This window comes from Eleutherodactylus coqui, chromosome 3 (genome assembly GCF_035609145.1).
Source record: "Eleutherodactylus coqui strain aEleCoq1 chromosome 3, aEleCoq1.hap1, whole genome shotgun sequence".
Classification (NCBI taxonomy): Eukaryota; Metazoa; Chordata; class Amphibia; order Anura; family Eleutherodactylidae; genus Eleutherodactylus; species Eleutherodactylus coqui.
Genome location: NC_089839.1, coordinates 233731154 through 233875332, shown reverse-complemented (window position 1 = coordinate 233875332; position 144179 = coordinate 233731154).

The window sequence follows — 144179 nt, the reverse complement described above, 5'->3', positions numbered from 1 at the left end:
AAAGAGACAAAGAAAATGAAACTCATAAAATAAGCAGTTGAAAACAAAAAGAAATCGGGAAAGCAGAAAGTTAAGTTTCCATATAATATATCCTATCTTCAGAACCTGACTCATTCTGCTATAGCTTGTTATATTACAAAATGATTTAAAAGGCCGGACCAGCATCACATAGATTATTTAATGAGCAAAGCAGTTGTTTATGTTCACCCTGGGGTACTTTGTAGGCAGTTTGTAATCTACAGTACTATTGCCGTACACTGCAATAAAGATATTGATTGCACAGCTAAAGGTAGATTTATTGTATAAAAGTGGAAAAGCATGAATTCATGAAATGTTTAAGCGAGTTCTGAAGCACATGAAAAATGTGTTTTACCTCACTTTCTTGTTTATAACTTTAGAGTTTGGCTCTGCTTCATAAACTATTTAAGGTGATGTGTGGATTTATAACAATTAGATACCACCATGCTGATTTGTTTTGGGCAAAGAGAGATGTCTTACAAATCAAAGCTAAAATGAAATTGTTCGGAGCTCTCAGAAGCCTGCAAATCTTCAAAAAGCAGAGATGTTGCCCATGGCTTATTATTGCATAGCACCATGGCCATATCAATAGGATGTATACTTTCAATGGATTTCAAAACAGTTCATGGTTATACGACACAGGTTTTAAAGAAAGTATTATTGTTGCAGTAAATGGCATACAACATAAGTACCAGGATATGAAGCAGACAATGGAGGTACAAAATATAAATTTTTATTATAACAAAAACTGCAAAAGGGGTTTGGTTATGCAATTGTTTGGAGTGCAGTTAAAATAATATGTGAATTATGTAAATCTGTTTCACAACTCTGATTACCACTATCTAGCAAGGATGGCTTTCATATATAATATGTAGCATAAGAGTTATCAATTATAATATCAACAATGCTCATCACATATAGAACAAACAGTACATTAACAATCTCTAGTAGAGCTGAGCGAACGTACTCTGCAGAGCTTGATGCTCGTTCGAGCATTAGCGTACTTGATGGTGCTCATTACTCGAACGAGCATCAAGCCGTGTTCGACCCCGCCCCAGTTTTTGGCTCCTCCCCACTGTGACATGCCTGTTTTGGCCCCTCCCTGCCAAAATGCAGCACGCGTCATTGGCAAAAAATTTTTGGGCAGGTGAGAGAGGGAGCTAGGGAAAAAAAAATCGGCACCCGGCGTCCCACATACAAAAATGCTCGAGTCTCCCATTGGGGTTCGTTACTTGAGTAGAGCTCTCGAATTTTACGAAAAGCTTGACTTGAATAACGTGGACTCGAGCATTTGGGTGCTCGCTCATCTCTAATCTCTAGTAAATCAGTAATTGCGACTTGCCACGCACAGTCCAGTAGTAACCCAAGAACTGTCTGCAGCTAGCGCATTTGTAAATACTCAAGAGACGTCCCCGAAAGTCCCATGCTTGTTTATGTTAAAGGATCATCCTTTTGCGAAGTGTTTGAGCCAAACTTCACTAGTCTCCTGCAGAATGGTGTTGGGCAACTAGTTCCTAACAGTCACTATGCATGTGCACACATTCAGCTTTTATCAAGGCTGACCTCACTTACAACTTGTAGCTGAAGAACCTTTTTAACATTTGCGGGCAATTTGTGTCCTGATGTCCCATGGCATGTTTCTGAACTCCCTCTCAGTCTCTGCAAAAATCTCTGGCCTCCTATAATAACCTCTAACATCTGTTACTTCTCCCTGCAATGTATTGCTGTCTCTACTCTCTCAGTGGCCTTGCACTGCCACCTTAAATTGCATTGCTTCTGCTGGATGTGCAGCTTGCACGCTCTGCAGCTGTTGTACTCTATGTTTGGCAGCAGCCCTCCCCATCCTTCTGCTCCTGTGCTCCTCCCTCGCTGTCTCTGAGATGCTCCTGCTCTGACACAGGGGAATTTATATCTTTATTAGAGATGAGCGAACGCGTTCGTCCGAGCTTGATATTCGTGCGAATATTAGGGTGTTCGGGATGTTCGTTATTCGTGACGAACACCATGCGGTGTTCTGGTTACTTTCACTTCCTTCCCTGAGACGTTAGCGCGCTTTTCTGGCCAATTGAAAGACAGGGAAGGCATTACAACTTCCCCCTGCAACGTTTAAGCCCTATACCACCCCCCTGCTGTGAGTGGCTGGCGAGATCAGGTGTTCGCCTAATATAAAAGTCGGCCCCTCCCGCGGCTCGCCTCAGATGCGGTGTGAGTTAGATGAGGGACAGTGCTGTTTATACCGGAGCTGCTGTAGGGAAAGAATTGGTAGTTAGTGTAGGCTTCAAGACCCCCCAAAGGTCCTTATTAGGGCCACTGATAGCTGTGTGTTGGCTGCTGTTAGCAGTGGGATTTTTTTTTTTCTCAAAATCGCCTCTGCAGACCGTTGCACCTGGCATTAGGGACAGAAGTGCTGCATAGGCAGGGAGAGTGTTAGGAGTGAGTGTAGCCTTCAAGAACCTCAACGGTCCTTTCTAGGGCCATATTTATCCGTGTGCAGTACTGTCCAGGCTGCTGTTGGCTGTGCTGCATTTTTTTTGGGCTTCTCAAAATCGCCTCTGCAGAGCATTCCACCCTCCATTGATACTGCAGGGAAAGAATTGTATAGGCAGGGCCACAACACAGTTATTATTCATAGAATATACGCAGTGCTGCCTGTTGGTGGGAAAAAACTGAAAACAAATCTATTTGTCCAGCCTGTGTCCGTCCTTACGCCTGTGGAGACGTGTGAGCTGCGTGAAAAACATTGCTAAATCATACGCAGCCAGCTACGCTTTACTGCTGGGTTCGCCATTTGCTTTCCTTAATTGGGAAAAAAAATACCTGCTCTCCAAGAGTTATAATAACTCTGCTACCCTCACGTTCTGTGACACATAAGCAGGGACACAGCACAGTTATTAAACTTCTCAGGTTCATTGAATATACGCAGTGCTGCCTGTTGGTGGGAAAAAACTGAAAACAAATCTATTTGTCCAGCCTGTGTCCGTCCTTACGCCTGTGGAGACGTGTGAGCTGCGTGAAAAACATTGCTAAATCATACGCAGCCAGCTACGCTTTACTGCTGGGTTCGCCATTTGCTTTCCTTAATTGGGAAAAAAAATACCTGCTCTCCAAGAGTTATAATAACTCTGCTACCCTCACGTTCTGTGACACATAAGCAGGGACACAGCACAGTTATTAAACTTCTCAGGTTCATTGAATATACGCAGTGCTGCCTGTTGGTGGGAAAAAACTGAAAACAAATCTATTTGTCCAGCCTGTGTCCGTCCTTACGCCTGTGGAGACGTGTGAGCTGCGTGAAAAACATTGCTAAATCATACGCACCCAGCTACGCTTTACTGCTGGGTTCGCCATTTGCTTTCCTTAATTGGGAAAAAAAATACCTGCTCTCCAAGAGTTATAATAACTCTGCTACCCTCACGTTCTGTGACACATAAGCAGGGACACAGCACAGTTATTAAACTTCTCAGGTTCATTGAATATACGCAGTGCTGCCTGTTGGTGGGAAAAAACTGAAAACAAATCTATTTGTCCAGCCTGTGTCCGTCCTTACGCCTGTGGAGACGTGTGAGCTGCGTGAAAAACATTGCTAAATCATACGCACCCAGCTACGCTTTACTGCTGGGTTCGCCATTTGCTTTCCTTAATTGGGAAAAAAAATACCTGCTCTGCCACAGTTAATAACTCTGCTACCCTCACGTTCTGTGACACATAAGCAGGGACACAGCACAGTTATTAAACTTAGATAATTCATTCACTAGAGGCAGTGGGGCCTTTCGTTTTCCAAAAAGGGCAAAAATTATATTTGGCCTGCAGTCTTGCGCCAATTTATTTCCTGCCTGTGAAATCAAATCACTGGTAATACAGCATGCTGAGGGGTAGGGGTAGGCCTAGAGGACGTGGACGCGGCCGAGGACGCGGAGGGCCAAGTCAGGGTGTGGGCACAGGCCAAGCTCCTGATCCAGGTGTGTCGCAGCCGACTGCTGCGCGATTAGGAGAGAGGCACGTTTCTGGCGTCCCCACATTCATCGCCCAATTAATGGGTCCACGCGGGAGACGGTTATTAGAAAATGAGCAGTGTGAGCAGGTCCTGTCCTGGATGGCAGAAAGTGCTTCGAGCAACCTATCGTCTACCCGCAGTTCTGCGCCGTCCACTGCTGCCAATCCGAATCCTCTGTCTGCTGCTCCTCCTTCCTCCCAGCCTCCTCACTCCACTACAATGACACCTGCTCAGGAGCGGGAACACTCCCAGGAACTGTTCTCGGGCCCCTGCTTAGATTGGGCAGCAGCGGTTCCTCTCCCACCAGAGGAGTTTATCGTCACTGATGCCCAACCATTCGAAAGTTCCCGGGGTCCGGGGGAAGAGGCTGGGGACTTCCGCCAACTGTCTCAACAACTTTCTGTGGGTGAGGAGGACGATGACGATCAGACACAGTTGTCTTGCAGTGAGGTAGTAGTAAGGGCAGTAAGTCCCAGGGAGCAGCGCACAGAGGATTCGGAGGAAGAGCAGCAGGACGATGAGGTGACTGACCCCACCTGGTGTGCAACGCTTACTCAGGAGGACAGGTCTTCAGAGGGGGAGTCAAGGGCATCAGCAGGGCAGGTTGCAAGAGGCAGTGCAGTGGCCAGGGGTAGAGGCAGGGCCAGACCGAATAATCCACCAAGTGTTTCCCAAAGCGCCCCCTCGCGCCATGCCACCCTGCGGAGGCCGAGGTGCTCTAAGGTCTGGCAGTTTTTCACAGAGACGCCTGACGACCGACGAACAGTGGTGTGCAACCTTTGTCGCGCAAAGCTCAGCCGGGGAGCCAACACCAACAGCCTCACCACCACCACCATGCGCAGACATATGATGGCCAAGCACCCCGCAAGGTGGGACAAAGGCCGTTCACCGCCTCCGGTTTGCACCCCTGCCTCTCCCCCTGTGCCCCAACCTGCCACTGAGATGCAACCCCCCTCTCAGGACACAGGCACTACCGCCTCATGGCCTGCACCCACACCCTCATCTCCGCTGTCCTCGGCCCCATCCAGCAGTGTAGTTCAGCGCACCGTTCAGCCGTCGCTTGCGCAAGTGTTCGAGCGCAAGCGCAAGTACGCCGCCACGCACCCGCACGCTCAAACGTTAACCGTCCGCATCGCAAAATTCATCAGCCTTGAGATGCTGCCGTATAGGGTTGTGGAAACGGAGTCCTTCAAAAGTATCATGGAGGCGGCGGCCCCGCGCTACTCAGTTCCCAGTCGCCACTACTTTTCCCGATGTGCCGTCCCAGCCCTGCACGACCACGTCTCCCGCAACATTGTGCGCGCCCTCACCAACGCGGTTACTGCCACGGTCCACTTAACTACGGACACGTGGACAAGCACAGGCGGGCAGGGCCACTACATCTCCCTGACGGCACATTGGGTGAATTTAGTGGAGGCTGGGACAGAGTCAGAGCCTGGGACCGCTCACGTCCTACCCACCCCCAGAATTGCGGGCCCCAGCTCGGTGCTGGTATCTGCGGAGGTGTATGCTTCCTCCACTAAAGCACCCTCCTCCTCCTCCTCCTCCTCTGTCTCACAATCAAGATGTGTTAGCAGCAGCATGTCGCCAGCAGTCGGTGTCGCGCGGTGTGGCAGCACAGCGGTGGGCAAGCGTCAGCAGGCCGTGCTGAAACTACTCAGCTTAGGCGATAAGAGGCACACGGCCCACGAACTGCTGCAGGGTCTGACACAGCAGACCGACCGCTGGCTTGCGCCGCTGAGCCTCCAACCGGGCATGGTCGTGTGTGACAACGGCCGTAACCTGGTGGCGGCTCTGCAGCTCGGCAGCCTCACGCACGTGCCATGCCTGGCCCACGTCTTTAATTTGGTGGTTCAGCGGTTTCTGAAAAGCTACCCACGCTTGTCAGACCTGCTCGTAAAGGCGCGCCGGCTCTGCGCACATTTCCGCAAGTCCCACACGGACGCTGCCACCCTGCGCACCCTGCAACATCACTTTAAGCTGCCAGTGCACCGACTGCTGTGCGACGTGCCCACACGGTGGAACTCTACGCTCCACATGTTGGCCAGGCTCTATGAACAGCGTAGAGCTATAGTCGAATACCAACTCCAACATGGGCGGCGCAGTGGGAGTCAGCCTCCTCAATTCCTTTCAGAAGAGTGGGCCTGGTTGGCAGACATCTGCCATGTCCTTGGTAATTTTGAGGAGTCTACCCAGGTGGTGAGCGGCGATGCTACAATCATTAGCGTCACCATTCCTCTGCTATGCATCTTGAGAAATTCCCTGCAAACCATAAAGGCAGCTGCTTTGCGCTCGGAAACGGGGGCGGGGGAAGACAGTATGCCGCTGGATAGTCAGGGCACCCTCCTGTCTATTTCTCAGCGCGTACAGGAGGAGGAGGAGGAGCATGAGGAGGATGAGGAGGAGGGGGAAGAGACAGCTTGGCCCGCTGCTGACGGTACACCGGCTGATTGCCTGTCATCCTTTCAGCGTGTATGGCCTGAGGAGGAGGAGGAGGAGGAGGAGGATCCTGATAGTGATCTTCCTAGTGAAGACAGCCATGTGTTGCGTACAGGTACCCTGGCACACATGGCTGACTTCATGTTAGGATGCCTTTCTCGTGACCCTCGCGTTGCACGCATTCTGGCCACTACGGATTACTGGGTGTACACACTGCTCGATCCACGGTATAAGGAGAACCTGCCCACTCTGATTCCCGAAGAGGAAAGGGGTTCGAGAGTGTTGCTATACCACAGGACCCTTGCGGACAAGCTGATGGTAAAATTCCCAGCCGACAGCGCTAGTGGCAGAAGGCGCAGTTCCGAGGGCCATGTTGCAGGGGATGTGCGTAGATCGAGCAGCATGTACATCCCAGGCAGTGCAACAGTCTTTAAGGGCCTGGCCAGCTTTATGGCTCCCCACCAAGACTGTGTCACCGCTCCCCAGTCACGGCTGAGTCGGCGGGAGCACTGCAAAAGGATGGTGAGGGAGTACGTAGCGGATCGCACGACCATCCTTGGTGACGCCTCTGCCCCCTACAACTACTGGGTGTCGAAGCTGGACACGTGGCCTGAACTAGCCCTGTATGCCCTTGAGGTGCTTGCTTGTCCTGCGGCTAGCGTGTTGTCGGAGAGGGTGTTTAGTGCGGCTGGGGGAATCATCACAGATAAGCGTAGCCGCTTGTCAACCGACAGTGCCGACAGGCTAACACTCATCAAGATGAACAAAGGCTGGATTTCCCCAGACTTCTGTTCTCCACCAGCGGACAGCAGCGATACGTAAGCAATACGTAGGCTGCACCCGCGGATGGAAGCTACGTTCTCTCTCACCATCCAAAACGGGGACATTTCTGCTTCATCAATCTGTGTCTAATATTCCTCCTCCTCCTCCTCCTGCTCCACCTCCTGAAACCTCACGTAATCACGCTGAACGGGCAATTTTTCTTAGGGCCACAAGGCTCACTCAAATAATTTTTCAGAACAATTTTTATAAGTTTCAATGCGCTTAAAAGCATTGGAACTTTAACTTGAACCAATTTTTCGTTACACTGGGCTGCCTCCAGGCCTAGTTACCACTTAAGCCACATTAACCAAAGCGATTAATGGGTTTCACCTGCCCTCTTGGCTGGCCATGGCCAATTTTTGGGATGTACATTAGTACTGTTGATACAGCAATTTTTGTGGGCCCTCGCCTACAGTGTAATCAAATTAATTTTTAGCCCACCTGCATTACAGCTGACGTTACCTCAGCTGTGTTGGGCAATGCAATGGGATATTTCTATGTACCGCCGGTGGCTTCCTGGCACCCACCCAGGCAGTGGGTCCACAGGGAGTTAAACCTACATGTGTCCACTTGTAAAGAATCCCAGTCTGACTGGGGCATGCAGTGTGGGCCGAAGCCCACCTGTATTACGCACGACATTACTACCTCAGCTGTGTTGGGCAATGCAATGGGATATTTTTGTGTACCGCCGGTGGGTTCCAGGGAGCCACCCATGCTGTAGGTGCACACTGAGTTTTTAATACATCTGTACACTTCTAAAGAACCCGTCTGACTGGGGCATGCAGTGTGGGCCGAAGCCCACCTGTATTACGCACGACATTACTACCTCAGCTGTGTTGGGCAATGCAATGGGATATTTCTATGTACCGCCGGTGGCTTCCTGGCACCCACCCAGGCAGTGGGTCCACAGGGAGTTAAACCTACATGTGTCCACTTGTAAAGAATCCCAGTCTGACTGGGGCATGCAGTGTGGGCCGAAGCCCACCTGTATTACGCACGACATTACTACCTCAGCTGTGTTGGGCAATGCAATGGGATATTTTTGTGTACCGCCGGTGGGTTCCAGGGAGCCACCCATGCTGTAGGTGCACACTGAGTTTTTAATACATCTGTACACTTCTAAAGAACCCGTCTGACTGGGGCATGCAGTGTGGGCCGAAGCCCACCTGTATTACGCACGACATTACTACCTCAGCTGTGTTGGGCAATGCAATGGGATATTTTTGTGTACCGCCGGTGGGTTCCAGGGAGCCACCCATGCTGTAGGTGCACACTGAGTTTTTAATACATCTGTACACTTCTAAAGAACCCGTCTGACTGGGGCATGCAGTGTGGGCCGAAGCCCACCTGTATTACGCACGACATTACTACCTCAGCTGTGTTGGGCAATGCAATGGGATATTTCTATGTACCGCCGGTGGCTTCCTGGCACCCACCCAGGCAGTGGGTCCACAGGGAGTTAAACCTACATGTGTCCACTTGTAAAGAATCCCAGTCTGACTGGGGCATGCAGTGTGGGCCGAAGCCCACCTGTATTACGCACGACATTACTACCTCAGCTGTGTTGGGCAATGCAATGGGATATTTTTGTGTACCGCCGGTGGGTTCCAGGGAGCCACCCATGCTGTAGGTGCACACTGAGTTTTTAATACATCTGTACACTTCTAAAGAACCCGTCTGACTGGGGCATGCAGTGTGGGCCGAAGCCCACCTGTATTACGCACGACATTACTACCTCAGCTGTGTTGGGCAATGCAATGGGATATTTCTATGTACCGCCGGTGGCTTCCTGGCACCCACCCAGGCAGTGGGTCCACAGGGAGTTAAACCTACATGTGTCCACTTGTAAAGAACCCCAGTCTGACTGGGGCATGCAGTGTGGGCCGAAGCACGACATTACTACCTCAGCTGTGTTGGGCAATGCAATGGGATATTTCTGTGTACCGCCGGTGGGTTCCAGGGAGCCACCCATGCTGTGGGTCGACAGGGACTTCACAATAGGGAGTTGTACCTGCCTGTGTCTATGAATTAAAAAGCCCGGTCTGACTGGGGCATGCAGACACCTTGACAGAATGAATAGTGTGTGGCACATAGGTTCCCCATTGCTATGCCCACGTGTGCAGCTCCTGATGGCGGTGGCACAGGATTCTATTTCTCATTGCTTCTGTACAGCATTGTGGGCTATCGCTCCGCCACTTTTAAAGAGGGTCGCTGCCTAGCCGTGCCAACCTCTGCAGTGTATGCCTGCGGTCCCTCGTCATGGCAGACGCAATTCTAAATAGACATGAGCGTGGTGTGGCATGAGGGCAGCTGAAGGCTGCGCAGGGACACTTTGGTGTGCGCTGTGGGGGGGAGGGGGTGCGGTTGGGCAGCATGTAACTCAGGAGAAGTGGCAGTGGAGTGTCATGCAGGCAGTGATTGTGCTTTGTTGGAGGTAGTGTGGTGCTTAGCAAAGGTATGCCATGCTAATGAGCGCTTTTCAGAAGTAAAAGTTGTTGGGAGGGGGGGGGGGCCCACTCTTGCCGCTATTGTGGCTTAATAGTGGGACCTGTGAACTTAGGATGCAGCCCAACATGTAGCCCCTCGCCTGCCCTATCCGTCACTGTGTCATTCCCATCACTTTCCTGAATTGCCCAGATTTTCACACATGAAAACCTTAGCGAGCATCGGCGAAATACAAAAATGTTCTGGTCGCCCATTGACTTCAATGGGGTTCGTTGTTCGAAACGAACCCTCGAGCATCACGGGAAGTTCGTTACGAATAACGAACACCCGAACATTTTGGTGTTCGCTCATCTCTAATCTTTATATCTCATTCGAATCTTCTGGCCAGTTGTGGAGGGGAGGTGGGGAAATAATCCATATTTACTCCTATGGCAAGTGTAGTCCTGAACTTAGTGACAAGCTAAGCACATCGCCAAGGGGCGGGGTCTCTTCTACAATGCTTTATAATACCCTAAAATATGGTGCATCCTGCTTCCCACTCCTGATGCCTGTTATAGCTGACTCCCTTACCCCTCCCGCTTGAGTCCCCAGAGAGGAGCGGGCAAGGCTTGACATGACCATTAACTGCAACAAGCAGCCATGCGTCTTGTCTTCAGTAAAGAGGTTGGGGTGGGGTGGGGTGGAGGGTGGTAAGGCAGCATTTATCCCTTACATTATCACGTATATTTTTTAACTAATATAAACTGGATACTTAAACATTCTTTTCTTCTAATCAGTTTTTTTTTATTTGTAGCTTTTTAATTCTATTTTCTGTAAATGACTATGATGCATCTATTCTACCTCAGCTCCTGTGCTTGCACTGTTAACACTATTCAGAAATATGCTTTACAGCAGCCACATGGACCATAGTCGCAGAGTGCTAAGGCAGCAGAAATGCAGTCCTAAGCTCTCACTCACGATCTGAAGGTTGAGAGTTCAATCTCCGCTTGGTTCAGGTAGCCAACTCAAGGTCAACGCAGCATTCCATCCTTCTGAGGTCGGTAAACTGAGTACCCAGCTTGGTGGGAAGGGGGTAATAAATAAATAAATTACTTGAAAGCACTGCGGAGGTCATTGTGCTGGGAGACAGAAGAGGATAGCTGTGCTCATCATCTATTGTCATTGGTGATCCTGTTTTATATGCCTCTAGCTATATATAGGTGTTACCTTTCATTGTAATCCTATGTGTGACGATAATGAGATGACAACCGAAAAGGGATTGCTACAGAACTAGAAATGTTGGCATATTATGAGACTCAGTGTTATTGTGAAAATTTGAAGATTTTTTATAATATCGATATAGAGAAAAACACCACCAAAAATTTGTGAAAAATGTATTTAACTTAAGCGAAGAAAGAATTTAACACTGAGTTAGAAATTCTTAATAAATTAGTTGATTTTCTAAGAAAACATTATAAATACAAGAATTGCATAATAACAATTTGTAAAACAATCTCTGATATGAGAACTGAAAAACTGACAATATTGAAAGGAAAGGCATTTGCAAGGTTACGAAGATATGCAGAATTGAAACCATTGGGATATAGAAAAGAGTTGACATTGAGAGAATGTGATCAAAATTCAGTATTGTCTGCAGTGACAAGGATACGGCAGAAAAGGATATCTAAAGTTACATTTTAAAATATTTTTGTTAAACATACTTGTTATGGTTATATTGTATTCTTTTGCTTAGTTTACAAATATATTTAGTAATAATAATAGTTTGGAATTTTCCAGTAGTGTCTTATAATAATATTAAAAATGTTATCCAGCTATAATAGTAATGGCCTTTCCTTAGGCTAGGCAAGAATCTGAACCTCAAGACTCCCACTGATCAAAAGAATATCATGGCTGCAGTGCTCCTTGGAGCTGGTGTACCAGATTCTTAGCTCACTTCTAATTCACTTGAATAGGACTAAGCTCTAGTATTAGGCATTGCTGCTCATGCAGATTTGTTGATATGCCTGGATAAATAGAGAAGTGCCCACAATGACAACTGCGAGCCATAGTCCCACCATGCTGCAGCAGGATTAATAGTTTTTTATTCTATTTTAAGTGAAAATTATTATTGTGCCTTTACCTCTTCTTACTTTTCACAGCGTTCTAAATAGGCAGTTAGGTTCAGGATGTGTCGTGGCCATTCAAGGAGCCTTTTTGTCCAGTGTACGTTATTCCAGAAATATCTGTTTTCACAGGTTTTCATAGGTATGCTAGTTAATTTGGAGAGAAAATTTTCCTCCTAGCTTCTCTTCTTTGCAGATATTTTGTAGTCTGTTTATCTTGGTAAACTCACTTTGACATCAACAGTTGCGAGAACAAGTTGTAGATTCTGTGATGAAATTCGGGGATACTTAAAGACTAGAGATGAGCGAGCATGCTAGTTCTAGCATTAGCATACTCAAAGTACTTGTTACTCGAGCCGAGCACCACGCAGGGACCCTCTCCTCCCAACCTGTTTTCAATGGAGCCGCGGCTGCTGCTTGTTTTTTACTTTTTATAAGTATATGTACACTTAAAAAAAGATGTTTTTGTGTTACCATATTGTGAGAACAATAACATTTTTTTTCATTGATGGAACTGCTTTATGTCAGAAATCCTATCTTTTTCATTAGTTCACTATTAGTTCATTCATAGAGATGAGCGAACGTACTCGTCCGAGCTTGATACTCGTTCGAGTATTAGGGTGTTCGAGATGCTCGTTACTCGTAACGAGCACCACGCGATGTTCGGGTTACTTTCACTTTCATCTCTGAGACGTTAGCGCGCTTTTCTGGCAAATTGAAAGACAGGGAAGGCATTACAACTTCCCCCTGCGACGTTCAAGCCCTATACCACCCCCCTGCAGTGAGTGGCTGGCGAGATCAGGTGTCACCCGAGTATAAAAATCGGCCCCTCCTGCGGCTCGCCTCAGATGCGTTGTGACATAGCTGAGGGACAGTGCTATCGTGTTGGAGCTGCTGTAGGGAGAGTGTTAGGAGTTAGTGTAGGCTTCAAGAACCCCAACGGTCCTTCTTAGGGCCACATCTAACCGTGTGCAGTACTGTGGAGTCTGCTTTTTGCAGTGTTGCACTTTTTTTTTTTTTTGGTATATCGGCCGTGCAGAGCATTGCGCCCTGCAGTAATAGTCCAGGGACAGAAGTGTGTAGGCAGGGACAGAAGACATGTATTATTGATTGAATATACGCAGTGGGCCTTTTCTAAAAAATATTGGGCAAAAAATCTATTTGGCCTGCCTGTCACTGTGCTCAGTGTTCTGGGTCCGTGTGTGCTGGGTGTAGTAGTTCTACAAAATCATACGCAGCCAGCTAAGTGTTACAGCACGCTTGCGCCGAATTATTTCCTGGCTCTGAAATCACCGCTCTGTTGCAGTTAATAACAGTGCAACACTCTGTAGTTCTGTGACACACTCCAGGGACAGAAGACATATATTATTGATTGAATATAGGCAGTGGCAGTGGCAGTGTTACAGCAGGCTTGAGCCAAATTATTTCCTGGCGTTCCGTAAGCGAACTCAGCCTCCAACCACAGGCCAATAAGCGGCACATTTAATGACAGCGTTGTGTTTCTGCATTACTGGTAATACAGCATGCTGAGGGGTAGGGGTAGGCCTAGAGGACGTGGGCGCGGCCGAGGACGCGGAGGCCCTAGTCCGGGTGTGGGCACAGGCCGAGCTCCTGATCCAGGTGTATCGCAGCCGACTGCTGCGGGATTAGGAGAGAGGCACGTTTCTGGCGTCCCCACATTCATAGCACATTTAATGGGTCCACGCGGTAGACCTTTATTAGAAAATGAGCAATGTGAGCAGGTCCTGTCGTGGATGGCAGAAAGTGCTTCCAGCAACCTATCGTCCACCCAGAGTTCTGCGCCGTCCACTGCTGCAACTCAGAATCCTCTGGCTGCTGCTCCTCCTTCCTCCCAGCCTCCTCACTCCATGAAAATGAGACATTCTGAGGAGCGGGCAGACTCCCAGGAACTGTTCTCGGGCCCCTGCTCAGATTGGGCAGCAGTGGTTCCTCTCCCACCAGAGGAGTTTATCGTGACTGATGCTCAACCATTGCAAAGTTCCCGGGGTCCGGGGGATGAGGCTGGGGACTTCCGGCAACTGTCTCAAGACCTTTCAGTGGGTGAGGAGGCCGATGACGATGAGACACAGTTGTCTATCAGTGAGGTAGTAGTAAGGGCCTTAAGTCCGAGGGAGGAGCGCACCGAGGATTCTGAGGAAGAGCAGCAGGACAATGAGGTGACTAACCCCACCTGGTTTGCTATGCCTACTGAGGACAGGTCTTCAGAGGGGGAGGCAAGTGCAGCTGCAGCGCAGGTTGCAAGAGGCAGTGCGGTGTCCAGGGGTAGAGGCAGGGCCAGACCGAATAATCCACCAACTGTTTCCCAAAGCGCCCCCTCGCGCCATGCCACCCTGCAGAGGCCGAGGTGCTCAAAGGTCTGGCAGTTTTTCACTGAGAGTGCAGACGACCGACGAACAGTGGTGTGCAACCTTTGTCGCGCCAAGATCAGCCGGGGAGCCACCACCACCAGCCTCACCACCAGCATGCGCAGACATATGATGGCCAAGCACCCCACAAGGTGGGACGAAGGCCATTCACTGCCTCCGGTTTGCACCGCTGCCTCTCCCCCTGTGCCCCAACCTGCCACTGAGATCCAACCCCGCTCTGAGGACACAGGCACTACCGTCTCCTGGCCTGAAACCTCACCCTCACCTCCGCTGTCCTCGGCCCCATCCACCAATGTCTCTCAGCGCACCGTCCAGCCGTCACTAGCGCAAGTGTTTGAGCGCAAGCGCAAGAACGCCGCCACGCACCTGCACGCTCAAGCGTTAAACGTGCACGTAGCCAAATTTATCAGCCTGGAGATGCTGCCGTATAGGGTTGTGGAAACGGAGTCCTTCAAAAGTATGATGGCGGCGGCGGCCCCGCGCTACTCAGTTCCCAGTCGCCACTATTTTTCCCAAAGTGCCGTCCCAGCCCTGCACGACCACGTCTCCCGCAACATTGTACGCGCCCTCACCAACGCGGTTACTGCCAAGGTCCACTTAACAACGGACACGTGGACAAGCACAGGCGGGCAGGGCCACTATATCTCCCTGACGGCACATTGGGTGAATTTAGTGGAGGCTGGGACAGAGTCAGAGCCTGGGACCGCTCACGTCCTACCCACCCCCAGAATTGCGGCCACAGCTCGGTGGTGGTATCTGCGGCGGTGTATGCTTCCTCCACTAAACCACCCTCCTCCTTCCCCTCTTCCTCCTCCTACGCAACCTCTGTCTCGCAATCAAGATGTGTCAGCAGCAGCACGTCGCCAGCAGTCGGTGTCGCGCGGCGTGGCAGCACAGCGGTGGGCAAGCGTCAGCAGGCCGTGCTGAAACTACTCAGCTTAGGAGATAAGAGGCACACGGCCCACGAACTGCTGCAGGGTCTGACAGAGCAGACCGACCGCTGGCTTGCGCCGCTGAGCCTCCGACCGGGCATGGTCGTGTGTGACAACGGCCGTAACCTGGTGGCGGCTCTGCAGCTCGGCAGCCTCACGCACGTGCCATGCCTGGCCCACATCTTTAATTTGGTGGTTCAGCGCTTTCTGAAAAGCTACCCACGCTTGTCAGACCTGCTCGTAAAGGTGCGCCGGCTCTGCGCACATTTCCGCAAGTCCCACACGGACACTGCCACCCTGCGCACCCTGCAACATCGCTTTAATCTGCCAGTGCACCGACTGCTGTGCGACGTGCCCACACGGTGGAACTCTACGCTCCACATGTTGGCCAGGCTCTATGAGCAGCGTAGAGCTATAGTGGAATACCAACTCCAACATGGGCGGCGCAGTGGGAGTCAGCCTCCTCAACTCTTTTCAGAAGAGTGGGCCTGGTTGGCAGACATCTGCCAGGTCCTTGGAAAGTTTGAGGAGTCTACCCAGGTGGTGAGCGGTGATGCTGCAATCATTAGCATCACCATTCCTCTGCTATGCCTCTTGAGAAGTTCCCTGCAAACCATAAAGGCAGACACTTTGCGCTCGGAAACAGAGCCGGGGGAAGACAGTATGTCGCTGGATAGTCAGAGCACCCTCCTGTCTATATCTCCGCGTGGTGAGGAGGAGGAGGAGGGAGATGAGGAGGAGGGGGAAGAGACAGCTTGGCCCACTGGTGAGGGTACACATGCTGCTGGCCTGTCATCCTTTCAGCGTGTATGGCCTGAGGAGGAGGATCCTAAAAGTGATCTTCCTAGTGAGGACAGTCATGTGTTGCATACAGGTACCCTGGCACACATGGCTGACTTCATGTTAGGATGCCTTTCTCGTGACCCTCGCCTTACACGCATTCTGGCCACTACGGATTACTGGGTGTACACACTGCTCGACCCACGGTATAAGGAGAACCTTTCCACTCTCATACCCGAAGAGGAAAGGGGTTCGAGAGTGTTGCTATACCACAGGACCCTGGCGGACAAACTGATGGTAAAATTCCCATACGACAGCGCTAGTGGCCGAAGGCGCAGTTCCGAGGGCCAGGTAGCAGGGGAGGCGCAGAGATCAGGCAGCATGTACAGCACAGGCAGGGCAACACTCTTTAAGGCCCTTGACTGCTTTATGGCTCCCCAGCAAGACTGTGTCACCGCTCCCCAGTCACGGCTGAGTCGGCGGGAGCACTGTAAAAGGATGGTGAGGAAGTACGTAGCCGATCGCACGACCGTCCTCGGTGACGCCTCTGCCCCCTACAACTACTGGGTGTCGAAGCTGGACACGTGGCCTGAACTCACGCTGTATGCCCTGGAGGTGCTTGCTTGTCCTGCGGCTAGCGTCTTGTCAGAGAGGGTGTTTAGTGCGGCTGGGGGAATCATCACAGATAAGCGTACCCGCCTGTCAACCGACAGTGCCGACAGGCTAACACTCATCAAGATGAACAAAGCCTGGATTTCCCCAGACTTTTCTTCTCCACCAGCGGACAGCAGCGATACCTAAGCAATACGTAGGCTGCACCCGCGGATGGAAGCATCGTTCTGTATCCCCATCAAAAACGGGGACCTTTTCGCTTCATCAATCTGTGTATAATATTCCTCCTCCTCCTGCTCCTCCTCCCGAAACCTCACATAATCACGCCGAATGGGCAATTTTTCTTAGGCCCACAAGGCTCAGTCATATAATTTTTCTAAACAATTTTTATACGTTTCAATGCTCATTAAAGCGTTGAAACTTTCACCTCAACCAATTTTTATTTTAACTGGGCTGCCTCCAGGCCTAGATACCAATTAAGCCACATTAACCAAAGCGATTAATGGGTTTCACCTGCCCTCTTGGTTGGGCATGGGCAATTTTTCAGAGGTACATTAGTACTGTTGATACACCAATTTTTGGGGGCCCTCGCCTACAGTGTAATCAAATTAATTTTTAGCACTCCTGCATTACAGCTGACGTTACATCAGCTGTGTTGGGCACTGCAATGGGATGTATTTATGTACCGCCGGTGGGTTCCAGGGAGCCACCCATGCTGTGGGTCCACAGGGAGTTGTAAATGCATCTGTGTCCACTTCTAAAGAACCCCAGTCTGCCTGGGGCATGCAGTGTGGGCCGAAACCCACCTGCATTAAACATGACATTATTACCTCAGCTGTGATGGGCAATGCAATGGGATATATTTATGTTCCGCCGGTGGGTTCCAGGAAACCACCCATGCTGTGGGTCCACACGGAGTTGTAACTACATGTGTCCACTTCTAAAGAACCCCAGTCTGACTGGGGCATGCAGTGTGGGCCGAAGCCCACCTGCATTAAACATGACATTATTACCTCAGCTGTGATGGGCAATGCAATGGGATATATTTATGTACCGCCGGTGGGTTCCAGGAAACCACCCATGCTGTGGGTCCACACGGAGTTGTAACTACATGTGTCCACATCTAAAGAACCCCAGTCTGACTGGGGCATGCAGTGTGGGCCGAAGCCCACCTGCATTAAACATGACATTATTACCTCAGCTGTGATGGGCAATGCAATGGCATATATTTATGTACCGCCGGTGGCTTCCTGGCACCCACCCATGCTGTGGGTCCACAGGGAGTTGTAAATGCATCTGTGTCCACTTCTAAAGAACCCCAGTCTGACTGGGGCATGCAGTGTGGGCCGAAGCCCACCTGCATTTCATCTGACGTTAGCTCTGCTGTCCTGGGCACTGCAATGGGATACATTTATGTACAGCGGGTGGGTTCCAGTGAGCCACCCATGCTGTGGGTGCACACGGAATTCCCATTGCGGAGTTGGGGATTCCCAGTTGTACCTGCCTGTGACTATTTATAAAAAACCGCGGTCTGACTGGGGCATGCAGACACCTTGACAGAATGAATAGTGTGTGGCACATAGGTTCCCCATTGCTATGCCCACGTGTGCAGCTCCTGATGGAGGTGGCACAGGATTGGATTTCTCATTGCTTCTGTACAGCATTGTGGGCTGTCGCCCCGCCCCTTTTAAAGAGGGTCGCTGCCTAGCCGTGCCAACCCTCTGCAGTGTGTGCCTGCGGTTCCTCCTCATGGCAGACTCACTTATAAATAGACATGAGGGTGGCGTGGCATGAGGGCAGCTGAAGGCTGGGCAGGGACAGTTTGGTGTGCGCTGTGGACACTGGGTCGTGGGGGGGGGGGTTGGTCAGCATGTAACCCAGGAGAAGTGGCAGCGGAGTGTCATGCAGGCAGTGATTGTGCTTTGTTGGAGGTAGTGTGGTGCTTAGCTAAGGTATGCATTGCTAATGAGGGCTTTTCAGAAGTAAAAGTTGTTGGGGGGGGGCCCACTCTTGCCGCTATTGTGGCTTAATAGTGGGACCTGGGAACTTGAGATGCAGCCCAACATGTAGCCCCTCGCCTGCCCTATCCGTTTCTGTGTCGTTCCCATCACTTTCTTGAATTGCCCAGATTTTCACAAATGAAAACCTTAGCGAGCATCGGCGATATACAAAAATGCTCGGGTCGCCCATTGACTTCAATGGGGTTCGTTACTCGAAGCGAGCCCTCGAGCATCGCGAAAAGTTCGTCTCGAGTAACGAGCACCCGAGCATTTTGGTGCTCGCTCATCTCTATTCATTCACTATGTTTTCATTAGTACCTAAACCACACTGACCGGCAACACTTAATAGGCAGAAAATGAGGTGCAACTCCTTGTGCTCAAGAACAATAAGTGACTTTTCACTTGTGATGGAGTAGGCCACACAACACATCGTAAGCCATGGTAAATTCTATACCAAAATCCACAGGCTAACTTGGGATGGGCAGTTGAAACTTGCTTGCAATTCCGCATCAAAATCTGCTGTTAGACATGCGGATTTTGGAGTGCACACTCTCATAAGAGACAAACATATAAGCTTTATTAAAGGGGTTGTCCCGAGCCAAAACCGCAAAATTTTAAATCTGCACATTCCCCCAGTAACCCCCCCCCCCCCCCTGCATAAAGCAGCCCTTTAAACCGTTTAAAAACCGCTTCCTACTTACTGTTGAGATGAAATAATAACTTATAAAGTACAGCAGCTAGGATGGCGCCTGTGTTGTCCCGTCCCACGGTGCATCTCGCTTCCAGGAGGCCTTCATGCGCTCCAGCAGCAGCGGCCTTCTGGCTCCGCCCCCTTGTACGCATCATCACGTAGCTCCGCCCCGTCACATGTGCCGATTCCAGCCAATCAGGAGGCTGGAATCGGCACATGTGACGGGGGCGGAGCTACGCGATGACGTGTGCAAGGGGGCGGAGCCAGAATGCCGGCTCGTGCCGGAGCGAAGAGATGGCAAAAGACCCTTCTGCGCAAGCGCGTCTAATCAGGAGATTAGATGCTTAAATTAGACGGCACCATGGAGACGGGGACGCTAGCAACGGAACAGGTAAGTGAATAACTTCTGTATGGCTCATAATTAATGCACGATGTATATTACAAAGTGCATTAATATGGCCATACAGAAGTATATAACCCCACTTGCTTTCACGGGACAACCCCTTTAAGCCTCGTTCAGACGAGTGCTGTTTCCGCACTGCTAAGCAGCGAGAAAACAGCTCTGCTGTAGACCTGAAAAGATTGCGTGAACGGGCGACTTCAAGCTCTGTGACGTCTCCATTCCCATGATCCGAGGCGTGTGCTGCATGCTTTCAAGACTCCTATAGAAGCCTATGGAAAGCATGCTGCAAAGATAGGACATGTCCTATCTTTGCATACACCTAGCAGCCGACATGCGAGTTTGCACTCACATGTTCTATCTTTGTTAGACGTGCTGATTCAGTGTGTCTAACAATCGTCCATGCGTAAAAACACCCTTGTCAGAACTAGCCCTAAGAGCTCATTTGCGATAGCGTTTTTGCGAGAAAAAAATCACAGCGATATCGCAGGTGCGAACATTTTTTGTGCGATTGCCATGCGTTTTTGTTCTCTGAAAACTCGCATCGCATGGTAGGAGAGTTTAATGCGTTTTTTTATGGTCTTGCTTTTGTCCAAACTTCCTCCGCACTGATGATGTACTGCTGTTTCCTTGTAAAAGCCCACCCTTCCCATTAGCCACTATTACACACAGAAAACATAGCACCATCGCATCGCATACTTGCACATGTTATGCGTTTTGCGATGTGATGTTACAGCACTCCATTTACTTACATGGGCGAGAAGAAAATAGCACATCGCAAAGAAATAGGACCATAGCACGCGAGAAAAAAACGCAACCTCACAGGCGTGAAAACATCGCAAATAATCACAGCTACATTAGACTCAATGCATTTCAATATTATACAAAAAAACGCAGCCTCGCAACATCCCAAAAACTCTATCACAAGTGAGTGCGAGCCCTTAAGGACACAAAGAATTTAAAACATTTTTTTTATTCAAGACTAAAAATGTATTATTCAGAGAATAATACATCTAAGTGTACATACAACAGCCAAACTAATAAATAAGGTCAGCCTAGATGGATAAGTCATATAAGAAAAATAATAGCACACCCAATGCTGATATAAAGTGCATAAATATGCCCAGGTGCAAAAAAAAAGTGAAAATAAATCAATGTATTGCACACTTGCCAGGGCTTAGATAATCCTCCCTCAGAAACGATTCAAAAAACCCCAGAAACTAAACTTTTTTGCTTTAGGGCTCAGTCACACGGGCGCATTCGGGCGCCGATGCACCCGTGTTCCTGCAGGATAAGACGGCGGCACAGCGAGTGCAGGCAACTCTCCGCACCACCGGAAGAAAGAAAACATGACCGACTCCATTGCTGGTCATGTGTTCTTTCTTCCAGCGGTGTGTAGAGTCGTCCACACCAGCAGTGCAGCCGTCTTCTTTGTGCAGTAACACGGGTGCATCATGTGGTAAATGGTGATGGTGTTCACTGTGTGGTAAATTAGACATGATAAGCCTTCTTTGTGTGATTATGATTATGGTGATACCAAATTTAGATTATATTTTACTGGCCATTCCTAATATAAAACAATCTATTACAACAGCAATTCAGGGTGCAAACAGGTAAAAGAAGCAAGTAGTAATCAATAGCAATACTGCTAGTTCAAAACTTTGGAAAATATATATTTAATGCCCCATTAAATGTGCATAAGCATCTAGGGGCGTAACTATAGAGGATGCAGGGGATGCGGGTGCACCCGGGCCCAGGAGCCTTAGGGGGCCCATAAGGCCTCTCTTCTCCATATAGGGAGCCCATTACTATGAATAAAGCATTATAGTTGGGGGCCCTCTCACAGGTTTTGCATTGGGGCCCAGGAGCTTCAAGTTACACCTTTGTAAGCATCCATTATAATGGTGCCACAGAAGCATAAAAGCATAAAAAGGTGACCCAACCTGATAAAATAATAAAACTTCTAATGGGACTACGATTTTTAATATGCAAATTCTGGCATGCATCACAGTTCCTACAAGGGGTAATACCTACTCTCTACAGAACCTACTTAGAGCCGCATGCTGCCCTCCCTGAGGAAGAAACACGTTTATTTTGAAACACGTTGATTGGTGTTCAGTGGCTTTGGTAGCTGCTGTGTGACGTCACCCGCCTCTGTATCATGGACACTGGAGTTAAAAGCTACCGACCGGAGGACATCTCCCACGATTGTTCCAGCTATTAATCAGTTCAAGTAGTCTTTCCATCTATCCTTATGCCGGGAGAGTTTTACCTGGCACTGGTCACCCGCGCACATGTAAACAGCGCATCCCACATAGTTAATACTTAATCACTGGTGAGATTATATATATATTATTGCTTTGAATTTCATCTCTCCTATTTAACTCTTTTACAACTGTTTTTATTGTTACCAGTTACCTGTTTTATTGTACCAGCTTGGGGCACCTTTTATGCTTTTATACTATAGTGGCATCATTAGAAAGCGTGAAATCTGCTGCAGAGCTGCAGCAAATCGGTGATATGTGAATGCACCCAAAAAAGAGTCTGTTTTGCTTCAGGCAGAAGGACGGTACGGGTGTCTCAGTATTACTGTTATATTAAAGGGGTTTACTAGAGATGAGCGAGCACCAAAATGCTCGGGTGCTCGTTACTCGGAACGAACTTTTCGCGATGCTCGAGGGTTCGTTTCGAATAACGAACCCCATTGAAGTCAATGGGCGACCAGAACATTTTTGTATTTCGCCGATGCTCGCTAAGGTTTTCATGTGTGAAAATCTGGGCAATTCAGGAAAGTGATGGGAATGACACAGTGACGGATAGGGCAGGCGAGGGGCTACATGTTGGGCTGCATCCTAAGTTCACAGGTCCCACTATTAAGCCACAATAGCGGCAAGAGTGGGCCCCCCCCCCCCTCCCAACAACTTTTACTTCTGAAAAGCCCTCATTAGCATGGCATACCTTAGCTAAGCACCACACTACCTCCAACAAAGCACAATCACTGCCTGCATGACACTCCACTGCCACTTCTCCTGGGTTACATGCTGACCAACCGCCCCCCCTCCCCCCCACAGCGCACCCCAAAGTGTCCCTGCGCAGTCTTCAGCTGCCCTCATGCCACACCACCCTCATGTCTATTTAGAAGTGCGTCTGCCATGACGAGGAACCGCAGGCACACACTGCAGAGGGGTTGGCACGGCTAGGCAGCGACCCTCTTTAAAAGTGGTGGGGCGATAGCCCACAATGCTGTACAGAAGCAATATAGAGAAATATAATCCTGTGCCACCGCCATCAGGAGCTGCACACGTGGGCATAGCAATGGGGAACCTATGTGCCACACACTATTCATTCTGTCAAGGTGTCTCTGCATGCCCCAGTCAGACTGGTAATATGTACCTTAACAGTAACCGCGTTGGTGGTAATGTGGTGGTGACTGCGGACCTAGTAGCGCAGTTTTATTTTGTTGGTTTTCGGAATGTGGCCAGGATTAAGTGGGCCATGGCGGGGGGATGGTGGGGGGGCTCTCTTGTAGTGTCGGTAAAGGTGAAATTCTTGGACTGGCACCAGACGAACCAATGCAAAGGCATATGCCAAGAATCTTTTCCCTGTTGGAGGAGGAGGGGGATGGTTTTGAGGCACTACGTGTCCTCTCCACGTGTCCGTGGTTATATGCACCTTAACAGTAACCGCGTTGGTGGTAATGTGGTGGTGTCTGCGGACCTAGTAGCGCGGTTTTATTTTGTTGGTTTTCGGAATGTGGCCAGGATTAAGTGGGCCATGGCGGGGGGATGGTGGGGGGGCTCTCTTGTAGTGTCGGTAAAGGTGAAATTCTTGGACTGGCACCAGACGAACCAATGCAAAGGCATTTGCCAAGAATGTTTTCCCTGTTGGAGGAGGAGGGGGATGTTTTTGAGGCACTACGTGTCCTCTCCACAAGTCCGTGGTTATATGCACCTTAACAGTAACCGCGTTGGTGGGAAATGGCCTCGCCGCCATCTTGTCTTTGGGAAGCCTCTGTTTCCACACCCCAGAGACATACCATTAGCAGCGGTATAGGCAGAGCCCAGAATTCGTAACATTTCAGCCGTAGCATTAGGACAGGCCCCACTAACATATCACTAGCAGCATTGTAGCGGGAGCGCAGTCTTCGTTCCATGTCAGCAATAGTAGCACTCAAGACAGGCCCCAGTAACAATTCCGAAGCAGCAGTATAGCGGGAGCGCAGTCTTCGTTCCATGTCAGCAATAGTAGCACTCAAGACAGGCCCCAGTAACAGTTCCGAAGCAGCAGTATAGCGGGAGCGCAGTCTTCGTTCCATGTCAGCAATAGTAGCACTCAAGACAGGCCCCAGTAACAATTCTGAAGCAGCAGTATAGCGGGAGCGCAGTCTTCGTTCCATGTCAGCAATAGTAGCACTCAAGACAGGCCCCAGTAACAATTCCGAAGCAGCAGTATAGCGGGAGCGCAGTCTTCGTTCCATGTCAGCAATAGTAGCACTCAAGACAGGCCCCAGTAACAATTCCGAAGCAGCAGTATAGCGGGAGCGCAGTCTTCGTTCCATGTCAGCAATAGTAGCACTCAAGACAGGCCCCAGTAACAATTCCGAAGCAGCAGTATAGCGGGAGCGCAGTCTTCGTTCCATGTCAGCAATAGTAGCACTCAAGACAGGCCCCAGTAACAATTCCGAAGCAGCAGTATAGTGGGAGCGCAGTCTTAGTTCCATTTCAGTAGCTGCAGTATAGCCAAGGCCCAAGTTACATTTATGTAGCTAAAGTGTAGGCCAACCCCACATACACTTCTGTACCATGAGTGCAGGCGAAGAACATACAAATTGCTATGATTACACTGTAGGTGAGGGCCCCAAAAAATTGGTGTACCAACAGTACTAATGTACCTCAGTAAAAATTGGCCATGCCCAACCAAGATGGCAGGTGAAACCCATTAATCGCTTTGGTTAATGTGGCTTAAGTGGTAACTAGGCCTGGAGGCAGCCCAGTTTAACGAAAAATTGGTTCAAGTTAAAGTTTCAACGCTTTTAAGAGCATTGAAACATATAAAAATTGTTTAGAAAAATTAGATGAGTGAGCCTTGTGGCCCTAAGAAAAATTGCCCGTTCAGCGTGATTACGTGAGGTTTCAGGAGGAGGAGCAGGAGGAGGAGGAGGAATATTAGACACAGATTGATGAAGCAGAAATGTCCCTGTTTTGGATGGTGAGAGAGAACGTAGCTTCCATCCGCGGGTGCAGCCTACGTATGGCTTACGTATCGCTGCTGTCCGCTGGTGGAGAAGAGAAGTCTGGGGAAATCCAGGCTTTGTTCATCTTGATGAGTGTTAGCCTGTCGGCACTGTCGGTTGACAGGCGGGTACGCTTATCTGTGATGATTCCCCCAGCCGCACTAAACACCCTCTCCGACAAGACGCTAGCCGCAGGACAAGCAAGCACCTCCAGGGCATACAGCGCTAGTTCAGGCCACGTGTCCAGCTTCGACACCCAGTAGTTGTAGGGGGCAGAGGCGTCACGGAGGATGGTCGTGCGATCCGCTACGTACTCCCTCACCATCCTTTTACTGCCGACTCAGCCTTGACTGGGGAGCGGTGACACAGTCTTGCTGGGGAGCCATAAAGCTGGCCAGGCCCTTAAAGACTGTTGCACTGTCTGGGCTGTACATGCTGCTCGATCTACGCACCTCCCCTGCTACCTGGCCCTCGGAACTGCGCCTTCGGCCACTAGCGCTGTCGGATGGGAATTTTACCATCAGCTTGTCCGCCAGGGTCCTGTGGTATAGCAACACTCTCGAACCCCTTTCCTCTTCAGGAATGAGACTGGGAAGGTTCTCCTTATAGCGTGGGTTGAGCAGTGTGTACACCCAGTAATCCGTAGTGGCCAGAATGCATTGAATGCGAGGGTCACGAGAAAGGCATCCTAACATGAAGTCAGCCATGTGTGCCAGGGTACCTGTACGCAACACATGGCTGTCCGCACTAGGAAGATCACTTTCAGGATCCTCCTCCTCCTCCTCCTCAGGCCATGCACGCTGAAATGATGACAGGGAAGCAGCATGGGTACCGTCAGCAGTGGGCCAAGCTGTCTCTTCCCCCTCCTCCTCATCCTCCTCCTCCTCCTCCTGAACGCGCTGAGATATAGACAGGAGGGTGCTCTGACTATCCAGCGACATACTGTCTTCCCCCGCCTCTGTTTCCGAGCGCAAAGCGGCTGCCTTTATGGTTTGCAGGGAAGTTCTCAAGATGCATAGCAGAGGAATGGTGACGCTAATGATTGCAGCATCGCCGCTCACCACCTGGGTAGACTGATCAAAGTTTCGAAGGACCTGGCAGATGTCTGCCAACCAGGCCCACTCTTCTGAAAAGAATTGAGGAGGCTGACTCCCACTGCGCCGCCCATGTTGGAGTTGGTATTCCACTATAGCTCTACGCTGCTCATAGAGCCTAGCCAACATGTGGAGCGTAGAGTTCCACCGTGTGGGCACGTCGCATAGCAGTCGGTGCACTGGCAGATTAAACCGATGTTGCAGGGTGCGCAGGGTGGCAGCGTCCGTGTGGGACTTGCGGAAATGTGCGCAGAGCCGGCGCACCTTTACGAGCAGGTCTGACAAGCGTGGGTAGCTTTTCAGAAAGCGCTGAACCACCAAATTAAAGACGTGGGCCAGGCATGGCACGTGCGTGAGGCTGCCGAGCTGCAGAGCCGCCACCAGGTTACGGCCGTTGTCACACACGACCATGCCCGGTTGGAGGCTCAGCGGCGCAAGCCAACGGTCGGTCTGCTCTGTCAGACCCTGCAGCAGTTCGTGGGCCGTGTGCCTCCTATCTACTAAGCTGAGTAGTTTCAGCACGGCCTGCTGACGCTTGCCCACCGCTGTGCTGCCACGCCGCGTGACACCGACTGCTGGCGACGTCCTGCTGCTGCTGACACATCTAGATTGCGAGACAGAGGTTGAGGAGGAGGAGGAGGAGGAGGGTGCTTTAGTGGAAGAAGCATACACCGCCGAACATACCACCACCGAGCTGGGGCCCGCAATTCTGGGGGTGGGTAGGACGTGAGCGGTCCCAGGCTCTGACTCTGTCCCAGCCTCCACTAAATTCACCCAATGTGCCGTCAGGGAGATGTAGTGGCCCTGCCCGCCTGTGCTTGTCCACGTGTCCGTAGTTAAGTGGACCTTGCCACTAACCGCATTGGTGAGGGCGCGTACAATGTTGCGGGAGACGTGGTCGTGCAGGGCTGGGACGGCACATCGGGAAAAGTAGTGGCGACTGGGAACTGAGTAGCGCGGGGCCGCCGCCGCCATCATAGCTTTGAAGGACTCCGTTTCCACAACCCTATACGGCAGCATCTCAAGGCTGATAAATTTGGCTATGTGGACGGTTAACGATTGAGCGTGCGGGTGCGTGGCGGCGTACTTGCGCTTGCGCTCCAACACTTGCGCTAGCGACGGCTGGACTGTGCGGTGCGAGACATTGGTGGATGGGGCCGAGGACAGCGGAGGTGAGGGTGTGGGTGCAGGCCAGGAGACGGTAGTGCCTGTGTCCTGAGAGGGAGGTTGGATCTCAGTGGCAGGTTGGGGCACAGGGGGAGAGGCAGCGGTGCAAACCGGAGGCGGTGAACGGCCTTCGTCCCACCTTGTGAGGTGCTTGGCCATCATATGTCTGCGCATGCTGGTGGTGGTGAGGCTGTTGGTGGTGGCTCCCCGGCTGATCTTGGCGCGACAAAGGTTGCACACCACTGTTCGTCGGTCGTCAGGCGTCTCGGTGAAAAACTGCCAGACCTTAGAGCACCTCGGCCTCTGCAGGGTGGCATGGCGCGAGGGGGCGCTTTGGGAAACACTTGGTGGATTATTCGGTCTGGCCCTGCCTCTACCCCTGGCCACCGCACTGCCTCTTGCAACCTGCCCTGCTGCTGCCCGTGCCTCCCCCTCTGAAGACCTGTCCTGTGTAGGCGTTGCACACCAGGTGGAGTCAGTCACCTCATCGTCCTGCTGCTCTTCCTCCAAATCCTCTGTGCGCTGCTCCCTCGGACTTACTGCCCTTACTACTACCTCACTGCAAGACAACTGTGTCTCATCGTCATCGTCCTCCTCACCCACAGAAAGTTCTTGAGACAGTTAGCGGAAGTCCCCAGCCTCTTCCCCCGGACCCCGGGAACTTTCGAATTGTTGGGCATCAGTGACGATAAACTCCTCTGGTGGGAGAGGAACCACTGCTGCCCAATCTGAGCAGGGGCCCGAGAACAGTTCCTGGGAGTGTTCCCGCTCCTGAGCATGTGTCATTGTAGTGGAGTGAGGAGGCTGGGAGGAAGGAGGAGCAGCAGACAGAGGATTCGGATTTGCAGCAGTGGACGGCGCAGAACTGTGGCTGGACGATAGGTTGCTCGAAGCACTTTCTGCCATCCAGGACAGGACCTGCTCACACTGCTCATTTTCTAATAAAGGTCTCCCGCGTGGACCCATTAATTGGGCGATGAATGTGGGGACGCCAGAAACGTGCCTCTCTCGTAATCGCGCAGCAGTCGGCTGCGACACACCTGGATCAGGAGCTCGGCCTGTGCCCACACCCTCACTTGGGCCTACGCGTCCTCGGCCACGTCCACGTCCACGTCCTCTAGGCTTACCCCTACCCCTCAGCATGCTGTATTACCAGTGATTTGATTTCCCAGGCAGGAAATGAATTGGCGCAATCCTGCAGGCCAAATATAATGTTTTTGCTTTTTTGCAAAGGGAAGGACCCACTGCGTATATTCAATGAACAATAACTTTTAGAACTGTAGTGTGGCCCTGAAAAAGTCACACACAACTTTAGTGTAGCAGAGTTATTAACTCTAGCAGAGCAGGTATTTGCCAGTCAGGAAAGACAATGGCGCAAGCCTGCAGTAAACCGTAGCTGGTTGCGTCTGATTTTTGTACGTTGTCCACGCTGCACACACGTACACGGAGACCTTAGGACTGACACAGGCAGGCCAAATATAATTTCTTTTCGCTTTTTTGCAAAGGGAAGGACCCACTGCGTATATTCAATGAACAATAACTTTTAGAACTGTAGTGTGGCCCTGAAAAAGTCACATACAACTTTAGTGTAGCAGAGTTATTAACTCTAGCAGAGCAGGTATTTGCCAGTCAGGAAAGACAATGGCGCAAGCCTGCAGTAAACCGTAGCTGGTTGCGTCTGATTTTTGTATGTTGTCCACGCAGCACACACGTACACGGAGACCTTAGGACTGACACAGGCAGGCCAAATATAATTTCTTTTCGCTTTTTTGCAAAGGGAAGGACCCACTGCGTATATTCAATGAACAATAACTTTTAGAACTGTAGTGTGGCCCTGAAAAAGTCACACACAACTTTAGTGTAGCAGAGTTATTAACTCTAGCAAAGCAGGTATTTGCCAGTCAGGAAAGACAATGGCGCAAGCCGGCAGTAAACCGTAGCTGGTTGCGTCTGATTTTTGTACGTTGTCCACGCAGCACACATGTACACGGAGACCTTAGGACTGACACAGGCAGGCCAAATATAATTTCTTTTCGCTTTTTTGCAAAGGGAAGGACACACTGCGTATATTCAATGAACAATAACTTTTAGAACTGTAGTGTGGCCCTGAAAAAGTCACACACAACTTTAGTGTAGCAGAGTTATTAACTCTAGCAGAGCAGGTATTTGCCAGTCAGGAAAGACAATGGCGCAAGCCTGCAGTAAACCGTAGCTGGTTGCGTCTGATTTTTGTACGTTGTCCACGCAGCACACACGTACACGGAGACCTTAGGACTGACACAGGGAGGCCAAATATAATTTCTTTTCGCTTTTTTGCAAAGGGAAGGACCCACTGCGTATATTCAATGAACAATAACTTTTAGAACTGTAGTGTGGCCCTGAAAAAGTCACACACAAATTTAGTGTAGCAGAGTTATTAACTCTAGCAGAGCAGGTATTTGCCAGTCAGGAAAGACAATGGCGCAAGCCTACAGTAAACCGTAGCTGGTTGCGTCTGATTTTTGTACGTTGTCCACGCAGCACACACGTACACGGAGACCTTAGGACTGACACAGGCAGGCCAAATATAATTTCTTTTCGCTTTTTTGCAAAGGGAAGGACCCACTGCGTATATTCAGTGAACAATAACTTTTAGAACTGTAGTGTGGCCCTGAAAAAGTCACACACAACTTTAGTGTAGCAGAGTTATTAACTCTAGCAGAGCAGGTATTTGCCAGTCAGGAAAGACAATGGCGCAAGCCTGCAGTAAACCGTAGCTGGTTGCGTCTGATTTTTGTACGTTGTCCACGCAGCACACACGTACACGGAGACCTTAGGACTGACACAGGCAGGCCAAATATAATTTCTTTTCGCTTTTTTGCAAAGGGAAGGACCCACTGCGTATATTCAATGAACAAGAAGTTTAATATCTGTGGTGTGGCCCTGAAAAAGTCACACACAACTTTAGTGTAGCAGAGTTATTAACTCTAGCAGAGCAGGTATTTGCCAGTCAGGAAAGACAATGGCGCAAGCCTGCAGTAAACCGTAGCTGGTTGCGTCTGATTTTTGTACGTTGTCCACGCAGCACACACGTACACGGAGACCTTAGGACTGACACAGGCAGGCCAAATATAATTTATTTTCGCTTTTTTGCAAAGGGAAGGACCCACTGCGTATATTCAATGAACAATAACTGTGTTGTGGCCCTGCCTACACAATTCTGTCCCTGTAGTATCAATGGAGGGTGCAATGCTCTGCACAGACGATTTTAGAAAAAATAAAATATGCAACACTGCTAACAGCAGCCAGCACAGTACTGCACACGCTTAAATTTGGCCCTAGAAAGGACCGTTGAGGTTCTTGAAGGCTACACTCACTCCTAACACTCTCCCTGCCTATGCACCACTTCTGTCCCTAATGCCGGGTGCAATGCTCTGCACTGCGGATTTTGAGAAAAAAAAAAAAAAAACACTGCTAGCAGCAGCCTGCACACAGGTAGATGTGGCCCTAAGAAGGACCTTTGGGGTTCTTGAAGCCTACACTGACTCCTAACGCTCTCCCTACAGCAGCACCAGCACGATAGTACTTTCCCTCAGCTAACTCACAAGGCATGTGTGGCGAGCCGCGGGAGGGGCCGACTTTTATACTCGGGTGACATCTGATCGCCCCAGCCACTCACAGCAGGGGGGTGGTATAGGGCTTGAACGTCACAGGGGGAAGTTGTAATGCCTTCCCTGGCTTTCAATTGGCCAGAAAAGCGCGCTAACGTCTCAGAGAGGAAACTGAAAGTAACCGGAACACCGCGTGGTACTCGTTACGAGTAACGAGCATCCCGAACACCCTAATATTCGCACGAATATCAAGCTCGGACGAGTACGTTCGCTCATCTCTAGGGTATACTGATATTTTAACCCCTGTGGACACTTTTTTTTTTTCATTTTTACCTCCGTACGTTTAAAAAAAATCATAACTCTTAATTTTTCAATTAACATTGATGTCTGAGGGCGTATTGTTCTTTTCTGCATGTCGAGTTGTATTTTTCAAATGTACCATATCATATGCTAAAAAACCTTTTAAAATTTCCAAGTGCGGTGAAATGGGAAAAAAAATGGGTCAGTGCGATTGCTATGATGCAAATTCATATAGTTTTTTTTTATAATACTTTTAAAATATAAATAGAGATGAGCGAACGTACTCGTCCGAGCTTGATATTCGTGCGAATATTAGGGTGTTCGGGATGCTCGTTACTCGTAACGAGTACCACGCGATGTTCTGGTTACTTTCAGTTTCCTCTCTGAGACGTTAGCGCACTTTTCTGGCCAATTGAAAGACAGGGAAGGCATTACAACTTCCCCCTGTGACGTTCAAGCCCTATACCACCCCCCTGCTGTGAGTGGCTGGGGCGATCAGATGTCACCCGAGTATAAAAATCGGCCCCTCCCGCGGCTCGCCACAGATGCCTTGTGACTTAGCTGAGGGAAAGTGCTGCTGCTGGTGCTGCTGTAGGGAGAGCGTTAGGAGTCAGTGTAGGCTTCAAGAACCCCAACGGCCCTTCTCAGGGCCACATCTACTAGTGTGCAGTACTGTGTTAGCACAGTATTTTTTATTTTTTTTGTCCAAAATTGGATCTGCAGAGCATTGCGCCCAGCAATAGGGACAGAAGTGGGGGTTAGGCAGGGAGAGTGTTAGGAGTTAGTGTAGGCTTCAAGAACCCCAACGGTCCTTTCTAGGGCCACTTCTATCCGTGTGCAGTACTGTCCAGGCTGCTGTTAGCAGTGTTGCATTTTTTTTTTTTCTCAAAACCGGCTGTGCAGAGCATTGCACCCGGCATTAATACTACAGGGATAGAATTGTGTAGGCAGGGCCAGAAGACATACATTATTCATTGAATACACACAGTGGGGTCTTCCCTTTGCTAAAAAGGAAAAGAAATTATATTTGGCCAGCCTGTGTCAGTCCTAAGGTCTGCGTGTACGTGTGTGCTGCGTGTACAACGTACAAAAATCAGACGCAACCAGCTACGCTTTACTGCAGCCTAGCGCCATTGTCTTTCCTGACTGGCAAATACCTGCTCTGCTAGAGTTAATAACTCTGCTACACTATACTTGTGTGACACTTTTTGAGGGCCACACCACAGATATTAAACTTCTTGTTCATTGAATATACGCAGTGGGTGCTTCCCTAATCTAAAAAGGAAAAGAAATTATATTTGGCCAGCCTGTGTCAGTCCTAAGGTCTGCGTGTACGTGTGTGCTGCGTGTACAACGTACAAAAATCAGACGCAACCAGCTACGCTTTACTGCAGCCTAGCGCCATTGTCTTTCCTGACTGGCAAATACCTGCTCTGCTAGAGTTAATAACTCTGCTACACTATACTTGTGTGACACTTTTTGAGGGCCACACCACAGATATTAAACTTCTTGTTCATTGAATATACGCAGTGGGTGCTTCCCTAAGCTAAAAAGGAAAAGAAATTATATTTGGCCTGCCTGTGTCAGTCCTAAGGTCTGCGTGTACGTGTGTGCTGCGTGTACTACGTACAAAAATCAGACGCAACCAGCTACGCTTTACTGCAGCCTAGCGCCATTGTCTTTCCTGACTGGCAAATACCTGCTCTGCTAGAGTTAATAACTCTGCTACACTATACTTGTGTGACACTTTTTGAGGGCCACACCACAGATATTAAACTTCTTGTTCATTGAATATACGCAGTGGGTGCTTCCCTAAGCTAAAAAGGAAAATAAATTATATTTGGCCAGCCTGTGTCAGTCCTAAGGTCTGCGTGTACGTGTGTGCTGCGTGTACAACGTACAAAAATCAGACGCAACCAGCTACGCTTTACTGCAGCCTAGCGCCATTGTCTTTCCTGACTGGCAAATACCTGCTCTGCTAGAGTTAATAACTCTGCTACACTATACTTGTGTGACACTTTTTGAGGGCCACACCACAGATATTAAACTTCTTGTTTTTCATTGAATACACGCAGTGGGGTCTTCCCTTTGCAAAAAAGCGAAAACATTATATTTGGCCTGCAGGCTTGCGCCAATTTATTTCCTGCCTGGGAAATCAAATCACTGGTAATACAGCATGCTGAGGGGTAGGGGTAAGCCTAGAGGACGTGGACGTGGGCGTGGCCGAGGACGCGTAGGCCCAAGTGAGGGTGTGGGCACAGGCCGAGCTCCTGATCCAGGTGTGTCGCAGCCGACTGCTGCGCGATTAGGAGAGAGGCACGTTTCTGGCGTCCCCACATTCATCGCCCAATTAATGGGTCCACGTGGGAGACCTTTATTAGAAAATGAGCAGTGTGAGCAGGTCCTGTCCTGGATGGCAGAAAGTGCTTCGAGCAACCTATCGTCCAGCCACAGTCCTGCGCCGTCCAGTGCTGCAAATCCGAATCCTCTGTCTGCTGCTCCTCCTTCCTCCCAGCCTCCTCACTCCACTACAATGACACCTGCTCAGGAGCGGGAACACTCCCAGGAACTGTTCTCGGGCCCCTGCTTAGATTGGGCAGCAGCGGTTCCTCTCCCACCAGAGGAGTTTATCGTCACTGATGCCCAACCATTCGAAAGTTCCCGGGGTCCGGGGGAAGAGGCTGGGGACTTCCGCCAACTGTCTCAAGAACTTTCTGTGGGTGAGGAGGACGATGACGATGAAACACAGTTGTCTTGCAGTGAGGTAGTAGTAAGGGCAGTAAGTCCAAGGGAGCAGCGCACAGAGGATTCGGAGGAAGAGCAGCAGGACGATGAGGTGACTGACCCCACCTGGTGTGCAACGCCTACTCAGGACAGGTCTTCAGAGGGGGAGGCAAGGGCATCAGCAGGGCAGGTTGCAAGAGGCAGTGCAGTGGCCAGGGGTAGAGGCAGGGCCAGACCGAATAATCCACCAAGTGTTTCCCAAAGCACACCCTCGCGCCATGTCACCCTGCAGAGGCCGAGGTGCTCTAAGGTCTGGCAGTTTTTCACCGAGACGCCTGACGACCGACGAACAGTGGTGTGCAACCTTTGTCGCGCCAAGATCAGCCGGGGAGCCACCACCAACAGCCTCACCGCCACCAGCATGCGCAGACATATGATGGCCAAGCACCCCACAAGGTGGGACGAAGGCCGTTCACCGCCTCCGGTTTGCACCGCTGCCTCTCCCCCTGTGCCCCAACCTGCCACTGAGATCCAACCTCCCTCTCAGGACACAGGAACAACCGTCTCATGGCCTGCACCCACACCCTCACCTCCGCTGTCCTCGGCCCCATCCACCAATGTCTCGCACCGCACAGTCCAGCCGTCGCTAGCGCAAATGTTGGAGCGCAAGCGCAAGTACGCCACCACGCACCCACACGCTCAATCGTTAACCATCCACATAGCCAATTTTTTTAGCCTTGAGATGCTGCCGTATAGGGTTGTGGAAACGGAGTCCTTCAAAGCTATGATGGCGGCGGCGGCCCCGCGCTACTCAGTTCCCAGTCGCCACTACTTCTCCCGATGTGCCGTCCCAGCCCTGCACGACCACGTCTCCCGCAACATTGTACGCGCCCTCACCAATGCGGTTAGTGGCAAGGTCCACTTAACTACGGACACGTGGACAAGCACAGGCGGGCAGGGCCACTACATCTCCCTGACGGCACATTGGGTGAATTTAGTGGAGGCTGGGACAGAGTCAGAGCCTGGGACCGCTCACGTCCTACCCACCCCCAGAATTGCGGGCCCCAGCTCGGTGGTGGTATCTGCGGCGGTGTATGCTTCTTCCACTAAAGCACCCTCCTCCTCCTCAACCTCTGTCTCGCAATCTAGATGTGTCAGCAGCAGCAGGACGTCGCCAGCAGTCGGTGTCGCGCGGCGTGGCAGCACAGCGGTGGGCAAGCGTCAGCAGGCCGTGCTGAAACTACTCAGCTTAGGAGATAGGAGGCACATGGCCCACGAACTGCTGCAGGGTCTGACAGAGCAGACAGACCGTTGGCTTGCGCCGCTGAGCCTCCAACCGGGCATGGTCGTGTGTGACAACGGGCGTAACCTGGTGGCGGCTCTGCAGCTCGGCAGCCTCACGCACGTGCCATGCCTGGCCCACGTCTTTAATTTGGTGGTTCAGCGCTTTCTGAAAAGCTACCCACGCTTGTCAGACCTGCTCGTAAAGGTGCTCCGGCTCTGCGCACATTTCCGCAAGTCCCACACGGACGCTGCCACCCTGCGCACCCTGCAACATCGCTTTAATCTGCCAGTGCACCGACTGCTGTGCGACGTGCCCACACGGTGGAACTCTACGCTCCACATGTTGGCTAGGCTCTATGAACAGCGTAGAGCAATAGTGGAATACCAACTCCAACATGGGCGGCGCAGTGGGAGTCAGCCTCCTCAATTCTTTTCAGAAGAGTGGGCCTGGTTGGCAGACATCTGCCAGGTCCTTCGAAACTTTGAGGAGTCTACCCAGATGGTGAGCGGCGATGCTGCAATCATTAGCGTCACCATTCCTCTGCTATGCATCTTGAGAACTTCCCTGCAAACCATAAAGGCAGCCGCTTTGCGCTCGGAAACAGAGCCGGGGGAAGACAGTATGTCGCTGGATAGTCAGAGCACCCTCCTGTCTATATCTCAGCGCGTTCAGGAGGAGGAGGAGGATGAGGAGGATGAGGAGGAGGGGGAAGAGACAGCTTGGCCCACTGCTGACGGTACCCATGCTGGTTGCCTGTCATCATTTCAGCGTGTATGGCCTGAGGAGGAGGAGGAGGAGGATCCTGAAAGTGATCTTCCTAGTGCGGACAGCCATGTGTTGCGTACAGGTACCCTGGCACACATGGCTGACTTCATGTTAGGATGCCTTTCTCGTTACCCTCGCATTCAACGCATTCTGGCCACTACGGATTACTGGGTGTACACACTGCTCGACCCACGCTATAAGGAGAACCTTCCCAGTCTCATTCCCGAAGAGGAAAGGGGTTCGAGAGTGTTGCTATACCACAGGACCCTGGCGGACAAGCTGATGGTAAAATTCCCATACGACAGCGCTAGTGGCAGAAGGCGCAGTTCCGAGGGCCATGTAGCAGGGGAGGTGCGTAGATCGAGCAGCATGTACAGCCCAGACAGTGCAACAGTCTTTAAGGGCCTGGCCAGCTTTATGGCTCCCCAGCAAGACTGTGTCACCGCTCCCCAGTCAAGGCTGAGTCGGCGGGAGCACTGTAAAAGGATGGTGAGGGAGTACGTAGCCGACCGCACGACCATCCTCGGTGACGCCTCTGCCCCCTACAACTACTGGGTGTCGAAGCTGGACACGTGGCCTGAACTCGCGCTGTATGCCCTGGAGGTGCTTGCTTGTCCTGCGGCTAGCGTCTTGTCGGAGAGGGTGTTTAGTGCGGCTGGGGGAATCATCACAGATAAGCGTACCCGCCTGTCAACCGACAGTGCCGACAGGCTAACACTCATCAAGATGAACAAAGCCTGGATTTCCCCAGACTTCTCTTCTCCACCAGCGGACAGCAGCGATACGTAAGCAATACGTAGGCTGCACCCGCGGATGGAAGCTACGTTCTCTCTCATCATCCAAAATGGGGACATTTCTGCTTCATCAATCTGTGTCTAATATTCCTCCTCCTCCTCCTGCTCCTCCTCCTGAAACCTCAGGTAATCACGCTGAACGGGCAATTTTTCTTAGGGCCACAAGGCTCACTCATCTAATTTTTCGAAACAATTTTTATATGTTTCAATGCTCTTAAAAGCGTTGAAACTTTAACTTGAACCAATTTTTCGTTAAACTGGGCTGCCTCCAGGCCTAGTTACCACTTAAGCCACATTAACCAAAGCGATTAATGGGTTTCACCTGCCATCTTGGTTGGGCATGGCCAATTTTTACTGAGGTACATTAGTACTGTTGGTACACCAATTTTTTGGGGCCCTCACCTACAGTGTAATCATAGCAATTTGTATGTTCTTCACCTGCACTCATGGTACAGAAGTGTGTGTGGGGTTGGCCTACACTTTAGCTACATAAATGTAACTTGGGCCTTGGCTATACTGCAGCTACTGAAATGGAACGAAGACTGCGCTCCCACTATACTGCTGCTTCGGAATTGTTACTGGGGCCTGTCTTGAGTGCTACTATTGCTGAAATGGAACGAAGACTGCGCTCCCACTATACTGCTGCTTCGGAATTGTTACTGGGGCCTGTCTTGAGTGCTACTATTGCTGACATGGAACGAAGACTGCGCTCCCGCTATAATGCTGCTAGTGATATGTTAGTGGGGCCTGTCTTGAGTGCTACTATTGCTGACATGGAACGAAGACTGCGCTCCCGCTATAATACTGCTAGTGATATGTTAGTGGGGCCTGTCTTGAGTGCTACTATTGCTGACATGGAACGAAGACTGCGCTCCCGCTATAATGCTGCTAGTGATATGTTAGTGGGGCCTGTCTTAAGTGCTACTATTGCTGACATGGAACGAAGACTGCGCTCCCGCTATAATGCTGCTAGTGATATGTTAGTGGGGCCTGTCTTGAGTGCTACTATTGCTGACATGGAACGAAGACTGCGCTCCCGCTATAATGCTGCTAGTGATATGTTAGTGGGGCCTGTCCTAATGCTACGGCTGAAATGTTACGAATTCTGGGCTCTGCCTATACCGCTGCTAATGGTATGTCTCTGGGGTGTGGAAACAGAGGCTTCCCAAAGACATGATGGCGGCGAGGCCATTTCCCACCAACGCGGTTACTGTAAAGGTGCATATAACCACGGACACGTGTAGAGGACACGTAGTGCCTCAAAAACATCCCCCTCCTCCTCCAATAGGGAAAACAAACATTCTTGGCAAATGCCTTTGCATTGGTTCGTCTGGTGGCAGTCCAAGAATTTCACCTTTACCGACACTACAAGAGAGACCCCCCACCATCCCCCCGCCACGGCCCACTTAATCCTGGCCACATTCCGAAAACCAACAAAATAAAACCGCGCTACTAGGTCCGCAGTCACCACCACATTACCACCAACGCGGTTACTGTTAAGGTACATATTACCAGTCTGACTGGGGCATGCAGAGACACCTTGACAGAATGAATAGTGTGTGGCACATAGGTTCCCCATTGCTATGCCCACGTGTGCAGCTCCTGATGGCGGTGGCACAGGATTCTATTTCTCATTGCTTCTGTACAGCATTGTGGGCTATCGCCCCGCCACTTTTAAAGAGGGTCGCTGCCTAGCCGTGCCAACCTCTGCAGTGTGTGCCTGCGGTTCCTCCTCATGGCAGACGCACTTCTAAATAGACATGAGGGTGGTGAGGCATTAGGGCAGCTGAAGGCTGCGCAGGGACACTTTGGTGTGCGCTGTGGGGGGGAGGGGGGGCGGTTGGGCAGCATGTAAGCCAGGAGAAGTGGCAGTGGAGTGTCATGCAGGCAGTGATTGTGCTTTGTTGGAGGTAGTGTGGTGCTTAGCTAAGGTATGCCATGCTAATGAGGGCTTTTCAGAAGTAAAAGTTTTTGGGAGGGGGGGGGGCCCCACTCTTGCCACTATTGTGGCTTAATAGTGGGACCTGTGAACTTGAGATGCAGCCCTACATGTAGCCCCTCGCCTGCCCTATCCGTTGCTGTGTCGTTCCCATCACTTTCTTGAATTGCCCAGATTTTCACACAAGGAAACCTTAGCGAGCATCGGCGAAATACAAAAATGCTCGGGTCGCCCATTGACTTCAATGGGGTTCGTTACTCGATACGAACCCTCGAGCATCGCGAAAAGTTCGTCCCGAATAACGAGCACCCGAGCATTTTGGTGCTCGCTCATCTCTAAATATAAAGTATCTTCGGAAAAAAATTACATTTTCTGCTGCTATCTTCTGACAGCCGTAACTTATTTATTTTTTAGGTAACATAGTTGTGCGAGGGCTCATTTTTTGTAGGACTTCCTGTAGTTCTATTGATACCATTTTGGAGTACACATGACTTTTTGATCACTTTTTATTACATTTTTTCTTGAAGACAGAGTGACCAAAAAAGTGCAATTCTTGCGTTGCTTTTTTGTTCTCTGACAACGTTCACCGTGTGGAATAAATAATGCATTATTCTGATAAATCAGACTTTTACGGATGCAGTGATACCAAATATTTTTTCTTGTTTTATTATTTTGATTCTTTTATTATTAAGGGCTCAGTCAAGCAAATTTTAAATGCATGTATAGGCATGTTTTTAAAACGCATGTATTAGAACCAATGTTTTCCAATGAAAGAGGTCATATGTCCATTTTTTTCCTTCCGTTTAAAATTCGTTCCGGGAAAAAATAGGACAGTTTTGGTGCGCAGTTTTCGTGCGAATAGATGCAACTTTGATAGTAGGAGTTCCTATTGTCAAAGCCCTGAAATAAGCCCTGGCTGCAAAAAATATAAATATTAATACATCACCTAGAAGCGCTGACAGGCTCTGGCATGTGTTCTCCCCGTGTGCCCGGCACTCTTCTTCTTCATTTTCTTCGGCTGTGATTCGTCAAAGCATTGAGACAATCAGTGGCAGTGCCTTCAGGAGGTGGGGAATTTGCAGTCCCTGGCCAGAAGAACATGAAGACAAAGAAGAGCCGGGGACCTGGACAGCGCTTCTGGGTGATGTTTTGTTTTGTTTTTCTTGCAGCTAGGGCTTCTTTTCAGAGTAAGGCCTATATTTCAAGCCCATCCTCCCCCCCCAAAAAAAAAAATTATTCCAGTGGAGGTTGCCTTCATCCCATTGCTTTTAATGGAGCAGCAGCAGTGCCGGCCCCATTGAAAGCAATTGGAGAGCATCGCGCTCCTCTGCCACAGCTCTGATAGTGGCAGAGAAGCTATCACGGTGTTTAGTGATGAGGGGACAGCCTGTAAAGACAACCCTAGGGCCTTTCAAGAGGCCCCCTGCTGCCATGGCATCGCACAGCAACTTTTGATCTTATCGTGGAGGGCAGTGCAGGACACCTGAACATCAGTCATGGCATTTAAAGCGTTAACAGCTTCGATAAGTGGTGTGGCTTATGGTAGTTGTTACGAGTGGGTTTCCGCTGTAAGAAACAGACAGCACCCGCATTGTATGGAGCGGGATCAACCCACGATCTCCCTCCATACATACCCCGAACCTGCAGGACATAACTTTCGTTAGGCGGTCAAGAGAAGTTGGGGGGCCCCAAGATGAACTTTTGCACCTGGGCTCATGAGCCTTTAGCTATGCCCCTGCACATTACCCTCATGTATGTTTAAGGGAGTATGTTTTTATGAAAAAAGAAGGAAGAGTTGAAGCACAAATGAAATGTAGATAAACGTAGACCATACATTTGTAAATGTTTGTAAATGTTTTTCTTATTAATCTCTATCTATACGTTAAAGTATATATTTTTTCCTCTAAACAGTATACAACTATGCTGAGCACTATTTTTATTGTGGGTGATTAATTGTGATTTGTTTTCTCTTTCTGTTTTAGTTCGATTGCCAGTGCCCTTGGGCACAATTTGTAGCTGTAAGTGGTGAGGTGTGGAATAATACACGGAGTCAGATATTCTGCCTAACTTGTTGTATACACAGTATTATTAAATAAAGCCAGGAGATGATTGCCTCATCTTTTTCTTCAACACGCTCAGTGAATAAGAAGTGATGCACAAGCTGGAACAATGTAGACACCTGTGCCTAACACATTTATATACAGAGAGCTTACTCTTATTTCTTTTCTCTATCTTTCTTCGTATTTACATCTCTTTATTTCTTGATTTCCTTCTCTTCATACCTACATATTTTATTGTTCCTCTATTCGCTGCCAAGGCTAACTCTCCTTCTCTATTACTCATGGTCTCTCAGATTTTTCTTTTGTTTCTCCCTGTTCCTCTGCTTTCTCTCTTTGATCTCTTGTCTCTCTCTTTCTGTTGCTCCTATTTGTTTATCTCTCTCTGTCACTGCTGTTCTCTCTCTTGTCTGGCGCTTCCCTTCTCCTCCCTGGCACTTCTCTCCCTGGTGTTTCTCCTTCTTGCTATTCTCTCCTAGGCACTTGTTTTTCTTACGCATTCTGGCTCCTGCGGCCGTTGTCCGACTATTTATTGCCTCTGTCACCTGACCACTTTGTCTGCAGCCAATCACAACCTATTTGGTTGCTAGACTACCTGCCTCATCTGAGTCTCTGGTCATTTTTTCAAACCTGTGCAGCTTAATAAAACAACTAACTGGTTGCTAGATTACCTGCATCAGCTGTGCAAAATAACTCAGATTAATCCCCTAGGGCAGGTTATTATATTACCGGTCCCCAGAGCTAAACAGCGCTATGTAGTGCCCTTTTTCAGGCCACTACAGAAACTTATTATTTAACAGATAAAAAACTTCAGTGGGAATGCTTCTGTATCCTGAAATGCTGCTGTGTTTCAGACTAAACATACTTTACATTTTGACTAAGAAGGTGGGCCGTGCTAGCTTATGCCACCCGTATCATGTAGACTGACAGCTTTCTTCCCTTACATGTACAGGAAGAGAGTTGTCCATCTGCCTGCTGCGAACAGCGAGAGCCCACCGCAGCCCATCTCCGTGACACAGAACTCTGTTCCAGCTTTGTTCTGAGTCTAACTTCAAAGTATGTTTATTTGCAAATGCTAAAGCGTTTTAGAATAAAACATCCACAGCTACAAACTGCATACCTGTCCCAGGTTTATACTGCCCGTTGTTCAGACGGCATGAACCTGGTGACAGGTTACCTTTAATACATATCAAAACATAAAGGTTGCATATGACTAGTCCAAGTTTCGCTTCATTAGAGTAAATTGTATTCACTTCCATTGTAAGGGCGCATTCACACAGGTGTATGTCATTTTTGTATGCGAAAAACGCAGTTTTCAATGTGTGTGTACATGATTTTTAGTGCATAATGGTTGCAAATTCACTACATTTTTCACATGTGCAAGCAAAAAAACATAATGCCCAACTGATACCACCATGTTTTCACACTATCTTCTAGCAACATGCATAAAAAGTGCAGTACATATGCATGCGAAATCCGTATTCGCTGTGGGTTTTTTACCATCTAATAGACATGCTGCTTTTTTTTTTACCCGCGTAAAAAATGAATGTCTGAATACGTCAATTTAATTCAATAGGCCCATATTCAGTCAGTAAAAAATATAGATGGAAGGCGGTTTTAGACAGCCTTATGCGCAACTATGCTCACTACTAAAGAGAGTAATTGCGCATGAACAGGTTTTTTCCCCTTACCCTGCCATAGCGCAGGAGTTTTTAAAAAACTGCAGGAATATGTGTCCTGCCTTATTAACTATGTGCGGAAAAGATTGGCTCAGCGCAGGGACCAATCAGGGGCAGCTCTCACTCACACCCATTCATGAATTCATGAATGGGTGTGAGTGAGAGCTGCCTCTGATTGGTCAGGCTGTGACCAATCAGAGGCAGCTCATTCAGCAGGCGGGGATTTTAATTCCCCGGCTGCTGAATACTACAGAGAGCAGTTCAGAGAACTGTTGGCCGGCCGCGCTGAACTCCGTCTGCCGGGACAAGGTGAGTATATATATTTTTTTTATTTTTACACATTTCTGGATGAATTGCAGGGAAGGGCTTATATATTTAAGCCCTTCCCGACAATTCATCGTGAGATCGCCCGCAGCGCATTGCTTTCAATGGAGCCGGCTGTATTGCCGGCTCCATTTAATTCAATGCGCTGGACAGCTCCGGCCCATTTCTATTGAAACGCGGCTAGGAGCAGTTTTTTCGGGCGATTTTTCGGCCCCGGTCACGCGATTTGCGGATGCGCATCCGTCATGCGATCAGCAAATCGCGGCAAAAAATGCCCGTGTGACTAAGGCCTCAACAGGCGAGAATCCCACTAGTGAAAATAAAACCATTGAAATCAATGGTTTCATTTCGTCTATGGAGCGTCTTCGCACATAAAGCAGTCAAGTCTTTTTTTTACTGATTAAACTTTGCACTATTGCACATGGTAAAAAAAAAAAAAGCAAAAAGATAGGTCCTGCTCATATAAAAATGTGTGCAAGAAAGATAGGGAAAGGCTTATGCTTTCCTACACATAGTTATATTGCGCAAAATTTATGCAAGGGAAAACAAAGCCATTGAAATCATTGGCTTTGTTTTGTCATGTCTTATGGGTGTAATTTTCACGTCCTCGCAAAACGTTGCGCAAGCACGGACATCTGTTTAAGCCCTCAATATGGACAGAATATATGCCCATGTAAATGGGCCCTAAGGACAAACAAATATCAGTCAAACAGATGAAAACTGTATAAAACTGTATATGGATATGAAAAAGAATGTACAATTAGCAAACGATTCCTTTTTGGTGGTATACCTAAAAAAAGAAAAAAAACAAGGACAAAAAATTTACATTAGAAACTTTGATGTATATTATTAACATATACAATATATATTACATATACAATGGCACACTTTTGCTGCCACACGTATTTAAATATACATACAGTGTTACACATTTAGGGTTCCATCACAAATGCTGAAAATGCTCATTTTAATAACTAACGCTCGTTTTACAAGCAAACATTGAAAGGATTGAAAGATTGAAAGATTTAGCAATCTATTTGCATTAAGTGTTAATGGACTTTTATGGCCAATAACTAGAGCTGAGCGAACGTACTCGGTTCGGGTGTTTTTGGACTCAAGCACTGCTTTTTCCGAGTAACTGACTACTCGGACAAAAAGATTTGGTGGCCGCCGGGGGGGCGGTGTGGTGGAGCGGGGGGTAGCAGTGGGGAACAGGGGGAGCTCTCTCTCCCTCTCCCCCCCCCCACTCCCCTCTGCAACCCCCTGCGCACCCCCGGCGCCCCCCCCCCCAATCTTTTCGTCCGAGTAGTCAGTTACTCGGAAAAAGCGGTGCTCGAGTCCAAAAACACCCGAACCGAGTACGTTCACTCATCTCTACCAATAACACTTTATCATCTTCATTTGCATACAAAAGGGCCTCCAGGAGCATCTGCAGAGCCCAGCATTCCTTTAAGCACACACTCATCTGTGCAAACAGCTGCATTGTTCTTCTGGAGACTGCCAGCAGATTACATTGTTCTCTCCCAGCTAGTGTAAACATGCCATGGGCAGAACAGCCTGCAGTCTATTGAGAGATAAATGTGTTTTTTTTGTCTCTCAGTGGCTGATTGATGGATTTGGAGTTAACCTTTTAATCAGTGTTCAGATGAAAAGTGCACAATGCCTGTGTTTACATGTAACAATTATCACTCATTTATGGCCATTTTGAGCAATAACAAATTTTGAGCGATAATCATCGCATGTGAAAGGGCCTTAAGCCAGCTCCATCCTCTGCCTCTGTATCGGCTATGACAGAGAAAGGGGTTAGTTTAGTTATTAAAATAAGCCAGTCAGCCAGTTCCCTACAATGAGGTTATCGACAATAGGAGGGGGAATCCATAGCACATAACTCAGTGTTAGAACTGGGCTTGAAGTGAAGGTAGCAGCACTATGGAACTCAGACTAGATCTGGTAAGTTTTCCTTCCCTGTACTATCCCTTTAAGTCAATAACAGACAATTATAGCACCAGACATCAAAAACAGATGAAGGCAGGAGTAGTGTTTCTCTTTTTGATTGGCTGGGCGATAAATTCAACCTGATTTTTGCCAAATCAAATTGGGTACGTCTGACCCAATTTTTGGTGAAAATCAAACAGAACTCAAATCTCCCAAAATGCGTGTTACATGGGTCAGAGAGCAGCCAATCAACAGCCAAGGCACCTTGATGGTGTCACCAAATGTGTCCTCTATCTTGCATATGGGCAACATTTTTTTGACACTTGCATCATATGACCTTGCCATATATAGCACAGGCAGAGTGTAACCAGTGGCCATATAACAGCTAATCACAGGATAAAGAAGCTGCATCACGTTTATATGACTGTAAATCAGAATTTCTCCTTTACAAACTTTAGGAAACTGCTTTTTAAACAAGAAGCACACCCACTGTCTCCCTTGGCTAAATTTTTGGCAACTCTACTGATTTTCCTTGGAGGAGTAGGAGGCCCATGCTTAAGTATTGTGTTCATTTTGCAGAATGTTTCCTTGTTAAATGTATAAAAGTTAAAAAATAAAAACTATCCCGCGCCTTGGCAGAAAACCAATTTTTTTTTATTCTTTAAAACAACGCGTTTCAACACAATATGTGTCTTTTTCAAGTTCATACAGACATTTTCATATATGCTGCCTTATATAGTGTGGAATAACATGTGGCTCACTCCCCAATCATCTAGGGGCGTGGTTTTTTTTTTTTTTTTCTTCAATTAGGGTACTTTATTGTTCCCTTGTCTGTCCACGGAGCTCTTTTGGAATGCATTGCATTCCATAGGTTTTTGTTTTTTTTTCATTAACCTTTATTGTTTTCGTTTCAATTGTCTCTCCTATTCACACCATAATCCAGTTCTGTTTTTAAAAATTTTTCATATAAAATTATTATCTAGGATTACTATCTATTCATTTTACTATATTCTACATAAAAACTTTTTATTTTTTATTGCGCATTTTTTATAATTTTTTATCTAATTCCCATGTAAGTGCATTTATTTTGTTAAAATTTCTCCAGTACTTCATTTAATCCTTCTGGCATTAAGGTGTTCAGACGGTAGATCCAGTACATTTCTTTTCTTCTCAGTTTCATTATTGAGTTTTGTTTTATGGTTTCTAACGGAATTAGTTTTAATTTTTCACTGTTTTTATTGTGTTTTTCTTGGAAATGTTTAGATATACTGTGTTTTTCGTACCCCCTTTTTATGTTATATCGATGTTGATTAATCCTTATATTCAGGCTATTAGTGGTTCTTCCAACATAACGCAAGCCGCAAGGGCATTCTAATAGATAGATGATATTTTTACTTTTACATGTCATTTTTTCTTTTATTTCTATTTTTTCCTCACCTTTTTGTATATAGTTTTGTTTATGACATATATGTGTACAACATTTACATTTCTTGCTGTTACATTTAAAACCACCTGTTATTGTTTTATTTTTCTCTTTAAATGGATTGTTTTTTTCTTTTTTATTTAGAGGATTTGATTGAGCTAAACTATTACCTATCGTTCTATTTTTTCTAAAAATAATTCTAGGGTTTTTTTCTAGTGTTTTACCGAGGTAGGGGTCATTTTTTAAAAGGGACCAGTTTTTTTGTATGATATTTTTAATGTAATTGTGGTCTGTACTAAATTTTGTAATAAAAATATTATTGCTGTAGGTGTTTTGTTTTGTGTTCATTTTGTTTATTGTTTTTTCACTTTTTTTTGTTTTTTGATAAGCATCTTTTAGTAATTGCTTTGGGTAATTTTTGTTTTCAAAACGGTGAATTATGTTTTTTGCTTGATTTTCAAAGATATCTTTTTCACTGCAGTTTCTGTAAACTCGTCGTAATTGACTGTAAGGTATGTTGTTTTTCCATTTTTTGTGATGGCAGCTGCTGTATTGTAGATAACTGTTTTTGTTTACCTTTTTAAAATGAGTTTTTGTATTTATGATATTATTTTTAATGTATAAAACTAGATCTAAGAAAATTATTTCTTTATTGTTAATGGTGGACGTGAATTTTAGATTTTTTTCGTTTTTATTGATATTAATAATGAAATTTTCTAGTTCTAGTTTTGAACCTTTCCAGATTATTAGTATGTCGTCAATGTAACGACCATGGTATACTATATTATTATTTTTGAATTTTTCGGCCTCGAATTGTCCCATATATAGATTAGCGAATGTCGGAGCAAATTTGCTCCCCATCGCTGTTCCGGTTGTCTGAAAATAAAAATAAAAACTAGAACTAGAAAATTTCATTATTAATATCAATAAAAACGAAAAAAATCTAAAATTCACGTCCACCATTAACAATAAAGAAATAATTTTCTTAGATCTAGTTTTATACATTAAAAATAATATCATAAATACAAAAACTCATTTTAAAAAGGTAAACAAAAACAGTTATCTACAATACAGCAGCTGCCATCACAAAAAATGGAAAAACAACATACCTTACAGTCAATTACGACGAGTTTACAGAAACTGCAGTGAAAAAGATATCTTTGAAAATCAAGCAAAAAACATAATTTACCGTTTTGAAAACAAAAATTACCCAAAGCAATTACTAAAAGATGCTTATCAAAAAACCAAAAAAAGTGAAAAAACAATAAACAAAATGAACACAAAACAAAACACCTACAGCAATAATATTTTTATTACAAAATTTAGTACAGACCACAATTACATTAAAAATATCATACAAAAAAACTGGTCCCTTTTAAAAAATGACCCCTACCTCGGTAAAACACTAGAAAAAAACCCTAGAATTATTTTTAGAAAAAATAGAACGATAGGTAATAGTTTAGCTCAATCAAATCCTCTACATAAAAAAGAAAAAAACAATCCATTTAAAGAGAAAAATAAAACAATAACAGGTGGTTTTAAATGTAACAGCAAGAAATGTAAATGTTGTACACATATATGTCATAAACAAAACTATGTACGAAAAGGTGAGGAAAAAATAGAAATAAAAGAAAAAATGACATGTAAAAGTAAAAATATCATCTATCTATTAGAATGCCCTTGCGGCTTGCGTTATGTTGGAAGAACCACTAATAGCCTGAATATAAGGATTAATCAACATCGATATAACATAAAAAGGGGGTACGAAAAACACAGTATATCTAAACATTTCCAAGAAAAACACAATAAAAACAGTGAAAAATTAAAACTAATTCCGTTAGAAACCATAAAACAAAACTCAATAATGAAACTGAGAAGAAAAGAAATGTACTGGATTTACCGTCTGAACACCTTAATGCCAGAAGGATTAAATGAAGTACTGGAGAAATTTTAACAAAATAAATGCACTTACATGGGAATTAGATAAAAAATTATAAAAAATACACAATAAAAAATAAAAAGTTTTTATGTAGAATATAGTAAAATGAATAGATAGTAATCCTAGATAATAATTTTATATGAAAAATTTTTAAAAACAGAACTGGATTATGGTGTGAATAGGAGAGACAATTGAAACGAAAACAATAAAGGTTAATGAAAAAAAAAAAAAAACCTATGGAATGCAATGCATTCCAAAAGAGCTCCGTGGACAGACAAGGGAACAATAAAGTACCCTAATTGAAGAAAAAAAAAATAAAAAAAAAACCCACGCCCCTAGATGATTGGGGAGTGAGCCACACATACATGTTATTCCACACTATATAAGGCAGCATATATGAAAATGTCTGTATGAACTTGAAAAAGACACATATTGTGTTGAAACGCGTTGTTTTAAAGAATAAAAAAAGATTGGTTTTCTGCCAAGGCGCGGGATAGTTTTTATTTTTTTAACTTTTATACTAAGTTATCCAGCCCGACCGAGCTTGCAAACACGGTGAAAGCATATCCCTGGACGCCACTCCAAAAAAAGAAACATGGAGAAGCAAGAAACCTGCTGAAGGCTAACGTGGACAACAGGTGCAGAGGGGTTAACTCCTTCACCACCGGATTAACCCTTCTGGCACCGGGTAAGTCCACCTTTCATTTAGCTACAAAAGAATTTTTAAACTGCAAGTGAGGCGCATTTTAAAGTACATTTTCTATTTTTCCTTGTTAAATGTTTGACATTGCTTTTAAAACATTGCAAAAATTTTTGGTAGCTCTGCAGTTTTTCCTTGGAGACAGCCCATGCTTGAGTGTTGTGTTCACCTGACTTGCGCAATTTTTGATCTAGTAGACTATACGGGCCTTTTTTTTCAGTGACACTGCACGCTCTTTTAACCCCTTAACGACTGTACCATCGGGAAACTACGTCCTCAGTAAGTGGGCTTTAATCCTAGAGGACGTAGTTTTATGCATCCTCTTTGGATTGATGCCCACTTGCCTGAGGACGTGACAAATGGATAGCGCCGATCGCAAAAAAGTAAAGAAAAGTGCATAAAAAGTTAGATATTCAGTTGCCCTGATGGATCGGAAAGTTTAAAAAAAAAAAGTGTAAAAAGTGAAAAAAAAGTGTAAAAGTAAAAAAAAAAGGTTTAAAAAAGTTTTAAATAGTTTAAAAAAAGTTTAAAAAGCTTGCGTTTCATCTCCCCTCATGGATCATAGCCGTGAGGGAGGATGAAATGACGTAACTAAAGCCCGCGGACTTATCCGCGGACCTTACCCCAGCTTCTGCGCACGCGCCCGTCGCCAAGTGGCGGACGCATGCGCAAAAGCCGTGGATTGCCAGGATAATTTAAAATCTCCCTGCTCCTGGCTACAAAACTTAGCCAAGAGCCTGGAGATTTCACAGGGGGCCGCGGTGAGCGGTTCCTCATCACGTGTTCACCGTTATCCAATGGATAATGGCGATCACGTAAAAGTAAAAAAAAGGTGAAGCTTCATCTCCCCTCACCGATGCAATCGGTGAGAGGAGATGAAACTTTTTACCAGAGGCCTCCGTATTTGCACCCCGACGCGATCTTCCTCCGTGAACTTTCCCGGATCCTGCGCATGCGACCGCCGGCAAAACACCCGACACATGAGCAGGAGTCGGGGAGCACAGGTCGCCAAGAGCATGGAGCAGTGACGGGTGGCCTCGTTGAGCGGTCCCCGATCACGTGATAAAAAGGTAGCGATCTACCTTAGGCCGGTCTCACATGACCGGATAGGAATTACGGATTCCGCATGCGTCTGATCCGCGGTCATACGCCGATCAATTGCATTGGATTACACAATTCCGCTCACATTAGCTGGTCGGAATTGCGTAATCCACTCGCAGAAAAGAGAACGCAGCAGGTTCTATTTTACCGCGGATATCCGCAACATAGACCCCATTGTGCTCCATGGTCGCAGATATACCCGCTGCCCATACGCAACTACGGTGTGTACGGGCTGCGGGTACCCGTGTCATCGCTAAGCGACTGTGCGGGAAATACAAATTTTAAAAAAGTACTGCGAATGACCGCCCGTGTGAGTAGACAGTTATGCGCAGTACAATAGGCGGCCATATGCAGGGACACAGCTGGGCTCACAGATGGGATCCGCTGCGGGCCTCCGCAAATGGATTCCACCTACGGCTGCATGAGCCCGGTGTTATTCAGACCGCTACCTGTAATACGTATTTTACAAGAAGCCCCGGGAACACTTGCCTTCATGCAGTTCCAGGAGCAGCTTGTTGAGCGTCTTCTGTGCGAGACCGCCGCACCTCATCAAGCTTACGGAGACTCACAGAGCGCCACTTTTTACACCCTATACCCACCACGGAGGTCAAGAAATGACCCCCCAAAAAGCATGAGAGGAGGGGGATACACGGTTTTATTGCCCCATGTACCCATCCCAACCAGCCTCCATAATTACCCCTGTCTTCGGAAATACCACACAGTTCACATTATTACTTTTATCTAAGATTTGGGGAACGCCGAAAAGGGCATGGAGGGGGGGGATAATTTTAGGGAGTCAATTTTTATTCCGTACAAATGAACAATGGGGCCTGGAATGTATTCAGTTGTGCCCTGCAATCCAGCGGGTGTTCCCTGCATTACAGGCCTAACCATGTGTCCTATAAGTAGATTAGGGCCACAATGGGTATGTTTTTGAACACGGGACAAACGGGGGTATCCATTTTGGGGTGAACGTCTTCATTCCTATGTAAACTGTACAAAAAAACTGTTTTTAAATTGACAAAATTGCCAAAAAAATGAAAATCGTAATTTTTTCCTTCTGCTTTGCTTAGATTTATTCAAATACTGTGGGGTCAAAATATGCAATACACCCCTAGATGAATTCATTAAGGGGTCTAGTTTTTAAAATGGGGTCATTTGAGGGGGTTCTTTATCGTTTTGGACGCTCAATGGCTCTACAAGTGGGCAATGGGGCCTGGAATTTATCCTGTTGTACCCTGAAATCAAACGGGTGCTCCTTCCATTATAGGCCTAGCCATGTGTCCTTTAAGTAGATTAGGGCCACAAGGGGTATGGTTCTGAACATAGGACAAACAGGGGTATCCATTTTGGGGTGAAAGCTTTCATTCCTATGTGTGCTGTACAAAAAAAACAGTTTTTAAATTCATACAAATGCCAAAAAAATAAAAACTGTAATTTTTTTCCTACTGCTTTGCTTAGATTTATTCAAAAATTGTAGGGTAAAAATACACAGTACACCCCTAGATTAATTCGTTAAGAGGTCTAGTTTTCAAAATGGGGTCATGTGTGGGGGTTCTCTGTCGTTTTGGCCACTCAAGGGCTCTACAAGTGGGCAATGGGGCCTAAATCACCTTCATGCTAAATTTCTGTTCTGAAAGCCACCGACTACTTCTTTCATTTTGGGCCCCGTTGTGCATCCAGACAAAAGATTAGGGCCACAATGGGTATGTCTCTGAACATGGGACAAACAGGGGTATCCATTTTGGGGTGCAAGTCTTCATTCATATGTGTGCTGTACCAAAAAAGCAGTTTTTAAAACGACAGAATTGCCAAAAAAACGAAAATCACATTTTTTTCCTTTTGCTTTGCTTGAATTCATTCAAAAACTGTGGGGTCAAAACGGGCAGTACACCCCTAGATAAATTCGTTAAGGGGTCTAGTTTTCAAAATGGGGTCACTTGTGGGCTTTCTCCTTGGTTTTAGCCGCTCAAGACCTCTACAAAAGTGCTATGGGCCTAAAATGCCTTCAAGCAAAATTTATGTTCTGAAAGACACCGGCTGCTCCTTTCATTTTGGGTCCCGTTGTGCATCCAGACATAAGATTAGGGCCACAATGGGTATGTTTTTGAACACGGGAGAAACGGGGGTATTTTGGGGGTATTTACACCCCATTTTGGGGTGTAAATCCTCATTTTCATGGGCAATATAGGAAAAAAATATGTCTTTAAAATGACATATTTGCAAAACTATGAAATTTTATTTTTTCTCTTCTAAATTGAATTAATTCCTGAAAAAAACTGGTAGGGTCAAAATACTAATGACACCCCTCAGTGAATACATTAAGGGGTGTAGTTTTTAAAATGGGGTCATTTGGGGGGGTATCTATTATTCTGACACTCATGAGCCTTTGCAAACTTGGCTTGGTGCAGGAAAACAAAGTGTTCCTCAAAATGCTGAAAAGTAATGTTAAATTTGTACGTCCTATAAATGGTTAAAAAAAACACAAAAGTTTTTCAAGTGTGCATTCAGAATAAAGTAAACAGATGGAAATATATATCTTATCAAAAATTTGTACAGTATGTTTGGACATATTTGAGATATTACAGTTGAAAATTTGAAAAAATGACAATTTTTTCAAAATTTTTCCAATATTGGTACTTTTAATAAATATACACAAATTATATCGGTCTCTTTTTACAACCAAAATGAAGTACATGTGGCGAAAAAACAATGTTATAATCACTTGGATATGTAAAGCCTTTGCGGAGTTATGCTACATTGAACGACGCATGTCAGATTTCCAAAATTTGGCTCCGTCACTAAGGCGCAAACAGGCTTCGTCACTAAGGGGTGAAAGATTTTTTGGAGGAGCACAGTGTCCCCCCATATATGTAGCTGTATTTCCATGCAATTGGTGGGTATTTAGCTACATTGGGGACCTTCTGGATGGCGAATGAGTGAGACCAATTTATACTCCTATTGACTTTAATGAGAGTCAGAATCGGCCATCCCAATTCACAATGATTTTGGTGAAATCAACACAAATTGAATATTCCAATCACTCAAGAGCCATATTTTGCAATATAGAAAAAGCGCTGAATAACTTAGCCTGGCCCTGGCTCAAAGAGATTTTAAAAAGCACAAAGGTAATCGTCAGATACTATTACTATATTTGCAAGTCTGCATATTTGCAGACTGAGTTTCAGAATGATTCAGACTATGCAAAATAAGAATACACAACATTAATCCCTTAAGGACCGCCCAACACAAATATACTGCGGACGGTTGCAAGTAGCATATGCAGCAGGCTCAGGAGCTGTGCCTTCTCCATACTCGGTGTCGGCTGTTTCTGAAGTATTGCAGTATATTACAGAAGCGATCAAACTATTGCAAGTTCAAGTCCCAAATGGAGACAAAAAAAAGTAAAAATAAGTTATATACCATTTTAAAAGAATAAAATTCTCAAAAAATAAAAATAAAATAAATATAATCACATCATCACATCCATAAAAGTCCAAACTATTACAACATACAATTATCCTACATAGTGAACGTTGTAAGTAAAAATTTACGTAATGCCAGAATAGTGTTTTGTTGGACATCCTATCTCCTAAAAAAATAACATAAAAGTAATCAAAAAGTCTTATGTACCGTAAACTGGTATAAATAAAAACTGAAACTTGCCCTGCAAAAAAAAAACCCCTCAGACAGGCACATCGATGAAAAAAAAAACTAGTTATGAATTTCACAATATCATGACAAAAGCAATATTTTTTAACATTTTTGTACCAATCCGTAAACTAAAATTACTATGCAATTTTTGCTGCACCATAAACATTGTAAAAACAAAATCAAAAAAGCAATTGTGCAATTGAAATTTTCCCTATGTCACCCCGCTTAAAATTGTTTAAAATGGAACTATTAAAAATACAGCTTGTCCTGCAAAAGCAAGCCGTCATACAGTCATGTGGACAGAAAAATAAAAAAAGTGGAGATTAAAAAAAAAAATTTGCGAAAGTTCTGGTGTTTAATGGGTTAGAGTTAGAAACATAGGAGTAAAGATAACAATGTTTGCTGATGACTTGTTTATGGTTAATGTAGAAGGGTATGTTGCCATGTTAGGGCTCAGTCACACAGGCGGATCATCGCCCGTGTTACTGCAGCCAGCAGACGGCCGTACCTGAAGACGGACGTCTCTCTGCAGCGCTGGGAGGAAGAACATGTGACTGTCTTCATTGCCGGTCATGTGTTCTTTCATCAGCACTGGAGAGAGACGGCCGGTGTACGGGAGGCTATTTGATGTTTGGATCCATGTCAGGTTATAAAATTAATAGGAACATCTTAGAGATTCTGATGATGACTGCATGTAGAGGTGGAACTTAGAGAGGTGCCTTTGAAGATTTCAAATTTAAAACTTACAAATTTTCCTAGACTAGATATACCAGGAAAACTTTCAGCCCATTATTAATAGAAGAAAAGTAATTGGATTGGTGGAATGATCTTAAATTTAATAAAAATGATTAGCTATCTGAGACCGATGCACCTGCTTAAATGTTGCCGTGCTTTCTCAATCATAAGCTTGATAAAGTAGAAATATGTGGGCTTGTAGCTAAAAAAGATATTACAGCAAGGAATTTTTTATTAATTTTGTTAAAACAGCCAGCAACCTTCTTCAGGTTACACTGTTAGTGCTAGGTACATTCAATAGTATAAGACAAGTAAAATCGGAAAGTAATATATAGTAATATGGTGAGATGAGAAAAGAATTGAAAAAACAAAACAAAGAAAGGATTAGGTGAAACAAGGAAAACTAAAATACTTTAACAAAAATGAGGTTTTTCAATGCATATAATGTCAAAACATGAGAGATTAACCAGCTGAGGAAATAAAATGCATAGTAATTAAATAATATCTAAATAAATTCTTGCAGCAGGATCAGACCCGGCCGTCTGCAGGCGGCCTTAGGGCTCAGTCAGACGGGCGTTTTTTTCGCGCGATTTGCGGATCGCATGACGGATGCGCATCCGCAAATCGCGTGACCGGTGCGCGCAAGTCGCCCGCAAATCGCCCGAAAATCTGCTCCTAGCCGCGTTTCATTAGAAACGGGCCGGAGCTGTCCAGCGCAGTGCATTCAATGGAGACGGCAATACAGCCGTCTCCATTGAAAGCAATGCGCTGCGGGCGAGCCCGGGATGAATTGTCGGTAAGGGCTTAAATATATAAGCCCTTACCTGCAATGCATCCTAAAATGTGTTAAAATAAAAAAAAATTGTATACTCACCTTCTGCCGGCAGCCGAAGCTCCGCGCGGCCGTCCTGCAGTGGGTGTGAAGGGGGTGTGAGTCAGACCTGCCCCCTGATTGGCTCAGCGCTGAGCCAATCAGAGGCATGCCTCACTCACACCCATTCATGAATTCATGAATGGATGTGAGTCAGACCTGCCCCTGATTGGCTCAGCGCTGAGAGGCAGCAGTCACTCACCCATTCATGAATTCATGAATGGGTGTGTGAGTGTTTTCAGCCTCTGATTGGTCAGGGCTGTGACCAATCAGAGGCAGATCATTCAGCAGGCGGGGATTTTAAAGCCCCGCCGGCTGAATAGTGCCGAGAAGCAGTTCAGGAGAACTGACAGCGGCCGCGGCTGGACTCCGGCTGCAGCGGAAAGGTGAGTATACAATTTTTTTTTATTTTAACACATTTTAGGATGAATTGCCGGGAAGGGCTTATATATTTAACCCCTTCCCGACAATTCACCCCGCGCACGCCGGCAGCCCATTGCTTTCAATGGAGCGGCTATATTGCCGCTCCATTGAATTCAATGGGCAAACATCGTTCTTCTCTGCCACAGCTGTTACAGCTGTGGCAGAGAAGAATGATTTGTCTTCTATATGTTCTCAATGGGGTCGGCGCTGCTGCCGCCGGCCCCATTGAGCGCATATAGAGAAGAGAACAGGGATCGCAGATAGGTGCGATCTGCGATTTTTTTTGTTCTATAATTTATCGGACGAGCGCATAAAAAGCGCTCATGTGTCCGATACCATTGCAAAGCAATGGTTTTAAAAAATCGCCGGATGCATGCTCATGCGCAAATCGCGCGAAAAAACGCCCGTCTGACTGAGCCCTTATAGTGCACAATTGGTTAATATTATAATAAAAAAATAAACAATAAAAAAGTAAAATGCTGCTGCAAAAAAGAGAGTAGGGGACAAAGAAGAAAGAATTAAAAAAATGAGTGAAAGAGGATATACAAAAATAGTAAATGTATATATTAGTCCATGAAATGGTAAAGAAAAGGGGAAAAAATCTTTTTTTTAAATTCTTTTTTATTCCTGAAGGTTTTTAAGGCTCTCATTTAGGCTTAATGGATCAAAAGTATTTAATTTATAAATCCAGTGTAAAATCTTAAACCTCTTTCAGCATCTGGGGATATTTTCTCTGCAGCTATAACAGCAAAAACATTAAAATCACAATTGTGCACTATTATGCCATATCTTAAAACATTATGTTTTAACCCATGCCGCGGGGTCTGTGTATGTGACAGTTCCCTGCTTTCGGCTGCCGGAGGTAGCCGAGAGCCTGGATCTGTCATCTGGGGTTGCGATGTACCACCCCAGTCATGTGATCGCCGTTATCCAATAAATAATGGCGATCGCATGAAATTTTAAAAAAGTTAAATAAAGTTAAAGTTTCTTCTCCCCTCATGGATTTGAAACTACTCACCTCTGGCCTCTGCGATGTTCTGCAGCGATCTGGTAGTAGAAGGAACTGCTTCTGCCTTCTGAGCCTGTGCACCAAAGGTAAAATGTCAAGCAATCAGTGAGGGGAGAGGCCTCTGCATTTGAACTCCAATGCGATCATACTCCACGGACCTTCGCCGACTTTTGTGCATTCACCCGGCGGCAAAATGATGGGGACATAGGCGCAGAAGCCAGGGAGGGTCCGGGAAATTTAAAATCTCCTTGCTCCTGGCTACCGAAGGTAACTGGGAACCTGGAGCAGTGACCAGAGGCCTCCTTGAGCAGATCCCTGTCACGTGATCATCATTATCAAATGGCATAAAAAGGTAGCAATCTACTTTAAGCCAGTCTCAGATGACCAGATAGGAATTGTGTATGCTACATGTGTTTGATCCATGGTAAAACGCAAAATAATCAAATGTATTGGATTAGATAGTTTTGTTCACATTAACGGGTCGGAATTACGTAATCCATTCGCAGAAAATAGCATGTTCTATTTTACCATGAATATAAAGCCAATGGTAGATATACCCTCAGCCCATATGCAATTATATTGTGTACAGGCTGCGGATACTCACATCATTGCTAAGCGATGGCACGGCAAATATAAACGAACATACAAAAAAAGGTGTGCATGACCACGTGCATGAGTTTGCAGTTCTGCACATTACATTGCTATAAGCAAGGTCACGACCGGGCTCACACCTGAGATCCGCTGCAGACCTTCGCAAGCGGATTCCACATATGGCCGTGTGAGCCTGGCATTATTCAGATCACTACCTGTAATGCCTACGTAATTTTAAAAAAGTTCCCAGGAACACTGACTTTCCTGCAGTTTTATTGCCCATGTTAATCAGGCCTCTGTAATTACCCCTGTTTCGAGACATACTACACAATTTAACATTATTACTTTTACCTAAGATTTTATCTAAGTGTGTCAAAAGGGGGGAAGGATTCTTTTTGGGGAGTCAATTTTTTTTCTGCGCAAGTGAGCAGTGGGGCCTGGGATTTATTCAGTTGTGCCCTTAAATCCAATGAGTATTTGCCCCATTATAGGCCTAGCCATGTGTCCTATAATTAGACTGGGGCCACAATGGGATTATTGATGAACACAGAAGAACTAGTGCTATAAAATTTGGGGTGCGTCTCACCAGTTTTCTCTGCCTGAAACAAAGGAAATTCATGAAAGTGTCATTTATGAAAAAAACTAAATTTTGATTATTTTTCACATGCTTTATAAGACTTTTTGCAAAAAACTGTGGGGTGATAATGCTCAGTACACACCTGGATAAATGGGTTAAGGGGTCTAGATTTCAAAATAGGGTCACTTGTGGGGGACGTTTTATCGTTTTGGTACCTTGATGACTCTATAAGCGAGCAATGGCGCCTGGAATTTAATCAGTTGTTCCCTTAAAGCCAAAGGGCATTCCTTCCATTGTAGGCCTAGCCATGTGTCCAATAAGCAGATTGGGGCTAGAATGGGTATGTTTCTGAACACAGGACAAACAGGGGCATCCATTTTTGCCGTGCAGGTCTTCATTCATCAGTGTGCTGTACAAAAAAACAGTTTTTAAAATGACATAATTGGCAAAGAATCATAATTTTTTCCTTCCGCTTTTCTTAGATTCATTCAAAAACTGTGGAATTAAAATATTAAGTACACCCCTAGATGAATTCGTTAAGGGGTGTAATTTTCAAAATAGGGTCATTTGTAGGGGTTGTCTATTGTTTTGACAGCTCAAGGGCTCTACAAGTGTGCAACAGAGTCTAAAACACCTTCAAGCAAAGTTTCTTTTCTGAAAGCCACCGGCTGATCCTTTCAGTTTGGGCCCTGTTGTGCATACAGGCATAAGATCAGGGCCACAGTGGGTATGTTTTTGAACACAGGACAAACAATGGTATTCATTTTGGGGTGTAAGTCCTCATTTTCATGTGCACTATAGAAAAAAACATGACTTTAAAATGACATATTTGTAATAATATGAAATTTTATTTTTTCTCTTTTAAATTGCATTAAAGGAGATGTCCCGAGGCAGCAAGTGGGTCTATACACTTCTGTATGGCCATAATAATGCACTTTGTAATATACATTGTGCATTAATTATGAGCCATACAGAAGTTATAAAAAGTTTTTTACTTACCTGCTCCGTTGCTAGCGTCCTCGTCTCCATGGTGCCGACTAATTTTTGGCCTCCGATGGCCAAATTAGCCGCGCTTGCGCAGTCCGGGTCTTCAGCAGTCTTCTATGGAGCCGCTCGTGCCAGAGAGCGGCTCCGTGTAGCTCCGCCCCGTCACGTGCCGATTCCAGCCAATCAGGAGGCTGGAATCGGCAGTGGACCGCACAGAAGAGCTGCGGTCCACGAAGACAGAGGATCCCGGCGGCCATCTTCAGCAGGTGAGTATGAAGACGCCGGACCGCCGGGATTCAGGTAAGCGCTGTGCGGGTGGTTTTTTTAACCCCTGCATCGGGGTTGTCTCGCGCCGAACGGGGGGGGGGTTGAAAAAAAAAAAAACCCGTTTCGGCGCGGGACATCTCCTTTAAGTCCTGAAAAAAAACTGTGCGGTCATAAGCCCCTCAGTAAATATATTAAGGGGTATATTAAAATGGGGTAATTTGTGGGGGTATCTATCATTCTGACACCTATGAGCCTTTGCAATCTTGGCTTTGTGTAGGAAAACAAAATGTTTCTCAAAATGTAAATAATTAATGTTAAATTTGTATGTCTTGTAAATGGTTTTTTTAAATGTGCTTCCTGAATAAAGTAAACAGATGGAAATATATATATTGTGTCAAAACTTTGTACAGTATGTTTGCACATTTTTGAGATATTGCAGTTGAAAATGTGAAACAATTACATTTTTTCCAAATTTTCCCAATTTTGGTACTTTTAATAAATGTACAGAAATTCTATTAGTCTTTTTTTTTTACGACTTAAATGAAGTACTATATGTGGCGAAAAAAACAATGTTAGAACTACTTGGATATGCAAAACCTTTACGGAGTTATTCTATGTTAAAGTGACACATGTCAGATTTACAAAATTTGGCCTGGTCATTAAGGCGCAAACACGCTTGGTTGCTAAGGGGTTAAAAACCCATTGATGGTGTTAGACCTGTTTATTTATTCTCATCTGAAGACACTGTGTTAGAGTACGTGCCCTTCTGAACATGATTTTAGATTTATTTGGAATATTGTGTTTAAAAAAAGGATATTGAAGTCGCAAACACCAGTCTTTATCTAGTATTTGCTTTATGACAGAGTGGTGAAGGCTCTAAGGATCATTATTTGTTCCTTTTTTTTTTTGCTACGACTCCCAGTTGGTGTTCTTTTTGTAGGCTCCATTTATCAGACTGCCTCAATATCCTTTTTTTCTTCAGTCTGTTTCTAATAAAAGAACTTTGTCTGCAAAAAGGTCATCTTTCTTGGTACAATTTTGTTTTAGACGATGGAATTGTCCAAATGGTTTATGGTTCATCTACATTTTATAATGGGCATTCTTGCAATATAACAAACTGTTACTACTTTAAAAATAGATATTGCTTCTGTCCTGGAACAAAATCATTCCATTTTGCATCTACAAAAGCAATTTGTGATTGACAGTATTCAGTTTATTTGAGACAATAATTATTTTTAATTCAACTCATAATTATTCAAGCAGATAAAAGGCACTGCAATGGGCACGTGCTTCATGCCCAGTTTTGCAAATATATATATGGGAGAACTTGACAAGTAATATATAGCATCCAGTTTTCAATGGTCACAGAGCATCATTCTGTATAAATGTTATATTGATGGCTGTTTATATGGAAAGGTGCATCAGAGGAATTTGATATTCACAGGTCATAACTCTACTTAGACCACACTCTGTGTCATGAAAATGAAAGTGTTATAACTAAAACAGAACTTACAAATATAGAAATAACCTAACCAAGGCTGAAAATACTTCTCTGGCAATATTAGAAAAAGATAAGTTGATTATAAAACCGTCTAATAAGGGTGGCAATATTGTCATCCTTGACCACAAACAATATGTTTCTTTATGCCATGGCCTTTTACTTACAGTTCTGGAAAACAAGAAATATAATATTTTTTTAAAATACATTTTAAAAACTTATATTTAAACATTACTTTGATGTGTTTGAATTAGAGATGAGCGAACGTACTCGTCTGAGCTTGATACTCGTTCGAGTATTAGCGTGTTCGAGATGCTCGTTACTCGTGACGAGAACCACGCGATGTTCGAGTTACTTTCACTTTCATCTCTGAGACGTTAGCGTGCTTTTCTGGCCAATAGAAAGACAGGGAAGGCATTACAACTTCCCCCTGCGACGTTCAAGCCCTATGCCACCCCCCTGGAGTGAGTGGCTGGCGAGATCAGGTGTCACCCGAGTATAAAAATCGGCCTCTCCCGCGGCTCGCCACAGATTTATTCTGACATAGAGGAGGGAAAGTGCTGTTGGTGCCGGAGCTGCTATAGGGAGAGTGTTAGGAGTATTTTAGGCTTCAAGAACCCCAACGGTCCTTCTTAGGGCCACATCTAACCGTGCGCAGTAGTGTGGAGGCTGCTTTTTGCAGTGTTGCACTTTTTTTTTTTTTTGTATATCGGCCGTGCAGAGCATTGCGCCCTGCAGTAATTATACATACTCCAGGGCCAGTAGTGGTGGTGAGGCAGGGACAGAAGACATATATTTATTGAATATAGGCAGTGGGCCTTTCCAAAAACATTTGGGGAAAAAAATCTATTTGGGCTGCCTGTGACTGTCCTCAGTGTACTGGGTCTGTGCTGGGTGTAGTTGTCCTCCTAATTCATACGCAGCCAGCTAAGTGTTACAGCAGGCTTGCGCAAAATTATTTCCTGGCTCTGTGTTGGCTGTTACATCACATTCCAGTCCACAGTGCAACAGTCTGCAGTTATTTTACATACTCCAGGGCCAGTAGTGGTGAGGCAGGGACAGAAGACATATTTATTGAATATAGGCAGTGGGCCTTTCCAAAAACATTTGGATAAAAAATCTATTTGGGCTGCCTGTGACTGTCCTCAGTGTACTGGGTCTGTGCTGGGTGTAGTTGTCCTCCTAATTCATACGCAGCCAGCTAAGTGTTACAGCAGGCTTGCGCAAAATTATTTCCTGGCTCTGTGTTGGCTGTTAAATCACTGCTGTATTCCAGTCCACAGTGCAACAGTCTGCAGTTATTTTACATACTCCAGGGCCAGTAGTGGTGACGCAGGGACAGAAGACATATGTATTGAATATAGGCAGTGGGCCTTTCCAAAAACATTTGGGGAAAAAAATCTATTTGGGCTGCCTGTGACTGTCCTCAGTGTACTGGGTCTGTGCTGGGTGTAGTTGTCCTCCTAATTCATACGCAGCCAGCTAAGTGTTACAGCAGGCTTGCGCAAAATTATTTCCTGGCGCTCCGTAAGCGAAGTCAGCCTCCAACCACAGGCCAATAAGCGGCACATTTAATTACAGCGTTCTGTTTCTGCACTACTGGTAATACACCATGCTGAGGGGTAGGGGTAGGCCTAGAGGACGTGGACGCGGGCGAGGACGCGGAGGCCCAAGTCAGGGTGTGGGCACAGGCCGAGCTCCTGATTCAGGTGTATCGCAGCCGACTGCTGCGGGATTAGGAGAGAGGCACGTTTCTGGCGTCCCCACATTCATCTCACAATTAATGGGTCCACGCAGTAGACCTTTATTAGAAAATGAGCAGTGTGAGCAGGTCCTGTCGTGGATGGCAGAAAGTGCATCCAGCAATCTATCGAACACCCAGAGTTCTGCGCCGTCCACTGCTGAAACTCTGAATCCTCTGGCTGCTGCTCCTCCTTCCTCCCAGTCTCCTCACTCCATTACAATGACACATTCTGAGGAGCAGGCAGACTCCCAGGAACTGTTCCCGGGCCCCTGCCCAGAATGGCCAGCAAGGGTTCCGAATCCTCTCCCACTGGAGGAGTTTGTCGTGACCGATGCTCAACCTTTGGAAAGTTCCCGGGGTCCGGGGGATGAGGCTGGGGACTTCCGGCAACTGTCTCAAGACCTTTCAGTGGGTGAGGAGGACAATGACGATGAGACACAGTTGTCTATCAGTGAGGTAGTAGTAAGGGCAGTAAGTCCGAGGAAGGAGCGCACAGAGGATTCGGAGGAAGAGCAGCACGACGATGAGGTGACTGACCCCACCTGGTTTGCTACGCCTACTGAGGACAGGTCTTCAGAGGGGGAGGCAAGGGCAGCAGCAGGGCAGGTTGCAAGAGGCAGTGCGGTGTCCAGGGGTAGAGGCAGGGCCAGACCGAATAATCCACCAACTGTTTCCCAAAGCGCCCCCTCGCGCCATGCCACCCTGCAGAGGCCGAGGTGCTCAAAGGTCTGGCAGTTTTTCACTGAGAGTGCAGACGACCGACGAACAGTGGTGTGCAACCTTTGTCGCGCCAAGATCAGCCGGGGAGCCACCACCACCAGCCTCACCACCACCAGCCTCACCACCACCAGCATGCGCAGACATATGATGGCCAAGCACCCCACAAGGTGGGACGAAGGCTGTTCACCACCTCCGGTTTGCACCGCTGCCTCTCCCCCTGTGCCCCAACCTGCCACTAAGATCCAACCCCCCTCTGAGGGCACAGGCACTACCGTCTCCTGGCCTGCACCCACACCCTCACCTCCGCTGTCCTCGGCCCCATCCAGCAATGTCTCTCAGCGCACCGTCCAGCCGTCGCTAGCGCAAGTGTTGGAGCGCAAGCGCAAGTACGTCGCCACGCACCCGCACGCTCAAGCGTTAAACGTGCACATAGTCAAATTTATCAGCCTGGAGATGCTGCCGTATAGGGTTGTAGAAACGGAGGCTTTCAAAAGTATGATGGCGGCGGCGGCCCCGCGCTACTCAGTTCCCAGTCGCCACTACTTTTCCCGATGTGCCGTCCCAGCCCTGCACGACCACGTCTCCCGCAACATTGTACGCACCCTCACCAACGCGGTTACTGCCAAGGCCCACTTAACAACGGACACGTGGACAAGCACAGGCAGGCAGGGCCACTATATCTCCCTGACGGCACATTGGGTGAATTTAGTGGAGGCTGGGACAGAGTCAGAGCCTGGGACCGCTCACGTCCTACCCACCCCCAGAATTGCGGGCCCCAGCTCGGTGGTGGTATCTGCGGTGGTGTATGCTTTCTCCACTAAACCACCCTCCTCCTCCTCCTATGCAACCTCTGTCTCGCAATCAAGATGTGTCAGCAGCAGCACGTCGCCAGCAGTCGGTGTCGCGCGGCACGGCAGCACAGCGGTGGGCAAGCGTCAGCAGGCCGTGCTGAAACTACTCAGCTTAGGAGATAAGAGGCACACGGCCCACGAACTGCTGCAGGGTCTGACAGAGCAGACCGACCGCTGGCTTGCGCCGCTGAGCCTCCAACCGGGCATGGTCGTGTGTGACAACGGCCGTAACCTGGTGGCGGCTCTGCAGCTCGGCAGCCTCACGCACGTGCCATGCCTGGCCCACGTCTTTAATTTGGTGGTTCAGCGCTTTCTGAAAAGCTACCCACGCTTGTCAGACCTGCTCGGAAAGGTGCGCCGGATCTGCGCACATTTCCGCAAGTCCCACACGGACGCTGCCACCCTGCGCACCCTGCAACATCGGTTTCATCTGCCAGTGCACCGACTGCTGTGCGACGTGCCCACACGGTGGAACTCTACGCTCCACATGTTGGCCAGGCTCTATGAGCAGCGTAGAGCTATAGTGGAATACCAACTCCAACATGGGCGGCGCAGTGGGAGTCAGCCTCCTCAATTCTTTACAAAAGAGTGGGCCTGGTTGGCAGCCATCTGCCAGGTCCTTGGAAACTTTGAGGAGTCTACCCAGATGGTGAGCGGCGATGCTGCAATCATTAGCGTCACCATTCCTCTGCTATGCCTCTTGAGAAGTTCCCTGCAAAGCATAAAGGCAGACGCTTTGCGCTCGGAAACAGAGGCGGGGGAAGACAGTATGTCGCTGGATAGTCAGAGCACCCTCCTGTCTGTATCTCAGCGCATTGAGGAGGAGGAGGAGGAGGAGCATGAGGAGGATGAGGAGGAGGGGGAAGAGACAGCTTGGCCCACTGCTGAGGGTACCCATGCTGCTTGCCTGTCATCCTTTCAGCGTGTATGGCCTGAGGAGGAGGAGGAGGAGGATCCTGAAAGTGATCTTCCTAGTGAGGACAGCCATGTGTTGCGTACAGGTACCCTGGCACACATGGCTGACTTCATGTTAGGATGCCTTTCTCGTGACCCTCGCGTTACACGCATTCTGTCCACTACGGATTACTGGGTGTACACACTGCTCGACCCACGGTATAAGGAGAACCTTTTCACTCTCATACCCGAAGAGGAAAGGGGTTCGAGAGTGATGCTATACCACAGGACCCTGGCGGACAAACTGATGGTAAAATTCCCATCCGACAGCGCTAGTGGCCGAAGGCGCAGTTCCGAGGGCCAGGTAGCAGGGGAGGCGCAGAGATCAGGCAGCATGTACAGCACAGGCCGGGGAACACTCTCTAAGGCCTTTGACAGCTTTCTGGCTCCCCAGCAAGACTGTGTCACCGCTCCCCAGTCAAGGCTGAGTTGGCGGGAGCACTGTAAAAGGATGGTGAGGGAGTACGTAGCCGATCGTCCTCTGTGACGCCTCTGCCCCCTACAACTACTGGGTGTCGAAGCTGGACACGTGGCCTGAACTCGCGCTGTATGCCCTGGAGGTGCTTGCTTGTCCTGCGGCTAGCGTCTTGTCAGAGAGGGTGTTTAGTGCGGCTGGGGGAATCATCACAGATAATCGTATCCGCCTGTCAACCGATAGTGCCGACAGGCTTACACTCATCAAGATGAACAAAGCCTGGATTTCCCCAGACTTCTCTTCTCCACCAGCGGACAGCAGCGATACCTAAACAATACGTAGGCTGCACCCGCGGATGGAAGCATTGTTCTCTATCACCATCAAAAACGTGGACCTTTTAGCTTCATCAATCTGTGTATAATATTCATCCTCCTCCTCCTGCTCCTCCTCCTGAAACCTAACGTAATCACGCCGAACGGGCAATTTTTCTTAGGCCCACAAGGCTCAATCATATAATTTTTGTAAACAATTTTTATACGTTTTAATGCTCATTAAAGCGTTGAAACTTGCACCTGAACCAATTTTTATTTTAACTGGGCTGCCTCCAGGCCTAGTTACCAATTAAGCCACATTAACCAAAGCGATTAATGGGTTTCACCTGCCCTCTTGGTTGGGCATGGGCAATTTTTCTGAGGTACATTAGTACTGTTGGTACACCAATTTTTTGGGGCCCTCGCCTACAGTGTAATCCAATTAATTTTTTGCCCACCTGCATTAAAGCTGACATTACATCAGCTGTGATGGGCAATGCAATGGGATATATTTATGTACCGCCGGTGACTTCCACAGGGAGTTGTAACTGCATGTGTCTACTTCTAAAGAACCCCAGTCTGACTGGGGCATGCAGTGTGGGCCGAAGCCCACCTGCATTAAACATGACATTACCTCAGCTGTGATGGGCAATGCAATGGGATATATTTATGTACCGCCGGTGGGTTCCTGGCACCCACCCATGCTGTCGGTCCACACGGAGTTGTAACTCCATGTGTACACTTCTAAAGAACCCCAGTCTGACTGGGGCATGCAGTGTGGGCCGAAGCCCACCTGCATTTAATCGGACGTTACCGCAGCTGTGATGGGCACTGCAATGGGATACATTTATGTACAGCCGGTGGGTTCCACGGAGCCACCCATGCTGTGGGTGCACACGGAATTCCCATTGCGGAGTTGTACCTGCCTGTGACTATTTATAAAAAACTGCGGTCTGACTGGGGCATGCAGACACCTTGACAGAATGAATAGTGTGTGGCACATAGGTTCCCCATTGCTATGCCCACGTGTGCAGCTCCTGATGGAGGTGGCACAGGATTATATTTCTCATTGCTTCTGTACAGCATTGTGGGCTATCGCCCTGCCCCTTTCAAAGAGGGTCGCTGCCTAGCCGTGCCAACCCTCTGCAGTGTGTGCCTGCGGTTCCTCTGGCAGATGCACTTATAAATAGACATGAGGGTGGTGTGGCATGAGTGCAGCTGAAGGCTGCGCAGGGACACTTTGGTGTGCGCTGTGGACACTGCGTCGTGCGGGGGGGGGGGGGGTTGCGCAGCATGTAACCCAGGAGAAGTGGCAGCGGAGTGTCATGCAGGCAGTGATTGTGCTTTGTTGGAGGTAGTGTGGTGCTTAGCTAAGGTATGCATTGCTAATGAGGGCTTTTCAGAAGTAAAAGTTGTTGGGAGGGGGGGGGGGGCCCACTCTTGCCGCTATTGTGGCTTAATAGTGGGACCTGGGAACTTGAGATGCAGCCCAACATGTAGCCCCTCGCCTGCCCTATCTGTTGCTGTGTCGTTCCCATCACTTTCTTGAATTGCCCCGATTTTCACAAATGGAAACCTTAGCGAGCATCGGCGATATACAAAAATGCTCGAGTCGCCCATTGACTTCAATGAGCTTCGTTACTCGAAACGAACCCTCGAGCATCGCGATAATTGCATCCCGAGTAACGAGCACCCGAGCATTTTGGTGCTCGCTCATCTCTAGTTTGAATGCAAAGAATTCAACAAACAGCAAAAGCATGGTAACAAAGTAATTTAATTACATTTATAGCTAATTTTTTATTTCTTTGAAAAAGTCAATTTTCGTGTCTGGTGCATGAAAAAGCCAAATATCTTCTGTTCTGTACATTTGTCAAACAAGTTGTGGGAGTGAAATTGAAGCCAGGAACACTCCCTAAAAAACTACAAAAAATAACATGTTACTAAAATAAACCATTCAAATTTTACAGCGAAAAGCACCCAATTTTTTTGGAAGAAAAATAGTTGTTTTAGAATACTTTAAGGTTGATGAGACAGGTCTTAACGTTATCTGATTGCGCTGAAACTTTGCCAATCTCGGTTTTTAGCCAACTGACAATGTTTTAGGTGTTCCTGCTGAAGATATGTTGAAAAAATGTTTTACCCCTATGTTTTGCAACCACCCTAAAATATTAAAAGGTAGACTGATAGTGTCAAGACTACATTCAATTTCTTAGAATATCAGTATTTATGTTGATAAAGTTTTGCATAACTTACATGACATCTCAGATCTACTCCTTCAGTTTAAAGGGATATCGGTGGATGACAATGTTAAATTGACATCCATCAATGTGGAAGCATTACATAGCAGTATCACATATAAACTTGGAATAGGGGCAGTAGAATCTTTTTTGCAAACTAGAGGCACCCAATGCACTCCACATAATAAGTTTGTTAGCCAGTTATTGCAGTTTATCCTTTATAATAATGTTTTTCTGTTTGGTACAACCATCTTCCACTAGCTCAGGGCACTGTGTAGGGGAGCCCTAGTGCCCCCATGTATGCTAACCTGTTCCTGGGCTGGTGTAGAGTACAGTATACTTTGTTGGATGGACCTCACATATCCTATATCCCTCCTTGTATTAAGGGTCTTTGGTGTGCTGCTGTCAGCCAGATTGTCGTTCGGAAGCTATACTGGGGACAATTTATTGACAATGTGATCTTTTTATGGAATAGAACTGTTGAGTCCTTTGAGGCATTTATGTGAAATTTAAATTGGAATGACATAGGTATGCATTTCACCAGTGAAATCCATGGTGATAGGTTGACTTTTCTAGAGCTGGATCTTGAGAAGGATGGTCGAGGGGGACTTGCTACTAAGAATTGCTGTAAACCTACCTCTTCAAATGTGCCTCTCAGGTGGAATAGCCATCATCCTCAATCCTTGAGAAGTGGCATACCAAAGGAGCAGTATCTGCATATTTGTCTAAATTGTTCTGCTGGTAAATCATTTAGAGAACAGTCCCATGACTTGAAGAATCGGTTTGTTTGTAGGAGTTACCCAGACAGAGTTCTTCATTCTTCTTTTGACAATGCATTAAAGTCAGAAAGATCAACCTTACTGACCCCAAAAACTGGTCAATAATAAAACCATTTAATTAATTGTGAAATATGATGATAGGACTAGACAGGCCATTGATGTTAGCAATAGATATTGGGGAATTCTGACTATGGATGAATATCTTCCGGATGTCATCTTTGACAAACCACAGTAGACCTTCCAGAAAGGGAGTTAAATAGGGGATAGACTGGTGCATAGCCATTATCAAGCCCCTCTATCAATGAAAACATGGTTGGATCGGAGATTTATGGGCTTGTTTTGGTGTGGTAGGGATATTGCTGGTCCATTTTTATTACAGCCCAAGGCAGTTGTCAGTCATTCAATGACTGAGCGCTGCCTGTGATTGGTCCCTGCACTCAGCCAATCAGAGGCAGCGCTTTCTTGAGGCGGGGATTTTCAATCCCTGGCCACCATAGGAAGGAAGAACACTGCTGGGGATGGAGAGAAGAGATGGTCAGTGCTTCTAAATGAGTTAACTTTTTTTCTTTCTTTTTTTTTACAGATAGGAATGATTTTTCAGGGAAGGGCTTATATTTTAAGCCCTTCCCGGAAAATGCCTGCAGGGCTTGCCTTCATCCCATTGCTTTCAATGGGGTGGCAACAGCCCTGGCCCCATTGAAAACAATGTAATAACATCGTGCTCCTTTGCCACAGCTGTGACAGCTGTGGCAGGGAGTTCTTCATCCCCGCAGGGAGTTTCCTTGTCACTGAAAACTGACAGTGCTGTCAGTGTTCATTGATGAGGGGACTCCCCGTGGAGATCAAGAAATCCTCTGCCACAGCTGTCACAGCTGTGCCAAAGGATCGCAATCTTCTCTGTATGTTGTCAATGGGGCTGCCACTGCTGCCGCCGGCCCCATTGGCCACAAGGTGAAACCCTTGGATGTGACAGCATTCAGGGTTTTCACATCCAAAGAATCCCCTGCTACAGCTGTCATAGCCGCAGCAGGGTATGGTGATGGGGCCGCACTTTGTGTGTGAATTTTGCCATTATGTGACCGACAACGAGTGCAAATTTAAAAACGCTCCTGACACTTCGGTCACGCGATTTTTTTAATGCTTTTGTGCTTTTTTCATGCAACTTAATGCGTTCAAAAAAGGTCCATCTGACCGAGCCCTAACAGTCAACAAATTGAGAGCAGATATTAAGCAAGAATGTGTACAAAAGCCAAATCAAATGATTCTTGATGTTTGCAATTCCACTGCTTCATGTTATCTGCAATGTCTGGACCATAACGCTCATCATTTTGATAACAGGCGAGGACAAAGAGACAAAAACAATTAGAGAAAAAAAATTATTCATTGTATAAATTAACTGTATGTTAATAAACACTGACTTTATAGTCATTTAAAGTGTGTATGCATTTTTGGAAACACTATTTATGCAGTACAGTGCAAAAATTTTAGACAGGTATGTAGAACATGCAGCAAAGTAAGAAGGCTTTCAAAAATAGAAGTGTTAATAGTTTTTGGATATATGAGTTTTCCAATATGTTTGGAACAACCTCCCTGCAGTGCTTCTTTAAAAACTGTGTGTAAGTGTGCCTAGAAGAATTGATGCTGTTTTGAAGTCGAACCGTGGTCACACCAAATATTGATTTGATTTAGATTTCTCTGTTGTTCATAGTAGCATAGTATGTTAGGCTGAATGAAGACAATGTCCATCTAGTTCAGCCTGTTTCAACCCCTTATTGATCCAGAGGAAGGCAAAAAACCCCAACAGGCAGAGCCAATTAGCCCATTTGGGGGGAAAATTCCTTCCTGGCTCCATAATGGCAGTTAGAATAATCCCTGGATCAACCTTTGATAGTTCCTACCTAAATGTAAGACCCGGAACAACAGCCCCGCTGGTCACCTAATGTCTTTGTCCTGTAATATCATAGCTCTCTAGAAAGATGTCTAGTCCTCTCTTAAACTCCTCAATGGATTTTGCCATCACCACATCCTCACGGCTCAGTCAGACGGGCGTTTTTTCACGCGATTTGCGGATCGCATGACGGATGCGCATCCGCAAATCGCGTGACCGGTGCGTGCAAGTCGCCCGCAAATCGCCCGAAAATCTGCTCCTAGCCGCGTTTCATTAGAAACGGGCCGGAGCTGTCCAGCGCAGTGCATTCAATGGAGACAGCAATACAGCCGTCTCCATTGAAAGCAATGCGCTGCGGGCGAGCCCGGGATGAATTGTCGGTAAGGGCTTAAATATATAAGCCCTTACCTGCAATGTATCCTAAAATGTGTTAAAATAAAAAAATTTGTATACTCACCTTCTGCCGACAGCCGAAGCTCCGCGCAGCCGTCCTGCAGTGGGTGTGAAGGGGGTGTGAGTCAGACCTGCCCCCTGATTGGCTCAGCGCTGAGCCAATCAGAGGCATGCCTCACTCACACCCATTCATGAATTCATGAATGGATGTGAGTCAGACCTGCCCCTGATTGGCTCAGCGCTGAGAGGCAGCAGTCACTCATCCATTCATGAATTCGGTGTGTGAGTGTTTTCAGCCTCTGATTGGTCAGGGCTGTGACCAATCAGAGGCAGATCATTCAGCAGGTGGGGATTTTAAAGCCCCGCCGGCTGAATAGTGCCGAGAAGCAGTTCAGGAGAACTGACAGCGGCGGCGGCTGGACTCCGGCTGCAGCGGAAAGGTGAGTATACAATTTTTTTTAATTTTAACACATTTTAGGATGAATTGCCGGGAAGGGCTTATATATTTAACCCCTTCCCGACAATTCACCCCGCGCACGCCGGCAGCCCATTGCTTTCAATGGAGCGGCTGTATTGCCGCTCCATTGAATTCAATGGGCAAACATCGTTCTTCTCTGCCACAGCTGTTACAGCTGTGGCAGAGAAGAATGATTTGTCTTCTATATGTTCTCAATGGGGTCGGCGCTGCTGCCGCCGGCCCCATTGAGAACAGGAATCGCAGATAGGTGCGATCTGCGATTTTTTGTTCTATAATTTATCGGACGAGCGCATAAAAAGCGCTCATGTGTCCAATACCATTGCAAAGCAATGGTTTTTAAAAATCGCCGGACGCATGCGCATGCGCAAATCGCGCGAAAAAACGCCCGTCTGACTGAGCCCTCAGGCAGAGAATTCCACAGTCTCACTGCTCTTACAGTAAAGGACCCCCTTCTTTGTTGGTGATGAAACCTGCTTCTTCTAGACGTAGCGGATGCCCTCTTGTTACCGTCGCAATCCTGGGTAAAAACAGATCATGGGAGAGATCCTTGTATTTTACCCTAATGTATTTATAGATAGTTATTTGATCGCCCCTTAGCCGTCTTTTTTCCAGGGTGAATAATCCCAATTTTGACAGCCTCTCATTCCATTTATTAATTTAGTTGCCCTTCTTTGAACCTTCTCAAGCACTACAACATCTTTCCTGAGCACCGGTGTCCAGAACTGTACATAGTATTCCATGTGGGGCCTGACAAGTGCCTTATATAGTGGAAGAATAATGTTCTCATCCTTCACCCGTATACCTCTTTTAATGCTTTAAAAGACTTTATTAGCTTTTGCAGCAGCTGACTGGCATTGATTGCTCCAGTTAAATCTACAATCCACTAGTACTCCCAGGTCTTTTTCTGTATAACGTTTCCCTAGCTGTACCCCATATAGTGTATATTGGTGACATCCGTTTCCCCTGCCCATATGCACAACCTTACATTTATCAACATTGAACTTCATTTGCCATTTTTCTGCCCAAGCCCCCAGCTTATCTCGGTCCTTTTGTAGCCATACATTGTCCTCAGTTGTATTAATTATCTTGCATAATTTTGCATTATTAGCAAATATTGATATTTTACTGTGCCATCCCTCTATCAGGTCGTTGATAAATATATTGAACGGAATGGGGCCTAGCACTGAGCCCTGTGGCACCCCACTAGCAACAGTGGCTCAATCAGAGTACTTTTATCACCGAGGCAATAAGTTCCCACTGGAACAAGAATAGAAATCACTGATGGGAACCACTGACAATAAAACGTAACTTTTAATAAAAAGTATATTTAAAAAGCGTATTCGGATACTAGTTTTAATTTTCTATGCGCTCATAGAATTGGAGTTGTGTCACTGGTATAAATGCGATCAGCACTAGAGCTATATATAATTGGGCTTATATAGTATGTTATCCTAACAGCCCAAGTATAGTCATAGGTAATTATAACCAATAGCCACTAGTCAATAATACACCTTAGTATTAGGTATATATTGATGCTATCTATGCTCAGAACTCTGCAGCCGTCAGGCTGCTTGTGCTTGTCTCTATCACACTAAACCACCCTGATGAAGCAGTGAACTTAGAACACTGCGGAAACGCGTTGGTGGCAGGTCATACAGGAAAGGATGAACTTTAGAAATTGAAATAGTTCATCACTTTCCTTTTATTAGGAGTGATCATTCATGCTTGGGAAACAGAAGCATGGAACTGTTCCTCCTATTGGGCTAGACAGCAAATAATCAGTCACTAACAGAGTAACTAGCTCAGTGACATACATCAAATTATTCATTTAGAATTACGTAGTGTGTTACTGGCAGATCAGCATTGATTTGAGAAGAATGTTAATTTGCTAATACATTCTTCTCTCTTCAAGAGCATGTAACATTCCTGTGGCTAGCCAGGGAATATACAGAGTACAATTGAATCAATTAGGTGTACTCAAGAGCCAAATACGGATTCTATACCACCTGCCGGCTATAACCGCATTAATTATAACCAATAATACAAAACAACCAATATTGGTGTTTGTCATGCTCTGTCACTATTGATACTCAGTATTAACTGATAATCAATATATACCTAATACTAAGGTGTATTATTGACTAGTGGCTATTGGTTATAATTACCTATGACTATACTTGGGCTGTTAGGATAACATACTATATAAGCCCAATTATATATAGGTCTAGTGCTGATCGCATTTATACCAGTGACACAACTCCAATTCTATGAGCGCATAGAAAATTAAAACTAGTATCCGAATACGCTTTTTAAATATACTTTTTATTAAAAGTTACGTTTTATTGTCAGTGGTTCCCATCAGTGATTTCTCAATCAAAGTACGAACCATTTATTACCACCCTCTGCTTTCTTTCTCTGAGTCATTTCCTTACCCAGCTACATGTTTTCACCCAATCCGAGCTGCCTCATTTTATATATTAGCCTATTATGCGGCACTGTGTCAAATGCTTTAGAGACATCTAAATATACGAGATCAATAGACTCTCCCAGGTCCAGCCTAGAGCTTACTTCGTCGTAGAAGCTGATTAGATTGGTCTGACATGATCGACCAATCACTCACTTTGCATTTTTTTTTATCAACAAAAACAAAATATTAACACTTCTATTTTTTGCATAATAATTAGCATTCTTATTATGTAGCATTTTCTCCATACCTGCCTAAAGCTTTTGTACAGTACATTATATATACAGTATTGGTAAAAATGGTAAGCGATACCAATTTTCAATTTTTTTTTACATTTTCTATGTGATGACATGGCTAAGGGACGTTTTTAAAACTATAATGATTTTTTAAATGTATTAGGTAGAGATGAGCGAACGTACTCGTCCGAGCTTGATACTCGTTCGAGTATTAGCGTGTTCGGGTTGCTCGTTACTCGTAACGAGTACCACGCGATGTTCAGGTTACTTTCACTTTTCTCTCTGAGACGTTAGCGCGCTTTTCTGGCCAATTGAAAGACAGGGAAGGCATTACAACTTCCCCCTGCGTCGTTCAAGCCCTATACCACCCCCCTGCTGTGAGTGGCTGGGGAGATCAGGTGTCACCCGAGTATAAAAATCGGCCCCTCCCGCGGCTCGCCTCAGATGCGTTGTGAGATAGCTGAGGGACAGTGCTATAGTGTTGGAGCTGCTGTAGCGAGAGCGTTAGGAGTTAGTGTAGGCTTCAAGAACCCCAACGGTCCTTCTTAGGGCCACATCTAACAGTGTGCAGTAGTGTGGAGGCTGCTTCTAGCAGTGTTGCACAATTTTTTTTTTTTGCTATATCGGCCATGCAGAGCATTGCGCCCTGCAGTAATACTACAGGGACAGAAGTGGTGGTTAGGCAGGGAGAGTGTTAGGAGTTAGTGTAGGCTTCAAGAACCCCAACGGTCCTTCTTAGGGCCACATCTAACAGTGTGCAGTAGTGTGGAGGCTGCTTTTAGCAGTGTTGCACAATTATTTTTTTTTGCTATATCGGCCGTGCAGAGCATTGCGCCCTGCAGTAATACTACAGGGACAGAAGTGGTGGTTAGGCAGGGAGAGTGTTAGGAGTTAGTGTAGGCTTCAAGAACCCCAACAATCCTTCTTAGGGCCACATCTGACCGTGTGCAGTAGTGTGGAGGCTGCTTTTAGCAGTGTTGCACTTTTTTTTTTTTTTTGCTATATCGGCCGTACAGAGCATTGCGCCCTGCAGTAATACTACAGGGACAGAATTGCGTAGGCAGGGCCAGAAGACATCTTATAGATTGAATATACGCAGTGGTCCTTTTGCAAAAAAAGATTTGAAAAAAATCTATTTGGCCTGCCTGTCACTCTGCTCAGTGTTGTGGGTCCGTGTGTGCTGGGGGTAAAATTTCTCCAAATAAATACGCAGCCAGCTAAGTGTTACAGCAGGCTTGCGCAAAATTATTTCCTGGGGTTCCGTAAACGAAGTCAGCCTCCAACCACAGGCCAATAAGCGGCACATTTAATTACAGCGTTCTGTTTCTGCACTATTGCTAATACACCATGCTGAGGGGTAGGGGTAGGCCTATAGGACGTGGACGCGGGCGAGGACGCGAAGGCCCAAGTCAGGGTGTGGGCACAGGCCGAGCCACTGCGGTGGCCAGGGGTAGAGGCAGGGCCAGACCGAATAATCCACCAACTGGTTCCCAAAGCGCCCCCTCGCGCCATGCCACCCTGCAGAGGTCAAGGTGTTCTACGGTGTGGCAGTTTTTCACAGAGACGCCTGACGACCGACGAACAGTGGTGTGCAACCTTTGTCGTGCCAATATCAGCTGCGGAGGCACCACCACCAGCATGCGCAGGCATATGATGGCCAACCACCCCACAAGGTGGGACGATGCCCGTTCACCGCCTCCGGTTTGCACCACTGCCTCTCCCCCTGTGCCCCAACCTGCCACTGAGATCCAACCCCCCTCTGAGGACACAGGCACGAGTGCCTACCGGCCTGCACCCACACCCTCACCTCCGCTGTCCTCGGCCCCATCCAGCAATGTCTCTCAGCGTAGCGTCCAGACGTCGCTAGCGCCGCAGTTTGAGCGCAAGCGCAAGTACGACGCCACGCACCCGCATGCTCAAGCATTAACCATGCACATTGCAAAATTGATCAGCCTAGAGATGCTGCCGTATAGGCTTGTGGAAACGGAGGCTTTCAAAAGCATGATGGCGGCGGCGGCCCTGCGCTACTCGGTTCCCAGTCACCACTACTTTTCCCGATGTGCCGTCCCAGCCCTGCACGACCACGTCTCCCGCAACATTGTACGCGCCCTCACCAACGCTATTACTGCTAAGGTCCACTTAACAACAGACACGTGGACAAGCACAGGCGGGCAGGGCCACTATATCTCCCTGACGGCACATTGGGTGAATTTAGTGGAGGCTGGGACAGAGTCAGAGCCTGGGACCGCTCACGTCCTACCCACCCCCCGAATTGCGTGCCCCAGCTCGGTGGTGGTATCTGCGGGGGTGTATGCTTCCTCCACTAAACCCTCCTCCTCCTCCTCCGACGCAACCTCTGTCTCGCAATCAAGGTGTGTCAGCAGCAGCAGCACGTCGCCAGCAGTCGGTGTTACGCGGCGTGGCAGCACAGCGGTGGCCAAGCGTCAGCAGGCCGTGCTGAAACTACTCAGCTTAGGAGATAGGACGCACACGGCCCACGAACTGCTGCAGGGTCTGACAGAGCAGACCGACCGCTGGCTTGCGCCCCTGAGCCTCCAACCGGGCATGGTCGTGTGTGACAACGGCCGTAACCTGGTGGCGGCTCTGCAGCTCGGCAGCCTCACGCACGTGCCATGCCTGGCCCATGTCTTTAATTTGGTGGTTCAGCGCTTTCTGAAAAGCTACCCCCACTTGTCATACCTGCTCGGAAAGGTGCGCCAGCTCTGCGCACATTTCTGCAAATCCCACACGCACGCTGCCACCCTGCGGACACTGCAACATCGGTTTAATCTGCCAGTGCACCGACTGCTGTGCAACGTGCCCACATAGTGGAACTCTACGCTCCACATGTTGGCCAGACTCTATGAGCAGCGTAGAGCTATAGTGGAATACCAACTCCAACTTGCGCGGCGCAGTGGGAGTCAGCCTCCTCAATTATTTACAGAAGAGTGGGCCTGGTTGGCAGCCATCTGCCAGGTCCTTGGAAAATTTGAGGAGTCTACCCAGATGGTGAGCGGGGATGCTGCAATCATTAGCATCACCATTCCTCTGCTATGCCTCTTGAGAAGTTCCCTGCAAAGCATAAAGGCAGATGCTTTGGAATCAGAAATGGAGGCGGGGGAAGACAGTATGTCGCTGGATAGTCAGAGCAACCTCATGTCTATATCTCAGCGCGTTGAGGAGGAGGGGGAGGAGCATGAGGAGGAGGGGGAAGAGACAGCTTGGCCCACTGGTGAGGGTACAGATGCATCTTGCCTGTCATCCTTTCAGCGTGTATGGCCTGAGGAGGAGGAGGAGGAGGATCCTGAAAGTGATCTTCCGAGTGAGGACAGCCATGTGTTGCGTACAGGTACCCTGGCACACATGGCTGACTTCATGTTAGGATGCCTTTCTCGTGACCCTCACGTTACACGCATTCTGGCCACTACGGATTACTGGGTGTACACACTGCTCGATCCACGGTATAAGGAGAGCCTTTGCACTCTCATTCCCGAAGAGGAAAGGGGTTCGAGAATGATGCTATACCACAGGGCGCTGGTGGACAAACTGATGGTAAACTTCCCATCCGACAACGCTAGTGGCCGAAGGCGCATTTCCGCGGCCCAGGTAGCAGGGGAGGCGCAGAGATCAGGCAGCATGTACAGCGCAGGCAGGAGAACACTCTCTAAGGCCTTTGACAGCTTTATGGCTCCCCAGCAAGACTGTGTCACCGGTCCCCAGTCAAGGCTGAGTTGGCGGGAGCACTGTAAAAGGATGGTGAGGGAGTACGTAGCCGATTGCAGCACCGTCCTCGGTGACGCCTCTGCCCCCTACAAGTACTGGGTGTTGAAGCTGGACACGTGGCCTGAACTCGCGCTGTATGCCCTGGAGGTGCTTGCTTGTCCTGCGGCTAGCGTCTTGTCAGAGAGGGTGTTTAGTGCGGCTGGGGGAATCATCACGGATAAGCGTACCCGCCTGTCAACCGACAGTGCCGACAGGCTTACACTCATAAAGATGAACAAAGCCTGGATTTCCCCAGACTTCTCTTCTCCACCAGCGGACAGCAGCGATACCTAAGCAATACGTAGGCTGCACCCGCGGATGGAAGCATCGTTCTCTATCACCATCCAAAACGGGGATCTTTTTGCTTCATTAATCTGTGTATAATATTCCTCCTCGTCCTCCTGCTCCTCCTCCTGAAACCTCACATAATCACGCCGAACAGGCAATTTTTCTTAGGCCCACAAGGCTCAGTCATATAATTTTTCTAAACAATTTTTATACGTTTCAATGCTCATTAAAGCGTTGAAACTTTCACCTTAACCAATTTTTATTTTAACTGGGCTGCCTCCAGGCCTAGTTACCAATTAAGCCACATTAACCAAAGCCATTAATGGGTTTCACCTGCCCTCTCGGTTGGGCATGGGCAATTTTTCTCAGGTACATTAGTACTGTTGGTACACCAATTTTTGGGGGCCCTCGCCTACAGTGTAATCAAATTAATTTTTAGCCCACCTGCATTAAAGCTGACATTACCTCAGCTGTGCTGGGCACTGCAATGGGATATATTTATGTACCGCCAGTGGGTTTCAGGGAGCCACCCATGCTGTCGGTCCACACGGAGTTGTAACTGCATGTGTCCACTTCTAAAGAACCCCAGTCTGACTGGGGCATGCAGTGTGGGCCGAAGCCCACCTGCATTAAGCATGACATTACTACCTCAGCTGTGTTGTACCTCCGGTGGCTTCCTGGCACCCACCCATGCTGTCGGTACACAGGGAGTTGTAAATGCATCTGTTTCCACTTCTAAGGAACCCCAGTCTGACTGGGGCATGCAGTGTGGGCCGAAGCCCACCTGCATTAAACATGACATTACTACCTCAGCTGTGATGGGCACTGCAATGGGATATTTTTATGTACCGCCGGTGGGTTCCAGGGAGCCACCCATGCTGTCGGTCCACAGGGACTTCACAATAGGGAGTTGTACCTGCCTGTGTCTATGAATTAAAAAGCCCGGTCTGACTGGGGCATGCAGACACCTTGACAGAATGAATAGTGTGTGGCACATAGGTTCCCCATTGCTATGCCCACGTGTGCAGCTCCTGATGGCGGTGGCACAGGATTATATTTCTCATTGCTTCTGTACAGCTTTGTGGGCTATCGCCCCGCCCCTTTTAAAGAGGGTCGCTGCCTAGCCGTGCCAACCCTCTGCAGTGTGTGCCTGCTTTTTCTATGGCAGAGGGACTTCTAAATAGACATGAGGGTGGTGTGGCATGAGGGCAGCTGAAGGCTGCGCAGGGACACTTTGGTGTGCGCTGTGGGGGGGAGGGGGGGCGGTTGGGCAGCATGTAACCCAGGAGAAGCGGCAGCGGAGTGTCATGCAGGCAGTGATTGTGCTTTGTTGGAGGTAGTGTGGTGCTTAGCTAAGGTATGCATTGCTAATGAGGGCTTTTCAGAAGTAAAAATTGTTGGGAGGGGGGGGCCCACTCTTGCCGCTATTGTGGCTTTTAATAGTGGGACCTGGGAACTTGAGATGCAGCCCAACATGTAGCCCCTCGCCTGCCCTATCCGTTGCTGTGCCGTTCCCATCACTTTCTTGAATTGCCCAGATTTTCACACATGGAAACCTTAGCGAGCATCGGCGATATACAAAAATGCTCAGGTCGCCCATTGACTTCAATGGGGTTCGTTATTCGAAACGAACCCTCGAGCATCACGAAAAGTTCGTCTCGAGTAACGAGCACCCGAGCATTTTGGTGCTCGCTCATCTCTAGTATTAGGCCTTAGTCACACAGGCGCATCGGCATCCGTACAAAGGCGCCAATGCGCCCATGTGACTGACAGTTAGAAGACGGCCGTACCTAAAGACGGCCGTCTCTCTCCAGCGCTGCTGAAAGAGCACATGACTGGCAATGAAGCCGGTCACATGTTCTTTCCTCCGGCACTGCAGAGAGTCGGCCGTCTTCAGGTACGTCCGTCTCCTTCCTGTAGTAACACGGGCGCCGATGCGCCCGTGTGACTGAGGCCTTAATAATTAAGAAAAGCTTTTATTCTTATTTTTTCATTATTTTTTCTCCATATTGGACGTGAATTAGTAATTATCTGATCACATGTACAATATACCGCAATTCTGCAGTATATTGTGCAAGTGATGGATAAGTCTAATGGGGAGGATTACTCAGAGATTATACATTTCATAACTGATTAGGAGAGAAACTATATGCTTTGATGGATCAAACAGAAGCAGTGCCATCTACAACCAACCTTTTTTACAATCGTGTATAATAAAAAATCTGTACTGATAATACATACCTCTGTACATTGCTGTATCACCACATTAATGATTGAATAAGGAAACTTTATTTTCTGTATTACGTGATTTTTCATTAACGAAAAAAATATTTTACAGGATTCAGTTTTTAATCATATATTAGAGGGAGGAATCGATTGAGAAAACACTTTAGTGTAGGCCTGGGCATGACCAAGTTTGTAGTGAGAACTAGAGCATAAAAAGTTTGTGATGAAATGGAGTTACTGCCTAAGGGCTCAGTCACACGGGCGTTTTTACACGCGTATATACGTGCGTAAAAACGTTCGTACTGTGTTCGTACGGCGTTTGTAAAAAAAAAATCGCACCTACAAAAGATAGAACATATGGGTGGCCATGGACATGGCCACGCATTTTTTTTTTACCTGAGTATATACGCGCGTAAAAACTGCCCGTGTGACTGAGCCCTAATAGGTAATTGGGGATTGGTGGATCTACAATGAAGAAAGGCAAGCAGCAGTAGCAGGCTTAGAAGCAGTCCTCTACCTGTTGTGCAAAATGGCATTGTCCAAGTTGATGCCTAATGGATTTTGAAGGTTTCCTGTCATCTGAGAGTTGCTGCACAGCATAAAGCTGTCTGCTTCCAAGAACAACTTGCAGCTATGATACAGGAAGCAGGCACTAATATAGTCACTGATTACTTCAGAAGGGTTGTTGATCCAGGGATTTATTTTTACTGCCAGACCAGATTCGGGAAGGAATTTTTTTCCTCTAAAATGGGGAAAATTGACTCCTATCTAATAAACTTAACTTTGCCTTCCTCTGGATCAACGTTGGGCGGTGATAGACTGAACTAGATTGACATATGTTTTTTTTCAGCCTTACACACAATATACTGTACAATACAACAGGTGATGTAAAGTGCTGCGTAATATGCATGTTATTATTCTGGCTATAGCAAACTGGGTCCTTCCCTTTATGAATTTGCATTTAGAAAACCTACTAAATATTGATATATTGAAATACATGTCTTTGATAATGTTAAAACTAGAGATGAGCGAGCGTACTCAGAAAAGCACTACTCGCTCGAGTAATTTGCTTTATCCGAGTATCGCTGTGCTCGTCCCTGAAGATTCGGGTGCCGGCACGGAGCGGGGAGCTGCAGGGGAGAGCTCTCCCCTGCTCCCCGCTGCGACTCACCTGTCAGCCGCAGCGGCACCCGAATCTTCAGGGACGAGCACAGCGATACTCGGATAAAGCAAATTACTCGAGCGAGTAGTGCTTTTCCGAGTACGCTCGCTCATCTCTAGTTAAAACCACTGCAGATCTTTTCAAAAGTAACATCTGTATATAAGATAGTGAGAAGAAAATTTAAAAACTGCATTAGTAAAACATTTATTTACACAAGAAAACAAGTCGGACACTTGAAATTTTCACCTAGTAGTATAACAAAACATCTTTCATTCTTGCCAAAGATCTTTCTTTCAAAGAATGTTCTAGAAAGAAATTATGTTATTTGCCCCAGTGTCATTGAAAATAAGCAACCAATTTGAATGACTATAACATTCAATCAAAATACTAAAGACCACCTGTCCATCCGTGCGTGAGTTACATGCTCCGCCCCTGATCACATGATGTTGACATCATTACAGGTCCTTCATCCCTGTGCAGATGCTAACGATCACCTGTCCGTGAGGTGAGTTAAATGCTCTGCTCACATGACAGTGACGTCCTTAGATATCCTTCATCTCTGTGCGACCACCTAGCCGGACAGCAGCCATGTGCTTACAGGACCTGTGATGATGTCACCGTCATGTGATCAGCCACCTGTGTGGGAAGAGTCTGGGTCAAATGACCAGAGGGTAATCAGTGTGTGCAGGACTCTGTTGTGCTGCTTGTGATCCCTGTTGTATGGGATGAAGAATGTATGTAGCAGAGCCGTATGTGATGTACATGTAGCAATGCTGTGTGGCGCATTGCACCACTAGAAACACTAGTACTATAATTTCCTAATAATTATTAGTTAAAATACCAATGACCACCTGTCTGTGAGTGAGTGACTGTGTGAGCTACAGGTGATGATGTCACCATCACGTGATCAGTCACTGGGGCTCTGAGCTCTGCCCTTGATCACATAACAGTGATGTCATCACAGGTCCTAAAACAGCAGCTGTGTGCTTACAACTGCAATCCCTTTCACTATATTTATATTAGTAAGTGGCGCATTGCCCCACCACAAACACTGTTACTATAATTTGCTAATAATTTCTAGTGGTTGTTGAACCATTAACTTACTTCTATCTACTGTGTATGGACACTTTATGTCTGAAGCTATTTTAGCAGACACAATTAGAAAATATGCAGCCAGAAGGGATGGACAGAAAAGAAGGAAATATGTTGAGGACGATTTACATAAATGCTTCTCATATGGTGTGACTAGTATAGACAACTCTGTTTACACTCCTAATCAGAAGCAAAGATTTATATGCCATAAATATATTTACTTCTCCTCTTGAAAATAAAGCGACACATTAGATATATACTTGCCTTCTACACTTTCTAATAAAAGAAAAAGCTAAATCAGCTCACCACCAGATCCAATTAGTCAGTGTCTCAGGCTTTCGGACATTCTGGGAAAGGAAGAAACTGCTTGAGCATTGACACCATGAAGTCACAAAGAGAAACTCTTCCTGCAATCTCAAAGTAAATAAAAGGTATATATTTGATTCCATCTTGATTATAAACACCAAAGGAGCTAGAAGTAAAAAGCCTGACCCATTTTGATGCAACCATGGCTCTTCGTCATAGCTGCTGCTATACTTTTAGCCTGAGTAAAGTTCGTTTTTATAATTTATGCAGACAGGGGCTAAGCTAAAGGTTCATGGTGCAAACGTTCAGCTTGGGCCACTTACCCTCCCAGTTACTCTTTAAGAAATTTTCAGGTATGTTCACACAGGGCTAAATCCACATGCGGATCTGCGCCAAAAACCTTGGCAGCAATCGATGGATTTGAAAGCAGTTTTTAGAGGCGAAAGTTGCTGCAAAAAATTTTGTAGCAAATTCTGCCATGTGTACATACCCTTCTGCTGAATTGATGGGGTCTCTTAACTGACCCATTGTCACAAATCCAGCCGATAGGGTTGTTGCAAGGGTCTTATGATTAGGAACTTTAGCCCCAACACCATTCCATCTCAGGTAGCCTAGACATGATGGAGAGCAGGAGGTGAGTCTGGAGCTGAGATGGGAATACCCTAATGCTACAGGCCAAGAACTCTAAAAATATTGTAAGGGGTAATTCTGCAATAATGCAAAAATAGTTGTCAAGAACCAGGCCTTTACAGCTGTGACATGGACGTGATCACACGGGAATACCCCAATTCTGCTCCACAAATCCTTCACTTGTTACAAGTTGGAGTATAGGTCACAATCCTACATACCCCAAAAATACATGCTGCTACTATTGACTGCTTTACAGTAAGACAGGTCAGCAACCTAAACCTTGGTGTTGTACCAGAGTAAGGGAATTCACTGTACTCCAGTAGTCAAAATGACAACATTTATTGGGGTTTATAGGTCTTTCTATAGATCAACAAGGACTGCACTACATAAAGGTGAAAACTTTATTTAAAAAAATAGTAATGCTTATAAAAAAGTACCTAAAAAAGAAAGGAAAATACAGTATATAGAAGCTGCTGCCGGTGGCCCCATTGAAAGCAAAGGGATGCCGGCAACCCCTGCAGTGGTTTTCTGTGAAGGGCTTTAAATATAAGCCCTTCCCTGAAAATCATCCCTAGCCTGTGTTAAAAAAATATATTTACAGAGAATACTTTGATTCCCCAAGAAAGGGCACAGTGTATTATGCAATTACATGTGTCAGGGGCGCAATTGCATACTCCCATAAACTCCTATGTTGCGCATCAAAATAGAGCATGCTGTGTTTTTTCCCTTTAGAGCTTATTCAGACCTCCATATATCAGCTGGTTTTTCACGCCCGGCCAATATGTGGTGTCCCTTTCTGCAGGGGGAGGAGATGGGCCAGGCCAAGAGAAATGCACTGAGCTCCCGCCCCCTTTCTGCCCTCTCTCCGCCCCTCACCACTGTTTGCAATGGGAGGGTGGGGTGGAGCTAATGCCCGCCCCCTCCCATTGCAGATAGTGGCGAGGGGCGGAGAAAGGGCAGAGAGGGGGCGGAGAGAGCAGAGAGGGGGTGGGAGCTCAGTGCGCTGCTCCAAGCCCAGCCCGTCTCCTCCACCTGCAGAAAGGGACACCCTATTTGGCCGGGCATGAAAACCCGACCGATATTCGGACGTCTGAATAAGCCCTAAGGGCAGACTCACATGAGCGTATTTCTGTGTGCAAAAATTTGCAACTCAATATGCAGAGAATAGAACTCATTGTTTTCATTTGTGTATGAGGCTGCCCTTAGTCTGACAGCTGAAGATGGAGAAGTAGTTGGCCTATATTATACGTGCTGCCACGCTGCGTGAACTGTCAGAAAGCACTGAATATGGAATAAAGATTATCCGGTGTTGACCGGAGTTTTGGGACAGGTGCAGACACACTGGGGGCAGCCTTTGCGGTGAGGGGAGCCTCTGGGCCAACCATGATTAGGGGCTCGGTCATGATGGGAACCATTGGGACCCCCATGGCTACGCCACTTTATGCAGACAATAATCCTGCTTTGGTAAGGGTAGAAAAGATCAGATAAATATAATTTGCATATTTATAAGCAGATTCAAATACCTATTTCCATAGTCATTGCCACTTTGTGTGTATAAAGTACGTTCTGATGATTCTAGCTATGGAGCAGATACCTGTACGATATAAATGTAATAGTTATAGTGAATACTGCGATTATGTACTAGAACATATGGTCACCTATTTTATAGATTGACCAGATAAACTCCATTATTGTTTAGCATATTTTACATGACATTCTCTGCCTCATTTGATAAATTCATCACATTTTATCTGCTGTTAATTACCAAAATGAGACTGGGAGGGGGACTTGCCATTCTCCTAGTGGCATTAAATAGATGTTGAGTCATAAGATCACCCCTTCCCACAAATGTGGAATTCAATGAGCCATAATTAACTGCTGCAGGGAAAAGTAATTGAAACTTATAAATCAGTCTTGTCTGCTTTCTCAATAGATCTCATTAAATCACCATTACAGATAATTAACAGCCTCTACAAATGGTCAAGTAAAAAATGTGAAATCCTCTGCATTTTTTTCTTTTTGGTGCTGTTTTTTTGAACCAAAGCCTGGAATGGATTGTAAAAGAGGCATAAGTATAAAGGATGGACTTTTCCACTGTATAGCTAAAAGTATGAGGACACCTGACACTGATAGTGACCAGTTGTGTAGCTATAGGGTGTTACAGGGTTCACAACTGTAACCCGGCCCCAGAGGTCCCCCTAAGCACATTGATTTCACTGCAGTGCCTGGAAAGTGTAAGGACTCCTTCACAATGACATATGCACATGCCTCAGCTCAACATATTTGAGCTATGAACAAGGTTCTTTTGCGCGCATGTAAGCGCATCATACTGTACTTTGTGCACCTGCAGGGCATGCTCGATTTCGCACAGTAGACAAACATGTCCCAATGTAAATGGCTAATCTAATGAGTTCCTGATGTCTTCTTTTTCCATGGAATTATGCAGTGTTTCCCGCATTGTATTGCATACGCATTTCCGCCCACCTCCCTCCCTTCCTCCTTACTGAGAGCTGCCCCTGATTGGTCCTTGCGCTGAGCCAATCAGAGGCAGCACTCACTCACCCATTCATGAATTCATGAATGGGTGAGTGAGAGCTGCCTCTGATTGGTGAGGGCTGTGACCAATCAGAGGCAGCCCATTCAGCAGGCGGGGATTTTAAATCCCCGCCTGCTGAATACTACTCAGAGCAGTTCAGGAGAACTGCCGGCCAGACACGGCTGAGCTCCGGCTGCACGGACAAGGTGAGTATATATATTTTTTTTATTTTTACACATTTTTGGGTGCTTTTCAGGGAAGGGCTTATATTTTTAAGCCCTTCCCGAAAATTCATCCCGTGCTCACCACCAGCCCATTGCTTTCAATGGAGCCGGCTGTATTGCCAGCTCCATTGAATTGCAATGGGTTAGACAGCGCTCCTTTGATCGGGGACTTTTCCCCGAAAACGCTGCTAGCAACAGATTTTTCGGGCGATTTTCGGCCCCGGTCACGCGATTTGCGGATGCGCATCCGTCATGCGTTCCGCAAATCGCGGCAAAAAACGCCCGTCTGACCGAGGCCTTAAGCTCATTGAGCTCCTCAGTATGATGCATACTGCTATCAATGTTTGTCTATGGGAGATAGATGCATAGATCTTAATGTCATGAACCTGATCCAGAGATATTACCCAAATTGCAATTAAAGCCTTTTTTTGTAAGACAAGAACCAGCTCTCAAGGTGTCTTAATTATGTATATATGCTTTATTAAAAATGTAATACACAATAAAAACAAGCAAAATTTAAAAAAATTATTTAATGCCATAAATTGAAGAAATAATTGCAAGCAAACCACCATGGGGCGCTCGTGACAGAGGTGCTGCACCTCTATGATATAAACAATGATGTAAATATCACCATATACGTTTCGCACTGGGAAGTAAACTGTATATCTTATATATCAACTGACATAAATGTTTCATAATTATCAGTCACTCAGTAAATATGTAGCTGTATGATCATATAGAAGAAAGTTCTAAACTATAGAGTAGATTGAAACAAAAAGGAACCATGTCGTTAGATGTAAAAAAACAAAACTGATTCTCCACATCTATTCGAAGATATTAACACATATTTATCTCCCGCTGTATTCCCTTTCATCTTATAAAATATTTTCTTTACCCGGGGAAAAATATGGAAAAACTAACATTCTTGATACAAGACAGTAAAATGTAGCATGCATTGTATTGTTTTGCTATCAATCACAAGTTACATCCATTGTCACAAGGGAGGTATTTCGAGAAAATGTTGTTCCTATGACTTATTTATAAGCTTCCCAACTGGCAAACATACTGTATAGACATTTAGAGTAATACAGAGATACCCTGAGAAGGAACACAGTTATATCTTATAGCATGTAGTATTTTAGCCAGGATCCTTTAAAGTTTGTCAGAAACACTATATTTTCTCCTTATAGAGAGCACTTAGACAATAAGTGAGGAGACTTAAAAGGCCATTCACGCTCCTCTAGTAATATACAAATAAGGGAGAAGAAAAAATATCTCTGCAGTGCCACTTATTGGAAGGCAGCATGCCTGCAAGTCAATGTTAGACTCTTTATACAAGCTCTGTAACAATGACCGGGAATTAAAAGCAAAGCCAGACTCCATGCACAGACAGCTGTTTCGGGGTGCCTGCCCCTCATCAGTGTGCAGCGCTATGTCATCAAAAGATAGGACTTGTCCTATCTTTTTAAGGAGAGAAATCTTGGTGTCAAAAAAACAATTTTTTTTAAGCGCGTCAAAAAATTGTTTGTTTGAAAGAAGCCATTGGTTCCTTTAGGGTGGGTTCACACGAGCGTGTTTTGGTGCGTGCATACACACACACAAAAACACGCTTGTATTTACAACACTGCATTCCCTATGGTGTGTGCACATGTCCATACTTTGCAGGTGCGTGCCTACAAAGATAGGACATGCGTGCACCATAGGGAATGCACGCATTGTTTTCAATGGAGCCGTGACTGCTGCCGGCGGCTCCATTGAAAACAATGGCCTGCTGGCTTCCTGCATTCCTTTTCAGGGAAGGACTTTACATATAAGCCCTTCCCTGAAAAAGAAAGATTTTAGTGTTAAAAAAAATAAAAATGCAGGCATTCTCTTCAATAAAGCCGCTGCTGCTGCCGGCGGCTCCATTGAAGACAATTGTCTGCTGGCACCACTAAATTCTTTTTCAGGGAAGAGCTTTACATATAGGCTCTTAACTGAAAAGGAAAAATTTTGGTGAAAAAAAAAATGCAGCCATTCACTTCAATGGAGCCGCTGCTGCTGGCGGTAGCTCCATTGAAGACAATGGTCTGCTGGCACACCTGAATTCTTTTTCAGGGAAGGGCTTTACATATAAGCCCTTCCCTGGAAATCAATTAAAAGTGATATAAAAAACAAAAAAAATAGATACTCACCTCCCTTCAGCTGCCGAATGAATGACAGGTGAGAGCTGCCTGTGATTGGCTGAGCACCTCAGCCAATTACATTCAGCTCTTTCAGCAGGCGGGGATTTTAAGTCCCCGGCTGCTGATAGATCAGCAGTTCAGCACCACAGTGCAGGGGACAGCATGAGAAGATGCGGCTGTGCCCCGGCAGCTGAAGGGAGGTGAGTATCTATGTTTTTTATTTATATTTTTTACTATTTTAAAAGGCTTTTCAGAGAAGGGCTTATGAAGCCCTTCCCTGCAAAGCCACTAACAGCTGCCGGGGCTCAGCGTGGACTTCTGCCGCTGTCCCCAGCTCTGTAGCGCTGCTGAGCTATCAGCAGCTGGGGATATAAAATCCCCGCCTGCTGGTAGCTCTGATTGTGATTGGCTGAAGCCTGGGACAGCGCTAGAATTCGCGGCTGAGCCCCGGCAGCTGAAGGGAGGTAAGAATTTTTTTTTTATTTTTATTTTTTGCACTATTTTAAATGGCTTTTCAGGGAAGGGCTTATGAAGCCCTTCCCTGAAAAGCCATTGACAGGATGCCAGCAGCAGCATTCTCTACTGCAGCTGTCATGTGTGACAGCTGCGGTTGAGAATTGAAGAATTCCTTTTGCTGCATCTGCCACATATGTGGGAGATGTAGCAGCAGGGAATTCTTTTAACTAGCGTGGGTGAAGGATATATCTGCTGCATGCGGCAGATGTGTTCTTCATGCCCGCGGGGGTCACAGCAGCGGCGGACAGGTAAGGTTTTTTTATTTTTTTTGTTTTGCACTAAAATGTTTCTTTTTCAGGGAAGGGCTTATATGTAAAGCCCTGGAAAAGAATGCAGGGGACTGGCAGAGAATTGTTTTTAATGGAGCCGCCGGCAGCAGCTGCGGCTCCATTAACAACATGCACGCAGCTGTGTTCACGCGTGTTTTTGCTCGTACCTAGGTGCGGACGTATGTACGCACCTAAGTACGCACCAGAACACTCTCGTGTGAACGTACCCTTAGACATGATTTTTTTGACATGCCTTCTCTGTGTCAAAATGACGCTCGTGCGAAAGAGGTTTAAGAATGCAAATATAGTGCAAGGGGAAAAACCTTCAAAATAATAGCAATGAGTAAGATTTTACACATGAGAAATTCTCTTCCTTTTGTTTACTATAAAAGAAAGAGACTAAGAAGTCCAGAAAAGTGTTAAAATAAAATATATATATATACTCACCTTGTCCCGGCAGCCAGAGTTCAGCGCGTCCGGCCTGCAGTGGGTGTGAAGGGGCTGTGAGTCAGACCTGCCCCCTGATTGGCTCAGCGCTGAGCCAATCAGGGGGCAGGTCTGACTCACACCCCCTTCACACCCACTGCAGGCCGGCTGTGCGGAACTCCGGCTGCCTGGAGCAGGTGAGTATGTATATATTTTTTATTTTAACACTTTTCTGGATGAATTGCAGGGAAGGGCTTATATATTTAAGCCCTTCCCGACAATTCATCCCACACTCGCCCGCAGCGCATTGCTTTCAATGGAGTCGGCTGTATTGCCGGCTCCATTGAATGCAATGCGCTGGACAGCTCCAGCCCGTTTCCAATGAAACGCGGCTAGGAGCAGATTTTCGGCGATTTTCGGGCACCGGTCACGCGATTTGCGGATGCGCATCCGTCATGCGATCCGCAAATCGCGCGAAAAAACGCCCGTCTGACTAAGGCCTCAAACACACAACAACACAAATAGACAATAATTGGGCTATCTCTACAGTTCTCATACACTTTTTAGATTATCAAACAATAGTCTACAGAAAAGATTTTTCTTGGGGATATTGCCATAGCCTGTGATCGCTGTATAAGCGATAAGGCATGGCAGGGCAGTAGCCCTGCCATGCCTTATCACAGCGATCATCAGTCCTATACTGTAAGTGCCCCAGAGGGACACAAATTGTGAAAAAGAAAAGAAAAATTAATAAAAAAGAAAAGTAAAAAAATGCTTTTTTATGCTTTTTCTCATATTAGCATAATAAAGGTAAAAAAAATTGAAACCCCAGATATTTAGTATCGACGCATCCTTAACTACGCTGACTGTGCATGGAAAAAAGCATTGAAAAAAACGCTACAAAATTAAGGCAAAATGCTAATTTTTAGCATTTTGCCTCCCTAAAAACGCAATAAAAATGATCAAGAAAGCCGCATGTACCACAAAATGGTACCAATAAAAACTACAGCTCATAGAAAAATTAAAAAGTTACAGGACTTTGAATGCAGCGATTTAGAAAAAAAAAGATTTCCAAAAAAAAAGGGGGTTTTATTGCAGGAAAGTGGAAAAACCTTAAAAAAAATGTAACCATGGCAAAGAGCCAGAGACAAAACCAAACGCTGACAACCCAGATCCTCTCTCCTGATATGCCGACCAACTGTCAAGTGACTAACGCAAACGCAAGCCGATGTTCCCGCTTGCCCACCCGCTCCAGAGACCCGCTGAGACATTACTAACGCACCTGAGAATGGTGCTACCAAGCTACAGCCTTAAAAATGTTATACTGTTTAACTGTTCAATTTGTTCTAGCCGCGGCCGTAATGGGGCACAGCTCCGGTGCCAGGTTTCGTTCGTTCCCCAGCAGAGGGTGCAGCCCGGGCGCTGCCACGTAAGGTGTTTTCCTTAAACTGCACTGAGGAAAGTTTAATGGGGCCTCACCCCATATATGTTTTCTTTCTCCTGTCTGTTTCTGTGCTGTCCTTTCACCCCCCCCTCCCTTCCCTCCCACTTGTGCCTCCTCGCCCCCCCCCCCCCCACACCCCAAGACTGGTCACCTAACACTCCAAAACACGCTCACTTCATTACCAGAGACATGGCCAACGTAACAGTCTGTACTTATAATGTAAAGGTCTGAACACCCCAGGGAAAAGAAGCCAAGTCCTGTACCACTTACACAAGAACAGAAAAATGGTAGCCCTGTTGCAAGAGACCCACTTTAAAGCTGACAACATTCCACGCTTTTCCTCTAAATTCTACACCACATGGGTCCACAGCCCGCACCCAACAAAAAAGGCGGGGGGGGGGGGGGTCTCGGTGGCACTACACAAGTCCTTCCAACATGTGATTATCGATCAAATGGTCGACCCACAGGGCCGCTACATCTTCTTAAAACTAGAGGTCATGAATTCAATAATCTCATTTGCTAACATTTATTTTCCTAATCAGGATCAGATCTCCTTCGGACTGACAACCCTGAGAAAACTGGCCGACTTCGCCGATGGCTCTGACGTGATCCTGGGTGGCGACATCAATCTAGTAATGGACCCGGGACTGGACTCGTCGGTCGGTAAGTCCCCCATCTCCCACACAGCACGTCGCACATTCAAAAAAGAACTAGATAGGCTGAGATTGGTGGACCTGTGGAGGATTTTGCACCCCGGGGTCAGGGACTATAGCTTCCATTCGGCTGCGCATAACAGCTACAGCCGAATAGACCATCTTTTTATATCCCATAGACTACTGGATCATAGCCCCTCGTGCTCCATAGGCCCCTTCCTATGGTCAGACCATGCCCCTATCTACGGGGGTCTCTCTGGACTGGGAGGACCTCCCAAAATATTTCAGTGGAAACTCAATGACAACTTACTCAACGACACAGTCTGTGCTGGAGACATCAAAAAAACAATAGAGACGTTCACAGAGGCACATAGGGAAGACCACACAGACCCTCCCATTAAATGGGAAGCCCTGAAGTGCGTCCTACGGGGCGTCTTCATCTCCCACGGATCCTGCCTAAAAAAAGACAGGTCAGCAAAACTAAAAAGACTCTTAGAAGAACTACAGATAAAAGAGAGACTAAACAAAGGTAGACCCACAGAGAACACGAAAGTGGAAATTTCCACAATACGTCATCAAATCCTCTCGATACTTGACCAAAAGACGCTAGGATTCAGAGACAAGATGCGCAGATGTGCGTTCGAGTATGGAGATAAATGTGGGAAATGGCTCTCAAAGACTCTACACCCCAAGGCCCCCCTGACTTACATCCCAAAAATACAAAAGCGACAGGGAGGAGTAGCCCACTCAACCACCGAAATCCTTGAGGTCTCCCGCGATTATTACAGCAGCCTATATAACATAGAGAGAGACACCGCTCAGACCCCGAGGGATAGTGAAGTCGAGGAATACCTAGATAGCCACGCTCCTGGGCCTATAGACCCAGAAGTGTCTGCGGAAATGGAAGAGGACTTCTCTCCCACAGAGGTCTCAGCCCTCATCAAAGAGCTAAAAGTAGGCAAGAGCCCGGGCCCAGATGGACTGTCCCCAAAATTCTATAAATTATTCAAACACGAATTAGCCCCGTTGCTGACCAATTCCTTCAACGCAATAAACAGAGGCTGCCCCTTCCCGACCCAGGCCTTGCAGGCACACCTGGTCGTAATACCCAAACCGGGAAAAGATGCCACGGAGTGCAGTAGTTACAGACCTATCTCACTCCTAAACGTAGACGTTAAACTCTTTGCCAAGTCAATCGCCACCCGACTCCAGCCATACATTCCGAAACTAATACATAGAGACCAGGTGGGGTTTGTCCCGGGAAGAGAGGGGAGGGACAATATAATAAAAACCATGTCACTGATCTCATGGGCCCGACAGGAGGGGTCCCCATTGTGCCTCATGGCGGTCGATGCCGAAAAGGCCTTCGACAGGGTCGGATGGAGGTTCTTAGAGGGCACACTGGGGAGAGTGGGACTGGGGCCCCGCATGAGAGCGTGGATAATGGCGCTATACGGGAATCCCTCGGCGAGGATCAGAATCAACGGCGCCCTCTCAGATAGTATCCCCATACGAAACGGAACGCGACAGGGCTGCCCGCTGTCCCCTTTTTTGTACATATTGATGATGGAGTCCCTGGCCAATGCCATAAGAAAAAACGATGCCATGAGAGGAGTTAAACTGGGTCAGAGGGAGCTTAAATTCTCTATATTCGCGGATGACCTCCTACTATATCTATCTTGCCCGAGAATAGGGATCCCGGTCCTTCTGCAGGAATTTGACAAATTTAGTGCAATTAGCAACTTCAAAATCAACCTGCAAAAAACCGAAATGCTAAATATCTCCCTCCCAAGAGATGAAGCTCACTCCCTACAGGAACTTTTCCCACTCAAATGGCAAACGAAATCCCTCAAATATCTGGGAATACAACTGCCGGAAGACCCCGCAAACGTGTACGACTTAAACTTTAAACCCTTCTTAACAAACTTAGAGAGAGACCTGGGGAAATGGAGCCCCCTCTTCCTATCCTGGGCGGGAAGGGTAAACGCGGTCAAAATGGATGTCCTACCAAGGTTCCTTTACATATGCCAAGCATTCCCCATAAAACTACACAGAGCCTATTTCAAGCTTATCCGCTCCCTGATCACAAAATTCATCTGGCGAGGCCGCAGACCCAGACTTAAATACAGTACCCTGACTAGAGACAAACCCAGGGGAGGCCTGGGCCTCCCAGACTTTTCACTGTATTATAAAGCTAACATAGCGAATTGCGTGCTAAACCTGCTCAGGAACCGGAGCACCAAGCTCTGGGTCGATCTGGAATACGACCTAGATGCCAGGCAGACTCAGGGAATATTCTGAATCCCGCAGACCTTAATCAGACGTCTTCCGGTAGTGTCCCCACTGCTGAGCCAGCTAACAAGAGCCTGGTCGGGCTTCGCAAGAGATACAGAGCTGATTTCAGTTCCAGGCCCCCTTACACCCCTACTAGCTAACCCCCAATTTGAGGCCTTCCTACATCGAAAAACCCTAGCGATCACGTCAATAAACCCCGCGCCACGACTGAGAGACGTAATGACAGGAGATAAGCTGAAACCATTGACGGAATTATTCGAAGGTCGCATCGTTCCCCCAGGGACGTGGCTAGAATATTTCCAGCTGAGGAGCGCAATAGACACCCTGAGTCCCGAGCCCCGGGGGGCAGGAGACCCCACCGACTTTGAGAAATTGTGCACGTCCACGGCCCCCATCAGCCACCCAATTTCAGTGCTTTACAAGATGATGCTGGACCGAGAGATGGGGGACGGTCCCCCAGACTTTGTCCACGCATGGGAAGAGGAACTGGGAAGGTGCTTGCAGCCGACTGATTGGGTCAAAGCCTTTGCTCTGACACACAAGGGGTTCGGTATATTCCAGACTCCAAGAACTAAATTTTAAAATAATCTCTCGCTGGTACAGAACCCCAGCCAGGCTGCACAAAATGCTCCCACAACTCAACCCAGCGTGCTGGAGATGCCCAAACTCTACCGGAAGCATGTCCCACATTTGGTGGAACTGCCCGCTGATAGCCTCCTTGTGGAGAGATGTAGTCAGTCTTTACAACAAATTGAGTGGCGAAGACGTGCAACCCACTCTCGAGCTGGGGGTACTGTCTATATTCCCGGGCTCCATATCCAGGGTAAAGAAAGGCCTCCTGCACTTTTTTGTACAGGCGGTCAGACAGATTATACCGAGGTTCTGGCGGTCTGATGCCACTCCCTCCAGGACACATTGGGTCGAAGCCATCAACGAACTAGCTAGATATGAGGAGATGAGAGCAAGCGAAATAATGAAAATGGAAGCTTACTTCGCGCTCTGGCGCCCCTGGCTGGAGTTTAGACCCACCACTGAGGCCACAGAGTGGGCAGCCCAAGGCTCGCTGCCTCCCCGAACCCCCAGAGGGTCCGCCCCTTCTCTCACTTGATTCCTAGCCCGGGGAGCCGCTTGGCCGAAACTCGAGAGAGAGGGTCAGATACACCACGTGGAGAAGCAAGGAAACCTGCACACCGAGACCCCCCAACGCCAACGCCAACAAACCTAAACAACAAGATAGCCAAACAAGAAAGGTAGGGTGACCCGTCCTATCCCTCACCCCCCACACCCTTTCCCCACTTATTCTCCTCCTCTCTCTTCCTTTCTAATTGTTGCCTCCCCTCCCCTGAAGTTTATTTTGTAGATGTACCAGAATATAAGCTTGAGCTTAGAAAATTCATTGTTATTTAAAAACTGAGGACAAATTGATTTACCTCACCATCCAGGCGAGGGAGGGGCGAACCAAGCAAAAGTTCCTATGTCAAAATGCACTGAAATTGATGTGTAAGCATTGCATATGCCCTGTTTATACTAAAATATTATCTGTCCTAATAAAAACCTATTGAACCAAAAAAAATGTAAGAATTTTGGTATCGTTGTAACTGTACCGGCCCGCAGAAAAAATTGATTGTGTAATTTACGCTGCATGATTAACGCTGTAAAAAAAAAAACGATGGCAGAATTGATGTGTTTTCTTTCCCTGCTATGATAAAAAAAATAATAAAAGTTTTACAATATAGTTTATGTACCCAAAAGTGGCACCGATAAAAACTACAGTTCACCACGCAAAAAACGAGACCTTATATGGCCGCATCGACGGAAAAATAAAAAACTTATGACTTTTGAAAAATAGAGAAGGAAATCCGCCAAAAATCGTTGCGTCCTTAAGCCCAAAATAGGCCATATCTTAAAGGGTTAAATGGTACCATTGAAAAATACAACTTGTCTCACAAAAAACAAGCCCTCAGACATCTACCTGAATGGATAAATAGAAAAGATTTTTTAAAGGGGGGAGGAAAAACCAAAAATGAAAAAAAGGGCCCATGTCCTTAAGGGGATAAGGAAACACAATAGAACTAATAGTAGATAGTTTTACTGTTCATGTCTTTTAGTGAACGCATTGAGAAAATATCCACAGTGCAGGGATGAAAAGTAAGTGAACCCTCGAATTTAATAACCTTTCAATCCACATTTATCAGCAATCACCTCCACAAAACCTTTCTTACAGTGGCAAATAAGATATACACAACATTGAAAAGGAATATTGGACCATTCATCACTACAAATATGTTCAAGTTCAATATTTCTGGGATGCCTTGAGTGCACAGTCCTTGTCAGAACATGCTGCAACATCTAAATAAAGTTAAAGATAGGACTCTGACTTGGCCATTACAAAACACAAATCTTTTTTTTTCAACAATTCTATAGTTTTACTATAGATTTACATATATACTTAGGGTCATTGTTCTGTCACCCAACATCTCTTTTTTGCTGAGGCCTCTTTCACACGGGGACCTACGCGCGCAAAAATCATGCATGTAAAAAACTTGCAGCTATTAGAACCAATGGTTTTCTATGGGCACGTTTAGATAAAGGAATTTTAGATGCACAAAAAACATATAAATGTTCTCAAAGCATACCATTGGTTCTGATAGCCGCAAGGTTTTTATGTGCGTGATTTATGTGTGCGTAAGTGCCCGTGTGAAAGCGACCTTAAGGTCATAGACTGCTGTCCTTTAAAATGTTATTGCTCTCAGTAAGATAAATAAGGCAATTTTGTACAGCACCTTTTAATAGGTCACAAATAAAATGATGTTAACAGTACAAGCTTTCGAGACTACTTAGGCCTTTTTATCAGACTGGTATAACAAAATACATCTGAAGAAACATATACAGTACACATACAAGAGTAAAGGTATAATGTAACTAAATTGCATTAAAAAATAGCAGAACAGGATGAGCATGAAGACTACATCCTTAATTAGTTCACATTGTTTCTAAATTGATGTTAGTTCACAGGCTTGAAGCCCCCACTACCGCTAGACGAGATCTTTTAGGTTTTATACTAGAGATGAGCGAGCATACTCGTCCGAGCTTGATACTCGTTCGAGTATTAGGGTGTTCGAGATGCTCGTTACTCGAGACGAGTACCACGCGATATTCGAGTCACTTTCATTTTCTTCCCTGAGAAATTTGCGCGCTTTTCTGGCCAATAGAAAGACAGGGAAGGCATTACAACTTTCCCCTGCGACGTTCAAGCCCTATACCACCCCCCTGCAGTGAGTGGCTGGCGAGATTAGGTGTCACCCGAGTATTAAAATCTGCCCGCCCGCGGCTCGCCACAGATGCATTCTGACATAGTTCAGGGAAAGTGCTGTTGATGCCGGAGCTGCTATAGGGAGAGCGTTAGGAGTGATTTTAGGCTTCAAGAACCCCAACGGTCCTTCTTAGGCCATAGAAATCGCAGATCGCACCTATGTGCGATCTGCGATTCCTGTTCTCTTCTCTATATGCGCTCAATGGGGCCGGCGGCAGCAGCGCCGACCCCATTGAGAACATATAGAAGACAAATCATTCTTCTCTGCCACAGCTGTAACAGCTGTGGCAGAGAAGAACGATGTTTGCCCATTGAATTCAATGGAGCCGGCAATACAGCAGGTTCCACTGAAAGCAATGGGCTGCCGGCGATCGCGGGATGAATTGTCGGGAAGGGCTTAAATATATAAGCCCTTCCCTGCAATTCATCCAGAAATGTGTCACAATAAAAATATATACCGTATATACCGGCGTATAAGGCGACGGGGCGTATAAGACGACCCCCCAACTGTCACCTTATACGCCGGGAATACAGCGGAACAAAGAATAAAAATCATTACTCACCTCCCCCGGCGTTCTGCGGCGCTGCTGCAGGATGTCGCTCCCTCCTGGTCCCTGGCAGAGCATTGCTTTCTGGACACAGGGCTTGAAATCCCCGCCTCCAGAAAGCTACTGTGATTAGCTAACACACGCCGTCAGCCAATCACAGCCATTCAATGACATCATTGTCATTGGCTGTGATTGGCTGAAGGCACGTGTGTTTTCTGGAGGCGGGGATTTCAAGCCCTGCGTCCAGAAAGCAATGCTCTGCCGGGGACCAGGAGGGAGCGACAGCCTGCAGCAGCGCCGCAGAACGCCGGGGGAAGTGAGTAATGATTTTTATTCTTTGCTCCGCTGTATTCCCGGCGTATAAGGTGACAGTTGGGGGGTCGTCTTATACGCCCCGTCGCCTTATACGCCGGTATATACGGTATATATTTTTATTTTTACACATTTCTGGATGAATTGCAGGGAAGGGCTTATATATTTAAGCCCTTCCCGACAATTCATCCCGCGCACGCCGGCAGCTCATTGCTTTCAGTGGAACCTGCTGTATTGCCGACTCCATTGAGTTCAATGGGCTAACATTGTTCTTCTCTGCCACAGCTGTTACAGCTATGGCAGAGGAGAACGATCTTTATGCTGACAGTGTGGGGGGGGGCCACTCTTGCCGCTATTGTGGCTTAATAGTGGGACCTGTGAACTTGAGATGCAGCCCAACATGTAGTCCCTCGCCTGCCCTATCCGTTGCCGTGTCGTTCCCATCACTTTCTTGAATTGCCCCGATTTTCACAAATGAAAACCTTAGCGAGCATCGGCGATATACAAAAATGCTCGGGTCGCCCATTGACTTCAATGGGGTTCGTTACTCGAAACGAACCCTCGAGCATCGCGAAAATTTCGTCCCGAGTAACGAGCACCTGAGCATTTTGGTGCTCACTCATCTCTATTTTATACCCTACCACAAGGCATCCAGTTCTTGAGGCAGCTAAGTGGCCCCAAACTATGATGCTTCCTCCACCATGCTTCACATTTGGTATGAGATTTGGTGTTGTGTGCAGTGTTCTTTTTCCTTCAAATATAGAATCGTGCATTTGTACTAAAAGATTCCACTCTTATCTAATCTGTTCAAAGAACATGTTCCCAAAAGCATTGTGGAACATTCAAGTGGTTTGGGGCAAACTTCAGAAGAGCAGCAGTACGTTTTTTTTGGACCAAAGTGACTTCCTATATTGTGTCCTTCAAAGGATCCAGAAAGGCAAAGGCCCAGCTAATCAGCTCCAAAGGTAATATTTGGTGTATGGACTACACCTCAGCCCAATGTGAGAATGCAATCCAACACAGAAGAAATGTCTGGCACTCAGGATAGTCTACAAACCTTAAAATGCTTTATTGTCCATGTATAAATCCACCATTAAAAACAGGAGTAAATCACTGTCAAGAACTTCTACGCGTTTTTTTTTTTCTCTTGGTTCGTGTGTGTTCTCTCTCTCTTTCTCTCTCTCTCTCTCCCTCCCCTGCCTACCTGCCAGCCAAAAAAGGAGCCAAAAATTGGGCGGGGTCGAACATGGCGTGATGCTCGTTCAAGTAACGAGCACCATCGAGTACGCTAATACTCGAACGAGCATCAAGCTCGGCAGAGTACATTCGCTCAACTATAGTCTTTAGTCATAACAAATCTTAGACAGGTGATACAAGGTATTTAACCAAGATCACAGTGTTTAATTGACATCACAAATAAAACCAATATAGTAAAATGTAAATAATATTATTGATTAAAAATACAACATATACTATAAAAACAGTGTAAACTAAACAAATTTTAAGTTATCAATGTAATATAACATCTCATCTGAGATTTAGTCCCATGAACTCCATGGTCTGCAGATGGAGTATCCAGAAGGCTTCACGTGTCAGTAAAGCATGCCTCGAATTACCTCTGCATCTATGTTTTTTAACGTTTTCCAATCCTGTAACTTTAAAATATTTAAGTGGGCTATTATGTATTGTAATGAAATGTTGGGCGGCACCAGAAATATTATAGTTACCTGTTTGAACTATGAATAAACGTATAGCAACGCAGCACTCAATGCGGGATTCGCCAACCTAAGTTGGACTTCAATAGGGAGTAAATGTTGCAAAAGCCCAGCGAGGTCCGGATCAAGACCCAACAAATAGATCTTGATATATACCTGTTTGAACTATGTCTGATAGATGTTCCAGAATACGAGCTTTCACTTTTCTTGTATCACCTTTACATAACTTAAATTGCATGCAATACATATAATTAGAGATGAGCGAGCACCCAAATGCTCGAGTCAGCGTTATTCGAGTCAAGCTTTTAGTAAAATTCGAGAGCTCTACTCGAGTAACAAACCCCATTGACTACAATGGGAGACTCAAGCATTTTTGTATGTGGGACGCCGGGTGCCGAGCTTTTTTTTTTTTTTTTCTTAGCTCTCTTTCTCTCGCCTGCCAGACACAAAAATTTGCCAATGACGTGCGCTGCGTCGCAGCGGGGAGGGGCCAAAACAGGCAGGATTGGAACCACACCTGAGAAAACGAGCTTTAAAGTCACCAGCTAGTTCACTTGGGCAAATGAAAATCGTGAGATTCTTGACCCATGTTAAAGAGTCATAAACCCCTTAATGATAAAAAACAAATGACAAAATTTCTTTTTTTCCCAAAACCCTTAAAAATGTGATTAAAGTTATACAATACACTATATGCACATTATAAAAACAAGCCCTCATGGGGCTATGTCAATATAAAAATTAAAAAGTTATGGCTCTTGGAATGCGACAATAAAAAAAACTGAAAAATTAGTTGGTCATTAGGGCACAAACAGGCTTTGTCTCTAAGCAGTTAAGTAAGTGTTCTGCTTTTTTATTTGTAATTGTCTTTTGTTTTATCAAATATGACCAGGTTGTAGTACATACTATTTTAGGGTCCTTTTAGACAGGATGATTGTTGAGCAAACGATGCCCGACACTCGTCCCCACACATACTCGCTTATGCTGCATAAACGATGGACGATGAGCTAATTGCTTATTGTTCAGTGTAAGTAGCGGCCATTCAGTATTGAACGGCCGCTGTCTTATGTCAATGGACAGGAATTTATGCTATTTTATGCAACGTGGAGGAAAAAAAGTTTTGATACTTTTACAATATTCTGCTGCCTCACTCATCTCTATTTTTGGATATCCTGCATTGGGTCAATGCTCCAGACCCTTTCTGACGTGCGAGCATTTTTTGTCTATAGACCCTCCTCGCCAAGTTTGGTTTTCTACACAATAGTGCTGCTGTCTACCTTTTCTCTACTACTATGTCAATAGAGAGGGGCGGGGGAGCGAGAGGAGAGAAATCTCCTGCAGCCATGCCGCCCCCTTGCTGGTCGTTCTGTGAGCGAGCCAGCAGTACTAGCTCCCGTGCGGGAGCGAGGACACACAGGGACGAGTGTCAGGCATCGTTTGTCCCAAATTCGTCCTGTGTACACCCACCTTTATTTGTCCTTTGTAACATCATTTTGGATAGCTAAGCTTTTTTAAATGCTTAATAACAACATGCAATTCCCTTCGGAAACATAAACCACTTGAACAATTATGTCTAGCTCTGATATACTCACCAACAGGTACGACCTTAATGATGTGTGCAGGATGGACACTAGTGGCATGGAGAATTGTGTTACCTGAGATGAGCATAGGAAACATAGTTATTCACCCCTCAATCTTAGGTCCGGTGACTTTCATGAGTAAATAAACGATTAAATTAATTACCAGTAATATAATTTAGGAAGGCTGTTATGGCAGACACATCCCCCTGCCTTATAATTAACACATGGGCATTCTTGGCAGTGATTTACTCAAATTTTTAAAAGTGGATTTATGCATGAACAATAAAGCATCTTAATGTTTGTAGAATACCCTGAGTGCCGGATATTTCTTCTGTGTTGTCTTTTAATGGACACTATTTTTGTACAGTGTTTTTCTAATAGTGGAATGTGATTGATCCCAGCAAGAGAAACAAAGCAATCTTGTAGATTTTAATTAGCCATTAAAAGGTATCATATCTACAAGATTGCGTGGTTTCTCTTGCTGGAAACACTCACATTTTGCTCTAGTGGCTAAAACCGTACCTAACTTTTTTCTATCAGTAGAAACGTGCATTGAGTTTTTTGCAGTTTGTAGTATCTGTAGGTCTTTTGTGGTTTCCTTTGGGTTCTTTCTCACTCTTTCAGCATTGCCAATTGTACTGTTGGTGTGATCTTCACAGGATGTTCACTCCCAGAGAGAGCAGCAACAATCCTGAAATTGCTCTATTTGAAGATAATGTACGTTGTACATTGATGTATACTAATAAAGAAAATAATCAATATCAATAATGAATGTTAGCTATAATGGCAATATATTCTGAATTTATAGATATATACTTCTGCTTTTCATTTGTCTTACATTGTTAATAAGGCCTAATGTTTGCAATAACAAAATGTCCTTTATATCATCTTAAGGGGCCACTCGTTATTTTTTTTCACTCATTATGTAGCTATCCCCCCAGTATAATATTTAGTGAACTAGTCTTACCTTATTTAGTTATATTTCCTGTCTGAAACTTCCAGCCGTCTTTTTTTTCATAATGTCATGTGATTTCAATTCTGGCCAGCTCAGATCTGCTTGGGGGTTAGGTATTCATTTTCTAGTCAAATTCTCAGTTTGTGTGATGCTGTTACATGATCTCTACCATAGAAACTGATTAAAGGGGACACAGAGATCTTGTCACAGTTTCTGTTGATATTCACACAGCTCCTGTCACACAGTCATAATAGGGGAGATCACAGATCATCCTCCTGACTGTATACATATGGTCTGTGACTTATTTAGGTGAATATAGAAGGTAATGATAATTAAACTGTTCCCTAGCAGACAAAATGGTATAGCCTCAGCTAATGCTGTGCTGTAACATCATGGGATAGGTGTGAAACTGGAAGTAAAATGTCTCAGGCTCAAGATAGTGCGTGATAAGCATCAGAAGGGGCCTACACTGCAGGGAGGTGACTGGAATACATGGGCTTCCCAAAGTTTCAGATCTGTTGGATAACATTAACCTGTGGTTCATCAACCTTGAAGTTATGATTTTAGGGCATCTTTGTTAAAAAATCACAGTTCTTCTTCTATAGAAACCTGATCATGGTCTCATTTTATTGATAAAGTTCTTGCTTACGAATATTACTTTTTGGGTGTGACATAGATTTGAAGATATTAGGCAATTTTCAGGGCTTTGCGTGTTCCAGGTCTCCAAATGAATGGTATGTTGAATGTGAGTTGAGGCCTTACTATCCTTATGTGGCGAATGGCAGGAACCCTGTAGAACAACAGAAGAAGAAATTTCTTGCAGGGTCCCAGGTGTCATTCATCATGCTAGGTGTATGGCCAAAGCCATTTATTCACTAAAAATGTAGATTTTTAGGGATCAGTTTCCTTTCAATGATGTGTAAAAGAATGGAATAGGTCAAATTTATTTGTTTATTATTATTTACGGGAAAGTTTGGTTTAATGCCCCCAAGGCGGCTATGGCCCCAAACCAAGATTTGCCATTGTTAAAATTGCTTGTAAATTATAAAAAAATTGATAAAGAGTAGAAATGAGTGAGCATACTCGCTAAGGCCTTAGTCAGACGGGCGTTTATTGCCGCGATTTGCGCATGCGAATGCGTCCGGCGATTTTATAAAACCATTGCTTTGCAATGGTATCGGACACATGAGCACTTTTTATGCGCTCGTCCGATAAATTATAGAACAAAAAATCGCAGATCGCACCTATCTGCGATCTGCGATTCCTGTTCTCTTCTGTATATGCGCTCAATGGGGCCGGCGGCAGCAGCGCCGACCCCATTGAGAACATATAGAAGACAAATCATTCTTCTCTGCCACAGCTGTAACAGCTGTGGCAGAGAAGAACGATGTTTGCCCATTGAATTCAATGGAGCGGCAATACAGCCGCTCCATTGAAAGCAATGGGCTGCCGGCGTGCGCGGGGTGAATTGTCGGGAAGGGGTTAAATATATAAGCCCTTCCCTGCAATTCATCCTAAAATGTGTTAAAATAAAAAAAAAATGTATACTCACCTTTCCGCTGCAGCCGGAGTCCAGCCGCGGCCGCTGTCAGTTCTCCTGAACTGCTTCTTGGCACTATTCAGCCGGCGGGGCTTTAAAATCCCCGCCTGCTGAATGATCTGCCTCTGATTGGTCACAGCCCTGACCAATCAGAGGCTGAAAACACTCACACACCCATTCATGAATTCATGAATGGGTGAGTGACTGCTGCCTCTCAGCGCTGAGCCAATCAGGGGCAGGTCTGACTCACATCCATTCATGAATTCATGAATGGGTGTGAGTGAGGCATGCCTCTGATTGGCTCAGCGCTGAGCCAATCAGGGGGCAGGTCTGACTCACACCCCCTTCACACCCACTGCAGGACGGCCGCCCGGAGCTCCGGCTGCCGGGAGAAGGTGAGTGTACAATTTTTTTAAATTTTAACACATTTTAGGATGCATTGCAGGGAAGGGCTTATATATTTAAGCCCTTACCGACAATTCATCCCGGGCTCGCCCGCAGCGCATTCCTTTAAATGGAGTCGGCTCTATTGCCGTCTCCATTGAATGCAATGTGCTGGACAGCTCCGGCCCGTTTCTAATGAAATGCGGCTAGGAGCAGATTTTCGGGCGATTTGCGGGCGACTTGCGCGCACCGGTCACGCGATTTGCGGATGCGCATCCGTCATGCGATTCGCAAATCGCGCGAAAAAACGCCCGTCTGACTAAGGCCTAAGGGCAATTACTTGATCAAGCATTGCCCTTAGCGAGTACCTGCCCGCTCGGAAGAAAAGGTTCGGCTGCTGGCGGCGGGCGGGGAGCCGCAGGGGAGAGCAGGGAGGAACAGAAGGGAGATCTCTCTCTCCCTCTCTCCCCCCGCTCCTCCCTGCTCACTGCCGCAACTCACCTCTCACCCGCGCCAGCAGCCGAACCTTTTTTTCCGAGCGGCCAGGTACTCGCTAAGGACACTTAGCGAGTATGCTCACTCATCTCTAATAAAGGGGTATCAATACGCAAATTTATAAATTACCCGTGGCAACTAAATTCAGAACAAGTGGCATTTGGTTTTTTTTAATGAAAATTTGAAGGAAGAAGTTAGGAAAAACATGGCTTTGAAATTATCTTTTCTAGAGCAGGAGGTTGAAAATGAATTAGATGGCAGAAAAGTAAGAGCACAATTCAGCCTTGAAGAAGCACATTCGCTGTTGATCAAGGAAATAGACTTTTTTATTCTCCTCAAACTTTTGATTTTTTTTAAATGGTTCAAAATTGCAACTTCTTTCTTGGAAAGTGATCCAGGTGTTTGGTTTGAAAACCCTGATTACTTGAAAGGTAAAATGATACTAGAAAAATTAGAGGTTGTAAATGACACAGCAGAGAGGGTTGTCAAATAGATCCAAGATATTAATTCAAGTATTACCAAAAACAAAGAACAATGCAAGTTCTAGTTAGAAGTCATAGCAGAATGTAGGAAACTTTACCCTGATACTGCAAAAGCTACCCTCTCTAAGCCTTCTCCTGATGTTTAAATCATGTAAAATTTAAGTAAATATTGTATTTCTTTTGTGTTTTTTTAGTTGGTACAATATACTTTAATACTCTTTTTTGTAATACACATTCTTCTGTCTTGTAATAAATCATTTTTTGTGTGAAATACACTTATTGTAATTTATTTGGATTTCTGTTCTTCTCATACAATACCCTTTTAAATCTCCGGTTTGTCAAAATTTCTATGAAAACACATTCAGTACCTTTCATTAACTGTTTTTTGATTATTAACATGATAAAAGAAATGTATTGACATTAAAATCAGAGATAATGGCATGTAGCCATGAACTTGAGTGTTTTCAGGAAATATCATTTTGGGAATCCAGAACACGACCAGTACTAAAAATTTACTAATATCTTCAGTGCAGACTAGGATCATGACTAGTGCAGACTAGGATCATGACTAGAGTCGAAGCACCATTTCTCGGAGACATCAGTATAGCGTCTTTTGTTGTTTTATTGTATGAGCAGCTGTTAACTTTTTTGGAGTCAGTTCTCTGCAGGGAAAAAGCTGATTCTATTGCTATTTCTTGGCAAGAAGCGTCTCGGTCCATATTCTCATTTCTTACTACTGCTACTACTGACTTTTGTCCGTAAAACTTTCTTTACCTCTACATTGTCAGACCAGATCGCCTTTCATATCAACACCCAGGTCTTTAGCAATGCATTTGTAGCCTTCTCCAGCTTTACGCAACTCCACACCTTCTGAGGTCTTTTAAAAGTTGTTTCCATCAAGACGTGGTTCACACTAACCAATATTTTGTGAAAAGAACAGATTTGTTAGTAACCAGGTTTTATGCCCCTTTATTTAATGTGCAAAGTACCTGTGAAATCTGCATTTTCAAATCTCAACTTATTAATTAAAACATATTTTGTTAATTAGCTCTTGGAGGAATCCTTAACCCACAAGTTCACTCATTTTTTTTCTCCCAACATTCAAAATGCTCACTACAAGACTAAGAACTGCACAACTGTTTGTGAGATATTAGTTTAGGTATAGTGTGTTTTTTTTTTTATAATTGTGACCTTGCTAATAAATTGTGGTGATTGTTACCTATTAAAGGGGTTGTCCCGCGCCGAAACTGGTTTTTTTTTTTTTCAACCCCCCCCCCCCCCCCCCCCCGTTCGGCGCGAGACAACCCCGATGCAGGGACTTAAAAAAAAAACAGCACAGCGCTTACCTGAATCCCCGTGCTCCGGTGACTTCTATACTTACCGGTTGAAGATGGCCGCCGGGATCCTCTCCCTCCGTGGACCGCAGGGCTTCTGTGCGGTCCATTGCCGATTCCAGCCTCCTGATTGGCTGGAATCGGCACGTGATGGGGCGGAGCTACACGGAGCTACACGGAGCCCCATTGAGAAGATAAGAAGACCCGGACTGCGCAAGCGCGTCTAATTTGGCCATTAGGGCGAAAATTAGACGGCAACCATGGAGACGAGGACGCCAGCAACGGAGCAGGTAAGTGAAAAACTTTTTATAACTTCTGTATGGCTCATAATTAATGCACAATGTACATTACAAAGTGCATTATTATGGCCATACAGAAGTGTATAGACCCACTTGCTGCCGCGGGACAACCCCTTTAATGCAGGAATCCAGGTAAGGCTGCTATTACATGGTAGCATTTCTCCCTTGCAAAATATCAGGTTGTGCTGCTGAGATCTATTGTTCTATTCGGTTCCAGAAGCACAGCTTCACAGGTGAGGGATAATTGAGCTGGCTAGGTGTGGATTTACCCCTGCCAGCCAAGACCCATGGGTCTACTGCATATATATATATATATATATATATATATATATATATATACATATACCAGCCCCTTTGCAATCCCTTCACTCTAGGTTTTGGCTTCCTGCATGCCTGTATATGTGTGTTGGTGTGTGAGCTATGTCCAGTGCTGCTGGATCATGTATCATCTCTAGGTTAGTGTGGCCCTTAGGTTCCAGTGCAGGCAGGGTTCTGGTTCATGTTGTCTCGTTAGAGTGGGGACAACAGGACACGAGGACCCTTGAAGCTGAGCTCACGGCTTAAGTAACTTGGCCAATTCACAAACGAATTCCTCGGATTTATTTCAGCAATTCCATCTGCTTATGTGTGTGGGGATGTTGAGTGAGTGTGTTGTCCGTTTTTCAGTTCTATGTTATGTCTGTCTGTGAGTCCAGGTTTCTGTATACAGTTCACTGCTCCGTTGGCAGAGCACTCGGTTTGAATGTGTTACCCTTCCTGTGTCTAGCCACGCGTATTTCTAGTTACCAGTGTCTGTTCTGGCTGCCCCCTACCCTGTTCCTGTTGGCAGTCCAGGACAAACGTAACACGCTGATTGCGGTCGACACCTTGACTTGTTAGCTCAACCACTTTAAGGAGTTCGTGTGCTGACCACAAATGTAGTTTCTCCACTTGCATTTTTCAAAGCAGAGAAGCTGCATGTAATAGCAGCCTAATTCTAAAAGATTAACTTTCTTGCAACTGTATACCAAATTAAATCAAGGGTAATAAAAATAAACCTGATTAGTACTATTAGAAAGATGGCTGTAGACACTGTCCGTGGAATCCATTTTGATTGACACAATACTTTGTAGCTTCACAAATTATTCATCTTCTATGATGTAAAGATCAGATAGATTTGAGATAGAAGACAAAGAAAATAAATCTTTAAAACTGGACTGTGATGTTAAAATAAAAAGTGAAATTTCCCGACAGTTTTCAAAATCCTTCACTAGATATGGACTCAAATGTGTGCAATTTGCAAACAAATTATTCTGTTATTGGTTAAAGGAGTTTTCAGGGACTTGAAAAAAAGTTAAAAGGTTTAAAATGAATAAAAATTGAATACTCACTGTGAGGGAAATTATATCTTGTATGATTTAGTTTTTGTATTTCAGTCTAATTTTGGCTATGTCTGTAAGCAGAATGTTCTGCATAGCAGGATGTTCTGTAGAATAAATTCCTTACACTGTGTTAAAGAGGTTGTCCCGCGAAAGCAAGTGGGTCTATACACTTCTGTATGGCCATATTAATGCACTTTGTAATGTACATTGTGCATTAATTATGAGCCATACAGAAGTTATTCACTTACCTGTTCCGTTGCTAGCGTCCCCGTCTCCATGGTGCCGTCTAATTTTCAGCGTCTAATCGCCAGATTAGACGCGCTTGCGCAGTCCGGTCTTCTTCTTTTCTCAATGAGGCCGCTCGTGCCGGAGAGCGGCTCCTCGTAGCTCCGCCCCGTCACGTGCCGATTCCAGCCAATCAGGAGGCTGGAATCGGCAGTGGACCGCACAGAAGACCTGCGGTCCACCGAGGATGAAGATCCCGGCGGCCATCTTCACAAGGTAGGTAAGAAGTCACCGGAGCGCGGGGATTCAGGTAAGCACTACCCGGTTTTTTTTTTTAACCCCTGCATCGGGTTTGTCTCGCGCCGAACGGGGGGGCTATTGAAAAAAAAAAAAACCATTTCGGCGCGGGACAACCCCTTTAATGACGTTTATCACCTGAAAAAGGCAGAGTGTCTCCAAAAGACAAGAAAAAACAGAATTACCATAAATACAATGGAGCTAGCAGAAGAGACCAGTCATCAGAATGTGATCATTCTTTACATTTCAAAGGAAAACCAGTTTGTACCAAATAAATAATGTAAGTGTGTTTGGCTTTGTAACACCCCTTTCCGTCTCTACTGGAGACCCATTTTTTGGCTATAAAAGTGGTGTGAATATAGAATAAATCTCTTGGTAACACATCCCTTCTATTGTGTTGTGTGAGATGATTTTCTCTAAGCTCGTACCAACCACACCTGATATGGTACCTACAGTATATCTAAGAGCATGATTCTGCTAACAGAAATTGGTTCCTAAATACTTAGGACACAGATGCTGTTTTCACTTTCTCCATACCTCGAGGGGACTTCAATTCAGAGATGGACAGATTATAAGGAGCTGCAACAAGGTACGAAGCTTTATTCTTACACCTATGTCATTTGTCCCTTTCTGGAATGATCCTCCCCAGTTCTGGGTGAGTTTAAATGTTATAAGTCTGTGTCAAAGAACTTTAAAGTAGATATAATATGCGGTTTCTATGTTCCCTATGAAATTATGTTCTCACTGTTTATGTAAGTGTCGATTTGCAGTTTTCTATGTTGTCAGGGAAGGGATATTGTAACTGACTGTGTAAGTTATTACTTAGGACTAAGAAATTGAGTGAATGTTTTTACAGAATGTACATAATTATTCTGTAGCCCCAGTTAGTATCCCATACTGTCCTGACTGTTTGTCAATAGATAATAAATCTAGGGTTAAAAGGCTTTTATGAGAGTTAAGAATGACATGGAAACTTGAATGTGAAATTGCACTTTTGATTGTATTAGGATTGTTGTTTTATACATTATTTGTGTGATTGAAAGTAAAAGTGGTGTAAGACCAAAGAAAAAGATACCCAACTTGAATTCTATGGATGGCCAAGCACTGCCTGTGATTGGTTGAGAGCTGTGACCAATCACAGGCTGCACTCAGCTGTCATTCCATGTATGGCAGAGTGCTGCCTGTGATTGGCTAAGCGCTGCGCCAATCAGATACAGCCCTTTCAGCAGACGGGGATTTTAAATCCCCGCCTGCTGAAACAGAGTCAGAACAGTGCAGGGAGAAGACAGGCTGGACGCGCGTGAGCCCTGGCAGCTGAGGAGAGGTGAGTATATATTTTTTTATTTTTAACACATTCTAGGGATGATTTTTAGGGAAGGGCTTATATTTAAAGCCTTTCCCCAAAAATCCTTGCAGGGCTTGCCAGCAGCCCATTGCTTTCAATGGGACTGCAGAAGCGCCGGTCCCATTGAAAGCAATGGGAGAACATTGTGATCCTCTGCTACAGCTGTCACAGCTGTTACAGCTGTGGCAGGGGATTCTTTGCTCCCCGTGGGGGTAAAGAAATCCTCTGCCAGAGCTGTCACAGCTGAGGCAGGGGATTCTTTACTCCCTGCAGGGAGTCCCCTTGTCACGGAACACTGTGATACTGCTGTCACAGTGTTTAGTGACAAGGGAACTCCCCACGGGGAATATTAACATGCACCACAGACCTACGGTGCACGCATGTCTTATCTTTTACAGATATGAGCGTTTGCATGCCTGTAAAACATGGACATGTGAACCAATGGTTCTACTAGACACGTGGTTTTGTGCGCACAATTGTCGCTCATCTGAATCCACCCTTTGTCTGTGCAAAGATATTGTGAATTGAAAATTGGTTATATGCTGCTGCACAAGAGAATTAGTATGTAATATTTGTTTGATCTGACATTGATAATGTGAATCTGTTATTTTTGTGTGTGTGTGTGTGTGTGTGAGTATAAAGGGCCTGTGTGCAAGTTATATTGTGTTAAATATGGTAGTATACAGTTTGATTTCTGAAAATGAAGTGTGAGAGAAATGCTCAAACAGAGGGCCAAGCCACAAGGGGTGGAGCTAGGTGATTAGGGGAGGGAAGAAAAGTATGACATAGTTTTGCCCTTTCTCAACACAGTGAAGTGTATGTGTATGTACAGTTAGGGCCAGAAATATTTGGACAGTGACACAAGTTTTGTTATTTTAGCTGTTTACAAAAACATGTTCAGAAATACAATTATATATATATAATATGGGCTGAAAGTGCACACTCCCAGCTGCAATATGAGAGTTTCCACATCCAAATCGGAGAAAGGGTTTAGGAATCATAGCTCTGTAATGCATAGCCTCCTCTTTTTCAAGGGACCAAAAGTAATTGGACAATGGACTCTAAGGGCTGCAATTAACTCAGAAGGCGTTTCCTTCGTTAACCTGTAATCAATTAAGTAGTTAAAAGGTCTGGGGTTGATTCCAGGTGTGTGGTTTTGGATTTGGAAGCTGTTGCTGTGACCAGACAACATGCGGTCAAAGGAACTCTCAATTGAGGTGAAGCAGAACATCCTGAGGCTGAAAAAAAAAGAAAAAATCCATCAGAGAGATAGCAGACATGCTTGGAGTAGCAAAATCAACAGTCGGGTACATTCTGAGAAAAAAGGAATTCACTGGTGAGCTTGGGAACTGAAAAAGGCCTGGGCGTCCACGGAAGACAACGGTGGTGGATGATCGCCGCATACTTTCTTTGGTGAAGAAGAACCCGTTCACAACATCAACTGAAGTCCAGAACACTCTCAGGGAAGTAGGTGTATCTGTCTCTAAGTCAACAGTAAAGAGAAGACTCCATGAAAGTAAATACAAAGGGTTCACATCTAGATGCAAACCATTCATCAATTCCAAAAATAGACAGGCCAGAGTTAAATTTGTCGAAAAACACCTCAAGAAGCCAGCCCAGTTCTGGAAAAGTATTCTATGGACAGATGAGACAAAGATCAACCTGTACCAGAATGATGGGAAGAAAAAAGTTTGGAGAAGAAAGGGAACGGCACATGATCCAAGGCACACCACATCCTCTGTAAAACATGGTGGAGGCAACGTGATGGCATGGGCATGCATGGCTTTCAATGGCACTGGGTCACTTGTGTTTATTGATGACATAACAGCAGACAAGAGTAGCCGGATGAATTCTGAAGTGTACCGGGATATACTTTCAGCCCAGATTCAGCCAAATGCTGCAAAGTTGATCGGACGGCGCTTCACAGTACAGATGGACAATGACCCCAAACATACAGCCAAAGCTACCCAGGAGTTCATGAGTGCAAAAAAGTGGAACATTCTGCAATGGCCAAGTCAATCACCAGATCTTAACCCAATTGAGCATGCATTTCACTTGCTCAAATCCAGACTTCAGACGGAAAGACCCACAAACAAGCAAGACCTGAAGGCTGCGGCTGTAAAGGGCTGGCAAAGCATTAAGAAGGAGGAAACCCAGCGTTTGGTGATGTCCATGGGTTCCAGACTTAAGGCAGTGATTGCCTCCAAAGGATTCGCAACAAAATATTGAAAAAAAAATATTTTGTTTGGGTTATGTTTATTTGTCCAATTACTTTTGAGCTCCTAAAATGTGGAGTGTTTGTAAAGAAATATGTACAATTCCTACATTTTCTATCAGATATTTTTGTTCAACCCTTTAAATTAAACGTTACAATCTGCACTTGAATTCTGTTGTAGAGGCTTCATTTCAAATCCAATGCGGTGGCATGCAGAGCCCAACTCGCGAAAATTGTGTTACTGTCCAAATATTTCTGGCCCTAACTGTATATATATATACATATATATATATATATATATATATATATATATACAATATATTCCTACTTCATATTCAAGTCAAGTACATGATATATTCAAAATATTGAGTTCTACTTATTTTGAATACTATTGAGGTATGATGCTGATAAATGAGATAATTGTGTACTTGACAAGCCTCATAAGCACATTGCTGTTGTTTATTCGTTCAGTCACTTCCCACTCTTTGTGACCTTATGGACCAGCCCATGCCAGAGCTTCCTGTCGGCTATTGCTACCCCCAGCTCCACCAAGGTCCAGTCTTATCACCTGGAAGATATCAGCTTGCCCTTGGTCGGCCCCTCTTCTTTTTGCCTTCCACTTTCCCTAACATCAGCATATTTTCCAAGGTATCCTGTCTTCTCATTATTTGGCCAAAGTACTTCAGTTTTGCCTTTAACATCATTCCCTCCAGTAAGCGGTCTGGCTTTATTTCCTGGAGTATGGACTGGTTTGATCCTCTTGGGGTCCAATGCACTCTCAGAAATTTCCTCCAACACCTCAGTTCAAAAGCATCTATTTTCCTTCGCTCAGCCTTCCTTATGGTCCAGCGCTGACATCCATAGGCTACTATGGGGAATACCATTGCTTTAACTATGCAGACCTTCATTGTCAGTGTGATGTCTCTGCTCCTAACTATTTTATTGAGATTGGTCATTGCTCTCCTCCCAAGAAGTAAACATCTCCTGATTTCCTGGCTGCAGTCTGCAGTAATCTTTGAACCTAGAAATATGAAGTCTGTCACTGCCTTAACATTTTCTCCCTCTACTTGCCAGTTGTCAATCAATGTAGTTGCCATAATCTTTTTTTTTTATGTTTAACTGTAACTCAGCTTTTGCACTTTTCTCCTTCACCTTGGTAATAAGGCTGCTCAGCTCCTCCTTGCTTTCAGCCATCAAAGTTGTAACATCTGCATATCTAAGATTGTTCATGATTTTTCCAGCAATTTTAACTCCAGCCTTGGATTCATCAAGCCCCGCTCATCGCATGATGTGTTTTGCATACAAGTTGAATAGGTAGGGTGAGAGTATACAACCCTGCCTTACTCCTTTCCCAATCTTAAACCAATCTGTTGTTCCATTGTCTGTTCTTACCATTACTACTTAATCGTTATACAGATTCCTCAGGAGGCATACAAGGTGACTTGGTATCCCCATTACACCAAGAGCTTGCCACAGTTTATTATGATCCACAGTCAAAGGCTTTAGAATAATCAATAAACAGAAGTAGATGATTTGCTGAAATTCCCTGCCTGCCTCCATTTTCCAGTAGATATTGGCAATTTGGTCTCTAGTTCCTCTGCCTTTTCTAGAGTCAAATTAATAAAAAGGATTTACTTAGTGTATTTCATTTTCAATTAATAACAAGGATTTTACCTAAAGTTACATTTTAAAAATGAGTACATTTTAGATGTCAGAGACCTGCCCAGTCAACTTATTAGGGGGTAGACATGCTTACAGCAATATAAGCAGCAATTGAATATACCCCAAATAGTATAAGGATTACTGTTCCATTAATGAACCAGCAGTTAACCAACATTTGTGTAGTTCTTACAGTTGAAGGGTGGGTTCACACAAGCGTGTTTTTGTGCGTACTTAGGTGCGTACAAACGTGAGCACCTAGGTACAAGCAAAAACATGCGTGAACACAGCTGCGTGCTTGTTGTCAATGGAGCTGCGGCTGCTGCCGGCGGCTCCATTGAAAACAATGCTCTGCCGGCACTCCTGCCTTCTTTTTCAGGGAAGGGCTTTACATATAAGTGGTGTCCCGAAATTGACGCTGTGTTTATCTCACAGTATCAACGCGTAATCACGCTGACCCACGCTACTGACATGAGGAGGCACGGCTTCATCGTGTCACCTCATTATGCTAACGCGTCATCACGATGATCCGCGCTATTTACACAAGGAGGCGTGGCATTATTGCATCATCACATAGACCCACATGACACACGTCACAGGGCAGGTCTTTCGGTGTCCGATCACGTGATGCGGCGTGACTCTATTACGTCATCACGCCGACCTGCGCTACCCGCGTCACGGGGCATTTCTTTGCAGATTCATTGTGCCAGTGGGAGGTTCTATAGAGGAGCCATCCGACGTCTCCTTCTCTTTTTCACACCACTTGGTTATGAGGTGAATACCAGGTAATTGAACCGGACTTTACCTGGACCGCTTGGAAATGACTGATCGTATTTGTACCATAGTAACCAAGTCTGTGGCCATCTTATTTATGGTAATCACAATGATGTCATGAACATGCCTTTCCATCTTATTGGCATATACTAAAACACTCCCATAATGGGCAGTACTGAATGACCTCTATATAACTATGGATGTTGTGACTCCTCAGTTATGCTGTCAGCCCACCATCAGGACTGACATGCTGCTTGTTTATTATTTTTTATATGCATCTAAACTCGCTATAACATAGGGCAATATCAGAGCAATTATGCGGGAGGCATTACTAGCATAGTTACCTTGTGGTAGTAATACCTGAGTTTTACAGGCATGAGCTAGTACTATTCTGAAAAAAAGGGCTATTTTTATAAGTCCCGGGTTACTTTAGGAGATATTCGTAACATAGCTATTTTCTGGAATTATTATCTTAGCCCTGTAGGCCTGAGCTTGTACTATTTGCTTGAAGGGACTATTCATTTAATCCTGGTCAACCATAATAAGCAATTTCCGAGTTATCAGCTCAGAAACCAAGCTAAATTATCTGACCATTCTGTCAAGCCAACCAAAAGGTCATTCTACTATACCTATGAACATCCGTTGCTATCACATACAAGGAAACAGATAGCCACGATTATCATCGCTCTAATCGAGAGTCTAATGTATCTTCTGATACTTTCTAGTTATTTGAGACTATTCAATACAGTTCATATGTAAGCACTGTAGCCACCTTCCAGTGCATGTTCTTTATGTCTTTATCCTGGAGAGCAATTTGGCCCCCAGATGAGCCCACTCCAGGGCGAAACGCGTTGGGCGAGTGAATAAATTCATACAATAGCATAATTTACTGTCACCCCCAGTTTGTGGTGACAGTTTTATGCAATATTTGTCTGAATCTATAAACCAAACCTTTGTATGGAACGAAAGTTATATCCGTTCCATTATTTGGTGGCATTTTTGAACATTCAAAACTGAGCTGTTGTTAATACAGAGTCTGGATGCATAATCAGACATAATCTATTTTTCCTTTCTTTGGGATTTATATATATTATCCCATATGAATACATGTTTGTTTGTCTATAAGATTGCCTATTCATAGAATATTTTTAAAAAATTATTTAACCCTTTCCAATCCACTGTCTGACGTCTAAAGACATTATGATTTAAGGCTGTACGGCTCCGATGTTGGAGGACGTCCGTCGGGGTTCTCTTACTGTATATTGCCGGCCTTTCTGCTGTTGGAGCCTATCCAACGTGTCACCTCATGCAGTACTGGCTTTAGCCAGCAGATAGCGCCGTTGTATAACAGCAGAAAAAAGAGTAAGCCCCCTAGGAAAATCATGATACAAATTGGATTGGAAAGGGTTAATACAAGTTAAATTTTAATATTATTAGTCTGTCGGTCCAACCAGTGAGCTTCCCTGAAAAAGAAAGATTTTAATGTAAAAAAAAAATGACTTACCTGTCCAACGCTGCGGTGACCCACATGGGGATGAAGAACACACCTGCCGCAGATGTTTCTTTCATCCCTGCTAGTTAAAAGAATTCTCTGCTGCTGCATCTGCCACATCTGTGACAGATGCAGCAGAGGAATTCTTCAATGAATGAATGACGGGTGAGAGCTGCCTGTGATTGGCTGAGCACCTCAGCCAATCACATTCAGCTCTTTCAGCAGGCGGGGATTTTAAATCTATGTTTGCTGATAGATCAGCAGCGGAGTGCAGGGGACAGCAGGAGAAAACGGTGCTGTGCCCCAGCAGCTGAAGCAAGGTGAGTATCTATTTTTTTGTCTTTTTAAACCACTTTTACTTGATTTTCAGGGAAGGGCTTATATTTAAAGCCCTTCCCTGAAATCAATTGCTGGCAGCAGAATCCTCTACCGCAGCTGACATGTGTGACAGCTGCGGTAGAGAATTGAAGAATTCCTCTGCTGCATCTGCCACAGATGTGGCAGATGTAGCAGCAGGGAAATCTTTTAACTAGTGGGGATGAAGGATACATCTGCCGCATGCGGCAGATGTGTTCTTCATCCCCGCGGGGGTCACGGCAGCGATGGACAGATAAGTATATATATTTTTTTTTTTACACTAAAATCTTTCTTTTTCAGGGAAGGGCTTATATGTAAAGCCTTTCCCTGAAAAAGAATGCAGGCGTGCCAGCAGAGCATTGTTTTCAATGGAGACGCCAGCAGCAGCCGCGGCTCCATTGAAAACAATGCGTGCATTCCGAATGGTGCACTCATGTCCTATCTTTGCAGGCACATGCCTGTAAAGCACCGATATGTGCATGCACCATAGGGAATGCACTGTTGCAAAGGCAAGCGTGTTTTTGTGCATGCATATGCACGCACAAAAACACGCTCGTGTGAAGCCACTCAAAGATTGTAATCACAATTTTTTTTCCTCCTATTTGCAACACATTTTTGCACACATACCAGAGGTGTGTGAAAATATTGCATAGAACACAAACTAAACATCCTTCAGCTGACAGACTCACTAAGTATGAGACTGCCCTGCTATCACCCTTACATATCACAATCAAGAGGTGTATAGTTCCAAATATAGTTTCATTTCTGCTGAATTTGGAAAGGAGAGAGGTATGGGTGGCAGGAGCAGATCAAGACATTAAATCTCAAGTGCATGATTGTATGATTGTTTGGAGATTAAAGGGGTTCTGTCAATTAAAAAGAAACATTCTATACTTACCTATTCCTCCCCCGTCAATCTACTTCCCAGATTTTTGTGTCCCTATCTTCTCCTGTCTCCTGCAGTCCAGGAAGAGGTCACGTCACCTCGAGCTGCCGGATTCTTTTCCTTCCTGCAAGGTTACATACATTACCGGCAGTCTCCTTCCTGTCAGCCAATGTACGTCATGTCACAGTTCACAGGCCAGCAGCTGGAGTGCTGATCTACATCAGAGACTGCTCATGCGAGCTGTCTCTGAAATAGATTAGTATTCCTTCGTAGCCAGTGAACAACGTGACTTTCACTGACCGGCCCAGAAGAAGAATGCGAGGAATGCAGCCTTCATTACATGCCAGCCAGCTTGTGGTGAGGTGACTCCTGGAGCACTGCAGAAGCTCAGCGAAGAGAAGATCTGGCCTGCCTTGGCCAGACTATCCGTTTCAGTGACTGCAGATTAACTAAATATAGTTACCAAAGTTAGGTGTTTTAGAGTTTATGTTGGCTTTCATAGACCTCTTCTCACATTAGCTAGAGGTGTGGCTTGTAAAATAAAATAAATAAAAATGCCAATGCCAAAACTACAGCGAAGAGATTGTCAAATGAAGTAATTTGTACATATGATGTGCCAGAAGTCATAGAAAATAATAAAGGACACATTTTATTAGTCATCTACTCAGTCAGAACCACGCCTAATTGTCAGACTAAGTTGAGTTCCTATGAAGTTTTGTTTGGTATAATAGGCCTATACTTTCTCCAGGCCTAGCATGGGGACCTCACCTAACACATGAGTGACTTATATCAGGAGTTACGGTCACTCATAAATGTGTATTTTCCTCCATTCCAGATTCAGACTCAAAAGAGAAATTGCACAGTTTGCTTTCACATTACTGGCTGTCCTTAAGAGAAATATCAGAAAAGGTTTGGAACTGAGATTGGATGGACCATACCAAATGTTTATGATGACTTTCACCTTTGTAAAGCTCAAAGGGAAACATAATTAGATCCACACCAGCCCTTGTAAAAAGATCTTCACTCAAAAGGAAGAATAATTGTAGCAGCATGAGCTATATCCTTGTCTTGATATTGTGTTTTGGCTAAAACATTAAGGCATTGAATGATGTCCTCAAAAAAGGACTGGGAAAACAAGTTTGTAAAACATCATGAAGTTCTAGTGAGCATTTCTCTCCAATAACCAAAAAAACCTCAGAAATTGCTGGATTTGCACAAATAGTCCCGTTGCAGCAAAAACAATGCCATATAGAGCCATTATTTTGAATGCTAAAGATGTAAGGGTTTTGTGTGATTCAACTGAATATGTAGTAGTCATGATTAGTAAACACAAGACACAGGAAGTACCACTTCAGGTTGCTACTTGGTATCAGGATCCAAGGCCGGTATTGAATCGGTCTATTCCTAATGAAACACTAAGAAAAAGCCAAACTCTGTTCCGCATAAGAAATACAACCACAGTGGTCTGCTATCCCTCATCAATCAACTGCTGCTGTCTCCAAATCAGATATACCCTTAAATGTACTGTAATGGTAGACCCAACAAAACATTCAGATGTATAGGAGTTTCAGACCGCGCAGGACTAGACAACTATTGTGTCAATTATACCCTTTCTGTAATATTAAGTGCTGTGGAGTATGCTGGCACTATATAAATAAAGATTATTATTATATTAGACTTGGTTGCAAAGTCTACTTCTGAGAATAAAGTAAAAGCACTGGAAGGTGTCTTGGCAGTATTATTGGCAGCAGTTCTCAATAACTCTGTCCTTGCACTCCCACCAAGCATCTACATTGTGTGTGAACATAAAGCTTATAAATGGCTCACACAAGTTAAAACAGACCTGTGCACCCTTGCTTGCCTTACACCTGCCTCATTTATAATTCCACATGATGGTCTCTCATATATGAGCATTCCTAAATATACTCTTTTTAGAAGAATAGCAGGAAACAGACCTAGACCATGTAAATCTCATGTGGTATCTATGAGTACAGAAAATAGATTTTTTAGTACAATATTTATCTACCCAATGGTCATGCAGATGTGGAATAAATTCGTGGGGGCAACGCAACAGATTATTTAAAGGACCAGATATTTGCTGTTCTAGGGTTGGTTAATTAGAAAAATCAAATACAATCCCAGATAACTGTGGTTACCGACCAACACACAATAATACTAGATAATCTCACTGCTGCTCAGGGGGTAATGTGTCAAATAAGGGAAACATGCAGGTCAGAGCCTGTGTCCAGATAATCCAGGAGATGACAGTTAAATGGCTAGAAAAACTATTTGTGGTGGAATGACGTTCCCTATTTTTAATCCAGCTGTTTTAAATGTTTTGGAGGGTGGTTCATGGGTATAATACAGACCATTTTCCAATTTTCCTCACTAGAATGTGTTTTCGCAATTTTATCTGCGAAACAGGTATATCTTGCTTGTGTAAAATTTGCTATTAGAAGAATAAGTATACAGAAATCAAGACAAATCACACACAATTGGTGTTGGTGTAATCAGATGATTCCATCCTTTATGCATCAAACAGCGGGTATATATAACATTTTGAATCACTTATCTTTCTAGCCAATAATCTAGATATCAGAGAATTAGTAGACATTTCCTAGTAATGTTCTATAACATTAAGGCCTTAGTCACACGGGCGTTTTTTCGCGCGATTTGCGCATCGCATGACGGATGCGCATGCGCAAATCGCGTGACTGGCGCCGAAAAATCGGCCCAAAAATCGCCCGAAAATCTGCTTCTAGCCGCGTTTCATTAGAAACGGGCTGGAGCTGTCCAGCGCATTGCATTCAATGGAGCCGGCAATACAGCCGTCTCCATTGAAAGCAATGCGCTGCGGGCGAGTGTGGGATGAATTGTCGGGAAGGGCTTAAATATATAAGCCCTTCCCTGCAATTCATCCAGAAAAGTGTTAAAATAAAAAAAAATATATGTACTCACCTGCTCCCGGCAGCCGGAGATCCGCACGGCCGTCCTGCAGTGGGTGTGAAGGAGGTGTGACTCAGACTTGCCCCTGATTGGCTCAGCACTGAGCCAATCAGAGGCAAGTCTCAGTCACACCCATTCATGAATTCATGAATGGGTGTGACTGAGACTTGCCTCTGATTGGCTCAGTGCTGAGCCAATCAGGGGCAAGTCTGAGTCACACCTCCTTCACACCCACTGCAGGACGGCCGTGCGGATCTCCGGCTGCCGGGAGCAGGTGAGTACATATATTTTTTTTATTTTAACACTTTTCTGGATGAATTGCAGGGAAGGGCTTATATATTTAAGCCCTTCCCGACAATTCATCCAGCGCTGTCCGGCAGCCCATTGCTTTCAATGGAGACGGCTGTATTGCCGGCTCCATTGAATTCAATGGGCAAACATCGTTCTTCTCTGCCACAGCTGTTACAGCTGTGGCAGAGAAGAATGATTTCTCTTCTATATGTTCTCAATGGGGTCGGCGCTGCTGCCGCCGGCCCCATTGAGCGCATGTAGAGAAGAGAACAGGAATCACAGATCGCAGATAGGTGCGATCTGCGATTTCTGTTCTATAATTTATCGGACGAGCGCATAAAAAGCGCTCATGTGTCCGATACCATTGCAAAGCAATGGTTTTATAAAATCGCCGGAAGCATGCGCATGCGCAAATCATGGCTAAAAACGCCCGTCTGACTAAGGCCTTACTCTGCTATGTTATTTTGTTCTTTTAGCATAAGAGTACATGCTATGATGTTAATGGCTCTTATCGCAGTACGTCGTCTGGTTATGCCATCTTAGATTCAGAAGCCAAAAGTAGCCACGCTAAGACTATGCCATATAACTGAAAACTATATATATATATATATTTTATTTATTTTTCTTAAAGATACATACACAATGTATATATATATATATATATATATATATATATATCTCAAAAACTACATTCTATAGCATTAACAAATCTCTTGTTAAACTGCATAGCTAAGCTAAAATTAAATATCCTTAACACATCTTTATCATCTTTATCATAGTCCAACATGAAATATCTCCTACCTGAGATACTTAATCTTCATTACCTCCATATCAGTGGAGTTCCCATACACCCACTGCAGTACCTACTCCTCCCAGTAGGGTGTCATACCATCCCCTTCTTTTTTCCTCATTATTATAATGACAACCATTACACTTATTTTACAAAGTGTATAATGACACATGATTACTCTCCTGTCCCAGTCACTTTCTTGCAGTGACTAGCGTGAACCCAGTTTGTTTTCCCTTCAAGCTTCACTGAAGTGCTTGTTGTCAGCAGTACTTGGTAAGTACTTGTGTCATAGTCCCAGAGATTTTCTCACATGTCTTTTGAAACCACCCAGTCTCCCGGCTCCAGAAAATCTGTTGCATGCACGGAGTCAGGATCTGGAAGGTAAGCAAACTCTTGTTTATGCACCTGCGGAAAGTACAGCCCTGTTCTGGAAGCTGATCCAAAGGGGATCTCAAATGGAGACAATCCTGTCTTTCTACTGGGCATGTACCTGACCAAAAACAATGCGAGGGGAAGGCACTCAGTCCATGGCTTTTCTGACTCAGCCATTGCTTTCTGTATTTTTAAGTTTAAGTGTTCCATTCATCCTCTCTACATTTCCACTGCTTTATGGGTGGTAGGGAGTATGAAAAGCTGTTGTATTCCTAAAGATTCCATGATTTATTTTGTGATCTCCCCTGTAAAGGGGATACCTCTGTCACTTTCTATTGTCTCTGGAACCCCAAACTGACAACTTACCTCATTCAACAATTTCTTGGCTGTTGCCTTTGTAGTGGCAAATCGATACCTGATAGGATAGGCCTTGATGCATGCAGATAAGCTGTCAACACAGATTCGGCATACTGATATTTGCCAGTCCTTGGCAACTCAGCTGTATATAGCCAATTTGCAACCTTTAGAAGGGGGTGCAGTGGATTAGGTGTGTGCATTTGTGCTGTCTTCACTACTTTCCCTGTGTCATGTAAAACACAGTTAACACGCACCTGCCTATACCTGGCTGTGACTGTGCTGATACCAGGTGCAATCCAATGTTGTGACACAAGGTTTCACATATCAGTTTTTGACTAGTATGTCTCTCTTAGTAGGCATAAGAAAGCCATAATGGCCGGTCTCTTCCCCACAGGCCATCGTCTGGCTTGCCCCTGCCTTTGTCCAGCTGCTCATTTCAGCCTGTGTAGCCTGGTTAAGAGACTTGAGCAGATCAAAACTGACTGGAGGGGCCAGGGTTACAGCTTGGACGATGACCGAACCCTCTCTCCTAGGTCTTACCGCTGCTGCCTTGGCATTTCCTTTTGCTTCTCTACAGTCCTCCTTTATTATCCCTATGTGTAGGTAAAATAAGAGTTTCTATATTGGGTGATAGTTGTGTGCTATTTCAAAAGCATCCCTGGAATCTGTGTATATGTTTGCTGTCTTACCCTCTGCCGCTTTACACGCTTCGGTCAAAGCCTTCAATTCCGACTCCTGTGCTGACAGATGATGAGCAAATGGTTCTGCATTTGTTACCTCATTCTGTGTGACCACTGAATAATCGCTGTAGAACTTGCTATTTTCCTGGTATCTTGAGCCATCTACAAAAAAAACTCAAAACCTGGGTTAGCCATCGATTCATCTTTTACATATTCAAATCCCTCAGTTCCTTGTGACATGAGGGCAATGCAGTCAGGTGGCAGGAATGCATCCTATTGTTCTAATTGCTTTAATAATCTAAAATACACAATGTACTCAACCTTCCTCCTCCTTTCAAAATTTAGCGGAAGAAATATACCACACTTCAATGTACTATTTGGGGGTAGAAGTAACTGCACAAATGTATTAAGGGACTAATACCCCAATACTGCTTTTTTACATGTCTACTAAGCATGTCCCTGACATCAAAAATCTACTCACAGTTTTTTTGCTTTTTTCTCTTACACACTTTAGGTAAACCTTGTCCTTATTTTAATTCTGTTTGTAATATAGCTATATACCTATCAGGTTTGTATAGTATTCATAATAAGTAGAATCCAATACCAGGTCCTTTATTTCAACCTTTTTTTTTTAGTAAGAAAATTCAGCAGTGGTTCTCACCCAGCTTCTCTGAGTCAAGTGTACCCAACTTCCCGCAGTTACACAAAATTTCTCAGTGTCAGTCTCTCAGACATGAGTATTCACACGCTCGTGGTTTGGCTCAGTGCCTAAAGTTTCACATTAACCCCTTAGTGACGAAGCCTGTTTGCGCCTTAGTGACGGAGCCAAATTTTGAAAATCTGAAATGTGTCACCTAACATAGCATAACTCCGTAAAGGCTTTACATATCCAAGTGATTCTGACATTGCTTTTTCGCCACATGTTGTACTTCATATAGGTGGAAAAAATAGACTCATAGAATTTATGAATATTTATTAAAAGTGCCAATATTGGGAAAATTTTGAAAAAAATTTCATTTTTTCACATTTTCAATTGTAATTACGCAAATATGTGCAAACGTACTGTACAAATTTCTGCTAAGGTATATATTTCCATCAGTTTACTTTATTCTGGACGCACATTTGAAAAACTTTCTTCTTTTTTTAACCATTTAGGAGACGTACAAATTTAACATTACTTTTCAGCATATAGGTGTCAGAATGATAGATACCCCCACAAATGACCCCAATTTAAAAACTACACCCCTTAATTAGTGATGAGCGAACATGTCCGTTACGGACACATCCGCACCCGGACACCGGCTTTGCCGAACACTGCAGTGTTCGCGCGTAAAGGTCCGGGTGCCGCCGGGGGGCGGGGAGATGCGCGGCGGCGCGGGCGGCAGTAGTGGGGAACAGGGGGGAGCCCTCTCTCTCTCCCTCTCCCCCCCACTCCCCGCCGCACCCCCCCGCGCTGCCACGGCGGCCCCCGAACTTTTTCGCCCGAACACTGAAGTGTTCGCAAAGTTCGGTGTTCGGGCGAAAAAGGGGCGGGGCCGAACGTGTTCGCTCATCTCTACCCTTAATGTATTCACTGAGGGGCGTTATGAGTATTTTGACCCCACAGTTTTTTTTCAGGAGTTAATGCAATTTAAAAGAGAAAAAATAAAAATTTACATTTTTAAAAATATTTAAAATGACATATTTTCTTTCTATAGTGCGCATGAGAATAAGGAGTGACACCCCAAAATGGATACCCCTGTTTGCCCTGTTTTCAGAAACATACCCATTGTGGCCCTAATGTTATGCTTGTTTGCCCAACGGGCAAGGAGTAGTAAGGAGTAGTCGGTGGCTTTCAGAGCAGAAATTTTCCTTGAAGGCCTTTCAGGCCCCATAGCACACTTGTAGAGTTCTTGAGCAGCCAAAACCATAGAAAACCCCCACAAATGACCCCATTTTGAAGACTAGACCCCTTAATGAATTTATCTAGGGGTGTACTGCCCATTTTGACCCCACAGTTTTTGAATGAATTCAAGCAAAGCAGAAGGAAAAAATTGTGATTTTCATTTTTTCGGCAATTCTGTCATTTTAAAAAACGCTTTTTATCTTCAGCACACATATGAATTAAGACTTGCACCCCAAATAGATACCTCTGTTTCTTCCATGTTCAGAAACATACCCATTGTGGCCCTAATCTCATGTCTCGATGCACAATGGGGCCCTAAATGAAAGGAGTAGTCGGTGGCTTTCAGAGCAGAAATTTTCCTTGAAGGCCTTTTAGGCCCCATAGCACACTTGTAGAGCTCTTGAGCGGCCAAAACCATTGAGGAACCCCACAAATGACCCCATTTTGAAAACTATACCCCTTAACGAATTTATCAAGAGGTGTACGGACCATTTTGACCCCACAGTTTTTGAATGAATTCAAATAAAGCAGAAGGAAAAAATTATGAGTTTTGTTTTTTTGGCAATTCTGTCATTTTAAAAACACCTTTTTTTCTTCAGCACACACATGAATGAGGACTGGCACCCCAAAATGGATACCCCTCTTTCTCCCGTGTTCATAGACATACCCATTGTGGCCCTAATCGTATGTTTGGATGCACGAAGGGGCCCAAAATGAAAGGAGTAGTCGGTGGCTTTCCGAACAGAAATTTTGCTTGAAGGCCTTTTAGGCCCCATAGCACACTTGTAGAGCTGTTGAGCGACCAAAACCATAGAAAACCCCCACAAATGACCCCATTTTGAAAACTACACCCCTTAACAAATTTATCTAGGGGTGTACTGCCCATTTTGACCCCACAGTTTTTGAATGAATTCAAGCAAAGCAGAAGGAAAAAATTATGAGTTTTGTTTTTTGGCAATTCTGTCATTTTAAAAACAAATATTTTTGTACAGCACACACATGAATGAAGACTTGCCCTGCAAAATGGATCCCCCTGTTTCTCCCGTGTTCAGAGACATACCCATTGTGGCCCTAATCTTATGTCTGGATGCACAATGGGGGCCAAAAAGAAAGGAGTAATCGGTGGCTTTCAGAACAGACATTTTGCATGAAGGTGATTTAGGCCCCATTACTCACTTGTAGAGCCCTTGAGCAGCCAAAACCGTAGAGAACCCCCACAAATGACCCCATTTTGAAAACTAGACCCCTTAACGAATTCATCTAGTGGTCTACTGCGAATTTTCACCATGCAATTTTTGAATAAATCTAAGCAAAGCAGTAAGAAAAAATCATGATTTTCATTGTTTTGGCAATTGTGTCAATTTAAAAACTGTTTTTTTGTACAACACACATATGAATGAAGACTTTTACCCCAAAATGGATACCCCTGTTTGTGCCGTATTCAGAAACATAGTGGCCCTAATCTACTTACAGGACACATGACAAGGCCTATAATGGTAGGAACACCCATTGGATTTCAGGGTACAACTGAATTAATTCCAGGCCCCATTGCCAAATTGTAGAGCCATTGAGCGGCCAAAACGATTAAGAACCCCCACAAATGACCCCACGTTGAAAAGTAGACCCCTTAAGGAATTCATCTAGGGGTGTACTGCATATTTTGACCGCACCGTATTTGAATGAATCTAAGCAAAACAGAAGGAAAAAATTACGATTTTCGTTTTTTGGGCAATTCTGTCAATTTAAAACCAGTCTTTTTTGTACAGTGTACATAAGAATGAAGATGTTCACCCCAAATGGATACCCCTGTTTGTCCCGTGTTCAGAAACATACCCCTTGTGGCCCTAATCTACTTACAGGACACATGGCTAGGCCTATAATGGAAGGAACGCCCATTGGATTTCAGGACACAACTGAATAAATTCCAGGGCCCATTGCTCACTTGTGTGGGGAAAAAAAATTGACTCCCTAAAAATCCCCACACACACACACTCCGCTCCCTTTTTGGCGTTCCCCCAAATCTTAAATAAAAGTAATAATGTGAACTGTGTGTTTTTTTTTTTCGAAGACAGGGGTAATTAAGGGGGCCTGGTTGGGATGGATACATCGGGTAATAAAACCGGGTATCCCCCCTCCTCTCATGCTTTTTGTGGGGTACTTCTGACCTCAGTGCCAAGGATGGGGTGTAAGGCTGGGTTCACACTGGGCGGATTTGCTGTGGAAATTACGTCCGGGATTTCTCTGCGGCAAATCTGCCTGCGGTCGCTAATCCTGAGCTTAGCCAGCCATGTGGATGAGATTTCTCAGAAATCTCATCCACACAGGACGGCAAACCCGTTCCACTTCTTCCGCTGTGGCCGCGCTCTCCTCTATGGAAGCACCGGCTGCAGCAAGCCCAGGCCGCTTCAAACCCCACGGCTAAGTGCCGCGGGTTTTGAAGTAGCGGATTCCTGGCAGAAATCTTGCGGTTCTTCGCTTGGGCCAAACCACGAGATTTCCGCCCGAAATCTGCCCAGTGTGAACTCAGCCTAAAAAGTGGCGCTGAGTCTCTTTTGCGGAGGTGCGGCAGTCTCACACAGAAGGCACTCAACAAGCTGCTCCTGGAACTACAAGAAGGCGAGTGTTCCCCAGGCTTCTTGTAAATTACGGATTACAGGTAGCGATCTGAATGACGCTGGGTTCACACGGCCGTAAGTGGAATCTGCTTGCGGAGGCCCGCAGCGGATCCCAGCTGTGAGCACTGCCATGGCGCTGCATACGGACACGTAATGTACTGCGCATAACTGCCTACTCACGCAGGCGGTCATGCGCAGTACACTTTTTTTTTGTTTGTATTTCCCGTGCCGTCGCTTAGCAATGACACAGGTACCCGCAGCCCGTACACAATGTAGTTGCGTATGTGCTGCGGGTATATCCACGACCATAGAGCACAATAGGCTCTATGCTGCAGATATCCGCAGTAAAATAGAACCTGCTGCGTTTTCTTTTCTGCGAGTGGATTACGCAATTCCAACCCGCTAATGTGAGTGGAATTGTGTAATCCAATACGATTGATCTGCATATTACCGCGGATCAGACGCATGCGGAATCCGTAATTCCTATCCGGTCATGTGAAACCGGCCTACCTTTTTATCACATGACCGGGGACCGCTCACCGCTCCAGGCTCTCGGCGACCGTCGCCGGGAGCAAGGAGACTTTAGGTTTCCTGGGCTCCCCACCTCCTGCGCATGTGTCCAGCATTTTGCCAGCGGTCCCATGCGCAGAATGTCGGGAAGGTCCACGGAGGAGGAACCCGTCAGGGTTCAAATACTGAGGCCTCCGGTAAAAAGTTTCATCTCCTCTCACCGATCGCATCAGTGAGGAGAGATGAAACCAACTTTTTAAAAACTGTTACGTGACCGCCATTATCCATTGGATAACGGCGAACACGTGATCAGGAACTGCTCACAGCGGCCCCCCGTGAAATCTCCAGGCTCTTGGCTAAATTTTGTAGCCAAGAGGAGGGAGATTTTAAATTATCCTGGCAATCCACGGCTTTTGCGCATGCGTCTGCCGCTTTGGTGACGGCCGCGTGCGTAGAAGCTGTGGTAAGGTCCGCAGATAAGTCCGGGGGCCTTAGGTACGTAATGTAATTTCATCCTCCCTCATGGATATGATCCGTAAGGGGAGATGAAACGTAAGCATTTTAAACTTTTTTTTTTACTTTTTCAAACATTTTTTTTTTCCTTTTTTCACTTTTTAAAAACTTTTTTACACTTTTTTTACTTGAAATGATCACTGTTATCCATTGGATAACAGTGATCATGTCCCCAGTGACATCCCTCTGCTCCTGGCTACACATGGCAGCCAGGAGCAGAGGGATTTTAAATTTCCCGGGTCCTGTGCCCCTCTGTGTACACGCGCCCGATGATTGACATCGAGCGCGCATGCGCAGAAGGGGACTCAGGTTCCGGAAACCGGGACATGGCGGCGGACCCGGGGTGAGTATTTTCACCTCCCCTCATGGATCCCCTTCATGAGGGGAGGTGAAATTAACGTTATTTTGACTTTTTTTTTACTTTTTCGTGACCGCCGCTATCCAGTGGATAGCAGCGATCACGGTCCCCGGGGACATCTCCTGGTTCCCGCCTACCTTCAGGAGCTGGGAGCCAGGTGTGAGAGGGTGAGACAGCCTCCAATATGTGTACATTGTTCTTGTTGCTGTAAATAGTCCACTACTGTGTGTTTTATTATTTGTCCACAAGAGGTTGCTGTTCTGCAGAAAAGATTATGGTCAAGCTGTGAGGTGACAGGACCATGGTAGCTTGTGATTGGAGCACCCGTTGCCTGGTTACAGCGTGCGCACGGGAGGAGAAAAAATAGAAAGCGTGCGTACACTGTGAAGGGACAATTGGTCGAAAGAGCGATCTGAGTGGCGACACGGAAGAGGGAAGGAGGTCATATCCTGAAGGGACCGGAGCCACAGCGCATTCAGATTTTCACCAGATGCCCGCTGGATGGGAGAAGACTTGCTGCCGGGGATGTTGCTGAACAACCGGAGCGAGACTGGCTATTGTGTGGACAATACTGGATGCCGCTGAGGAAGTGAGTAACGGCTCTCTGCGGTACCGCACACTTTTGTGGAGGAGCCCCTCATCCATCTAGACTTTTTGGCTAATCATACATCAGACTGGTCTACGTGCACGCAAGACACCATATTTTGGCGCCAAGTTACTTGGGACTGCATTTTGGCCTGTAGTTAGATTAGGTAGGGTTATGGACCGTGTCAGGCCACACTTCAGCGGGATCGGCATAGTGGCTGGCAGGCCACATCCAGCTGTTAGTAAGAAGCTTCTGGACAACATTCACCTGGCTATATAGCCGCTGTTCTTTATACACGTCCCTTATTGTATTGGGTCTGGGGGGATAGAGTCAGTGTTGTTAAGTCTGTAAGCTGTTGTGCTGCACTGCCGGTACTCAGATCACTCTCCCTTTCCTTTGTTCCTTAGTAGCGGTATTAATAGGTAACAAGGGACCGGTTTATTTAGGCCGGCCCATTAGGTAAAAGTATAGTCTATTATACTAGCGCCCTTTGGGGCCTCAGCCATCTGACTGAGTGTATGTGAGTTTTGTTACCCATTGTTTGTGGTCACGTGGGCCACAGGGCTTTAGTAAAATTCGGTTTGCACCTGAACTGGTGTCAGAGTCGTTTTTCTTGTTTGTGACTTCGCTGTATCCAGGGGAGCCCACCCTGGTACACGGCTTACACAGGAGATTTTAAACTCACCCGGGTTCCGGCCTTCTGCACATGCGCGTGACGTCATTCGTCTGGCGCGCATGCGCAGAAGAGCGGCACCGGGTCCCAGAGGACCCTTTCACAGCGGCAGACTTCGGGGAAGCCGGGTAAGTACTGTCAGCTGCCCTGATGGATCTGATCCATCAGGGCAGCTGAATCTTTAACTTTTTTAACTTTTTTTTTACTTTATTGCGATTGGCGATAGCGCCGATCGCATTGCCGGGGGGGGGGGGGGGGAATGCCCGCTGCCGAGGATGACAGCTCCATGCTGTCAGCTACCTTCGGGCACTGACAGCATGGAGCTGTCACGTCCAGAGCCTGAGGGGCTTTAATCCAAAGAGGATGCATATTTCTACATCCTCTAGGATTAAAGCCCACTTAGGCAGGATGTAGAATCCCGATGGGGCCGTAACTAAGGGGTTAACCATAAATGTCTGGCCATAGAAATATGGCAAGACTGAATTTCATTCTCAAAATATATATATATTTCATTATATCATACACAGCCTTAGCTGTACATTGTTTTATATTTTAATTGTCATCGCACAAACTTTTACAATAATTCCTAGCAAAGGTTAAATACTTATTTACTAAGGGCACTTACAAGCATCATTCTGTCTGGTCATACAGAACTTCCAACTCAATTGGGGCTCCCCAGCCTATTTTACACTCAAACCAAATGCTCATATTTTAATGCTGACATTTTGTTTTTACCAAAACCATCACTCCCCAGCAGTGGCGACTTACTGATTGTGAGAGAGTCAAAATAACAAAACTTAAGCCTCAGACAAGAATGGCACTATGCTCAGAAACTTTAAAGACCCTAGGCAATCTACAACAACCAACTCTAAAAAGCATAGTTTATCGAAACTTATAAAATTGAGGCTGCAAATAGCCACCTTAACCACTATTATCCCAATCTACCCTTGGCTACTTGGATTCATACATACTGTAGCTTAAAGGTATCGTTTTCCGGAGTACATTTGCATATTTTATAAGCTGTACAACACTTCCATATGATTTAACACAGGATGCAGCTGCAGCATCCTGTAGGATGACCCCAGACACAAGGCACATGTTGAGGAGCTGGAAGGATAGAGTGGTCACTTGTCATGGTGGCACTTACCAGACTCCCTCCAAGAAGGAAACACGTAGCCTCGGCCAGAGCAGCGCTGGGCCTTTCTGGACACCTATAGGATAGGGATGTCCAATAAATTGGAGGACAGGGATAGCAGATGTCATGGGTGACGCCACCATTTCGTTACCCACCGGTATGCCCCTCGGTGGTAAATAATGGAACCGCAGACAAAAGTAATGTACCTCAGGTCCCTGGGAATGGTCAGGGCCTGGCAAAACTTTAGTGAACAAAAGTTCCAGATGGTGGTATAATTTACACAAAATTGACAGTATAAGTAAAGAAGCATACTTGAAAGTACCTGCACCCGGTGATCCCAGACTTCAGGACAGCCAGATGTGAAAACAAATGGGTGTACCTCTACACAGTCATCCCCTAGATCAGGACGACCGTGTAGGAAAAATTATCACTGAATACCTCTGCACTAGGCCTGGCTGTATGCACTTTCTCTTACTCACAGTCTCTCTCTTCTCAAGGGACTCACTCTGCCATGGTTGCTGTCACACAGGTAGCAGGAACCGCTCTTCCTCCTCAATTCTTCTCCACATGAGGGTTGAAGGTACCCCCATGTGACTCTCTAGACTCTTGCTGACTCCAGAAGAAGACTCCAATCCTGCTGACTGATGACCACACCCAAAATACTCATATATTTATAATCTCTTACATACCACATGATAGGACATAAATTGATACATTTAACTTTTCATTTACTGCAGCTGTGCAATACACATAACAGAATGACAAGACAGCGCGTGTGTTGCACAGCGCGCCAACACAAGACACTACATGTATGACAACCCCTCCCTTATTAACTGGAAATTTATCCTACACAAACATTAGGAACCTTTATTTATTAACCATCATCTCTTTCTAGTATGGGTCTAACAGAATACTCTGTGAAATACTTAGAGATTTCCTCTGGGTCCAGTAACGTAATATGCATACTAGTATCTACCTGAAACCCATCATCATCCCAATCTTGTACAGGAGTCATGTCATGCAGCTGAGACATAGGTACTTCATTGACTATAGGCTGCTGGGCAGTAGCCTCAGTGTTTTGAGACTGCTCTAAGGATGATGCTGCATTACTTTCAAGTTTATTGTTTGATGTGCAGTTATTAAATCCAACGGAAAATTCTGTCAACAGCTCAGATAATTGATCAGGTATAATACTGCATTCTGAATTGGAACTTGTTTTGAAGGAGGAGCGTGGAGGACTTCTACACTTTTTCCTTAATGTCTCACCCTTACACTATTGCAATTAAGTTAATGAGTAAATGCCCCACTTTCCTTTCACCACTTCCTCCACCATGTTTCCTATTATTCTTTATTTCATTTCTGAAATATTTTCCACTGCTCTTGCCATCCCTCGATGGTTACATTTCACTATGTCAGAACAGTGTACCTGCACTTTGGCATAAAACTTCTGTATGGTCTTATATTTTTCCTCTGTCAGGTCCGTCATAGTCATATCATTACAAGGTCTACTCATATTGCAATGTCTACATATTAATTATGTTGAGGTATAATAATAACAAGAAGGAGAACTCATACCCCCTTGAGCCACTAAAGTTTCTGATATTAAATTATTATGCTGGACCTTAAGCTGTTCATACAGGATCCTATATCTTCTCCCAATCTTTTTCAGTTGTGTTATAATCCTTATCTTTTCCTGTATATATATATATATATATATATATATATATATATATATATATATATATATATTGTTTTAGCGTGAAGCTGCTTCTGAAGAATTTCATTTTTAATTTTAACTCTTATAATCTCTTTTTCACTCTACGGCCTTAGTCAGACGGGCGTTTTTTCGCGCGACTTGCGCATGCGCATGCGTCCGGCGATTTTTTAAAACCATTGCTTTGCAATGGTATCGGACACATGAGCGCTTTTTATGCGCTCGTCCGATAAATTATAGAACAGAAATCGCAGATCGCACCTATCTGCCATCTGCGATTCCTGTTCTCTTCTCTATATGCGCTCAATGGGGCCGGCGGCAGCAGCGCCGACCCCGTTGAGAACATATAGAAGACAAATAATTCTTCTCTGCCACAGCTGTAACAGCTGTGGCAGAGAAGAACGATGTTTGCCCATTGAATTCAATGGAGCCGGCAATACAGTAGGTTCCACTGAAAGCAATGGGCTGCCGGCATGCGCGGGATGAATTGTCGGGAAGGGCTTAAATATAGAAGCCCTTCCCTGCAATTCATCCAGAAAAGTGTTAAAATAAAAAATATATATACTTACCTTGTCCCGGCAGACGGAGTTCAGAGCGGCCGGCCTGCAGTGGGTGTGAAGGGGGTGTGAGTCAGACCTGCCCCCTGATTGGCTCAGCGCTGAGCCAATCAGAGGCAAGGCTGACTCACACCCCCTTCACACCCACTGAGCCAATCAGGGGCAAGTCTGACTCACATCCCCTTCACACCCACTGCAGGCCGGCCGCTCTGAACTCCGTCTGCCGGGAAAAGGTGAGTATATAGATTTGTTTTATTTTTACACTTTTCTGGATGAATTGCAGGGAAGGGCTTATATATTTAAGCCCTTCCCGACAATTCATCCTGCGCTCGCCCGCAGCGCATTGCTTTCAATGGAGGCAGCTGTATTGCCGGCTCCATTGAATTCAATGTGCAGGACAGCTCCAGCCCGTTTCTAATGAAACGCGGCTAGGAGCAGATTTTTCGGGCGATTTTTTTGGCCCCGGTCACGCGATTTGCGGATGCGCATCCGTCATGCGATCCGCAAATCGCACGAAAAAACGCCCGTGTGACTAAGGCCTACCACTGACTCTGGCACATATCCATAGCTGCACCTGCTGACCCTACAGTATCAGCCCTGGTTTCTCCAGTTAATTCCTGAATGCACTTCACCACAATCTCTTTCTCGGAAGGCATCTCTAAACACTTCCCCAGTCCAGCAACGCTTTGTGTATGCAAAAATGTTATGTAATCTGTTCCTTCTGTGTATTTCTTGTCTAAGCTATCTAAAAACAAAAGAAAAAAACTTTTTCCAGCTGCGCTTCAATGCAGACCCTCAAAAGGTATATAGGGAATGAGCTACTAAAAACACTTGTTAATAGTAAACCAAATTTTATTCCCAAAAGACATACATCAAAATAAAAGTGGGTTCGAAAGATAAGCAACGCGTTTCTGCGTCAACTGACGCCTTGTTGCTTATCTTTCGAACCCACTTTTATTTTGATGTATGTCTTTTGGGAATAAAATTTGGTTTACTATTAACAAGTGTTTTTAGTAGCTCATTCCCTATATACCTTTTGAGGGTCTGCATTGAAGCGCAGCTGGAAAAAGTTTTTTTCTTTTGTTTTTATATTGCATCATCCCCATTTTTGGGAAGAATTTTGGGGCACCTTTTTTAGCTGCTGCTCTCCAAAAAGACATGGTTGTGTAGTTATCAGATGCACATACATATATATATGTTTTTTTCAGATATTACGGAAGATCCCTTATTAAAGAAACTCCTTAAAGGCGAACTTGGATTCCAGGTGTAGGCGGGACACAAAAGTTTTTGTTGCTCCGCCTAACACCCGGTAAGTAGTATTACTGGAATTATTTACTATTTTCATCCACGGGCATGGCACTCTCCTTATAAGTCAGTCTATTGCAGTCAGCGCATCTCACAGGGGAACTTTCTATCTCTTGGACTATCTGCCTAGTGGGCATTTGAACACATGCTTCCCCTCCCCTCTCATTTCCCAGTGAGCATTCCATAATCCACCTGGCTATTACTGATTCTCAGATGTATTCCACAAAGTCACCTATGAATGTCATCACATAGGTGGAACCTCCCCCGCTTTGTCTGTCTCCAGCCTTCGGGGGCTGATACCATCCCAGGGCCATCACAACGGGTCACTAGGTGAAGTTCAAAATCTCCCTTCGTCTGTCTTGCACCTTTGAGGCTGATACCACCCCAAAGTACTCAAGACAGGTGATGACACAGGTCTTATTTGTAGTATTCATGGTTTTATTATAAGGGCTCCTTCCGCTTGTCTGCTATAGCCTTCCAAAGGGGCCCCACCTTGAGGCACTCAAGACAGAGCCCAGTATCCTGAAATATTCTTGCTTCTGCTCTTATCTACCCGGGCCATGGTGGTGAGTGTCCAGAATCCCAATGACTAGACCACCTACTGGCTGGCCTGCCAGATCTGGTACATGAATATTCAGGACAAAGATATTGCTATCACTCTCAGAAAAATATAATTTTTAGCTGGCATTCTTTTTTACTTATGGGAAATTGGGGCAACTCAACTGCCATTGCTATTCATGCATTAGTGACATGAGGGCAATACAATCATATCAGTAAATTGAGTCATTTGTCAATTCACCATTTCTGACATGGTGAAATTGGTTGGGGACAGCCTGTGTTATAGTGTTTTTTTATTTATTTATTTTTATTTAGCCCACCAGGAATTCAATTTCATTTCCAAGCTTATTCTTGTTTTATATTCTTACTAGCGTACCCGTCGCGCGTTGCTGCGAAGACAGACATACATACATACATTCGTTTTTATATATCTAGATAACAACCAATCACAGCGCAGCTTTCAAGTTATCTCAGCGGTATAATATATAACAACCAATCACAGCACAGCAGCTTTCATGTTACCTCAGCAGTATAATATATAGCAACCAATCACAGCACAGCTTTCATGTTACCTCAGCGGTATAATATATAGCAACCAATCACAGCACAGCTTTCATTTTACCTCAGCAGTATAAGAAATTGCAACCAATCACAGCACAGCTTTCATTTTACCTCAGCATTCTCAATATCCAGCTATTGTCTTGCGATACGTTCGGCGGATGCATCATTTTGTAGTTGAACACGCATCCCGTTGCCCATAATGCCTTTTGCTTTTGTGCTTGAGATGAAAATCAAACGATCTTTGTCTGGGGGGCATAACTGTCGATGATGCTCGCAGGATAGGTGTACTATGCCAGTAATCTTCCCAGGAGTGTACTCAACAATTTCCCAAAGTTTCATGGCGGTTAGATGAATGGTGTAGTAGCGCAAAAAGGACAGACAGACAGACATACATTCCTTTTTATATATATATAGATGACATCAGGAAGTGAGAGAATTAGATTCCGTACGTAAAATTTGGACGCTAATTATTTTGCGCTTAGAATTGAATAATCGAGTTGGGACCTATTAACTTTTCCTATTTATGACATAATCAATGCTCGTGCCAAATTTCAAGTTTCTATGACATTATGAAGTGAGAAAATTAGGTTCCGTACATAAAATTTGGGCGCTAATTCTTTGGCGCTTAGAATTGAATAATCGAGTTGGGACCTATTAAATTTTCCTATTTATGACATAATCAATGCTCGTGCCAAATTTCAAGTTTCTATTACATTGGGAAGTGAGAAAAATAGATTCCGTACGCAAAATTTGGACGCTAATTCTTTGGCACTTAGAATTGAATAATCGAGTTGGGACCTATTAACTTTTCCTATTTATGACATAATCAATGCTCGTGCCAAATTTCAAGTTTCTATGACATTGGGAAGTGAGAAAATTACATTCCGTACGTAAAATTTGGACGCTAATTCTTTGTCGCTTAGAATTAAATAATCGAGTTGGGACCCATTAACTTTTCCTATTTATGGCATAATCAATGCTTGTGCCAAATTTCAAGTTTCTATGACATTGGAAAGTGAGAGAATTAGATTTTGTACGTAAAATTTGGACGCTAATTCTTTGGCGCTTAGAATTGAATAATCGAGTTGGGACCCATTAACTTTTTCTATTTTTGACATAATCAATGCTCGTGCCAAATTTCAAGTTTCTATGACATTGGGAGGTGAGAAAATTAGATTCCGTACGTAAAATTTGGATGCTAATTCTTTGGCGCTTAGAATTGAATAATCGAGTTGGGACCCATTAACTTTTCCTATTTATGACATATTCAATGCCCGTGCCAAATTTCAAGTTTCTATGTGAGAAAATTAGATTCCGTACGTAAAATTTGGACACTAATTCTTTGGTGCATAGAATTAAATAATCGAGTTGGGACTCATTAGCGGTTCCTATTTATGACATAATCAATGCTCGTGCCAAATTTCAAGTTTCTATGTCATTGGGAAGCGAGAAAATTAGATTCCGTATGTAGAATTTGGACGCTAATTCTTTGGTGCTTAGAATTGAATAATCGAGTTGGGACCCATTAGCTTTTCCTATTTATGACATAATCAATGCTCATGCCAAATTTCAAGTTTCTATGACATTGGGAAGCGAGAAAATTAGATTCCGTACGTAAAATTTGGACGCTAATTCTTTGGCGCTTACAATTGAATAATCGAGTTGGGACCCATTACCTTTTCCTATTTATGACATAATCAATGCTCGTGCAAAATTTCAAGTTTCTATGACATTATGAAGTGAGAAAATTAGGTTCCGTACATAAAATTTGGGCGCTAATTCTTTGGCGCTTAGAATTGAATAATCGAGTTGGGACCTATTAAATTTTCCTATTTATGACATAATCAATGCTCGTGCCAAATTTCAAGTTTCTATTACATTGGGAAGTGAGAAAAATAGATTCCGTACGCAAAATTTGGACGCTAATTCTTTGGCACTTAGAATTGAATAATCGAGTTGGGACCTATTAACTTTTCCTATTTATGACATAATCAATGCTCGTGCCAAATTTCAAGTTTCTATGACATTGGGAAGTGAGAAAATTACATTCCGTACGTAAAATTTGGACGCTAATTCTTTGTCGCTTAGAATTAAATAATCGAGTTGGGACCCATTAACTTTTCCTATTTATGGCATAATCAATGCTTGTGCCAAATTTCAAGTTTCTATGACATTGGAAAGTGAGAGAATTAGATTTTGTACGTAAAATTTGGACGCTAATTCTTTGGCGCTTAGAATTGAATAATCGAGTTGGGACCCATTAACTTTTTCTATTTTTGACATAATCAATGCTCGTGCCAAATTTCAAGTTTCTATGTCATTGGGAAGCGAGAAAATTAGATTCCGTATGTAGAATTTGGACGCTAATTCTTTGGTGCTTAGAATTGAATAATCGAGTTGGGACCCATTAGCTTTTCCTATTTATGACATAATCAATGCTCATGCCAAATTTCAAGTTTCTATGACATTGGGAAGCGAGAAAATTAGATTCCGTACGTAAAATTTGGACGCTAATTCTTTGGCGCTTACAATTGAATAATCGAGTTGGGACCCATTACCTTTTCCTATTTATGACATAATCAATGCTCGTGCAAAATTTCATGTTTCTACAACATCGGGAAGTGAGAGAATTTGTGGCAATGATGGAAATCGAACGATCTACGTGGGGGGGTCGTAACTGTCGACGACGCTCGCACACGCGCCATTTATTGTAGCATAAATGTACTATGCCTATAATCTTCCCAGGAGTGTACTCAACAACTTCCCAAAGTTTCATGGCGATCGGATGAGTGGTGTAGTAGCGCATAAAGGACAAGCAGAGAGACAGACACACAGACAGACACACAGACAGACACGCATACATTCAATTTTATATATATAGATTATTAAAATATATATAATTCTTTCCTTATTTTTGCACTGATGGCAATAAACTACTATCTAATCTATCTTAAAATATGTATATTGTAGGCTTTAACAAGTCAATTGGCAGTCTATCAAAATGAATGTTATCTTCTACGTATGGATGGTGGTTAAGTTTACTTCCACTTTTGTAACTTGCCGACCACAATGAACTCATCAACAGTAAGTTATTCAAGTAGCCAAGTCTTTACTTTTCTGCAAAATAACTAATTTTACTGCACTGTATCTTAAACTGTGACATGTAACAGTCAAGTTAGTCTTTCATCTGGTTTGTTATACAATCTGCAGCATGCGCCATGTATGTATTTGTCTATAGGTTTTTCCCCTGTACCGTCAATCTGTTTACAGCTTGAAATGTCTTATTCCCTCAGTCTAAGGGAGTCTCTCTACACATGCAATCCTGTCATAACATATACAATCATCACTTACACATTTAAACATATCGTATTCATACTATATACCAAAAAAACTTTCAGACACCTTTTGCACATACATACATACATGTAGGTGCACAACAAGATATACCTTTCTGCCTGGTTCTTTGGGCTCGAGATAACATAACAGAAATGTTTCCTTTAACCAGCAGTCAAAGAACCTACAGCAGACCTGGGCAAAGCACGGCCCGCGGGCCACATCTGGCCCGCTGAATAGCTCGGACCGGCCCGCAAAGAGTGTCCTGGTGACTCACCAATGAGTCCGGTGTCAGCAACGGGAAGCAGCGAAACTATGCACTCCGAAGCCTTGTCCATTTTGTTCACTTCTGTGCTGTGCTAATAGTTATTCAGGCCTTACTTATTCAAGCACCTCTACCAATGACGTAGGCTTGAATAACTTTATTAAACAGCACATAAGTTAACAAAATGGACAAGGCTTCGGAGTTTGTAGTTTCACTGCTTCCCGATGCTGAGTAAGTGATGCCACTGTAACTTCTGAGTGCCAGGATGCTCGTTGCGGACCTTGGGGAGTGCCAGGACAATCGTTCCACGCTCGTCATTGGTAAGTGTCAGGACTTTTCCCTTTGCATTGTAATTAGAATAATAATACTAATAATATTCACTTTTTAATCTCTCTTCTTGGGGCAGCTCTCTGTGCCCTCTCCTAGGAGCATACTACTGTGTATTAAAAAAATCTATTTTCCGAGGTTAGCTGTTAACCCTTAAATATGGCGGCTAACATTAAAAAAAGAAAAATTGATGCAGAATGCCGAGTTTTTAACAAAGAATGGACTTCTAAATATCTATTTACTGAAACCAAAGGTAAAGCTGTGTGTTTAGTTTGTGGAGAGCAGATAGCTGTATTTAAAGATTACAATTTGCATCGCCATTATGAGACTAAACACGGAGAGAAATACAAGAACTTGACGGAGGCAGAGCGGGCACGGGTATCTGAAGATTTGCTAGCAAAACTGCAAAGTCAGCAAGGATTTTTTAAAAAGCTTCACTCATCCAGGGATGCAGCCGTAAAGACCTGCTTTGTAGTATCCTACAAAATTGCAAGAAACAGTAAGCCATTCTCTGATGGGGAGTTTGTCAAAGAATGTTTGGTGGACTCTGCAGCGCTAATTTGTCCTGAGAAAAAAGAAGCATTCGCAAATGTGCCCCTCTCCAGGCGAACTATAACGAGACGGGTCGAAGACATAGCGGGGAATTTGGAGCTTCAGCTGCAAAAGAAAGCGGATGATTTTACCTTTTTTTCCTTGGCTCTGGACGAGAGCTGTGATATCCGAGATACAGCCCAGTTACTTATTTTTGTACGTGGGATAACAAAAAACTTTGAGATGATGGAAGAGCTGGCAGCTATGCGATCAATGAAAGATACTACAACGGGGAGTGATTTGTTTACAGAGGTAAATGCATCCATGGACAAGCTAGGACTAAAATGGAACAAATTGGTAGGTGTTACAACCGATGGCTGTCCAAATCGGGCGGCTGGAATACGGCCCCATTAAGGCAATGTGCATGGAGCCTTCGTATGTTGGTCTGGCCCTCTAAAACCATTCCAATTTCTCATGTGGCCCCATGGGAAAATTAATTGCCCACCCCTGACCTACAGGCTCGGGGCTTAGTCACACAGGCGCATCGGCACCCGTACACGAAGAAGACGCCGTACTTCAGGACGGACGACTCCCCGCAGAGCAGAAGAAAGAACACATGACCGGCAATGAAGCCGGTCACATGTTCTTTCCTCCGGCACTGCAGAGAGACATCCGTCCTGAAGTACGGCCGTTTCCTTCCTGCAGTAACACGGGCGCTGATGCGCCCGTGTGACTAAGCTCTCAGAAGGGACAGCTAGTGAATGTAAGAAAAAGTTATTTTTCTTACCTCTTTTGTTTTTAATGGAGCTCCAAAAATCTGTCCAACCTGTTTGACAGGAGGTTGCTAGGTTGTCAGCTGGACAAAGGATACCTCTCAAATACTCCCATTTTCCCACACGTTGGTTGCGCCAAATTGTTATTGCAATTTTATCTGTGAAACAGGTATATCTTGCTTGTGTAGAATTTGCTATTAGAAGAATAAATATACAGGAGCCACTCCGGAAATCAAGACAAATCACACGCAATTGGTGTTGGTGTAATCAGATGATTCCTTCCTTTATGCATCAAACAGCAGGTATATATAAGATTTTGAATCACTTGTCTTTCTAGGCAATAATCTAGATATCAGAGAATTTGTAGACATTTCCTAGTAATGTTCTATAATAGAGATGAGCGAGCACCAAAATGCTCGGGTGCTCGTTACTCGAGACGAACTTTTCGCGACGCTCGAGGGTTCGTTTCGAATAACGAACCCCATTGAAGTCAATGGGCGACCCGAGCATTTTTGTATATCGCCGATGCTCGCTAAGGTTTTCGTTTGTGAAAATCTGGGCAATTCAAGAAAGTGATGGGAACGACACAGCAACGGATAGGGCAGGCGAGGGGCTACATGTTGGGCTGCATCTCAAGTTCACAGGTCCCACTATTAAGCCACAGTAGCGGCAAGAGTGCCCCCCCCCCCCAACAACTTTTACTTCTGAAAAGCCCTCATTAGCAATGCATACCTTAGCTAAGCACCACACTACCTCCAACAAAGCACAATCACTGCCTGCATGACACTCCGCTGCCACTTCTCCTGGGTTACATGCTGCCCAACCCCCCCCCCCCCCCCCCTGCACGACCCAGTGTCCACAGCGCACACCAAATTGTCCCTGCGCAGCCTTCAGCTGCCCTCATGCCACGCCACACTCATGTCTATTTATAAGTGCGTCTGCCAGAGGAACCGCAGGCACACACTGCAGAGGGTTGGCACGGCTAGGCAGCGACCCTCTTTAAAAGGGGCGGGGCGATAGTCCACAATGCTGTACAGAAGCAATGAGAAATCCAATCCTGTGCCACCTCCATCTGGAGCTGCACACGTGGGCATAGCAATGGGGAACCTATGTGCCACACACTATTCATTCTGTCAAGGTGTCTGCATGCCCCAGTCAGACCGCGTTTTTTTATAAATAGTCACAGGCAGGTACAACTTCGCAATGGGAATTCCGTGTGCACCCACAGCATGGGTGGCTCCCTGGAACCCACCGGCTGTACATAAATGTATCCCATTGCAGTGCCCTGGATAGCAGAGCTAACGCCAGATTAAATGCAGGTGGGCTTCAGCCCACACTGCATGCCCCAACCGGAGCAGGGTTTTTAATTCATAGACACAGGCAGGTACAACTCCCTATTGTGAAGTCCCTGTGGACCGACAGCATGGGTGGGTGCCAGGAAGCCACCGGCGGTACATAAATATATCCCATTGCATTGCCCATCACAGCTGAGGTAATAATGTCATGTTTAATGCAGGTGGGCTTTGGCCCACACTGCATGCCCCAGTCAGACTGGGGTTCTTTAGAAGTGGACACATGTAGTTACAACTCCGTGTGGACCGACAGCATGGGTGGGTGCCAGGAAGCCACCGGCGGTACATAAATATATCCCATTGCATTGCCCATCACAGCTGAGGTAATAATGTCATGTTTAATGCAGGTGGGCTTCGGCCCACACTGCATGCCCCAGTCAGACTGGGGTTCTTTAGAAGTGGACACATGTAGTTACAACTCCGTGTGGACCGACAGCATGGGTGGGTGCCAGGAAGCCACCGGCGGTACATAAATATATCCCATTGCATTGCCCATCACAGCTGAGGTAATAAATTCATGTTTAATGCAGGTGGGCGTCGGCCCACACTGCATGCCCCAGTCAGACTGGGGTTCTTTAGAAGTGGACACATGTAGTTACAACTCCCTGTGCACCCACAGCATGGGTGGCTCCCTGGAACCCACCGGTGGTACATAAATATATCCCATTGCATTGCGCATCACAGCTGAGGTAATAATGTCATGTTTAATGCAGGTGGGCTTCGGCCCACACTGCATGCCCCAGTCAGACTGGGGTTCTTTGGAAGTGGACACATGTAGTTACAACTCCCTGTGGACCCACAGCATGGGTGGCTCCCTGGAACCCACCGGCGGTACATAAATATATCCCATTGCATTGCCCATCACAGCTGAGGTAATAATGTCATGTTTAATGCAGGTGGGCTTGGGCCCACACTGCATGCCCCAGTCAGACTGGGGTTCTTTAGAAGTGTACACATGTAGTTACAACTCCCTGTGGACCCACAGCATAGGTGGGTGCCAGGAAGCCACTGGCGGTACATAAATACATCCCATTGCAGTGCCCAACACAGCTGATGTAACGTCAGCTGTAATGCAGGTGGGCTAAAAATTAATTTGATTACACTGTAGGCGAGGGCCCCCAAAAATTGGTGTACCAACAGTACTAATGTACCTCAGAAAAATTGCCCATGCCCAACCAAGAGGGCAGGTGAAACCCATTAATCGCTTTGGTTAATGTGGCTTAATTGGTAACTAGGCCAGGAGGCAGCCCAGTTAAAATAAAAATTGGTTGAGGTGAAAGTTTCAACGCTTTAATGAGCATTGAAACGTCTAAAAATTGTTTATAAAAATTATATGACTGAGCCTTGTGGGCCTAAGAAAAATTGCCCGTTCGGCGTGATTATGTGAGGTTTCAGGAGGAGGAGCAGGAGGAGGAGGAGGAATATTATACACAGATTGATGAAGCAAAAAGGTCCCCGTTTTTGATGGGGATAGAGAACGATGCTTCCATCCGCGGGTGCAGCCTACGTATTGCTTAGGTATCGCTGCTGTCCGCTGGTGGAGAAGAGAAGTCTGGGGAAATCCAGGCTTTGTTCATCTTGATGAGTGTTAGCCTGTCGGCACATCTGTGATGATTCCGCCAGCCGCACTAAACACCCTCTCTGACAAGACGCTAGTCGCAGGACAAGCAAGCACCTCCAGGGCATAAGCGCGAGTTCAGGCCACGTGTCGATCTTCGACACCCAGTAGTTGTAGGGGGCAGAGGCGTCACGGAGGACGGTCGTGCGATCGGCTACGTACTCCCTCACCATCTTTTTACAGTGCTCCCGCCGACTGAGCCGTGACTGGGGAGCGGTGACACAGTCTTGCTGGGGAGCCATAAAGCTGTCAAGGGCCTTAG